Source organism: Culex quinquefasciatus, chromosome 3 (assembly GCF_015732765.1).
Source record: "Culex quinquefasciatus strain JHB chromosome 3, VPISU_Cqui_1.0_pri_paternal, whole genome shotgun sequence".
NCBI lineage: Eukaryota > Metazoa > Arthropoda > Insecta > Diptera > Culicidae > Culex > Culex quinquefasciatus.
In genome coordinates this window covers 103,664,477-103,789,223 of record NC_051863.1, presented here as the reverse complement: position 1 = coordinate 103,789,223, position 124,747 = coordinate 103,664,477, and the positions used below count along the sequence as shown (strand labels likewise).

The 124,747-nt window shown below is 37.0% G+C and overlaps 2 protein-coding genes across 2 annotated transcripts; both read right to left on the bottom strand.

Annotated features, from left to right (window-relative positions):
- Positions 1–6,765: 6,765 nt before the first annotated feature.
- Positions 6,766–10,406, bottom strand: LOC119769633 (probable cyclin-dependent serine/threonine-protein kinase DDB_G0292550). The gene has a single exon (XM_038262832.1). It carries the CDS (start codon positions 10,381–10,383, stop codon positions 8,359–8,361), a length of 2,025 nt encoding a protein of 674 aa, XP_038118760.1. The 5' UTR covers positions 10,384–10,406; the 3' UTR covers positions 6,766–8,358.
- Positions 10,401–116,959, bottom strand: LOC6052802. Its single transcript, XM_038262831.1, is given in 19 exon segments — positions 10,401–10,542; positions 10,607–10,798; positions 10,880–10,975; positions 11,086–11,234; positions 11,348–11,539; positions 21,643–21,684; positions 21,687–21,929; positions 22,318–22,473; positions 22,637–22,749; positions 50,602–50,741; positions 72,912–73,058; positions 73,908–74,036; positions 76,120–76,311; positions 77,404–77,766; positions 78,417–78,522; positions 78,947–79,055; positions 79,123–79,317; positions 90,341–91,375; positions 116,681–116,959. Coding segments are annotated over 18 exon segments (3,441 nt in total). The 5' UTR covers positions 91,128–91,375; positions 116,681–116,959; the 3' UTR covers positions 10,401–10,452.
- Positions 116,960–124,747: the final 7,788 nt, after the last annotated feature.

Here is a 124,747-nt window from a genome sequence, read left to right as displayed (position 1 = left end):
TCGGCGAAACGACATTCGGCGAAATGTCCCGCACCCGGTTCAAAAATGGGCACTTCTACTGGAGCTGGAGTCTTCGGACCTCGAGCCAGGCAAACCATATCTATGGGAAAGTGGCCTACCGTTTTTCAAGCAGAAGTGTATGCCGTACATACTGTGTGAGGACGTGTATTATGAAAAATTATAGACACGCAAAAATCGGTATTTTCTCGGATAGCCAAGCTGCACTATTGACATAAAAATCCTTTAAATGCGGATCCAAACAAGTTTGGGAGTGCGTCGCTTCCCTCAGAGAACTTGCTGCTCGGAATAACGGAGTCATGTTGTTTTGGGTACCAGGGCACTGTGGCAACGAAATGGCTGATGAACTTGCCAGACAAGACTTATCAAACATCTTCGTGGGTCCCGAGCCGTTCCTTGAATCTCAAAAAGTGCCGTGAAGCAAGAAATAACTAGTTGGGGACGATCGCAAATCGCTTCAATCTGGGGCGAGATGCGAGGATTGAGACAAGCTAAAACTTTTATCACTCCAAGTCCTTCAATTGCCAAGAAACTTCTTGGCTTAAACCGGAGGGAACAACGAATACTCGCAGGGCTTCTAACAGGACATTGTTCTGCCAGATATCACCTGCACAAAATCGGCAGGTGGCCAACAACCTCCGTCGTTTTTGTTTAACTGAGCTGGAAAGCTCGGCACATTTACTCTGCTTCTGCGGAGCACTTGTGTCTCGAAGGGTGCGGTTCTTTGGATCGCACCTTCTTACGCCGTACGATGTATAGCACCACACCCATTCCAAGAAGGTCATACAGTTCATCGACTGTTTTGCGCCGAGTTGGGATAAACCATGTCTGCAAAAAAAAAAACCCTTGTCTTCCGATCCAATGGATACGAGTAATTTGTAGTATGAACAGTAACCAGGGTACATCACAAAAGATAGCCTTCTCAGGTGGTCGCAGTGAACTCAACCCAAAGCCCATTGGGCAACAAAAAAAAAAAAACATGTTTCTGACAACATAATCTATTATCTATGAAGTAAAGTATCTTGATACTGATATGGCAAAAAATAACCGTTTTGACTTATTGCATTTATTTTGATATTTTGAAATGTGTTTTTCTACTTAAGAGGCAATATTTGTAAATATTGCTCGACCTCTATATTGAGGTGCTCCGATTTGAATGAAACTTTCAGCATTTGTTTATCTATACATGAGATGAACTCATGCCAAATATGAGACCTCTACGGCAAAGGGAAGGCTATGAAGTTTGAGGCCCAAAAAACATAAAAAAATCTGAAAATCGCTCGCATTTCCGTAAAACTACATCAATTCCTACACTCTAAGATGCATTCGAAAGGTATTTTGAAGCACTTAAATATGTGCCATCATTCAATTCAATTCAATTCGGTTTTATTGGTGAATAATCAAGATACAATGAGTTATTTTGAAGTGCATAACAGAGTTTTGGAGTTCCTTACAGCTGTGTGTTGCATCGTAATCCATTTAGAAACAATTATTTCTTTAACTAAGGCACTAGCAAGAGTAAGAAAAACTATAAAAAAACTTACAGAAAATATGTGCCATAAACATCCAGGATTGGTTTGATTTTTTCAAACAATCAAATTTACAACTCCCAATACTTCTAACTTACGTGAAATTTTCCGAGGATACCGAATATGAGAAAATTGAAACCAAAAAGAGCCGCTATGGCGGCCTTCAGGGCAAAAACTAACGCTGTACAATGATTGTTATAGAAAAATCGAAAAACGAATCGAATTACTATAACAGTAATTTGCAAAAGCTATGAGAAAAAATCAAACCAATCCTGGATGTCTATGGCACATTTTTAAGTGCTTCAAAAGACCTTTCGAATGCATCTAAGAGAGTATGAATTGATGAAGTTTTATGGAAATGCGAGCGATTTTAAGATTTTTTATATTTTTAGACCTCTTTTATAGCCCATTTTACCCCACTTCCCTTTGACGTAGAGGGCTCATATTTGGCATGAGTTCATCTCATGCATAGACAAACAAACGCTGAAAGTTTCATCCAAATCGGAGCACCTCGATACGGCCGGTTCCACATTGGTGAAAAACTCGCTCTCAAACTTAAACTGTTATGAATAATTTGGTTTAAAAAAAAACTAACTTAATCCACCTATGTGGTTGGTGCCTTCCTCACTTTTTACCAACATTTGGTGATATGAATGGTTTGGACACAAATTCCATCTCATTTCTCTAAATACACAAATGTCACTGTCAAAACTTGAAACTTAGCGTTGCCAAATCTTCAATGTTTTGGACTCATGGGAAAAACTCATTACCTAACCAACGATGGGTCGGATGATGGATCCGGACATAGTTTACATACATTTAAGTGAGATCCGGCTTCAAAATGTACATAAATATCACTTAAGTGGTCATATCTCGAGACAGGATTGCCAGATCTTCAATTTTTTGTACTCATTGGAAAGGTCTTTTAATTACCTAAACAACGATGGGTTGGATTATGAATCCGGACATAGTTTTCATATAGATAAGTGAGATCCGGCATCAAAATTCCAGCACCAGATTCGCAACTCTGACACTTTTTCAGTTTTCGATTCGGAGTCGATAGGTTTACATGAATATAGGTCTTTGAGCTGTTTTTCAAAAGTTCATTATTCGAGCAGGATTATCTTACCTGAGGAAGGCAAAAAGCATTTAAAATGTCAACATTTTCAAGCTTAACGGTGCACATCAACCAAAGCTTTTGCACCCAGATTTTTGTTACAGACATTTTAGTATCTTCAAAACTACAAACTCATTCCCTAAGGTACTATTCCCTACTACTTTTTACAACAAAATTTGTCAATTTTTATAATCAAATTACTTCAGGATTGGGTCCGTAAGTTCAACAATTTTAGAATAAGAAGACAACAACTTCCTTGGTTGCTGTGCACCCTTAATGTACATACTATCTTAACTATTCTGGCATATAATAATTCCAGTCTTCCCGAAACGCGCGCACGCCGTACACGTCGTACAAGTTTTCAGTGCAGATGAACCTCAAACACACCAGGCTACCATGTTCGAGTTCTCCCCGCACGGCGCACTCAAGTTTACACGCGGTGTAAACACGGGGTGTACACCTCGGGTACAACGCCGTGCGAGCGAAGAGCGTATAAAGAGACGAAAAAAAATGACTGCTTCTCATTCTCTCTGTGGCAAACACTGTAGTGTGACTGCAGCGGAGAATGAAACACCACTTTACAGCAGAGGGAGCGTGAGGGAAATATTTTTGTCTCTTTTCTGCGTCGTCGGCCTGCACGGGGTTTGTACCCGAGGTGCAAGGTTCGGTTTAAACTTGAGGTTCGTGTACGGGTACAGCCTGTACACGGCAGAGTTTAGGTTTGCTTGTACGCGTGCACACGCGGTGCTGGTGTTTGATCGAGTACAGAAAACAGAGAACGCGGTTGAACGCGGTGCGCGGGGATCACTGAATAATTCAATAACATTTCAACTGATTTTGTCCTTCACAAGCAATGAAAAGCAAATCATTTTCAGCCCGCAGTCACCTTCACCGGTGGAACTCATTAAAACCTTCAACAGTTTTGTGAATGTTGTAGTTGTTTATTTAATTAACGTGACATTAATCTAGAGAGGTCGTTCGTCACTCGTATTGTGAATGTGTAAAATACAATTGCAGAGCTTATGCTGTCGTTCTACGCATAATTGTCCCATGTCATTTTTGGTCGATTATGACTTTTTGTCATTTTTAGGTTTAGTTTGACGTGTAAATTTCGAAAAACACATAAAATCTAGTTCTTTCTAATCTAATCTAATCTAATCAGACCCTAGCGCAGCCAATCTTTCGAAGGGATCCTGGAGAGTGCCTTAGGTTAGATGACGCCTAGCACCCTTCTTGTCATTTATTAACATTTGCAGTGCGCCATTGCATTGAAATGCATTGAGACATCACAAGCGTTAAAGCGGCCAGGCCTACTGCGTAAAGCCGTATCGCAGAGATGACTCGTAATTGGGTTGAGTTTGAGCACTGAGTGTTCGAACAACAACACAATTCTGAATCGACAGGGGAGGAAGAAGCGTGGGGACACACCACCATACGCTCCGTGATTTGTTTGTATTCGTTGGGAGCACCATGCTAAGAAGGTTTGGTACTCCGGGACCCTCTGGGATGGGACATTGTATTTCCACGAATGCCCTGGACACTATTTGCCGTGGTTAAAGCGCCACAACTCGCTCTCTGTGACAGTATTCCTAATTCCAGTCCAAGCTCACCAAGTCGTCATGGCCTAGCGGTTAGCATTTTTGCTTACCAATCCATAGGACGGGGGTTTGAACCCCGCCTAGAGCGACTATGATTTTTCGTTCAATTTCAAATTTTATGTGTTCTTAACTTTCTCGTTGGGAGCAGATGGGCATCGAACCCAGATCCATTCGCTTACAAAGCGAACACCGTAACCAGTCAGCCACAGCCGCTCCCATGAAAAACACATAAAATCTAGTTCTTTGTTCGGAAACTCATTGAAAACAACACCAAGTCTGTTTGTCCCATTGTTGTACTTCTACGCATAATTGTCCCACCAAGTATTTTCTTTCACAAAATCATCAGTTTTACTATGTACCTATTGTGTCTTGTTTACCTATTGTATAGCAAAAGGATTACAAATAAGAGTGATAAACTGCTAACTGGGATGATTAGGGACTTATGGGGTGAATAGGGACCCACGGGACAATTATGCGTAGAAACACAAAAATGGTCGAAAAATTTCAATCGCGTTTTTCTCAGTTGCACTTTTTTGAACATGGGACAATTATGCGTAGAACGACAGTATGTCGGTTTTATTTAAAAAAATACTATTAATTATTAAAACATTTTCTTTCGAGAAGCAGCTTTGCAATTTTGCGATTTGTGAATCTAGATGGAAGTGCATGGACATGACTCAAAACTAGGGATGGAGTTATGAATACAATTATTTATAACCTAAATTAAAGGACTTTTTTATTCTGTTTCCAAACACCATGCAGCAATTGATAACATTTTCCAGTATAAATTATCGGACGCATAATACGTGTTGTGATGCATGTGACGGTGATACTATATCGACATATTTTGGTGTGCGTTTTTTACTTTACCTACAATACAGTTCTAGACTAAATTAATTAGTGGTACTGTTTAATAACGAAGGGGTCAGAACATTTCAATATCACAATCCTGAACGTTTCTTGATCTTTAACGCTATAAAATCAACTATTTTTCATTGTTTTGTTTTTTTACCTGAATCTGTTCATCATGCTTTAAAATTTGAAGTTTTATATCAAAAGAGTAAATCATAAGTTCAGTCCAGACTCGATTATTCCAAGAACTTGAGAAAATTTCACTTTAGACAATCAAATTATCGGATAATCGAATCACAACAAAACAAGTTTTTCCGTTGTCTTAATTTTGTTATCGAGCTTTAGTATAACCCCTGAACTACGCTGATTTAGAATTTTTAAATTCAACATGGGGGCCAAAAAAGTGGCGATAAAATATTGAAGAAAAAAAGCATTTTGTAATTTAATAGGCAATCAACAACCCAAATATGATTAAATTGGGGTCGCAAGATTCCAATTTGATGTATTCATGATTCCATTATTCGAAGTCCCATACAAACCATCGGATAAGCGAACTTCGGATAATCGAGTATGGACTGTAATTTGAAATAATTTTGAATTATTAACAGTTCAGCACATACACTATCTGGCTTTGTTGGCGATTTAATTAATCTTTCACTTTAAAAATACACATTTCACCTTAATTCAAACTTAAGAAAAGATACAATTTGACCCCTCGTTAGTACAGATAAACTTGTCATGCGCAACTGATTACTATTAAAAGGATGAGTGCTGAGAAACAAATCGGCACAATAATTGGATCAATTCATTGAAGAATGCGCGATTTTACATTGAATTTGTTATGTTCTTTTATTAAACAGTATCTTTTTAAATATGGTGAGATATTTTTAGAAAATTTAATCGAATCATGTTTGCACATGACTTTAATACTTTAACTTATACAACAGCGTTCGAAAAATATTATCCAACATCTTTATGCAATTTTATAAAACCAAAAAAACATACTAGCAGTAGCATTGGTGCCGATTGTACTAAACCAATAGTGACAAGCTTAAGGTTTGAGTGCTTTCATACATTCAATCTACCGTATTCACACCTGTAACAATTAACTAATGGTCAGTCCTACATTACACAAAATCCAATACATGAGTATACATAAAGTATTCATTTCTAATCGGCATTTCAGCCAAAATGAACTTGTTTGTTTAAAAATTCAACTTTCTCAAGCAATTTGCATGTTAACTGGCATTTTAAAATAAAAAATATATCTCAGAAAAATGTTTGTCTAAATTGAGTTTGTTGACTAAGAGCTGTGTCATATTTTTGCGATTTGTTTAATAATGCGTTTAGAAAATAGTTTGTTTTGTATGTTGAGCAAACATCTTCGCACTAAACCCAACTATTATTTGCATCTATAATTAGTGAATAAACCTTTTCGAGAAAAAAATTGTTTTACCATTTTATCAAAATTTAAAACCTTGAAGTTTAAGGGCTATTTATAGATCATTAAAAAAAAACTGGAAGTGTTTTTTATATATTCACAGCTTTAATCATTGAAACTTGAGTTACTAGTATATTTTCTTCTTTACTCAGAAAAAAGGCTCCTCAGAACTTGTTGCAAGCGACAAAATTTAATTTTAACACATTTTTATTTTTCAAGAACCTCAAAAAATCGATTGATTCTGAAAAGCCATGAATACCTACTTATTAAAATTTACGATATTTTTTTTGCTGCCAAAACAGATACACATAAATTTTGATCATTTTCTGTACACATTTGTTAAATAACTTAAAAGTTCAAAATAAAGCCATTATTTGAAAAAGATGGAAATGTCTAAATTAATTAAACTATGTCAATTGCAATGACGTTGTAAAAAAAAAAATGCGTACTCATATCTCAGGTTTCAATTTAAACCCTGTAGTTATTTGCATTCTAGATTTAGTGAATAAACCATTTAAGAAATGAAATGTTAAGGTGTTTCAGCAAAATTTATAAACATCGGAATGTTTCTACATATATGTTTAGCGTTGATTGTGATCTATCAAAGTAAAAATTTCGACAGAATTTTCAAACCCTTCAGACATAAATTCCAACATAAATTTCTACAAATTTGACAGACTAAGATTGCAACAAAACTAATCCTCGAGTTCAACTCGAGGAATCTATTTATATCGACATTAGACCACTATTGATTTTTCAGTTGATTTTCCGAGCAAATAAAAATCAATTGCTATTGCTACTTAAAAAAGCACCCTTTTACGGTCACGCGCTATTTTGTGTCACGGAAATCTAGTTCACTAAACATTTTGCTTTGAGAGTTTCACAGATGCTTGTTTGTTACCAAGAACATTTAAGATTATGTTGGTGGCAAAAAATAACACAGAACCATCGAAGGGTTGAAGTTTACGAACTGGACCTGTTCGTATTATTCAGGAATTCCACACCAACTTGGTTGCTTCCGTGTTAATTTGTCATCTTCAGAGTACAAAATTATTCAATTTGTTTTGGTGCTGATTGAGCAAAGCAGTTTGTAACTGCAGAAGGTTGTCCTTGGTATTTGAAAAGAAGCTACGGAACGGATTATAACTGGAATGTATCGTTTGTCTGTTTTGAACGAAAGTTGGAGTTTTGGAATCAGGCAACAGTTTCTTCAAATTGATTGTTCTTTTTTATTCTCAAATTCGACCTTAAACAATTGCAAGCCACTTGTGTTAAAAATAGATATTTGAGCTTTTTCAAGTGTTCCAAACGTTGCCCATTTCAAATGTCCAACTTTGCAGTTTGTGATTAACTTTTGAAAAGAAATATTTTAAACATTTAGTGAACTGGTTTGACGGGTGTTTGCACGTGGTTTGTCCTTCTGAAAACTTTATCAAAATTGGCAATCAATTGATTTTTAGATGGGTGTGTTTACATTAAAACATGTTCACATTATTTGGTGGTTGTGTGGTGTTACTTCTATAGATTAAACATGTGTGTATGATTATATTAACGTGAATAGTATGTTGCATTGTAACAGGAATTGGTTGTGACATTTTTTACAGACTTTGTTCTTGGTCGATTTTAGTTGGTGGCGTACATGAACGAACATATGGCTTTGGTTTATTTGTGTGTGTGAATGATATTTTTACACTCTGATTGATGATTTATTCAGTACTTCAGATATTTTGTTCTGCGAGTCTTTTTTATCACGGGTAATCCATCCAGTCGGCCATCTGAATAATACGAGCAATCGAGCAACTATCACCAGAAGCTGAGAGGCCGGGAAGTACTTTTAAGTTTATATTTCGTTTTCCGATAGTCAGCACTGGTTTCGTATAGTGGTGAAATCTTAAGTCCGGTTTTGTCCGGAATTATTTGAAATTTTGCCTGTGGATCCTTGTGGCTCCGGGTGCCGTGGTGTGAACGTTGTGAGTACTGTTTTGATGGATGAACCGTAAGTGGACGTTTCACCGAATTGTCCAATTCACGATGCGGATTGCCGACAGACCCGGAGGAATTCGCTATGTTCATTTTTTTTGCCGGAATATTTTTCAAGTAGTTATGCTCCACGTGGCAGTTCAACGGTGAATATTTGCTCGGTTTATAGATGGAGAATATGTTGTTAAGAAAGCTTATCGCACTACTGTTGTTACTGATATTGTTGTTGTTGCGTTTACTACTGGGGTTTTTACTATTGTCAGTTCCTATATTGTTTCTTTCATCACCTCTTGGAAACTTACTTAATGATGGCGGTGATAAGGTGCAATGAAAATTGTTGTTTTTCTCCGGAGATGTTTCGCGATAGTGATGGTGCGAATGATATGGATCATCATCATGATAAATGTCAATTACGGTTCCATTGTTATATCGATTAATGTTAACATTTTTTACTTTTTTCTGTACACGGTTTTCTAAAAGTTCGCTTGGCGATGTAGGCGATGGTTTCTCCAGGTCTTCCCAATATTTTTCAAAGTCGAAGTTAAAATCGTCTAGCTCGAGATCGGTGGAATCCGACGAGGTATCATCATATTTACTAGGTGGTTTCACTTCAAGCATGCTCTTATTTTTTGGAATGTGGGGGGGCGGTGACAAGAAATCGTTGCGTTTCATTTTGTCCTCGCAATGTTCAATGTAGCAATTTTGATTAAAAACGTCTTCGAAAGATTTGTCAAAATGAAAATCATCCACAAACTTGCTAATCCTATCCAAGTTTCCGCGCAGCATGTGTTTTGAACGCTCGTGGCGGTAAGATCTATCCAAGTTGTCGTTAAATGGCATCCGATTGTAATAATACCGATCTTCGAAATTCTCAAACCCGATCGAATTATCATCGTTGTAAAACTCGAGTTCACTGCCTTCTTCGTCCTCAAAAAGGTCAAAATCTTCCTCCATTACATGCATCGGCCGGGCACTAGCCATCGTTCGTCTTATGTTGTTCCGGTTTCTCTGATTCCATTCCTTCATCAAGTTGTTATTATTATGATGAATATTTTTCGAATCCTTGCTAAAACATGTTTCGTTAAAGCATCCTTCGCGGTCACAAAAACGCATTCCCAACGGTCTCAGATTGCCTCCATTGTAGTGAACCAATCTGCCAGATCCAGGGATTGTGTGTCCAGGAAATTCGGCCATCTCATAGCTATTACAATTGTAACTTCTACCAGTGTGCATATTTGCACCCATGTTTCTAGAGGTGCTAAACGAGTGTGATTTGGGAATCTTACTTTTAACATTGTTAATAGTCAAACTGCTACTGCCACCGAAACAACAACTATTGGATTTAGGATATCTATAGGTCCGCTCAAACTGACCACCAATGCTAAAGATACCACCAATTTCATCATCCAGGTTTCCGTTGATATCTCTGTAAACTTGAGGTTTTCTGGACTGGTAACTATTGACTATAGCTAGTGCCTGTTCGCCGTCCGAGTTGTCTATCGACTGGTTTGAATAAATATTCTCAGTGTACCAATTTGGATCGAGCGAAGTCTTTCTTTTGGGTCTCTTCACAGGGTGGTAATTAAAATGATGCCTATAAAACATGCGATCTTGATTTTCATTCTTTTGTCGCTGTTCCACATTGTATTTATGGACTTTCATCATTTCCATCTTTTTCTCACGAAATTTCTCCCACTTTTCCCAATTTCTATCAAATGTTTTTTGCATATTATGTTTCCCCTCTTTATGGTAATGACTTCGGACGTCTTCCTTCTTGTCGAATGATTTTGCAGATGACTTTGAATTTTTTTTGTTTGACTTGCTGCTGCCGCCACCTTGGGCAGACATTATGCTTTTGCAAGTCTTTTTTGTATTGTTTTTATCTCGGTCTCGGTCCAGCTCTTCTTCGTCGTGTAGTCAGACTTCTTGTAAATACTTTGTAGGAATGACACCTTGATGATTGTCAGGGAAGCGAACCATCACCATTCCACCAACCTCCTCCGCAATCTGCACAAAAAAAATGCAAACATCTAATTGATAACATACCCCATTAATTCGTCCAATATTGTACCTGTATCACGATTTGATTTCTCTGCAGCTTGACCTCACAGCGTTCATTATCGGTTATGTGCAGAGGGTAGGTCACCTGGAGCACCTTCTCCGAGGCTCCTAGCTTGGTGCAATATTTAGAGGGAAAATAACCGACCTTGCCCAAACATTTACCCTTCCACCAGTTTTCATCGGACGAGTCGATAACCGTTACCTGCAAAATGATCATCGAGAAATCAATTACTTCCGTCATACATTCGTCATGCATCGCGCGGAATGAATTATTCATACGCACCTTATATCCTGCAATCAAATCTAACTCATCCTGATGACGTGCTTTGAAGTTGAACAGAACTACGTAAATGTTGGTCGGCAAGAATCGTTGAGTTTTCTGTAACGAATGTGATAAAGTTTAGTGCATAATTTTTATTTCAATTGAAAATATAAAAAAGAAAACTTAAAAATGGCTGCATTGCGTTACACCGTCGAAAAAAAAAATACCTGTGCCTGTCGAACCGGTGAGGGGCATGGGGATGTGCTGGTCGATGATTGACTTCTCTCGATTTCATCCGACAGGTCGACCGAACCCGATTTCATACCCCGGCTAGCGTACAAAAGTTTGCGTTGTGTGCCCGATGGGCTCGAGGGAGCTGTTGATTGATAAATTATGGCGTCAGCAAAGAGAATCCTTGCTCCTTGATTGATTTCGTACTGGTGAATGTTACCTAAACATAAAGCAATAACAAAAACTTTCGATACTTACAGTGTAATCTACTATTGTTTGATGGTGGCGTGCTGTGTTCTAAGTGACCACCAGAACCTCCATGGCCGCCGCGAGTCGGTGGCCCAGGGTGTCGTCGACGAATTTGTCCATGCAATTCAGACGATTCTGGCGAGTCCAAGCTTAATGATTTCATTCTAAGGTTCAGCTTTTGGCGGCGAGGTGAATGTGGTGCTATAATAGTTTTGTACATGATTCACTGATATTGTTCCAAATCATTTTGAAATAAATTCACTTTTAAGATAAATATAAAATAGCATCAACATGATTTACAAAAAAAAAACGTCTGGAAAGGTGCAAAGCTATACGCTATCTAAGTATTAGGTTAACAATAAAGTTATTTTTAAAACTACAACCAATTTATTTAAACAGAAAATAATTGTGACATTACACGATTATTTGTAAAGGGTGAAAATTGACTGACAGTATATTAGGACATTCAGAGAGTTTCTGACCACCTGAATTTTTGTGAATTTGTGAATTTGTTAAAACCTTGTAAAATATATGAATTGTCTGTGGTTAAACCCTTAACATAAACGAAATATAATTTAAAATTGCTCAGCATCTTTGCATCTCGAGGTTTTTTTTAAAGAGTTTTTACTTTTGAACGGCTATGATATTTGCAATCAATATAAAATTCATTTATATACGTGCACACGTGCACACATGTTTAACTAGCAAATGGTTTTCTTAATTTCACTCAGCAAGATTCGGTGTCTTTATTATGAAAAATATTGTGCTATTCGTGCCTTAATGAAGTATTTTGCTTTCATAATCGAATTCTTATAACACAGTAGAACAAAACTAAACAATATAACGAGAAAATATACAGCGAATGGAAATCATCGAGTTGTTCTTTGAAGCTATACTATCGTGGTTATGAGTTGAGTTCTTGTGACTTGGTTCCGCGTAATATAATTATAATCACTTAGTGCGTCGAGCTCCCTTTTTTGTCGTTGCAGTCGGTTCTTCAGGTGGTGGCTCTTCTGCTACAAAGCACAAGGGCTGCCCAAACGGCCTGGTCGATAGAGTGGTATCGGCCTCTTCAGCTGGAAAATTTGATAAGTTTTTTTATAACTTTCTAAGCAAATAATTTCGAAGGTGAAAAGAACCTTTGTTTATTTGTTTCAATGCAAAGCAGTTACGCATAAACGCTCGACAAGGAAAACTTTTCAAGCGCACGTATGTGTTTGGATGATTCTGTATGCCAAAAATGAGTGAAATGTTTTAGTAAGATGTTAGTAGAAACATTTAATTATGCAGGCAATATATTAGTTTCCAGGCACTCAGTAAATTCTTTCAACGTAAAATAGCTGCAGAAAATTAACATGTCGATATGAAGGACATTATGAGAACCGCGCATCGAAAATAACTAAAAAGGACATTTTGGGGACTATCGTTCCTACACAGCAAATTTTGGGTTGCCATTTCAGTAAAAAAACTGATGCGATTCAGTAATCATCACATTTGCTGAAATTCAGTAATAAACAAAAACATTACTCAGTAACTGCATATCTGTCAAACTGAAATGTCACTTCTGACTTATTGTTTGGATGCTGCCGAGAGAAAGTTCTCTTTCAAACGTGTTGTTTTTTTTAAATTTTGTATTGTGATCTTTAGAAACAAAGGTAAGAAAAATTTTAATAACAAATTCCTCGATAATTACATGTTTTTTAGGTTTGGACGATTGATGAAATAAATTAATTAATAAAAGTATTTTAATGACAACAAATATCAAATTTTGATACCAGCAATGATTGCTTCAGCAAATAATCTGTCAAACTGCCACAAGAAAATTACTGAATTTTCCGCAAAATAATTTGAAGTTTCTTTTGCTGAAATTTCAGTTATTTTGAAAACCATTTTACTGAAATTTCGATAAATCATCTGTCAAAGTGACAAATATCAGGTATAACTGAGAATTCAGTAAAATCTAAATTATTGAATCGTTTACTGAAATTTCAGTAGATGAAAATTCAGTAAAACTTTACTGAACTTCAGCAAACTGTGTACCAAATGACTGAATTCCAGCAAACTGTGTACCAAACTCCCTGTTCCCTAAACTCTATTGCTGAAATCGACAGATTTCTTGCTTTCGCCCTATCTACTGTCTGCACACAAGCATTGCTCATAACTGAAAACATAATATTTTTTCAGTGTAGTATAGTAACCTGGATAGTAAATTAGCTTATATCTGTAAGCCCATACACCAAATTGTAATATGGTCAAAGACAAACTTATGGGAAATTGGACGAGCTCTCTGGTAAAAATATTTTCGAGACTGAAAAATCCAGTCTGTCATAAAGAAATTGCGAAAAACCATCAAAAAACCTATTTTTTCAACATTTTTATTTTTAAAACCGCTGTAACTTCACAAGGATTGGACTTAGGGCTATAGTCAATATGGAGACTTTTATGTTAAATTGTCTGGAAAATTGACTCTCGTGTTCGGATTTTGAAAATTTTGATGTTTGAGAACTTTTGAAAAAAAACATTTTCAGTAAGGCTTCATCCATAAAGTACGTCACGCTAAAATCAGCCAAAATTTACCCCCCCCCCCTCCCCCTTGTCACGCTTTTCCTATACTTATAACACGCAATGTCACACTTGCTCAGACCCCCTCCCCCTAGAGCGTGACATACTTTATGGATGACGCCTAAATGATTTTTAAATTTTTTTTAGGTGAGTTGCTCTATCCTGCATTTTTCGTGAGTCTTTTTTTAACATCTTAGGCTATTTTCACAAAAAATTGAACGAAATAAAATCGCGGGCTCACCCCCAAATTTGACTTTTAAACCTAAAAATTAAAAATCTCATAAAAGTGGAGTGTATTTTTTCGGAAAGCCCGTCAAATTTCCTGCAAGTTTGTCTTTGACCACTTTTTGATACGATGCAACGGCTTCGAGATATAGCAATATTGAATAGCGGGTTTCTTCCTTCATCGCGTTTGACAGTTGGAGTTTTTTGCTAGCGCAACGTTTTGTTTTGCTCGGACGGAATAAATCCGTCATTTTCCGGATCTTTCATTAAAATTAACGCCGAGCAGTGTGGCTTTTGCAGCCTCAGCCGGATAGGCTGGCCAGCTGAAGACGATCGACCCAAACCAGCAGATCTCGCTGGATCAGCTTCAGCTGCAGGTGCGTTACTTTCTTTTCAAAAAAAAATGTCGAGGATAATTTCTCACCAATTATTTTTCCCCTAACAAGGCCACCACGAGCGCATCCGGAGCGACGGTCCTTCACCACGCGCCCGGCGCAGTTGGCCATGTAACGGCTGCGGGCGGAAGCCAGCAGCAGCAACCCAAGTTTGTGTTCAACGTGGACGCAGCAGCCCCAAACGGGAGGTCCGCCGATGTTGATTCCGGTTGACGCGTCCGGAATGCCCACGAAGATAACCAAAAAGAGTGACAAGTAACGCAAGGAGAAGAACCGGCTGGCCGGAGTACGACAGGCGCCGGGAGGTCAACAAAGTGAAGCTGCAGCGGCCGCCGTTTCTGGAGGATACCAGTTTGAGGCCAGTCCCGCTCCGGCACCCATTCAATACCCGGCTGGAAACTTCGTCCAGGAGCGTCAAATTGACGTGGACTCGGAGACCGATTCCAACCACCGTGTTGCCGCAGGCCTGTGCCGGTGGTAACGAAGAACTGGTGGAGTTGCTTATCAGTCGCGGTACCAACATCGAACACAAGGACAAGAAGGGTTTTACGCCGTTGATCTTGATCGCAACCACAGGTCACGAGAAGGTCGTCGAAACGCTGCTCCGGCATGAAGCGAAAATAGAGGCCCAGTCCGAACGCACCAAGGACACTCCACTGTCGCTGGCCTGTTCAGTGCTGCTGAACATGAACGCCAACCGTGAAAACCGTAACGTACCCGACTACACGCCACTCAGTTTGGCCACCAGCGGAGGTTACTTGAAAAACATCAAGCTTCTGCTGAGTCATGGCACAGAGTAATCCAGAGAGCACACTCCAAGGAAAAGTCATTAAAATTGTTGGCTCCGTTACTCTATACCCTTTGGAATCATAGCGGCTCAAGGCGTTATGTTTTCAGCGTTACGGGTCTGCTGAAGAAAATTTTTCATCAAAGTAAACTAAGGTTTTTTGCAAAGATTTGTTTGTTTTGACAACTGAGTCAGAACAAGAAAATCTTGATCTTTGACTACAGTGTTCCCCAGAACCGTCGACTCAAAAATTGCAGTGAAGCAAAAGTATGCTGTTGGGACGAAACCCGAAATTCGGATTGGCCACGTTCGTACTGTGACATCAGTGGAAGCCAGAGAATTCATGTCCAGCTTTTATCAGTCGTTGCCTTCAAATTTGGGCAGTGGTATTAGATCTCAGGGCAATGATTGGGCCGACGAATCATACCAAAGGTTTAAATAACTTATTGTTTGCTTCAAATATAAATACCTATTTTGTGGTTGTATTTTCTTTGAAAAAAGTATTTTTTTGTGAATCATAACTGAATTTTTTTCAATCTGTATTCTTGGAGAGGTTTCAGGTTTTTCCAGATGTGAATCTTCAGGAAAAATAAAAATGATAAATGGTCCTTTCATTAAATGGCGGCCGCAGCTCGGTTTCTGATTTTGGAAGTAATGGTGTCTCGGGTGGTGTTATCGTTGATGGATTCAATAATTTCTTATCGAAGCTGAGTGCCAACACCGGAGAACACAGACAGACAAACAGGATCAGCTCGACACTGGGCCCAGGTAATGTAAAAGCTACACTTACACTTGTCCGAGCTGGCCACCCGGCACTTATTCTCTCACTTATTCGGCGGGTAGTAATCTGCTCGATAGGGAACATCCAGACACTTTTCCTTGGCGCAGCATTACATGCAACAGTACGAGGTAAACATGGTAACCAGAAAACAAAACGATATTTGTTGATTTTGGGATCTTGAAAATTTATGACAAATAGACGTCATCAAGTAGCTGTGAAAAAAAGTAACGCTTTGAACGTCAGTTTGCCTACTATAAGCAAAAATTTGCTGAAGGGGCGATGTACCACGATGTACCGCGTAACGCAACCATAAATTAAATGTCAGTGCTTTCTCTGGGTTACTCTGTGGTCATGGCGCTGAAATTAACTCACAAATGGGCAGCAAGCTGGGAATTTCACCTCTCAAGCTCGCGGAGCCCTTGAGGTCAAGAAAAATTCTCCACTCCACACATTATCGAAAGATATCTGCTCGTTAACCTTCCATGCTACAAAAACTGTGTATGGGTAAGAGGTGGGCCATCCAAGGATTTAAAAAACTTTGGCTCGCTGCCAACGGAGGCCATCTGGCGGTCGTGGAGGTTCTGTGCAACGCAGGAGTCCACATCGATTCCCAAGACAATCGCAAAGTGTCCAGCCTAATGGCAACGTCCGTAAGGGCCACACCAAAGTCGTCAAGTTACGGGTTTCGCTTTATGAGCGGAACGTCGTGGTTTCAAACCCACATGGCTCGGCACATCCTTTCCCCTGTACTCTTCACATGTATAAGGACGAACTGTTATCTGTATAATTGCCCTACAGAGCTCCACGGCCCGATCGCAAAAAGTGCTTTGAAGGGACGAGTTTTCAGAAACCAGAACTTAAGGGCTAGCTGGGTATAAGTAAACGTAAAATGTGCACTTCGGTTCTAGCGATACATTTGGACATTACAGAGTGGAAAAGGCAGAGCCAAAGAGTATTGAAAAAAACATTCAAACCTCTTCGGCGGCGAAGTTACGGCATTGGATCGCTCGACACACTCGCTCAACAATAGCGTGTGTGCGTGTCCCATCTGCCTAATAACAGAAGATTCTATAAATAGAATTGCAAGTCTAATTCCTGGTCGCAGTGGATAGTGGCATCAACCAAAAAAAAAAAAAGAAAAGGTCGTCAAGTGGATGGTGAACCACAAACGGAAGAAGCGCAGAAAGGCTGAAAAGCGCGAACAGCAGCGCAAACTAGTCGAAGGCGAAGCCGAAGTAAGTTGAGGAAGAACAACCATTAAATGAAACAATCTCAATCTTTTCCCCGTTTAGAAAGTCCCAGAGCGTGCTTATTCGCCAGCCTGCGCGTATACGCTTTCACCTGAGCAAAGTTCCCGAAGAATCGTTCGACAAGGAAGGCATTGCCAACGAAACTCCGGCCATTCGGTCCGCGTGGTTCGAGGTCGTGTTGGCGTTACTTCAGCACACGCCGTTCCTGGTGGCCGGGCGCTCGTGAGCAGTGTGGCAATTTTTTCGAAGTTGTGAAAGGTGCTTAAAATTAGAGCGAGAGGGACAAGTTCCACATGCTGAGAGCATCAACGAAGTTTTGAAGGACTCGAGCCGGACGACCTTCCACGTGGAGCTGATCCGGAACGCAACTCGCACAAACGTCAAGTTCAACAGCGGCTCGGCCGAGCGACGCGACGAACCCGACGCCAACTTGCACCCCGCTTCGAAGATCAACTCCACACGCTGATCCACAAAATCGTACGTCGATCGCATCACCTTCACCCGTGACCAGGCGTACGTTCTCAACCTAGAAAATATCATCCAGCAGTTCCAGTGCGTCGAACTGTTCCATTTCCTGGCTCAAATCGTGCCAGACTCGATCCGTGACCTGATTTCGCAGCGGCGATTATTTGAGGAATTGGAGCCGGAAGAGAGATTTAAAAGTCTACGTTTGGGATTACCCGTCACATTTCAAACAATCTGTTTTTATTTTAAGCTCGAGGAAGCCGTCATGCCGAGCCTGTCTGGCGTTTCGTTAATCCTGATAGTTGTCCGTGGCGACACTTCCCAACACCTTCGTGACAATCCGCCTTACTTGCTGTAGCGCGGTTCTTCCGACCCTGGGACGGGACGGCTGGATAGAGTCTTCTTTTGAGTGTTTACGTTTGTATTCTTCTTTTTTTTGCAAGAAAATTCGTGTCGAATACAAATATCAAGCAATCTGTGATTCAGATAGCTTGACAATTAAAATTTTCTTGATGATGTTTTTCAACTCAGTGCTGCAGTGCTGACTTTTTCTTTGGTTGAAATGTTATTTAGTTTTTCCTCACAGATTTTTTTTTAATTTGGCTGTTAAAATTTGCGGTTGGACGTGGGTGGAGTATCCTGAGTTTATGTTCCATCGTTTTACAGTGGATCCGTTCATAAGGAGCTGCCGGATACAAATCACTAGAAATGGTTGGCAAATCAAAGCTGACTCGAGGTCACGCTCGAGGTAAATGATACGATATGATCACGACGAGTCAAAAAATGTTAACTTCTTTAATTTTTAATGTGTTTTTTATATGAAATATTTTTAGTTTTCATTTGGATTTGAAAAAAATCAAAAAAAAATCTTTAAAAGCCTGCAAAAAGTTCTTTCTTAGATCTGCTCCTGTCGTTATCCTGTTACGCAAAGAAAGTAAATAAATCTTTCCCAGTTCCCCAAACAGGAGCACACTTGAAGAGTATCGGGGCAGGTATTTACAAAACGAATTCAACGACAATTTTTACTCGACTAATGTTGTTAGAATCGAAAGAAATGTCTGGCAAAAATTCACATTTGTACCAATTCATTCACTTCAAAGAGCAAAAAAGTTTGTTTTTCAATTTGTGGCAACGTGTTGAAATGAAAAAGTGCAAACAAATCAAATAGGCTAAACTGTGGCCATTATTTTTGTTTGCTTTTCAAAACCAGTTCTACGATGTTGTTTCTTCACGCAACATTTTAATTTCACGGGAAGCACAGGTTTAATATTGTTCAATCTAGATGACATTTCTAAATAACGCGCAAAAAAAATTACAACGTTTTTTAAAATGAAAATGCTGACATTGATGAATGACATTCGGTGAACGATAGAAAAAAAAACGCCTTTCAATTGAAAATATTTTAATCAATCTATTAAAGCAATTTACGATTATTTGTGAAATTTATTTAAAACTGTTTTATTTTTTTTCAACTCCAATTGCAATACTTCTCATTTTCTCCTCATAAGAAAGGACTGGTTTAGGTTGACAGAAGCGGCCATGTTGAAAGTGGTTTAGTTTGACAATAGGTTTTTTTCTCTTTGTTTATCCCATCCCAGTTCCGACCGATGGAGGTCGATCTGGTGCTGGAGACCAAGCGGAAACTCGGATGGAAACCCCCGGTCGACTGTTCCATCAGGTAAATTTTGATGCACTGGAATCGAACGGCCGAAGGTCACAAGGCAGCAGCATTTTTTCCCGACTCTGCTAATAGAAAGTGGTTTTCCGATAACTGGAGTAACGAAGATTCATTGTTAAACGTTTGTTGTTAAATTGACATTATTTAACGTCTTACTGATTGTTTCCTTTAGAAAGGGAATATTAATCAAACAGATGTTTTTATTGCTTTAACATGAAAATCAAACTAAATAAATTTAATGTTTTCAATGTAAACAATTTGATATAGTTTAATTTTCATGTTAAAGCAATAAAAGCATCTGTTTTGATTAATATTTTCTCAAAAAATTGATTACTTAAAATGCTCATTGAACATAGCCATCTAGCGGCAAAAACATTGAATAGAGCCATCTAGTGGTGAATGTGCATGATCGTTTATGACCATAGAGCTTTATGACGTTTCGCGTACACACTAGCGCACCATTTGATTTTGCTGGCCGGACAAAATTTAACCTCTATCTTTTCGTGTACGTACACGCAATACATGCGCACGTAGATAACTCTATTAGATGATCAAAATTTCGATACCAATGGTCAAAGAGTTCGCATTGGTTGTTTTGCGTGTAGAAATTGCAAAACCCTTCCCCCCCCCCCTCGATTTTGAGGAAATGAAAGAAATATTTCCGATAGAAAAATGGGAAAAGAATCTCATTACTTTTTCCATCGGTTTTAAATATTTTTTTGTAGATGATGTTACTAAGCCACAGTAACGATTGGGTCAGGAACTGCCATCGTTTACAGAGTCTACAAAGTTCTTTGTTGAAAACAATTTCTTGATCTCAGGTTGTTAATATATAATATTTGATTGCTACCGAAACATGTGTACCGAGGCGAGATTTGCCTGAGCACGACTTTTATCGGATGGGGATGGAAAACGTCGGTCCATTTGCGTAAAAGAGGTTTTGGGTGACTCTCCACTAGGGTGCCCAGAAAAAATGACCCCCTGCTCTACAAGCGGAAAACGGTTTTTTGGGTTATTTTAAGCATCTGTGTAAATTTTGATTTTGAGCGCCTTATCCACTGAGCTTCTATCGGATGGTGAAGTAAAACGTCGGTCCCGGTTTCTCCTGTCTCGTCAGAGGCGCTGGAGCAGAAATCCCACGTTAGAGGAAGGCCATGTAGTGCCAATAGTTTCGTTTTCGTTTTCGTAAATTTTGAGCGAAATTGGATGAGATTAACCCATTGATACCCGAGCCTAAAGTTGACAAAACAAAATGTTTTTCATACAAAAATGACTTTTTTAAATCGCTAATAACTTTTCAGGATCGAGTTTTATAGCTTCGGTATGTTCTACAAAGTTGTAGAGCATTAAATTTTCAATAAGAATCTCACTTTTGGGTAAATGATGACCGATTTTGCTCATATTTGGCCTAGAGGACTAAAATAGGTCAAGGAACAATATTCAGCTTGTGGAGCGAGGTTTTGAAAAAAAGTCCCACATTCTGGGCACCCTACTCTCCACACATAACCTTCGGACGCCAAGAAATGAGCAGAAAATTGCGACCACAAAAGACCCGAGGGTCTTTAAAGTGTATTGATTTAATTTTTGGGACCCCAGTTTTTAGACAATGTCTGTTCGACCTAAATCAGAACTTCGTAAGTAACGGCGTTTTTCATAACAGTGCTTCAAAAAAAAAAAAAAAAAACCCTGGTCGTGTAATGTTTGTTTTTATGACGACTCGTGTTCAACTGAAATCAATTTCTGAACCAGACAGATTGCTTGCTATACCTATATTTTTCGTCTGAAATATACAGAACTTGTTCAGGTTACAATATTTTCCTTAAATGGGCTCTCAAAAACTGGAGTCGTGGTGGCGATATGGCGCGGCCTTCCTTTTTCATCTTAAATAAATCTACTGTTTAACCGTTTAATAATAAAGATGCAAGCGAGTGCTATAATTTCTACAAAAAAATCTATAAGCAGTACAAGAAAAATATTAAAGCGAGACAGAAAAAATGTACTCAATTCAAAAATAATTGCAAACAACAATAGTTTAAAGTTTGTTTTTTTTTGTTTAAACCACAAAAAATGTTTGAAAAGAAAATGAAAGTATGTTCAGTAATAAAGATCTAAAGAGAGGAATGATAGATAGAAGAAAAGAAAAATCTCTAATGATGCGGACCTGAATTGGACATGTCCATTGTAGACGGTGCCGAAAGTCCTTTTGAGGTTGGAAATTTGGCCACTGAGGTTTGACTGGTCCCTTCTTTGGCGTACGATCCGGATAAGCAGGCACATTGACTACTGGTATTTCAAGCTGAGAGTTGCTTGCTCCAGTCATCACTGCGTTGGCATCACTGGTAGATGTAGAGTTCACTTGAACTCTGGACTCGACCGCACTGACCTTGCCGCTCGAGATTTCTCCCGCCTTTTTAAGAACTTGATAGATCTGATCGATGTCGGTTGGTTCTGCAGGGGGGAAATGAGTGCATGTTTCAAATCAATTTCAAATAATGAATGATTTAAATGCTAGTGGTTAACGGTTTTTATTCTCTGCTAAATCAAGTTTTAATTTCCTAAAACGCTTTTGTATAAACTGACCCTGCACATTTTTTTGTGGACAACATTTTACAAGCATTGTCTAATGAATAACAGCAAAAAACTGAACGGTAAATTAACTACAGGATACAATTCTTTTGTTTCACATTTCTATTGGAAAAGCGCGTATGGGTTAGGTATTAGGGATATTTATGGTTGACACAATCATGAAGTTTATGTTATTCAATTGATGGGAATGTGACGATAATGGCTGCATTAGGGTTGCATAAAATGCAACAAAGGAAAAGCGAACACTTACTTTCTTCCTCTAGTTCGGTGCGACTCTCGATCTCAGATGTGCTTTTCTGGCGCCTGAGCAGCTTTTGCTTGACTTGGCATTTCGGTAGCTGAGTTGCACAGTCGGCGTGCACGTTCACTTTACATATCCGGCACCGGAGACCTTGTCGCGTGTGTCCTATAACCATATTCAAAGGAAACATTGCTATAGTGCTACGAAATGTAAACTAAGAGCAGTTTAAGCCAACAAAGAATCAAGTACAGCAATAACAATTCAATTCAAATGTTTTATTATTTGATATCGATTTCAGTAGAGGGTACGATGACATTTTTATTCTTACCTCTCAAAACTTGCGAACAAACATCGCACGGCGTAATTTTTTTATACGTATACTCTAAAAGATTGTGGTTGTCTGATCCGTCAAAACGCAATTGAGCTCCGTTTCCGCTTTTCCTGTAAAACGATGAATTATCAAACACAATTATACTGGTTATACTTTACATACATTTTAATTATTTTTTAGAGAAATAAACAGAAAGTATTAACTTTTTTTCTTATTCGTATTAGTACCATAAAATATTGGGCTTCATCCATAAAGTACGTCACGCTAAAATCAGCCAAAATTTACCCCCTTTGTCACGCTTTCCCTATACTTATAACACGCAATGTCACACTTTCTCAAACCCACCCTCCCCCTAGAGCGTGACATACTTTATGGATGACGCCTTGCGATGCCATCCCCACGAAAATAGCATGATTCAAAAAAAAGTTGTCCGATCGAGCTCATTTTTTCTGGGGATCCTTGGCCGAAATAATTAGACCCGTATTTTTTTGTTTGGCCATTAGGGTGACCTACGCCGTGTTATGGTGGTTCGAAAAATGGCAATTTTCGTCGATTTTCGCAAAAACCACTTTTTTTTAAAGTCATATCTCCGCGCCATTTCATCCGATTTTAGCTGTCCTAGACGCAAAAGAAAGGTGATTAGTTTGGCTATTTGGGAAAAATAGTAAGAAATTTCAAAAATCTAGCTTAACATTTGAAAAGGTCGTATGAAAACTTAAAATGCTGTTTTGAAGGTCTCGGGACCAAAAAGCCTATGTCTGAAAATATTTTTATCGGATTCCTCGGAAAATTTCACATAACATATCAAAAAATTGTGAAGTTATGTTTTCGATACTCTGAGATACGATGTTTTGAAAATATAAACTGGATTTTTCGACGCGCCACGCGCAAAAATGGAAAAATGCCGAAAACGGGGAAAAATCGACTTTTTTCACTAAATTTCGTTACTTGGAACGTTTGAACTCTCTAAGATCCTGCACGTGCTGGCCTTCTCGCCCTGGAGCTGCACAAACTGAACGTGCATGTGGCCGCCATTCAGGAAGTTCGATGGCCCGGTCATGGGAGCGAGATTTCTCGGCGGTGGACCCTATCGCCAACATCTCATTCAAGTACCACATCTACTACACAGCAAAAATTGTGTAAAAATGGAAGCTTTAAAATGGAATGCTTAAAAACGGAATAAGTAATATTACATCTCTTTTAGATGAATTGCAACTTAAAATTTTGCCTGTCACATTTTACTCTAGAAATGTTTAATATTTCGATGGAAGATGTAATTTTTCGACGACTTCGTTGCAATATTGATCAGTACAGTTTTAACGCACCACCTTCGACTTTGCCGTCGATTTGATTGTTGTGAATTTCCTGAAAACGAGTTGACTAGTTTGTTCTCGCGGAGATTTGTTGTGCAATTAGTGAAGTGATTTGATTGTAAGCGGCCAACGATCTACAACGGAGGTTGGTGGTCGCTATCACCTACGCAGATTTCGGAACCGGTTCCATCGTGCCGCTTTCCGAACGCGACGTGGGTTCCGCCGGCCTAGGAGTATTCGGTGCCGGTGACGAGGTAGAGTTCGACTGAAAGGGCAAATGCACGACAAAAACATGAACCTGGACGAACTAGACAGTCTGCTGGAAGAGAATCTTTCCAAGAGTAATCACCCGGCTTTTGGAAAAGTTTCGAGGAGTTGCTGGAGAAAAAGATCAGAATCACGCAAAGTTGTTCCCTGCAGCTCTAACCGACAGAATGCAGCTGGATCCATGAAGGTAAGATTAAAGGGACTTTATGATGGCAACATGGACTTTAGAATAGTTCTGAATAAAAAGATTTATTTGAAAACATGTTTTATTTATGTTTCCGTAATTGATGACAATTCTTTATATATCCTCTCATCATCTCCGTCTCAAATTGCACATTTTAGATGAAATATTCCACATTCATCGGTAATTTTCGTCATTTTCTAAGGTAAATTTTCACCTTGTATGTGGTAAATTTTCATCATATATCAGGCAATTTTACACATTTTAGAGGTAAAATTAAACATTTTTCTGACAAAAAGATGTACCCCTTCCCAGATGTAATATTACCACGTTATTTTGTTCTATGACAGTGGCGGCGAAAAGGCGATGCACGGGGTCAGCTTCGTAGTGATTGGCGATCAGAAGAACCGAGTCATCAAGTGGAAGGTGGTGGATGACCAGATCTGCGTGTTGAGAATATAGGACAAACTCTTTAACTACAGCCTGATCAACATCCACGACGAACGACAAGCCCGATGACGAAAAAGACGCTTTCTACGAGTTTCGATAGGACCTGTGGAGAGTGCCCAAAACATGACGTGAAAATTGTCATCGGAGACGCAAACGCGCAGGTCGGAAAGGAAGCGTCTTTCCAACCTGTCATTGGCAAGGAAAGCAAGGATTGCGTTTAGTCAATTTAGCCGCAGCCAGGGGAATGGCTATCTGTAGCACCTTCTTTGCGCACAAGAACATTCCGAAGCACACCTGGCGCCACCCGAAGGGCGAATCGTGCAAACAAATCGATCACGTTTTGGCAGATGGTCGACACTTCTCGGACATCCAATCGTACAGAGGACGAACATCGACTCTGATCACTTCCTGGTAGCGTGTAAAACTTAGCTAGGCTGTCGAACGTGTTGACTCCGCGGACTGCGAGTATAGCGCGGTTGAACGTCCAGCGCCTCTCGAACAGCGACGTTGCTGCAGAGTACAGTCGAAAGCTCGACGAGCGGATCAAAGAGGACACGCCTACTGGTAACCTGGACGAGCAATGGGAGCCCTCCAGATCATCGTCAACACAACGGCTACCGAAGTGATCGGCACGACCTGTAATGAGGTTTCCGAAGGTCACTACAACATCGATCCGTCCGAGGTCAAGGGTTTCAAGATCAACACTACTACTGATGAAGATTCGCCAATACTGGGTCTAGCCGACACGGGCCGCGTGAAGATTCGGCAGTCTAAGCCTAAAGCTAGCAAGGCTCACCGCAAACGCGGTAAACGTTGATTTGTATTATTATAAAGAAAGTTTGAATTTAAATAAATATTGGTTAAGTAACAATTTCACGTTACAGACCAGAGGACGCAAACCCAAAGGGTGGTTCGATGCGGAGTGCCAGTGAGTGACGGACGAGGCCTGGAAAGTATGCTGTTTAAGGGTACGCGCCGAAACTGTGAGCTGCGAAGAGCTGAGAAACGAACCCACCGTCGAAAAGAACGGGAGTACCTACGACGAAAGAGTACTTGCCGAAGCTCAAGCACAGTACAACGCGAACGATGAGCGGAGGTTTTATGCAACTGTCAACGGAATAAGAAGAAAGCGACCCCTTCTAGGGGTTAATCACTTCGAGTATACTGCATACGCGTATCATACGCACATAATATTCTCATTGTCTGCATGCCGTATTGACGTTATAGACACCATAGTCATATCTACCCAAATATCAGCGTGAATATCATACGCGTATTATTCCTAGGTTGCATACCGTATCGACTCCAATATTGGCTTCTTTTTTAAATTTATATTTATTCAAATTTCTTTTCCATGTACATTCATTCAGTTAAAATATTATTGAGTGTCCAATCACAACACAGTTCAACAAAAAATCAAATGTTTCTTGTATCTGAGACGAGAATATGTGTTCATAGTAGATTTTTGCATGCTGAATCCGAATCCGGGTCCAGAATTGCTCCAAGTGGTCCCAATTTTGAGATACACTCGTTTGAAATGTTAGTTTAGGCCAAAATTAGCTACTTTGTCGACTAGTTTACAAAAGAACTATTAAATAAACAACTAAACCAATACATGTATCTTAAAGTTCACGTTTTCCCCTTTCTGAAACACCCCTGGTTTTTAAAATTCGATTGTTTCTACGCATATTTATAGCCATTTTAAAATTAGAATTTGACTTGCATGCAAGTTGGAAAAATTTGAATGAGAACCAACTGAAAATAAAATTTTAAAATGGCTATAAATATGCGTAGAAACAATCAAATTTTAAAAACCAGGGGTGTTTCAGAAAGGAAAACGTGAACTTTAAGGTACATGTATTGGTTTAGTTGTTTATTCAATAGTTCTTTTGTAAAATAGTCAACAAAGTAGCTAATTTTGGCCTAAACTAACATTTTAAACAGGTGTATCTCAAAATTGGGACCATTAGCAATTCTGGACCCAGATTCAGATTCAGCAGGCAAATTCTACTAGGAACACATATACTCGTCTCAGAACAAAATCTTGTTGGACTGTGCAATCGATGACTTTTCACCTCAATTTTAAATACTAGCAACTTTCATTTATTCGTGAAATATTGTAGCTTTCGCTATTCAGTGATTTCAAATGTAGGAGGTCCTACATGTACAAAAGGGGAAAGGGATACCTTAAAACTATCTTATAAACTATATAAAGAGCGGATCAATGCAGCTGAAGACTGCAATGATTTTTGTCGAAATGCATCAATTATCTTATTGGACATAACATCCAAAGTGTCAACTTCGGCTAATTGATGAAGTTCACTGGTGCTGAACCAGGGAGGAAGTTTCAGAATCATTTTCAGAATTTTGTTCTGAATCCTCTGAAGTTTTTCTTCCTGGTTAAGCAACAGCTTGTCCAGATCGGCACAGCATAAAGCATGGCAGGTCTGAAAATTTGTTTATAAATTAACAGTTTATTCTTGAGACAAAGTCTAGAATTCCTGTTTATAAGTGGATACAAACATTTAATATATTTGTTACATTTAACCTGGATACTTTCAATGTGATCATTGTAAGTAAGGTTTTTGTCAAAAGCAAGTCCAAGATATTTCACTTGATCCTCCCACTTTAAATTTACCTCATTCATCTTTATAATGTGATGACTTTTTGGTTTAAGAAAATCAGCCCTTGGTTTGTGAGGGAAAATAATAAGTTGAGTTTTGCAGCATTTGGAGTAATTTTCCATTCTTTCAAATAAGAATTGAAAATATCCAAGCATTTTGTAATCTTCTTGTGATGACACGAAGGCTTCTGCCTTTGGTGGAGATGCTTGTATCATCAGCAAAAGTGATTTCTGACATCCTGGGGCAAATCAGGCAAGTCAGAAGTAAAAATATTGTATAAAATTGGACCCAAAATGCTTCCTTGAGGGACGCCGGCACGTACAGGTAGTTGATCAGATTTGCTATTCTGATAACATACCTGCAGAGTACGATCCGTCAAATAATTTTGAATAATTTTCACGATATAAATCGGAAAATTAAACCTTTTTAATTTCGCAATCAAACCTTTATGCCAAACACTGTCAAATGCCTTTTCTATGTCTAGAAGAGCAGCGCCAGTAGAATAGCCCTCAGATTTGTTGCTTCGAATCAAATTTGAAACTCTCAACAACTGATGAGTAGTTGAATGCCCAAGGCGAAATCCAAACTGCTCATCAGCGAAAATTGAATTTTCATTAATGTGCGTCATCATTCTATTAAGAATTATTCTTTCGAATAATTTACTAATAGATGAAAGCAAACTAATGGGCCGATAGCTTGAGGCTTCAGCAGGATTTTTGTCCGGTTTCAAAATCGGAATTACTTTGGCATTTTTCCAACTACTGGGAAAATATGCCAAATCAAAACATTTGTTGAAAATTTTGACCAAGCTACTTAAAGTTGCTTCTGTTAATTTTTTTAATTAAAATGTAAAAAATGCCATCCTCACCAGGGGCTTTCATGTTTTTAAATTTTTTTGATAATAGATTTGATTTCATTCAGATCCGTATTAAAAACTTCATCTGATGAAAATTCTTGTTCAACAATATTCTGAAATTCTATTAAAATTTGATCTTCAATAGGACTCAAAACATTTAAGTTGAAATTATGAGCACTCTCAAACTGCTGAGCAAGTTTTTGAGCTTTCTCCCCATTAGTTAATAGAATATTATCACCATCTTTTAAAGAAGGGATTGGTTTTTGAGATTTCTTAAGAACCTTTGAAAGTTTCCAAAAAGGTTTGGAATATGGTTTAATTTGTTCGACATCTCTTGCGAACTTTTCATTTCGCAGGAGAGTGAATCTGTGGTCAATAACCTTTTGCAAATCTTTTTGAATTCGCTTCAGTGCAGGATCACGAGAACGTTGATACTGTATTCGGCGAACATTTTCAGACGAATCAGAAGCTGAAGATCGTCATCAATAATGGGAGAATCAAATTTGACTTGGACTTTAGGAATAGCAATATTCCTAGCATCCAAAATTGCATTAGTTAAAGATTCCAAGGCTGAATCAATATCAGCTTTGGTTTCTAAAATAAAATCATGATTTAAATTATTCTCAATATGATGCTGATACCTGTCCCAATTAGCACAGAACTATTGGGTCTGGTAACTGCTTCATGAGAAAGTGAAAAAGTTACTGGAAGGTGATCAGAATCAAAATCAGCATGAGTCACTAAAGGACCAACATACTGACTTTGATTTGTCAAAACCAAATCAATTGTTGATGGATTTCTAACAGAAGAAAAGCAAGTTGGCCCATTCGGGTATAAAACCGAATAAAGACCAGAAGTGCAATCTCTGAATAGAATTTTACCATTGGCATTTACTTTAGAATTATTCCAAGATTGGTGTTTGGCATTAAAATCACCGATAATCAAAAATCGAGATCTATGCCGAGTAAGTTTATTCAAATCCCCTTTGAAATAATTTTTATTTTCCTAGTGCATTGGAATGGCAAATATGCAGCTGCAATCATAATTTTCCCAAAAGAAGTTTCAAGTTCAATGCCCAAACTTTCAATAACTTTTAACTTAAAGTCACGTAACGTGCTATAAGTCATACTACGGTGGATAACTATTGCAACTCCACCGCCATTTTGATTCATTCGGTTATTAGTTATAACTTTATAATCTGGATCACTTTTCAAATAAGTGCCAGTTTTTAAAAATGTTTCGGTTATAACAGCAACATGCACGTTATGAACTCGTAAAAGTTGAAAAATTCATTTTCTTTCGCTTTTAAAGAGCGAGCATTAAAATTCATAATATTGATGGAATTACTTAGATCCATGATTAAACTTCAGGGTAAGAACAACATCATTCGCAAATTTTAATCCAATCTGGATTGCTTCCATCATGGATGTAGCATTACTCATTGTTTGAATTAAACCAAACAGTGAGTTTTGCAAAAGTCATTTTTCAAACGTAACATCGCCGAGATCAGAAGATCCCAAAGCGTTGCCAACCGAAAAATTTTAGATTGAACTTGAGGTACCTGGCCAATTTCGGAAGAATGACAGAGGATTTGAAATTTTGGATGTACCTGAAACAGCGGCGGCGGAAGAAATACCGTTGCCTATTTCAATGGTAGAAATATTTTGTCTAGCTCTCTCATTTGAGGAGATAGCAAAAACGTTTGATTTAAAGTTGCAGGTACAACCTGACTTTGAGAAAATTTCGGTTTGGATTTCGGCTGATGCTTAGCACGAGAATCCAAAACCTTTTTTCTGATGGGACAATCCCAGAAATTTGATTTGTGATTTCCACCACAATTTGCACATTTAAATTGGGTGACTTCTTTCACGGGACAATTGTCCTTGTCGTGAGAAGAATCCCCGCAAACCATGCATTTTGGAACCATGGCGCAATGATCAGTACCGTGACCGAATGCCTGGCAACGCCGGCACTGGGTCAGATTCTGGCCATTACCGCCATGTTTCTTAAAATGCTCCCACTTTACCCGTACATGGAACAAAAACTGTACTTTGTCCAAAAGTTTCAAATTGTTGATTTCATTTCTGTTGAAATGAATCAGATAAAATTGAGAAGTCAAACCAAAGCGAGAAATATTCCCGTTTGATTTTTTCTTCATTGGTATTACTTGGGATGGGGCAAAGCCAAGCAACACCTTAAGTTCGTTTTTGATCTCATCAACCGACAAGTCGTTGGAGAGACCTTTCAGGACCGCCTTGAATGGACGAGCATTCTTGGTCTCATACGTGTAGAAATTGTGTTTGTGGTTTTTCAAATAACCAACAAAAGTTTGGTGATCTTGTAAAGATTCCTTCAACAAGCGACATTCTCCTCTTCGACCAAGCTGGAACGAAACCTTCAAATTGCAAGTTTCCTTGCAATTCTTCAGTTGCGTTCAAAAGCTGGCCAAATCGGAGACGGAAGTCACTACAATTGGCGGAGCCTTTACTCGATTCTCGACGGCAGTAGGCTCAGTACGAGGAGAAGGATCCTTGTCAACAGTTTCGGATAAAACACCGAAACTGTTCGTCAATGGAATTGGAGGATTGACCTCACATTCAGAATCCGAATCAGACCTCAGAAGAGGCTGTTTTCTTTTTCTGTTTACGTTAGCCGGTTTAGCGTTCAAACGCTTCACCGACGTAACGACCAAATCTTCAGAAAATTTGCGTTTACCTTTGTTTTGACGCATTTTGCAAGCAAAGTTCTCTTAAAAAGATGGCTTCGTTTGTAAAATACAACAAAATTTCAGAAGGTGTTAGTCTTGAAAAGACTGTTTAGAATTTTGGAAAATAACTCAGGTAGTCTTTAAAAAGACTGTGAATTTTGTTTGAAATAACTCTGAGCTTAGGTAGTAAAAAAATACCGCAGCTCTAGTGTCCGTTCACCACGAAGGTTCGCAAGACACTGAATATTGGCTTCATATTGGTACAGTATCAAAAGTGAATTGCCCTTTCCCTGTTATGTGCAACGCAGAGTCTCGGCCCGAAACTTCAAACACGAACAAAAGCAGCGGACTGAAGATTGGCAATGACGTTTTGGAATTTTGACAGTCTAGAACGCTTGAATTACCCCATTATCGGTTTCCCGCATGGGTGATGTGGAAATTGTTGCACATGGCTGCAGTTGTGAACTTTGCAACTTATTTTAATTTATGCCAAATTTCAAAATTTAAACACGAATTTACAGGAGATCATTTTGAAAACCAAAGATACACTAAAGGCACGTTGACTAGATGTGCAATCTTGATCAGAATCGATTTGAAAACTAAAGATACATTAAAGGCACGTTGATTAGATGTGAAATCTTGATCAGAATCGCGATTAAAGCGGTTTAAAATGATTTTTTAAAAAAGGTTCTATTCTAGAATTTAACTTAATATGGTCTGTTTTGTAAGACTTAAAGTTAGTGCACAATAATCAGAGAAATTTTACAAAAAGGTATTTTTTCGGTTCGTCCACAAACAATTTCATGTTTGTAAACAAACGACGCCATATTGTCAATGTTGTTCGGTAGCTCATATCAGGACATCGTCGGGACCTTGGTGCGACGACAGGAAGGTAACCTGTTGAGCTCACGCTAGTTAGCATCCAAACCCAGCATCCAAATTTCGAAAACCGCTACCTAGCATCCAAATCCAGCATCCAATTTTTTTAACCGCTAGCTAGCATCCAGATCCAACATCCAAGTTTAAAGTACTTAAAAAAGTTGTTTTAATTTACTATTTAGCTCAGAACAGTCAAAATATTGAATTCTGAGACGAAAGCCACATTAATAAATCCTTTCAAAAAAATTAAAAAAAAAACCCGTTCAGTACAATAACCTAGATGCTGGCATGTTTTCTTAAAGTAATTCATCAACCAATGTTTTTAAACTCATTTTTGGGGTTCTCTGAACATATTTGAATCAAACCCAAAAATAAAATAAAATAAAATAAAATAAAAAAAAAATAAAATAAAATAAAATAAAATAAAGTAAAGTAAAGTAAAGTAAAGTAAAGTAAAGTAAAGTAAAGTAAAGTAAAGTAAAGTAAAGTAAAGTAAAGTAAAGTAAAGTAAAGTAAAGTAAAGTAAAGTAAAGTAAAGTAAAGTAAAGTAAAGTAAAGTAAAGTAAAGTAAAGTAAAGTAAAGTAAAGTAAAGTAAAGTAAAGTAAAGTAAAGTAAAGTAAAGTAAAGTAAAGTAAAGAGATAGTAAAGTAAAGTAAAGTAAAGTAAAGTAAAGTAAAGTAAAGTAAAGTAAAGTAAAGTAAAGTAAAGTAAAGTAAAGTAAAGTAAAGTAAAGTAAAGTAAAGTAAAGTAAAGTAAAGTAAAGTAAAGTAAAGTAAAGTAAAGTAAAGTAAAGTAAAGTAAAGTAAAGTAAAGTAAAGTAAAGTAAAGTAAAGTAAAGTAAAGTAAAGTAAAGTAAAGTAAAGTAAAGTAAAGTAAAGTAAAGTAAAGTAAAGTAAAGTAAAGTAAAGTAAAGTAAAGTAAAGTAAAGTAAAGTAAAGTAAAGTAAAGTAAAGTAAAGTAAAGTAAAGTAAAGTAAAGTAAAGTAAAGTAAAGTAAAGTAAAGTAAAGTAAAGTAAAGTAAAGTAAAGTAAAGTAAAGTAAAGTAAAGTAAAGTAAAAAGTAAAGTAAAGTAAAGTAAAGTAAAGTAAAGTAAAGTAAAGTAAAGTAAAGTAAAGTAAAGTAAAGTAAAGTAAAGTAAAGTAAAGTAAAGTAAAGTAAAGTAAAGTAAAGTAAAGTAAAGTAAAGTAAAGTAAAGTAAAGTAAAGTAAAGTAAAGTAAAGTAAAGTAAAGTAAAGTAAAGTAAAGTAAAGTAAAGTAAAGTAAAGTAAAGTAAAGTAAAGTAAAGTAAAGTAAAAAAGTAAAGTAAAGTAAAGTAAAGTAAAGTAAAGTAAAGTAAAAAGTAAAGTAAAGTAAAGTAAAGTAAAGTAAAGTAAAGTAAAGTAAAGTAAAGTAAAGTAAAGTAAAGTAAAGTAAAGTAAAGTAAAGTAAAGTAAAGTAAAGTAAAGTAAAGTAAAGTAAAGTAAAGTAAAGTAAAGTAAAGTAAAGTAAAGTAAAAAAAGTAAAGTAAAGTAAAGTAAAGTAAAGTAAAGTAAAGTAAAGTAAAGTAAAGTAAAGTAAAGTAAAGTAAAGTAAAGTAAAGTAAAGTAAAGTAAAGTAAAGTAAAGTAAAGTAAAGTAAAGTAAAGTAAAGTAAAGTAAAGTAAAGTAAAGTAAAGTAAAGTAAAGTAAAGTAAAGTAAAGTAAAGTAAAGTAAAGTAAAGTAAAGTAAAGTAAAGTAAAGTAAAGTAAAGTAAAGTAAAGTAAAGTAAAGTAAAGTAAAGTAAAGTAAAGTAAAGTAAAGTAAAGTAAAGTAAAGTAAAGTAAAGTAAAGTAAAGTAAAGTAAAGTAAAGTAAAGTAAAGTAAAGTAAAGTAAAGTAAAGTAAAGTAAAGTAAAGTAAAGTAAAGTAAAGTAAAGTAAAGTAAAGTAAAGTAAAGTAAAGTAAAGTAAAGTAAAGTAAAGTAAAGTAAAGTAAAGTAAAGTAAAGTAAAGTAAAGTAAAGTAAAGTAAAGTAAAGTAAAGTAAAGTAAAGTAAAGTAAAGTAAAGTAAAGTAAAGTAAAGTAAAGTAAAGTAAAGTAAAGTAAAGTAAAGTAAAGTAAAGTAAAGTAAAGTAAAGTAAAGTAAAGTAAAGTAAAGTAAAGTAAAAAGTAAAGTAAAGTAAAGTAAAGTAAAGTAAAGTAAAGTAAAGTAAAGTAAAGTAAAGTAAAGTAAAGTAAAGTAAAGTAAAGTAAAGTAAAGTAAAGTAAAGTAAAGTAAAGTAAAGTAAAGTAAAGTAAAGTAAAGTAAAGTAAAGTAAAGTAAAGTAAAGTAAAGTAAAGTAAAGTAAAGTAAAGTAAAGTAAAGTAAAGTAAAGTAAGTAAAGTAAAGTAAAGTAAAGTAAAGTAAAGTAAAGTAAAGTAAAGTAAAGTAAAGTAAAGTAAAGTAAAGTAAAGTAAAGTAAAGTAAAGTAAAGTAAAGTAAAGTAAAGTAAAGTAAAGTAAAGTAAAGTAAAGTAAAGTAAAGTAAAGTAAAGTAAAGTAAGTAAAGTAAAGTAAAGTAAAGTAAAGTAAAGTAAAGTAAAGTAAAGTAAAGTAAAGTAAAGTAAAGTAAAGTAAAGTAAAGTAAAGTAAAGTAAAGTAAAGTAAAGTAAAGTAAAGTAAAGTAAAGTAAAGTAAAGTAAAGTAAAGTAAAGTAAAGTAAAGTAAAGTAAAGTAAAGTAAAGTAAAGTAAAGTAAAGTAAAGTAAAGTAAAGTAAAGTAAAGTAAAGTAAAGTAAAGTAAAGTAAAGTAAAGTAAAGTAAAGTAAAGTAAAGTAAAGTAAAGTAAAGTAAAGTAAAAAGTAAAGTAAAGTAAAGTAAAGTAAAGTAAAGTAAAGTAAAGTAAAGTAAAGTAAAGTAAAGTAAAGTAAAGTAAAGTAAAAAGTAAAGTAAAGTAAAGTAAAGTAAAGTAAAGTAAAGTAAAGTAAAGTAAAGTAAAGTAAAGTAAAGTAAAGTAAAGTAAAGTAAAGTAAAGTAAAGTAAAGTAAAGTAAAGTAAAGTAAAGTAAAGTAAAGTAAAGTAAAGTAAAGTAAAGTAAAGTAAAGTAAAAAAGTAAAGTAAAGTAAAGTAAAGTAAAGTAAAGTAAAGTAAAGTAAAGTAAAGTAAAGTAAAGTAAAGTAAAGTAAAGTAAAGTAAAGTAAAGTAAAGTAAAGTAAAGTAAAGTAAAGTAAAGTAAAGTAAAGTAAAGTAAAGTAAAGTAAAGTAAAGTAAAGTAAAGTAAAGTAAAGTAAAGTAAAGTAAAGTAAAGTAAAGTAAAGTAAAGTAAAGTAAAGTAAAGTAAAGTAAAGTAAAGTAAGTAAAGTAAAGTAAAGTAAAGTAAAGTAAAGTAAAGTAAAGTAAAGTAAAGTAAAGTAAAGTAAAGTAAAGTAAGTAAAGTAAAGTAAAGTAAAGTAAAGTAAAGTAAAGTAAAGTAAAGTAAAGTAAAGTAAAGTAAAGTAAAGTAAAGTAAAGTAAAGTAAAGTAAAGTAAAGTAAAGTAAAGTAAAGTAAAGTAAAGTAAAGTAAAGTAAGTAAAGTAAAGTAAAGTAAAGTAAAGTAAAGTAAAGTAAAGTAAAGTAAAGTAAAGTAAAGTAAAGTAAAGTAAAGTAAGTAAAGTAAAGTAAAAAGTAAAGTAAAGTAAAGTAAAGTAAAGTAAAGTAAAGTAAAGTAAAGTAAAGTAAAGTAAAGTAAAGTAAAGTAAAGTAAAGTAAAGTAAAGTAAAGTAAAGTAAAGTAAAGTAAAGTAAAGTAAAGTAAAGTAAAGTAAAGTAAAGTAAAGTAAAGTAAAGTAAAGTAAAGTAAAGTAAAGTAAAGTAAAGTAAAGTAAAGTAAAGTAAAGTAAAGTAAAGTAAAGTAAAGTAAAGTAAAGTAAAGTAAAGTAAAGTAAAAGTAAAGTAAAGTAAAGTAAAGTAAAGTAAAGTAAAGTAAAGTAAAGTAAAGTAAAGTAAAGTAAAGTAAAGTAAAGTAAAGTAAAGTAAAGTAAAGTAAAGTAAAGTAAAGTAAAGTAAAGTAAAGTAAAAAGTAAAGTAAAGTAAAGTAAAGTAAAGTAAAGTAAAGTAAAGTAAAGTAAAGTAAAGTAAAGTAAAGTAAAGTAAAGTAAAAAGTAAAGTAAAGTAAAGTAAAGTAAAAAAGTAAAGTAAAGTAAAGTAAAGTAAAGTAAAGTAAAGTAAAGTAAAGTAAAGTAAAGTAAAGTAAAGTAAAGTAAAGTAAAGTAAAGTAAAGTAAAGTAAAGTAAAGTAAAGTAAAGTAAAGTAAAGTAAAGTAAAGTAAAGTAAAGTAAAGTAAAGTAAAGTAAAGTAAAGTAAAGTAAAGTAAAGTAAAGTAAAGTAAAGTAAAGTAAAATAAAATAAAATAAAATAAAATAAAATAAAATAAAATAAACGTGTTTCTTCTTTTACAATCACTAGATTATTTTGTCCATTTTTGGGCCCTTCTAGACAATTGTAGAGCTTGTCAAAATGAACATTTTTGTTCATGGAAATCGAGTTTTGGTCAATTCTATCAAAAGTTATGGGCAAAAACGAATTTTAAATCGTTTTCAAATTGAGATGAAATGAGTTAAACAAAAAGACCTCCGAGATATTTTCACCAAATGTACTCTAAAATGTGTACTTTCAGATGCTGCTTAGAGGGAGGTCAAACTCCACCACCTTTTCGAGTTATTCACATTTCAAAATGGCGTGTTTTTCGTCGTATTTTGGCTATAACTTTCGTTTAAAAGGTCCGATTTTCGCTATCTTGGAAGATAAATGTATGTTTTGATAAGCTCTACAAATGTCTAGAGAACACCAACTCGCTACGACATAAGCCTGAGTTGATAAATTCAAAAAAACTCCTTTTTTCATAAACACCTCAACCTAAATTACAAAAATGACTCTAGAAACCTCCAGTTTCAAGATAGAGCTTTGTGCCCTTCAGCAAAGTTGCTCAGAATGGTGTTCCCTACAACTTTTCTGAAGTCACCAAAGCGCTATCTCGTCATCCCGCCAAAATAAAAATTCTGAACCACCCTAAAATTTGGACCACCCTAATGTCCACCATATCAAAAGATGTCCCTATTGACCTTGATCATTTGTCCCGAAGACACCAAAGCTCTAAATCTTAACGTGTGGCCGCTATCAATTTTGTCACGCTAGATTTCGGTTTCGGACCACTGTGACATGGCAGGTGGGCAAAGAAACGGAACACTTATCATCATGCTGCTTGAATACGCTGACGACATCGACATCATTGGTATCGATCGTCGTTCAGTGGAGGAGGAGTTCGTCCCTTTGAAGTGGGAAGCTGCGAAGATCGGACTGACCATCAACACTGCCAAGACCAAGTATCTGGTTGCTGACAGAGCTCGTGGCAGTGCAGGTGAAGGTTTTTCGGAGGTGGAAATAGATGGGGAAAGATATGAGGTAGTGGATGAATTTGTATATCTTGGTACACTCGTGACGTGCGACAACGATGTGAGCTGCGAAGTGAGCGGAGAATCCTGCGTTCTATCTTCGGTGACAAGCAAGTAGGAGACCGGTGGCGCAGGCACATGAACTTTGAGTTGTACCAAGACTACAAACATGTTGATATCTTAAAAGTCATCAAGCACGACAGGCTGAAGTGGGCTGGACATGTAGCCAGAATGTCGGATGAGCGGACGGCTAAAACGATATTCAGCAGTGAACCTGGACAGGGTCGTCGGCTTCGTGGAAGGCCTCGTACGCGTTGGCTGTGTGCAGTTGACGAAGATGCAAGAGCGACCAACATTGTGAGAGACTGGAGGCGAGCGGCCCAAGATCGAGCATCCTGGAAATCTTCGATTTGTTCAGCGTTGGGTCGATAGACCTTTTGCTGATAATGTAAGTATGTAATTTTTAATTATTTAAAATTTGGATGCCAGACTTTTTTAACATGTTAAGCTCAATTATTTGAGATTAAATTAGTAAATATAATTAATTAAATTAATTATAATTTTACATGCATTTTAACTTTTGACAGATTTTTACACCAAATTTATGTTATTACTTATAAGTACTCAGTTAGATTAAAAAAATATCATGTGGACCATGAACTCACAGAAAAGTGAACATATAGTTGAAACGGGAAATTTTATAACCAAAACACACAAAAATATGCTGATTCGGCTAAATTCCAAAATTACTAAAAGTGACTTACAGTTGAGCATAAACCCAACCAATTACACATTTCTGTAGTGATTAGTATACTCAATTTCTCAAAAAAGAATTCATAAAAAAAAAAATTATCTAAATATCCAAAACATTGCGGTTTTTGGGGAAGATGGTGTGCAGTTTTATCAGAATATCTCCCAAATGTCCATAGGTAGGCGTGGCTTAATGGTTACGCTGTTCGCTTTGTAAGTGGAAGGTTCTTGGTTCGATTCCCATCTGCTCCTATACAGAAATTATGGAAAGAAGGAATTCTGAACACTTGAATATGAACGATAAATTCATTAGCTCGCGACGGGGGTCGATCGATTAAAAAGTTTTCAAGATAGAACATACGAAGAATTAAGGACTATAAATATGTTTGACCGGCCACATCACTTACCACGGTGAATCCTGGCTTCACAGCCATCTTACTAACCCCCTCAAATCTCACGTGATAATTTGTCGAAGACACAGCCGATTTAGCGGTCTTCATCACTCAAGTATCGGGCTAAAATTCCCATCCACTTTCCCGTGTCTTACCACTGGTCGTGGCCGGCGCAGTGATTGACTAGCATGATAGGGACATTTGAAAGTTGTGAAGTGGTGATGATTGATTCCTACTCTTCATTTGTGGTCCATGGAGCAACTCTTGGAGGTCCTGGTCAATAACAGAGTAGCAACTTCGGGTAGACAGACACCAATGCTATGCTATGCTAATTTCTCCCAAATTTCCAATAAAATCTAACTTTTTCCCCTTATTTCCAATCACATTGTGTGCTTCATTTCCCATAAGAAATAATATGGTCTGAACCATAAATCATGTCCATGTAGATTTATAACAATACTAAATTGAAATAGGCGAAATTCGTTCCATAGGAAAAAAGTTCAAAACTTCAAACGATGATAACTTTAATTTTCATTATCAAAGATTTCCGTTCACTTGTAAATGAACGGGGATGTTCCACACTTTCATGTGTATATGATAGTTTTGTTGCTATTTCTCAAAAAATACGAATGAAATTTCAAGCAACTGAGAATTTGTAGAAAACATAAGTGCAATAATATTAAGCAGGTTTAACTGTAATGTTATCTCGTCATGCTACATTTTTATATCGCGGGATGCACAGGTATAATATTGTTCAACCTATATGACATTCAATTCGACATGATTTGATCCTTTTCCAATCAATTTGCCGAACCGAAACATCAAAACATCTAATATGCGACTGCAGCGCACTATCTGCAAGGCGAAGGCAGATTCTTAACAGGCCTATTTTAAGCCCTAAAGAGATCTGGCAAGAAAACCCCAGTAAGGTAGTTGATTTCATTTTAGAAATTATACCTGAATGGGGCATACCGCAACGTCAGCCAATGACAGTCACCCTAAATGGTAACGTGTCATCCTGAAGACTGCGATAATAAAATGGGTATACCGCAATAGATCAAAGTCATGGTCGCAGTGGTCTCAACCCAACAAAAAAAAAAATCAATTTGCCGATTCTTAGTATGTAAACAAATTATTCTAAATGTCTTTTTTCCAGAAACCTAATTAATCGCATTCTATTTAAACTATGAATTACTTGGTTACAGTTGAAAACGCATTTGTTAGGCCGTAATTAGAAACGTCACACAACTCGCATCTAAAATGTGTGTAGGGTAGAGTAGTCATCAATGAGACACGGGGAACAATGATAAAATGGCTCTCACAAGTCGTAGTTTCAACCAATCAGGCTCATATTTGGGGGAAAGGTGTGTCTACTGGATACACGTCTGCCATATTTGTGGCTTTGGTTATGGACGCTCCTTTGAAAAGTTAAGTAAAGTAAAGTAAAGTAAAGTAAAGTAAAGTAAAGTAAAGTAAAGTAAAGTAAAGTAAAGTAAAGTAAAGTAAAGTAAAGTAAAGTAAAGTAAAGTAAAGTAAAGTAAAGTAAAGTAAAGTAAAGTAAAGTAAAGTAAAGTAAAGTAAAGTAAAGTAAAGTAAAGTAAAGTAAAGTAAAGTAAAGTAAAGTAAAGTAAAGAAAAGTAAAGTAAAGTAAAGTAAAGTAAAGTAAAGTAAAGTAAAAAAGTAAAGTAAAGTAAAGTAAAGTAAAGTAAAGTAAAGTAAAGTAAAGTAAAGTAAAGTAAAGTAAAGTAAAGTAAAGTAAAGTAAAAAGTAAAGTAAAGTAAAGTAGTAAAGTAAAGTAAAGTAAAGTAAAGTAAAGTAAAGTAAAGTAAAGTAAAGTAGTAAAGTAAAGTAAAGTAAAGTAAAGTAAAGTAAAGTAAAGTAAGTAAAGTAAAGTAAAGTAAAGTAAAGTAAGTAAAGTAAAGTAAAGTAAAGTAAAGTAAAGTAAAGTAAAAGTAAAGTAAAGTAAAGTAAAGTAAAGTAAAGTAAAGTAAAGTAAAGTAAAGTAAAGTAAAGTAAAGTAAAGAAGTAAAGTAAAGTAAAGTAAAGTAAAGTAAAGTAAAGTAAAGTAAAGTAAAGTAAAGTAAAGTAAAGTAAAGCAAAGTAAAGTAAAGTAAAGTAAAGTAAAGTAAAGTAAAGTAAAGTAAAGTAAAGTAAAGTAAAGTAAAGTAAAGTAAAGTAAAGTAAGTAAAGTAAAGTAAAGTAAAGTAAAAAAGTAAAGTAAAGTAAAGTAAAGTAAAGTAAAGTAAAGTAAAGTAAAGTAAAGTAAAGTAAAGTAAAGTAAAGTAAAGTAAAGTAAAGTAAAGTAAAGTAAAGTAAAGTAAAGTAAAGTAAAGTAAAGTAAAGTAAAGTAAAGTAAAAAAGAAAGTAAAGTAAAGTAAAGTAAAAAGTAAAGTAAAGTAAAGTAAAGTAAAGTAAAGTAAAGTAAAGTAAAGTAAAGTAAAGTAAAGTAGTAAAGTAAAGTAAAGTAAAGTAAAGTAAAGTAAAGTAAAGTAAAGTAAAGTAAAGTAAAGTAAAGTAAGTAAAGTAAAGTAAAGTAAAGTAAAGTAAAGTAAGTAAAGTAAAGTAAAGTAAAGTAAAGTAAAGTAAAGTAAAGTAAAGTAAAGTAAAGTAAAGTAAAGTAAAGTAAAGTAAAGTAAAGTAAAGTAAAGTAAAGTAAAGTAAAGTAAAGTAAAGTAAAGTAAAGTAAAGTAAAGTAAAGTAAAGTAAAGTAAAGTAAAGTAAAGTAAAGTAAAGTAAAGTAAAGTAAAGTAAAGTAAAGTAAAGTAAAGTAAAGTAAAGCAAAGTAAAGAAGTAAAGTAAAGTAAAGTAAAGTAAAGTAAAGTAAAGTAAAGTAAAGTAAAGTAAAGTAAAGTAAAGTAAAGTAAAAAAGTAAAGTAAAGTAAAGTAAAGTAAAGTAAAGTAAAGTAAAGTAAAGTAAAGTAAAGTAAAGTAAAGTAAGAAGTAAAGTAAAGTAAAGTAAAGTAAAGTAAAGTAAAGTAAAGTAAAGTAAGTAAAGTAAAGTAAAGTAGAAGTAAAGTAAAGTAAAGTAAAGTAAAGTAAAGTAAAGTAAAGTAAAAAGTAAAGTAAAGTAAAAGCAAAGTAAAGTAAAGTAAAGTAAAGTAAAGTAAAGTAAAGTAAAGTAAAGTAAAGTAAAGTAAAGTAAAGTAAAGTAAAGTAAAGTAAAGTAAAGTAAAGTAAAGTAAAGTAAAGTAAAGTAAAGTAAAGTAAAGTAAAGTAAAGTAAAGTAAAGTAAAGTAAAGTAAAGTAAAGTAAAGTAAAGTAAGTAAAGTAAAGTAAAGTAAAGTAAAGTAAAGTAAAGTAAAAGTAAAGTAAAGTAAAGTAAAGTAAAGTAAAGTAAAAAGTAAAGTAAAGTAAAGTAAAGTAAAGTAAAGTAAAGTAAAGTAAAGTAAAGTAAAGTAAAGTAAAGTAAAGTAAAGTAAAGTAAAGTAAAGTAAAGTAAAGAAAGTAAAGTAAAGTAAAGTAAAAAGTAAAGTAAAGTAAAGTAAAGTAAAGTAAAGTAAAAGTAAAGTAAAGTAAAGTAAAGTAAAGTAAAGTAAAGTAAAGTAAAGTAAAGTAAAGTAAAGTAAAGTAAAGTAAAGTAAAGTAAAGTAAAGTAAAGTAAAGTAAAGTAAAGTAAAGTAAAGTAAAGTAAAGTAAAGTAAAGTAAAGTAAAGTAAAGTAAAGTAAAGTAAAGTAAAGTAAAGTAAAGTAAAGTAAAGTAAAGTAAAGTAAAGTAAAGTAAAGTAAAGTAAAGTAAAGTAAAGTAAAGTAAAGTAAAGTAAAAAGTAAAGTAAAGTAAAGTAAAGCAAAGTAAAGTAAAGTAAAGTAAAGTAAAGTAAAGTAAAGTAAAGTAAAGTAAAGTAAAGTAAAAAGTAAAGTAAAGTAAAGTAAAGTAAAGTAAAGTAAAGTAAAGTAAAGTAAAGTAAAGTAAAGTAAAGTAAAGTAAAAAGTAAAGTAAAGTAAAGTAAAGTAAAGTAAAGTAAAGTAAAGTAAAGTAAAGTAAAGTAAAGTAAAGTAAAGTAAAGTAAAGTAAAGTAAAGTAAAGTAAAGTAAAGTAAAGTAAAGTAAAAAAGTAAAGTAAAGTAAAGTAAAGTAAAGTAAAGTAAAGTAAAGTAAAGTAAAGCAAGTAAAGTAAAGTAAAGTAAAGTAAAGTAAAGTAAAGTAAAGTAAAGTAAAGTAAAGTAAAGTAAAGTAAAGTAAAGTAAAGTAAAGTAAAGTAAAGTAAAGTAAAGTAAAGTAAAGTAAAGTAAAGTAAAGTAAAGTAAAAAGTAAAGTAAAGTAAAGTAAAGTAAAGTAAAGTAAAAAGTAAAGTAAAGTAAAGTAAAGTAAAGTAAAGTAAAGTAAAGTAAAGTAAAGTAAAGTAAAGTAAAGTAAAGTAAAGTAAAGTAAAGTAAAGTAAAGTAAAGTAAAGTAAAGTAAAGTAAAGTAAAGTAAAGTAAAGTAAAGTAAAGTAAAGTAAAGTAAAGTAAAGTAAAGTAAAGTAAAGTAAAGTAAAGTAAAGTAAAGAAGTAAAGTAAAGTAAAGTAGTAAAGTAAGTAAAGTAAAGTAAAGTAAAGTAAAGTAAAGTAAAGTAAAGTAAAGTAAAGTAAAGTAAAGTAAAGTAAAGTAAAGTAAAGTAAAGTAAAGTAAAGTAAAGTAAAGTAAAGTAAAGTAAAGTAAAGTAAAGTAAAGTAAAGTAAAGTAAAGTAAAGTAGTAAAGTAAAGTAAAGTAAAGTAAAGTAAAGAAGTAAAGTAAAGTAAAGTAAAGTAAAGTAAAGTAAAGTAAAGTAAAGTAAAGTAAAGTAAAGTAAAAAGTAAAGTAAAGTAAAGTAAAGTAAAGTAAAGTAAAGTAAAGTAAAGTAAAGTAAAGTAAAGTAAAGTAAAGTAAAGTAAAGTAAAGTAAAGTAAAGTAAAGTAAAGTAAAGTAAAGTAAAGTAAAGTAAAGTAAAGTAAAGTAAAGTAAAGTAAAGTAAAGTAAAGTAAAATAAAATAAAATAAAATAAAATAAAATAAAATAAACGTGTTTCTTCTTTTACAATCACTAGATTATTTTGTCCATTTTTGGGCCCTTCTAGACAATTGTAGAGCTTGTCAAAATGAACATTTTTGTTCATGGAAATCGAGTTTTGGTCAATTCTATCAAAAGTTATGGGCAAAAAACGAATTTTTAAATCGTTTTCAAATTGAGATGAAATGAGTTAAACAAAAAAGACCTCCGAGATATTTTCACCAAATGTACTCTAAAATGTGTACTTTCAGATGCTGCTTAGAGGGAGGTCAAACTCCACCACCTTTTCGAGTTATTCACATTTCAAAATGGCGTGTTTTTCGTCGTATTTTGGCTATAACTTTCGTTTAAAAGGTCCGATTTTCGCTATCTTGGAAGATAAATGTATGTTTTGATAAGCTCTACAAATGTCTAGAGAACACCAACTCGCTACGACATAAGCCTGAGTTGATAAATTAAAAAAAACTCCTTTTTCATAAACACCTCAACCTAAATTACAAAATGACTCTAGAAACCTCCAGTTTCAAGATAGAGCTTTGTGCCCTTCAGCAAAGTTGCTCAGAATGGTGTTCCCTACAACTTTTCTGAAGTCACCAAAGCGCTATCTCGTCATCCCGCCAAAATAAAAATTCTGAACCACCCTAAAATTTGGACCACCCTAATGTCCACCATATCAAAAGATGTCCCTATTGACCTTGATCATTTGTCCCGAAGACACCAAAGCTCTAAATCTTAACGTGTGGCCGCTATCAATTTTGTCACGCTAGATTTCGGTTTCGGACCACTGTGACATGGCAGGTGGGCAAAGAAACGGAACACTTATCATCATGCTGCTTGAATACGCTGACGACATCGACATCATTGGTATCGATCGTCGTTCAGTGGAGGAGGAGTTCGTCCCTTTGAAGTGGGAAGCTGCGAAGATCGGACTGACCATCAACACTGCCAAGACCAAGTATCTGGTTGCTGACAGAGCTCGTGGCAGTGCAGGTGAAGGTTTTTCGGAGGTGGAAATAGATGGGGAAAGATATGAGGTAGTGGATGAATTTGTATATCTTGGTACACTCGTGACGTGCGACAACGATGTGAGCTGCGAAGTGAGCGGAGAATCCTGCGTTCTATCTTCGGTGACAAGCAAGTAGGAGACCGGTGGCGCAGGCACATGAACTTTGAGTTGTACCAAGACTACAAACATGTTGATATCTTAAAAGTCATCAAGCACGACAGGCTGAAGTGGGCTGGACATGTAGCCAGAATGTCGGATGAGCGGACGGCTAAAACGATATTCAGCAGTGAACCTGGACGGGGTCGTCGGCTTCGTGGAAGGCCTCGTACGCGTTGGCTGTGTGCAGTTGACGAAGATGCAAGAGCGACCAACATTGTGAGAGACTGGAGGCGAGCGGCCCAAGATCGAGCATCCTGGAAATCTTCGATTTGTTCAGCGTTGGGTCGATAGACCTTTGCTGATAATGTAAGTATGTAATTTTAATTATTTAAAATTTGGATGCCAGACTTTTTTAACATGTTAAGCTCAATTATTTGAGATTAAATTAGTAAATATAATTAATTAAATTAATTATAATTTTACATGCATTTTAACTTTTTACAGATTTTTACACCAAATTTATGTTATTACTTATAAGTACTCAGTTAGATTAAAAAAATATCATGTGGACCATGAACTCACAGAAAAGTGAACATATAGTTGAAACGGGAAATTTTATAACCAAAACACACAAAAATATGCTGATTCGGCTAAATTCCAAAATTACTAAAAGTGACTTACAGTTGAGCATAAACCCAACCAATTACACATTTCTGTAGTGATTAGTATACTCAATTTCTCAAAAAAGAATTCATCAAAAAAAAAATTATCTAAATATCCAAAACATTGCGGTTTTTGGGGAAGATGGTGTGCAGTTTTATCAGAATATCTCCCAAATGTCCATAGGTAGGCGTGGCTTAATGGTTACGCTGTTCGCTTTGTAAGTGGAAGGTTCTTGGTTCGATTCCCATCTGCTCCTATACAGAAATTATGGAAAGAAGGAATTCTGAACACTTGAATATGAACGATAAATTCATTAGCTCGCGACGGGGGTCGATCGATTAAAAAGTTTTCAAGATAGAACATACGAAGAATTAAGGACTATAAATATGTTTGACCGGCCACATCACTTACCACGGTGAATCCTGGCTTCACAGCCATCTTACTAACCCCCTCAAATCTCACGTGATAATTTGTCGAAGACACAGCCGATTTAGCGGTCTTCATCACTCAAGTATCGGGCTAAAATTCCCATCCACTTTCCCGTGTCTTACCACTGGTCGTGGCCGGCGCAGTGATTGACTAGCATGATAGGGACATTTGAAAGTTGCGAAGTGGTGATGATTGATTCCTACTCTTCATTTGTGGTCCATGGAGCAACTCTTGGAGGTCCTGGTCAATAACAGAGTAGCAACTTCGGGTAGACAGACACCAATGCTATGCTATGCTAATTTCTCCCAAATTTCCAATAAAATCTAACTTTTTCCCCTTATTTCCAATCACATTGTGTGCTTCATTTCCCATAAGAAATAATATGGTCTGAACCATAAATCATGTCCATGTAGATTTATAACAATACTAAATTGAAATAGGCGAAATTCGTTCCATAGGAAAAAAGTTCAAAAACTTCAAACGATGATAACTTTAATTTTTCATTATCAAAGATTTCCGTTCACTTGTAAATGAACGGGGATGTTCCACACTTTCATGTGTATATGATAGTTTTGTTGCTATTTCTCAAAAAATACGAATGAAATTTCAAGCAACTGAGAATTTGTAGAAAACATAAGTGCAATAATATTAAGCAGGTTTAACTGTAATGTTATCTCGTCATGCTACATTTTTATATCGCGGGATGCACAGGTATAATATTGTTCAACCTATATGACATTCAATTCGACATGATTTGATCCTTTTCCAATCAATTTGCCGAACCGAAACATCAAAACATCTAATATGCGACTGCAGCGCACTATCTGCAAGGCGAAGGCAGATTCTTAACAGGCCTATTTTAAGCCCTAAAGAGATCTGGCAAGAAAACCCCAGTAAGGTAGTTGATTTCATTTTAGAAATTATACCTGAATGGGGCATACCGCAACGTCAGCCAATGACAGTCACCCTAAATGGTAACGTGTCATCCTGAAGACTGCGATAATAAAATGGGTATACCGCAATAGATCAAAGTCATGGTCGCAGTGGTCTCAACCCAACAAAAAAAATCAATTTGCCGATTCTTAGTATGTAAACAAATTATTCTAAATGTCTTTTTTCCAGAAACCTAATTAATCGCATTCTATTTAAACTATGAATTACTTGGTTACAGTTGAAAACGCATTTGTTAGGCCGTAATTAGAAACGTCACACAACTCGCATCTAAAATGTGTGTAGGGTAGAGTAGTCATCAATGAGACACGGGGAACAATGATAAAATGGCTCTCACAAGTCGTAGTTTCAACCAATCAGGCTCATATTTGGGGGAAAGGTGTGTCTACTGGATACACGTCTGCCATATTTGTGGCTTTGGTTATGGACGCTCCTTTGAAAAGTTATTCATAAATGTTTGAATCTGGGGTGTAAAAGTAAATTATGGACAAAAAATACTTTTTCGCTCGTAGGCTGCCATTTACACCAAAACTAATATTTCTTCAAATTTCTTTCGACGTTCCATAGGGATTGAGTTGGGCTACAATGTCCTTTCATTAGATTTGGCCAAAATTTTGAATATATCCAGAATCCAGGCTGTCTCATTGTTCCCACTCATTTCAGCCCATGGGTAACAATGAGACACATTGATTTTCTTCGATAAACTTTTCAAAATCGATGGAAATCTTTCAAAACATGAATTAAAAGTGATTTTTGGCATATTTATAGAGTTTAAACTTCATTTAACCAAAAATATAAAGTTATTTGTTATTAATATATGGATTTTACAAAATTTAAATACTTTTTAGTGTAACTTTTGTTAATTAAAGTTTCATGTAGACAAAATTGCCCTGAAATGTTCAAGGCAAGTCACCTGCAATGGAACAATACAAAAACATGATGTTTTACTTGAAAATGTTGATTCGTAGAGTGTCTCATTATCAGCTGTCTCATTGTTCCTGCCAATGCGTCTACAATGAGACAGTTGAATAACTCTGGCTGTAGATGTCGGATCGATCTCATATTTTGGTCAATATTAGAACACATTAAAAGAAAGAAAATGCAACAAAAAGCGCATTAAAACACGCTGATAAAAAAAATAGAAAAATCGTTGAAAGTTGAAAACCAAAAGTGTCTCATTGATGACTACCCTACCCTAAATTACACCGATGCAATAATGATATTTCTTGTTTTTTTATTTACCAAAGAATAATTCCGGAACTGCGTGTTTAGTCATATGAAGTATACAATATCATTAGTTCAATAAGTAAAACAATGACATGAAAATACAAGCGATTTCATTAAAGGATCCAATCTAATGGAATAAATCTAATCTACCTATCTGTCGGATTTTTATACTCTTGAATGTTTCTGTTAAGGCAGTATTCATCGTTGCGTAATAGGGGAAGGAGGGGTCATATGAGTTTTGAAGATGGTAAGTAGTGAAACAAAATGCTACATCAAGCAACCTGCGTAAAAATACTATGTGAGGAAATCAGAGATCGCCGAAAACAGGCTTTTTTATTTTTGGAAGGCAACCGAGTGAGTTACAAGGATTTGTTTATTTATCTAGATAGTTTTTACGATCTTCGCTGTCGTATTGTTGTTCACCGACGCTGATTTCTAGGATGTCAATAAAGAGCCCAAGTAACATTTTTTCCAGGAGTTCCACAGAGCTCTTCAAGATAGCTACAGCATAGCAGTTTGGACCGCGGTAGGATAAAACTCTCTTCAAGTACTCTTCCAAACTCCTGAAGAAGTTTTGAAGAGAATTTTATCCTACCGCGGTCCAAACTGCTATGCTATAGCTATCTTGAAGAGCTCTTGTAGAACTCCTGGAAAAAAATGTTACATGGGTGACTAAAAAACAAGTATTATTTTTTTCTCAATATATGTCAGAATAAATTTTCCAAAAAGTATCCATGTGATTATGGATGGCCACTTATTCAAAATAAGCCAATTTGCTTTCAAATCTGAATCGATTCACGAAGCATTACCAAAACTTGATGGGTGAACTAAATCTATGATAATTATACAAGGCCTGATGTTACATTCAGAGATGTTTCGGGCTTTACCTAGGCAAAAATGTTGTTGAAAATGAAGACTTTCTTTAATTTTTATTCACGTGGATCAAAGTTTGGATATCACAAGATCGGAAATTTTATGCTTTTTCCGAAGGCACATAGAATGACTTGTGAAATTTGGACCGGTTTGGATGCCGGTGGATTTTCTGGATTGGTACGAAATTCCAACGAAAAATCTATTCTATGGATACATAAAACCCCAAAACGGTGTTATATCCACTCCCAAATGTTTATTTAGTAACTCGATGGTATTATGTTGACACTTAGATAAATAAAAAGTTTGCAAAATTATGTTTAGATAAGTTTAATATAGAATTTCTAGAGGTATATAAACTTTTATACTAAGTAATTAGTAAACTTTATATTCAATCAAAATTATTTTTTTCAAATAGTAGGATGAATATTGGGAGTTGGGAAACTAGATTTATGGTGATTTATCAACAAATAGCTTTATTTATGTTAATATTTTGAAAGGTGTACAAAACTTTGTTTGCACGTTTTTCTATTTTTATATATTATTTGTTATAGAACTTTTGAAAGAAATCGTCTTTTCATGAGCTTTTTGTAGCAAAACATTCGGCATGAGTTTATGAACAAAACGTAGTACTAGGTCAAACTTAAAATTGTTTGCATATTCCATCACAAAATGTACGTCCACTATGTACGCCCAAGGGGTGTAAATACTTTGATTTACATACTGTATCCACCTCCACCTTTTTTTTTGCTCATTTAAAACTCTTTACCTGCAATGTATGGCTTTGAAGAATTCTACAAACATCAGAGCTTTGCTATATTATTAATATTTGTCAAACATTAAAACTATCAAAAAAAATCATCTCCTACACTAGCTCTTCTCTGCCATTCAGTGCAAGTAAAGACATTTTTAAGAGTAAATAGAGTCCAAAACATCTCTGGTTACAATCTACACATCATGACTTGCAGCACTCTATCACACAGCGTATTTATCATCAATATAGAATTTCAAAAATCCCTGTAAAATTCTATTAGTGTGTTTTAAGACTGCACGGAAAGACTTATTTAATACAATTTAGGATGAAGTTGTAACTAAAATTTTAGTTGAATTTACCAAAAAAAATATATATTTTTTTGCAGTCTAGCCTTGCCTTAAAAAGAAGTTTGTTTGTTATGCCAAATTTAAGTAATAGTTATACTTTACTAGCGCCCAAGGCTCCAAAAAAGTTGGAACGGTAACTTCAACTCAATGGTTCTCGGGCATAACTCAACCAAACAAGATGATTCTTCTTTCCAGTGATTTGTTTGGATGTCTAGATGATTCTAGACCTTTGCAGAACTTAAGTTGATCAAATCTGTAATTTTTGCGATCAAAAACATCGTTCCAACTTTTTTTTTCGCGTGTAAAAAAAAATTCGCCGGAAATTCCACGGAGGCAGTCGTTTATAAAAAGTTGGAACGATGTTTTCGGTCGCAGAAATTACAGATTTGTTCAAATCAAGTTCTGCAAAATTTTAGGATCATCTAGACATTCTTACAAATCACTGGGAACAAGAATCGTCCCGATTGGTTGAGTTATGCCCGAGAACGGGCGCGTTGAAGTTACCGTTTCAACTTTTTTGTGAGGCTTGGGTGTCCGTGTAAGTTGGACATGCGTTGGGCGTTCCAGTGTTATAGGTTAATGGGAAAAACTATTTAGTACAATCCACAGAGTCAGAGTAAAATAATAAAAAGGTAATCAATTTACTATGGTCTAAGCGGGCAGCAATTTAAGATTTGATATTTGAATGATAGTCTGATAAAAATTTCACTATAAGGTAAAATGTCACTATTTCCACATAGTATATTATGGCTGTGTTTGCCACTATTTATTCTATTCTAGTACTAATGACAGATTTACTGCAAGAGATTATCAGCGAAACTATGTTAATTTAATTAACAGCAGAACATCGAAACTAAAAGCACTTACCTGTCATTTGCCGATCCGGTCGGTTTCAGACTTCTGAACGCTTTTAACCACTTAGTCTTCATTGAGGAGGAACTAGATGAAGACATTTTACGTTCACCGCGAGGTGAACCAGGATCTATTCTACCCAAAAATAACTCTTTCTGGAACGAGAGAATATAACCAGAGAAAACAAAAAGAAGAAGAGAGAAGAAAAGAGCATTTCAAAACAACGTTCCGCTACATCTAGAAAACCATAATCGATAAGAATGGATCCTACATCATGAGGTTTCTAGTTTATTATTTATATTTCTGGTCATTGGCTATCTATTCTAAGAATTTTCTATGTTTCTCTTTATTCTAGATTCGGTTGGTTTCGACGATTATGGGTAAATATTCATGTAGGCTCCAGTTTTTTTTTGTTTGAATTAAACCTTTTAACGGCATCAATCACTTTGGAAAGAAAACATTTACACTATAGATCCTAGCGAGCCAAGAACCACGATTAATCATCATAGTGAAAATTAACATCACATATAACATCACTTTTAATTAAAATTAATGATTTCGTTAACTTCATCGAAAGCAATAATTTTACGAAATTATTTGATTAATTTTTAGTCAACTTTTTATTTGAATTTATCCATTTTTAAATTATTACGTTAATTTTTGTTAATATTTTTAATATTCTTGTTTTCTTCCTATTATTTTGTTACATCCTGTCAGTGTGGGTGACTAGGCGTCAAAAAAAGATACACCTCTCGTAATTTCTTAATAACAAAAAATTATTTAAACAACATCGGAAATCTTTTAAAGTAGAATTGTTTTAAGATAGTTTACTAAAATTTTTCCAAAATAAGGTGAAATTTGATGAACTCTACCATTGACGGTTGACATTGGGTCAAATGAAACTAAAATAGTGTTCAAATACAAAAATATAGTAAAAACAAGTCATCCAGCAGCGTTTCTTGTTCGAGGGAATCGTATTGACATTTTAAGTAGAGATTTTCAATTATTTAAATATTAAAAAGATTACCTCTCGATAATCTTTACCAAAAACGTACCTAAACTTTAAACAGCTGCCAATATTACAGGATTTGTTCTAGTAACAAGATTTTTTCAGCTAAATCATCTTAAGATGTCCCCTACACAACGCTTTTAATAGAATATAGTTTCATTGAGAAGAACCTGAGAAATGGTAAAATCCGTAAAAAAATCATGTTCACCCAATCTCACCCCCCCAGACCCAATGTCACCCCAATGACGGTAACTTAACACTCAAACGCTCGGGTAGTCATTTGACCCCTATTTTTTTTCTAAAAAATCTCATAACTTTTGGTAGAATTGATCAATTTGGATGCTTCCGGTTGCAAAAGATCCAGATTTGTCTATATTTGTGACTGTCAGATGGGGGACAAGTATGGTCCATTTTTACCGAAGATATTCCGGATTCCGTTGGGGTCCTTCGGCCCTCCTATTTGGGCTTTTGGTCAATATAACAAAATCTATTCCACAAATCAAAGCCGGAAATGATGCAAAACTTCAAGGCATCATTCTAGTACATCATCCTGCAAAAATAATTGACATGGTTAAGTCCTACGGGGCACCGGAGCCGGTTCCAGTTGGGCACCAATCAACATCAGCTCAGTGAACCGTTTCCGGTTGGAACCTGTTCCGGTGCCCGAAGGTCTTGACCATGTCATGTATCTATGCAGGATGATGTTTTAGGATAATGCCTTGAAGTTTTGCATCATTTCCGGCATTGTTCTCTGGAAAAGATTTTGTTTTATTAACCAAAAACCCATATAGTAGGGCCGAGGTACCCCAGCGGAATCCGGAATATCTCCGGTAAAATGGACCATAATTGTCCTCCATCTGACAGTTAAAAATCTGACAGTTAAGAATCTTTTGCAGCTGGAAGCATCCAAATTGGTCAATTCTACCGAAAGTTATGAGAATAAGAATGAGAAAAAATAGGGGTCAAATGACTACTTAAGCGTTTGAGTGTTAAAAACAAAAAAAAAGTTCAAGATGGTATGTCAGAGACATAACCGAAAGACATAGGACCAAACAATTTGAATGTGTTTTTGGATTGCTAGTGAAATCTGAAATAAGATTATTTTATTTTGTTTCATAGATTTGTCGGCAAAATTGTCATAAATGTTCTCCCAAGGTGAACCTTCTATGAGGGCACCGGCAACTCCAGGTTGTGGCCACTACGGTCGAAATGTCAATTTTCATGTTCAGTATCAAAAACCATGAATTTTGATATCCATATTGCCACAACTCGTATGGTTCTGTTAAAGACCCTCCGGGCCCCGGGGAAACCTGCTTTGAGATCACCGGTCACTCAAGGTTGTGGCCACTACTGTCGGAATGTCAATTTTCATGTACAGTATCAAAAACCATGAATTTTGATACCAATATGCCACAACTGGTATGGTTCTGTAAAAAGTCCTCCGGGCCCCGGGGGAACCTGCTTTAAGGGCACCGGCCACTCCAGGTTGTGGCCACTACTGTCGAAATGGCCATTATGTTCAGTATCAAAAACCATGAATTTTGATACCCATATTGCCACAACTCGTATGTTTCTGTAAATGTCCCCCCAGGCCCCGGAGGAACCTTCTTTGAGGGCACCGGCCACTCCAGGTTGTGGCCACTACTGTCGAAATGGCCATTATTATGTTCAGTATCAAAAACCATGAATTTTGATACCCATATTGCCACAACTCGTATGTTTCTGTAAATGTCCCCCCAGGCCCCGGGGGAACCTTCTTTAAGGGCACCGGCCACTCCAGGTTGTGGCCACTACTGTCGAAATGGCCATTATGTTCAGTATCAAAAACCATGAATTTTGATACCCATATTGCCACAACTCGTATGTTTCTGTAAATGTCCCCCCAGGCCCCGGGGGAACCTTCTTTGAGGGCACCGGCCACTCCAGGTTGTGGCCACTACTGTCGAAATGGCCATTATTATGTTCAGTATCAAAACCATGAATTTTGATACCCATATTGCCACAACTCGTATGTTTCTGTAAATGTCCCCCAGGCCCCGGGGAACCTTCTTTGAGGGCACCGGCCACTCCAGGTTGTGGCCACTACTGTCGAAATGGCCATTATTATGTTCAGTATCAAAACCATGAATTTTGATACCCATATTGCCACAACTCGTATGTTTCTGTAAATGTCCCCCCAGGCCCCGGGGGAACCTTCTTTGAGGGCACCGGCCACTCCAGGTTGTGGCCACTACTGTCGAAATGGCCATTTTTATGTTCAGTATCAAAAACCATGAATTTTGATACCCATATTGCCACAACTCGTATGTTTCTGTAAATGTCCCCCCAGGCCCCGGGGGAACCTTCTTTGAGGGCACCGGCCACTCCAGGTTGTGGCCACTACTGTCGAAATGGCCATTTTTATGTTCAGTATCAAAAACCATGAATTTTGATACCCATATTGCCACAACTCGTATGTTTCTGTAAATGTCCCCCCAGGCCCCGGGGGAACCTTCTTTGAGGGCACCGGCCACTCCAGGTTGTGGCCACTACTGTCGAAATGGCCATTATTATGTTCAGTATCAAAAACCATGAATTTTGATACCCATATTGCCACAACTCGTATGTTTCTGTAAATGTCCCCCAGGCCCCGGGGAACCTTCTTTGAGGGCACCGGCCACTCCAGGTTGTGGCCACTACTGTCGAAATGGCCATTATTATGTTCAGTATAAAAACCATGAATTTTGATACCCATATTGCCACAACTCGTATGTTTCTGTAAATGTCCCCCAGGCCCCGGGAACCTTCTTTGAGGGCACCGGCCACTCCAGGTTGTGGCCACTACTGTCGAAATGGCCATTATTATGTTCAGTATCAAAACCATGAATTTTGATACCCATATTGCCACAACTCGTATGTTTCTGTAAATGTCCCCCAGGCCCCGGGGAACCTTCTTTGAGGGCACCGGCCACTCCAGGTTGTGGCCACTACTGTCGAAATGGCCATTATTATGTTCAGTATCAAAAACCATGAATTTTGATACCCATATTGCCACAACTCGTATGTTTCTGTAAATGTCCCCCCAGGCCCCGGAGGAACCTTCTTTGAGGGCACCGGCCACTCCAGGTTGTGGCCACTACTGTCAAAATGGCCATTATTATGTTCAGTATCAAAAACCAAGAATTTTGATACCCATATTGCCACAACTCGTATGTTTCTGTAAATGTATCCCAGGCCCCGGGGGAACCTTCTTTGAGGGCACCGGCCACTCCAGGTTGTGGCCACTACTGTCGAAATGGCCATTTTTATGTTCAGTATCAAAAACCATGAATTTTGATACCCATATTGCCACAACTCGTATGTTTCTGTAAATGTCCCCCCAGGCCCCGGGGGAACCTTCTTTGAGGGCACCGGCCACTCCAGGTTGTGGCCACTACTGTCGAAATGGCCATTATTATGTTCAGTATCAAAAACCATGAATTTTGATACCCATATTGCCACAACTCGTATGTTTCTGTAAATGTCCCCCCAGGCCCCGGAGGAAACTTCTTTGAGGGCACCGGCCACTCCAGGTTGTGGCCACTACTGTCGAAATGGCCATTATTATGTTCAGTATCAAAAACCATGAATTTTGATACCCATATTGCCACAACTCGTATGTTTCTGTAAATGTCCCCCCAGGCCCCGGAGGAACCTTCTTTGAGGGCACCGGCCACTCCAGGTTGTGGCCACTACTGTCGAAATGGCCATTATTATGTTCAGTATCAAAAACCATGAATTTTGATACCAATATTGCCACAACTCGTATGGTTCTGTAAAAAAAACCTCCGGGCCCCGAGGAAACCTTTTTTGAGGGCACCGGCCACTCCAGGTTGTGGCCACTACTGTCGAAATGGCCATTATTATGTTCAGTATCAAAAACCATGAATTTTGATACCCATATTGCCACAACTCGTATGTTTCTGTAAATGTCCCCCAGGCCCCGGGGAACCTTCTTTGAGGGCACCGGCCACTCCAGGTTGTGGCCACTACTGTCAAAATGGCCATTATTATGTTCAGTATCAAAACCATGAATTTTGATACCCATATTGCCACAACTCGTATGTTTCTGTAAATGTCCCCCAGGCCCCGGGGAACCTTCTTTGAGGGCACCGGCCACTCCAGGTTGTGGCCACTACTGTCGAAATGGCCATTATTATGTTCAGTATCAAAAACCATGAATTTTGATACCCATATTGCCACAACTCGTATGTTTCTGTAAATGTCCCCCCAGGCCCCGGGGGAACCTTCTTTGAGGGCACCGGCCACTCCTGGTTTTGGCCACCACTGTCGAAATGGCCATTATTATGTTCAGTATCAAAAACCATGAATTTTGATACCCATATTGCCACAACTCGTATGTTTCTGTAAATGTCCCCCCAGGCCCCGGGGGAACCTTCTTTGAGGCCACCGGCCACTCCTGGTTTTGGCCACCACTGTCGAATTGGCCATTTTTCATGAGAACCGCCGCATCATAGCGACTTCACGCCGTCCGCTTCGCTCGAATTTCCTCCTTCTGCTGCCGGTGGTTCTTCCTTCTGGTTGCTGGTCCTCTTCTTCTATTGGCCGCTGCTGCTGCTGCTCCGCGCCGGCCCGACGTGCACAGTTCGAGTGCTCGTTCCAAAGTGACTTGCTTTTGCGAAATTTTCTGCTTAAATAGCGGCACAGCCGGAGAACGGCACAAAGGGGCGCGGTCTCGAATGCATACGCTCGCTCTGATTGGTCATCTGTCCGATTTGTACTGAAAAATTACTCATTTTGATTGCATGTTTTAAGTGCTTTAACTATGTTTAGTCAGACTATCTATGTAGTTAAACAATAGCTGAAGTCTTCCTCTTTCGATTGATGGTCCAACCATCTGGATTGATTCACAGGGAAAAAAGATATAAGCGTTCAAAATGTCCCCTTTTTTAACGCTTAAAAGTGACGCTTTGGATCGAATTTCTGAACTGGCCCCCCAATATAGTAAGTAAAGACATAGTCCTATGTCAAAACGGAGTTAAAAAAAGATCTCATGACACCATAAACTATTAAGTTTAAATAAATAAATCATTAGAAGCAGCATTAAAACTGATCCTAATGCTTATTAGAGCATAACTATCACGTTAGTTTAAAATAAAGGTCGAACGGCATGTCACCTTAACAATACTCAAAACGTGACAAATCAAGGGAATGGTGGAAAGAGAGGAATCACAAATCCGTATAAATAATTTCAAGATTTTTCAGGTGAAAACCGAAAACGCGATCAAAAATTAAAGTGGAAAAATAAGGCTTTTGACTGCTTATTTAAATGTCGGTGTACAGGACGCCGCACTGTTTAAGCATTTTCTGACGTCCATTCAATTTTGCAGTCCAAACCCAGTCATTGAATTGTAAAAATAATATCTTTTTCAAATTTTCTTTTGTTGATTTGTGTGCACCTACGTCGAAGACCAAGATTGTTTACTTTTTGCTCTTTGGTCTGACAGTCTTGGTCTGACAGATTTGGTCTGTCAGCTTTATCATGGATTTTGGTCTGGTCTAGGCGAGGGATAGGACACAGCACCTTCCTGTGACAAATAGCACAGCACCAGCAACAACATAATGAGAAAAGTGTGAATAAGCCCATAGGGCGTAAGGGACCATCCATAAACCACGTGGACACTTTTTTGGAAATCTCGAACCCCCACCTCGTGGACAGTTGTCCATACAAAAAAATTGTATGGAGCGTGGACAATCGCCATACCCCCTTAAGTGTCCACGTGGTTTATGGATGGTCCCTAATGTGAAATCCATGTACTAATAACGAATAAAACATAACAGGCTGGATATCACTTTAATGTCAGCGTCAACCAGCATGACAAGTGTGGTGCCACTCATGCACGTACGTAAAAGGACCGTTGACAATTTGCGTGGTTCAGAAATGGAACAGATGAGAAGAGACAGCAAGACTCTCTTCAATACGTACGAGTTTAAAAATTTAAATAAAATGGGAAAATTGTACCTTAAGAGTGACGTGCAACAAACAGTCGCTGGAACGTGACAGAAGAACTATATATTCAGACAAAGATTTTTATTTTTACGCTTGAAAGATATAAAAATAAAGAAGAAGAAGATTGGTTTACTTTCCTCCACAATTATTTTTTTATTAATTATAAAATATTCATGTCAAAATAAAATGCGAGCAATTCTTCCAAGAATTAGCAAATTTATTAGAAATCTATATTTTCCATAAAAAAATTGTATCTTGAGTGCCGTGGTTAGTAGGGTGCCAAGAAAAAAAGACCCCCGCTCCACAAGCGGAAAACGGTGTTTCGGGTTGTTTTAAGCATCTGTGTAAACTATAAGAGAAATTGGTTAAGATTAACCCAGTGATACTCGAGTATAAAGTTGGTCAGAAAAATGTTTTTCACACAAAAATTACTTATTTAAATCTCTAATAACTTTTCAGGATATAATTTTACAGCATTGCCATGTTGGACAAAGTTGTAGAACATTAAATTTCCAATAAGAATATCACTTTTGAGGATATTTGCAGACCTGCAGACAAATCCGTAGAAAAATGGGGTTTTCATACATTTTTTTCAATTTTTCCCATACAAACTTCACCCTCGAGTATCAATGGTTAAATGTTGCCCGATTTTGCAAATATTTGGCCCAAAGTCCTAAAATAGCTCAAGGAACAATATTCAGCTTGTGGAGCGAGGTTTTGAAAAAAGTTCCATATTCTGGGCACCATAATGATTAGCGTGGCAGCCTCTCACCCCAGTAAGGCCTGGGTTCAATCCCAGACGGACCCGGTGGCATTTTTCGAGACGAGATTTGCCTGATCACATATTCTATCGGATGGGGAAGTAAAACGTCGGCCCATTTGCGTAAAAGAGGTTTTGGGTGATTCAGCACACATAACCTTCGGACGCCTAGAAATGAGCAGAAACTTGCATCAGTGACCACAAAAGACCCGGGGGTCGTTAACCTTTAGACTCAGAATCGATAACTTAACAAATATGTCTGTCTGACTTGGTTGTAGGTGCGTATGTGTGACCAACATTGTCACTCAACTTGCTGAATCGATTTTGTTCAAATAGGTCGAATTCCATTCGGTTTATGGTCCGTTCAAAAGCTGTGTATAAAAGTGACGACCGCTTTAGTGATATTTATGTAGGGGAGAGTGGGGAGACTTGATCCCCTTTTTTTGTATCGCACATAACTCTGTCAATTTCTCACAAAACTATGATCTTTTTGCATGAATTGAAAGCTTGAACATTCAACTATGTTTGGCTGATAAGGGTATTTCATCAGATAAACTCTTCGAATAATGCCAAGCTTTTTAAAAAAATATTTTAAACCGGCATTTTCAAAATGTTGGGGTAATTTGATCCTTTCAACATTTTGAAGAAATCTTAACAAAATGTTTCTTATTCATCCAAACTTTTAATTTTCTATAAGATACAGCAATTTCACATTAAACCTGTACGTTTGTGTTCAAAATATAACAAGTTTAGCATGTAAAATATTTAAAAACTTAAAATTTTCTTTTTTAGACCAAAATTGAGCATGTTTACAAAAGCTGGTAATTTTTGTTTACAAAACTTTTGAAAAATGGTTCAAACTGCAGTTAGTTATGTACAACTATACTAAAGGAAACTATGTACGAAAACCAAGCCAAATTATTTATTCTTGAGGCTGATTCCAGTGACTGTAAAAATGCAGGGATCAGGTCTCCCTTAACGCACTTTTTTAAACAATTGATTGTAAAAATAGCATGACGATAAATTTAACGTCAAATGCTTAAGGGTTTTGGAGTTTATATGTTTATCAAACAATTCCTGTATAAAAAATATTTTTTTGAATAATTTTTGAGTGTTTTCTATACTTATCAAAACAAAGAAAAAAGATCTCTTGGAAGTTTTTTGCAGCACTTCTTAGAAAAATGTGTGTAACTCAATACAAACATTTTTTAAATTTTTTCTTTGTTTTCCACAATGAGTTTTAGTCAATTTCGCATAACTTTCTAGAACAAAGCTAATTGTTTTACCCACATGCTGACGAGATACAGGCTTGGGATCAAGTCTCCCCGGGGATCAAGTCTCCCCACTCTCCCCTACCGAATCTTTCTTATGTATATAATAACTATATCCGATCTATCATCCGACCCATTAGTAAAAATCAAATCCATCCACATTCACGACCCTCAGGCCTTCTGAATTATGATCAATGCGACAGATCAAAAGATTGATTTTTTTTATCTAAAACATCGTCTGTTGTGTGCTATCTTGTGACAACGACCATTTAGTACTTTTCGAGAAAACCGATTTTTAAAGTTTGATGGTAAATAATTTCAAAACTATGAATGATGGTTACACCAGTTAAAAGATACAGTAAATTATGTAAACAAAAATCTGAAAAGCACGTGTCACAAGAGTGTTTTGAAAAAAAAAATTTGTACTACGTGTCACAAATCAATGGTTTAGTCGACTTAATCAGTATATTTTCAAAAACAAAAGCTGAAATTGCTTTTAAAAAATAAGTATTAACACAAATTTGTGAAAAATAAGAATTTTTTTCCACATTTTCCAACAACATGTATGACGTGTCACAAGTGTGCACAATCATTTTGATGATACATTGGTCTATGTCACAAGTGTGTATTGCGATATCCGGGAAACGGAAGCGAATTTCCAAAATCGGATGTAAGCATCTTGTAGTGTTTGTTAAGTATAGCAAAACGTCAAGATAGCACACAACAGACGACGTATCGAAAAATGAAAATTTTCAAAAATAATAATTTGTGATTGCAAAAATTATTATTATTTTAGTATGAAAAGTCGAATTTTAAACTGCTTTTTGAAACTCGTGAATTCTGGCCTAACATTTGAACGTGTATTATGTATGTAAATTAAAATGATGTTTTGGTAATTCGTGGATTGAATGCCACATTACCGCACATGTATTTTGAAAATAACAAAATTTACCAATTCAAATGATTGACTAAACATTAAACTGAAAAAAAAACAATCTATATTCTTTTGTTTTAGAGAAAACAGATATGTATGTTGAAAAAATGCAAAAATCACCATAACTCTTGCATCCTTTAGATAATAAACCCAAAAATTTCAAAACTGAATAAGTTTTTAAAATTTTATTGAATGATAAAAAAACCCTATAAACAAACCATTATATTGTTCAAATGTTTATAATTTCTTTGCAGATTTTTTGGCTTTCTCAGTTCTCATTTTGGTCAAAAATGAGTTAATGATGCCTGAGATAGTCAAAAAATCTACAAGTTTATAATTTCTAAAATTTTAATACACACCCTGTTGAAACAGTTATTTTGAGTTTGTTGAGAGCTTGATGTATTTGTTTGCTAGGGTAAAGTAGTTCGCCTTCACTGCTGATCCATTTCACTGATTTTTTTTGTTGTTTTTTTTTCAAACGTTGATGTTTGTTTTTACAAATATGTTTTAGTATCTTATGGATTAACACTCTTGTTTACCTTCAATCGTTAAAACTAGCACTACATAACAAACAATGTTTTTTTGTCGATATAACAAAGCCGTTTTCACGTTTAAAAATATTTGTGCTCTTTAACTGTTTATCACAATATGTAAACTTGTTGTTGATAGTGTCCGTGGCACAAATTATGCCATAAAAATTGGAAACACGTTTATCAAAAGTATTTACCAGGGAACATGACCCTAACACTTATCGACATTTTATGTTAAAATATTGATTTATCACAATTTGTGTGGTGGAATTTAAAGCAAACTAACAGTTTGAAAACGGTGAATAGGTATTTGCATGTATCCTTTTTATCTTCCTTTTTTCAAGATGGGAGCCGACGTATAGATTATTTCCACTTCTAGTTTTATTAGATAGACATTTTGGTTTTTCAATCAGAGTCTGTTCACGAACACAAATGCGAAGTTTATTAGAATAATTTGCTGAAGCATCCGGAACCATTACATTTCCGCCATCCGGAGATCTTGTTTCCTGTTCAATTAGCGAGCATAAAAATCTGGGGATTTTCACACTTCAGAATCACACGAAGACACGGAAGAGTCGGAGCGAAAAAAACGAAGAAAATTTGCATCACTTAGTACACAGAGGGAAAGCAGCACGTCACGGTTGAAGTGGTCATCAACTATTCAATAATAAGAGGATAAGAACTTAAAAACACTTGTATCATAAGTATTCATGCACGTATCGTAACGTTGACAGAACAGATCGGGATCAAAAGCTGGTGATTTTTTTCAGATTTGCAATGTAATATTCAAAGATTTTTGATGGAATTTTCGCTTAACTACATAATCACGTCACGTTGCACTGACTTTATGAAGAAAAAGGTTGGAAAACGCGAAGAATTACTAGAAACAACCACATCTGACGGTAAAACATGCGATAGCCAGTAAAACTCTGTAAGTGAACTGCTGTGGTAGCAAGATGCCATCAGTAGAAATGAAATGACCAAAGTTATCTCGGCCTGGTTGAAATCTGCTCAGAAAATTCGTAACTGGAACGTGAGCTATTCGGATCGGCCCCCGGTCATGCGCAGTGAGAATCGTCACAGCGAAAAGACAACGAGAAGAAACTGAATGAGAAATTGCTATCCACCTCCAATGCAAGGTGAGATCTTGCTATTTGAATGTAGTGACCTCAACCATCAGTGTTTTACAGAATGAATAGCAGAAGAGAGCTGAATGGAGCGATAACCCTTAGCTATTCATGAAGGTCACCGCACCCAACTAGAACTTGTTCAAAATTTTATTTCCATTATTTTTGAAAACTTAATTAATACATTTTTTCATTTTTGAGATATTTCAGTTCATCTACACAACGAGGCCGTCGTGTAAACTTGTCGTTTGTCGCTTTTTGACGTTACGAGAAAACGCGTTTTAATGTTTGACCTTGAATAAACAAAAACGAGAGCACGCAATGTAAACAATAACAAACACGTTATGTGTGGTTGATCATTTTGTGCGTCGTCCAGAAGTTTGGTTGAATTTGGTTGCTGGAGTCCCGAGTTAAAACTGAAAATGTTTACGGTAGTCGAGCTCGTTCCTGTGTCAAACGCGTTCTGACCTGAAATTCCATTGACCAATTGTCGCTCTTACATCAATTTTCAGGATGTGCCAAGATAGCACGACAAGATTGAAACTTTTTTCATATGAAAAGTGGCAAAAATGCACGGAGTTTTTTTCGGTTTTTATTTAATATCTCAGGATTGAAATCGAATTTTGGGGATCTGTGAAGGTCAAAAGGTGAGTCATTGTGAGCTGCACAAAATTATTTGGCCTAAAATACACGTACGACAAGACGGAATTTCGTGGGTTTGTTCCGGTGTATGTAGAGGACAGTAGAGATACTTGATCACCGGGGACACTTGATGCCTTGCACGTATCTCGTCAGCGTGTGCGAAATTGACTCAAACACACTGTATAAAACAAAGAAAAATCTCAAACAATGTTTGGATTGAGTTTAACACATTTTTCTAAAAGGTGCTGCGAAAAAACTCCAAGAGATCTGGGACTGGTTGGTGTGTGTGAGCGCGCGTGGTCGATTTGTTTTTGTCTTTACCGTAAAAATCGGTATTTTGTGTGCTTTTTTATGAAATGTAACGTAAAAGTTGTATTGTTTGAAGCACAAAATAAACTGTATTCGAAAAAAGTGGTGGTTTTTAAAACAATTTTTCGATTAACATGAACGAATATAGTTGAAAAAAGAAAGTGTACTTCTTAAATAAAATGCAAATTCAACACTTTTATGGCTTTAAAATCAGTTAAACCAATAGAGCTCTACGAACTTTTGAATAAATTTATATCCTCCCTCCCCTTTACCATTAAAATATGTTAGACTTTCGTCTGCCAGATTTTTCCAGATTTTTAATAAACACTTTGTCAAATTTTTCAAATTTTGACCTGGTAACCCTGGTTGCATCGTCCCTGGGTGCTGAAAAGACATAATGCGTAACGTGATTCCCGAATGATCCCCACTACTACAGCAACACCACAGCTGTAAACATTAACAATGTACAAAGAGACGAGTTGTTCCTTTTAATTCCGCTATATATTTTTAATATCTCGACTAGTCGAGAACAGAACACTGATGAAGTCTGCAAGTACCTAGTAGGCGAAATACGTATTTGTCAAGATATTAAAAATATAATGCGGAATTAAAAGGAACAACTCGTCTCTTTGTATTCATAGTAATGCATTCTGCTAAAACGCTCAACCAAACCACAATAAACAAAGTGTGTTGCTATGTTCAAGCTTAAGCGTGACATTTTTTTTGAATGCTGAAGTGATTTGTTTTGAAACATTTTGAGCATATTTAAATTATACATTTGCTGTAAAATTAAGTGTTCCAACGATTTTTCAGCGTACACCAAGAGTTGAGAGGTAAAACAACACAGCAAAAAATCCGATGGTAAAATCGCATGTAAAATCATGCACATCACCTTCGTCAAATAAACACTTAATATTACACACTGCATGTACATTTTTTCCAAACACACAAAAAAAATTGGAATCGAAGGGATTCAAACAGGCACCTTAGCCCACTCGGCCATCAGAACGATGAAGAATCGAAAGGATAAACGGATATATGAGCTCGACATTTTGGTCAAGTAGGTTTCCTATACTGATGGGCTACATATTTCAGGTGTAAAATCACATAAAATTGCATAAAATAATGCAATATTTTTTGTACTCCAAGGCCTTTTACACGCAGCTGGATTACTACTTTTTAAGCTGTGAAATTTATTTTGGATTTCACGTGATGAAGAAATGTGTTGGATGTGGATATTTTTTTGTGATTCAACAGAGCTGAATTTAGTGTTAACTTAACGAAAATTTCCGGATGTAATAATAAAGAACACGTCTTCTACTAGAAAGAGGCCGTAGTGCTGCATAAAAATCGACCCCCTGCTCCACAAGCGGAAAACGGATCTTTGGGTTTTAAGCATCTGTGTAAATTTTGAGCGAAATTGAATGAGATTAACCCATTGATACCTGGCCTAAAGTTGGTGAAAAAATGTTTTTCATACAAAAATTACTTTTTTAAACCGCTAATAACTTTTCAGGATCGAGTTTGAAAGTTTTGGTATGTTCTAAAAAGTTGTAGAACATTAATTTTTCAATGAGAATCTCACTTTTGGGAATATTTGGATGGAACGAACGAACAGTAAATTGGTTCTGACTTTTGACTACAGTCATCCCTCATATTCGGAACAGTTTACAGATCGGAGAATGTTCAAAAAATCATAGCAAATCGGTAATTGAACTTAATGATTCGCTTTTACCTTCATTTGAAAACTTTTCATGCGATGTTTCGAATGCTGTATCGAACAACTGCAATTTTTAACTTTTATATCAAGTTTTTTGAGAAAAACTTTGACCCTTGAAATCCACAAATTCGGAACACTTTTTTCTTACGGATGTTAACAACATTTTGGATCTCTCCAGACAAAATAATGACTTCACTCAATGCAACCAGTTAAATTCAAGCTTAGTGATGTTTTATCCATGGTTTGATAACTTTTTTGTGAAAATATCAGTTAAATTCAGGTGTTTCACAATGGGAGGCACAATAACATCCCACAATCATGGAACAGGCAATTTGGAGCCTGTGTTTTGCTGCTCAGGATAAAATAGTCTTGAAATAAAGTTTTTTGTTAAAAAGTTCTACATTTACTGGTGAAATAGCAAGAATATGTCCAAATAAAGGTCCTAAAAATAGTAGGGTCGAGAGAAAAGCTGCATTTGGCATGCTATTGACAAATTATCACAAAAGTGTTCCGAATTTGTGGGTGTTCCGAATATGTGGGATGACTGTAAATTCCCTTTGGCCAGTTTTTTGTTTATTCATAACTTATTTGTATTAGGTCCATTTAGGTGCTGCGACCAGGCTATGACCGAGAGTCAAGAGTACAAAAATAATTGCATTTTCTGCACTAGTCTACTTACAGGATCCATGCCGGGTACTAGAACCATTTCCTGTTCTACATACATATGAGTCCATGCGAGGGTTTAACCGCGCCCAAGAATCGCGTTGCTTTTGATCGGCTAGTAATATGCAGCCCTCTCCTGGACCATCGAGACGTGTACCGATTTGGTAGAGCCAACCGTCATAACGTGCTCTCCTTCACAGCCACACTCGTGGGTTTTCGACTAGGCTTCTAGTCGTTCCTCCTCTGATGTCTCTCCTTTCCGCTGGAGAGCCGAAGTGATCTGCTTCATCGCTCCGACGACCGCATTCCTCGTGTTCCTCGCAATCGACGCAGTCCGGACATAGAGCAGACTCTGCATGTCCGAACCTGTGCAGGTACTTCCTGAAGCAGCCATAGCCCGACAGGAACTGTGTGAGGTGAAAGGTGACCTCTCCGTGCCTTCTGTTCACCCACGTGGATACAGACGGGATCAGCCGATGCGTCCATCTGCCTTTCTCCGTGGTGTCCCACTCACGTTGCCACCTTGCCAGCGATTCGGCTCTCGCAGCTTCCCGGATACCTCTCGTGCCTCGTGTAGCGCACGGTGTCCTCCTCCTATGACATTAACTGCTTCCGACGAGATGGTCCTGTACGCGACTGCAACCCGCATGGCCATCAGTCTCTGCGTTCTGTCGAGCAGCGCCCGATTTCGCTTCGTCCCCAGCGCCGTCCATCATACCGGTCCGCGTCCGCCGTACCTAAGTATGGACGTCGCGACACTTGCCAAGAGACGGCGCCTTCTGCTTCTGGGTCCAGCGTTATTCGGCATAATCCTCGACAGTGCCATGATTGCCTTCGCCGCCTTCTCATAGGCGTAATCGACGTGTTGAAGTTCAGCCGGTCATCCACTATCACCCCGAGGTACTTTAGCGCTCTTTTCGAGTGCATTACGTGTTCCCCAACGTGTATCCGGGCCTGCTGCACCTTTATGTGGTTACTAACCAGCAGTGTTGCAAAAGAGTGATAGAAAAGCTATCAATAGATTATCTCTGCACCAAAAATATCCGAGAGTATAGCGGCCGTCACTATAGCTTGTGAGATCTCTTCTTATGTCTCGTGATTCCCAGCGATGCCATTCTCTCTCTATCACTCCTTCCCTTTTCCTCGACTATGCGCTCTCACCGCTGAGTCTCTCAATCTCTCCGAAAACTGCAATGTAGTTGCTGAGAGCTGATATTTTGATATTTTAACAACCCTGCTAACCAGTATCATCTCCGTCTTATGGTGAGCGATCCGCAGCTTCACCTCGAGCATCCAGTTCTCGATCATTGCGATTGCCTGCATAGCCAGCATTTCGACCTCCTCGACATTTTCGCCGGTTACCGTCAGCACTATGTCGTCTGCAGAGCCAACGATCTCCACGCCGTTGGGTAGCCCCAGTGTCAACACTCCGTCATACATTCCGTTCCACAGTGCTGAACCTGGAATAGAACCCTGTGGAACTCCAGCGGTAATAACAACGGTTTTTTGTCCATCGGCAGTGTCGTAGACCAGCACGCGGTTCTCGAAGTAGCTCTTCAAGATCATGCACAAATAGTCAGGCACCTTCATTTTGTGCAGCGCTGCTGCTATGGCCGCCCAGCTCGCACTGTTGAACGCGTTCTTGACGTCAATCGTGACTATTGCGCAGCAACGGTTCCCTCTGCGTTTTTCTTCCGCGCTTCGTCGGCTTTCTCGACCACTTTCCGGATGGCGTCCACCGTGGATCTCCTTTATGGAAGCCGAACTGCCTCGCTGCTAAGCCGTGCTCGCTCTCCGTGTACTTGGTCAAGGATGCAGGAAAAAAAGTTCTCAAAATCGTGAACAAGCGTTCAAATCCCATGGTACGATTTTGAAAAACGTACCATGAAATTTGAACACTTTGTTCGTGGTTCCCATTTTCATGAACGCTTGTTCACGATTTTTGGAACTCTTTTTTCTCCGTGTGATCCGTTCCAGAAGCTTTCCGAGGGTTGTGTGTGTGTGTGTGTGTGTGTGTGTGTATTAGGGTGGGTACGTTTTTCAAAAAGTTCTCGGATCAAGTTTTAGTATGGTTCCCCTTGTAGGGCATGCCCATAGGGACTTGCATGCCAAATATCAGCTCATTTGGTTGTAAACTGGCTGCGCGCATCAAGGTTAAAGTTTACATGGGAATTACTATGGGAAATTGGAACTTTTTGTTCAAACGCTCCTACAGGTCTGGGAAAATCACGCGCCAACTTCTGGTATGGTCAGGCCTATGGGGAATGGTCTGGAGAACACTTTTCCCGAAGAGAGCATATGGATTTGTTGTCCCTAGACCTGGCGCATTGGCAAACAATCCGATGTCTCCGGAATCAACGGTTTTCCCTCAAAAAGCATCAAATTTTCCTAAGCATGCTATGAAAGCTCGATGAACACCGCGACGCCATACATCAGACAGCTACCACGTGGTTGAAATATTTGCAAAAATTACAAATTTGCTATGCAAAGATTCTGAATTCGACTAAATAATATCAGGATTACTCGAAATAATCATTTTCTAGTTAAAAGAAGGTTTGCAATTAAATATTCCAGCCGTTTCTCACCCACGTGGTAGCTGTCTGATGTATGGCGTTGCGGTGTTCATCGAGCTTTCATAGCATGCTAAGGAAAATTTGATGCTTTTTGAGGGAAAACCGTTGATTCTGGAGACATCGGATTGTTTGCCAATGCGCCAAGTCTAGGGACAACGAATCCATATGCTCTCTTCGGGAAAAGTGTTCTCCAGACCATTCTCCATAGGCCTGACCATACCAGAAGTTGGCGCGTGATTTTTCCAGACCTGTAGGAGCGTTTGAACAAAAAGTTCCAATTTCCCATAGTAATTCCCATTTAAACTTAAACCTTGATGCGCGCAGCCAGTTTACAACCAAATGAGCTGTTATTTGGCATGAAAGTCCCTATGGGCATGCTCTACAAGGGGAACCATACTAAAACTTGATCCGAGAACTTTTTGAAAAACGTACCCACCCTAGTGTGTGTGTGTGTGTGTGTGTGTGTGTGTGTGTGTGTGTGTGGTGTGTGTGTGTGTGTGTGTGTGTGTGTGTGTGTGTGTGTGTGTGTGTGTGTGTGTGTGTGTGTGTGTGTGTGTGTGTGTGTGTGTGTGTGTGTGTGTGTGTGTGTGTGTGTGTGTGTGTGTGTGTATTGTATTGCAAGTTCGATGGTGAATTGAATATCTCGTTGTCCATTTCGTAAAATCTGGAATTGATTTCCCGTTTCGAAATTGTAGCAGCAGCATCTGGAAATAGTTCTTGAATGAAACAAACTGTTACAACTTCGTTTTTCGTCGATTTCGTCGATTGAGATTTTGAACGTTTTGTTCATGAGATGGTGATTGTGCATTAAATATTTCGTGTTTGTGAAGATACTTCAATCCGTTCTCTTGGTATTCAAGATTGACTGCTAGTGCCAGTCCGTTTTTTTCAAGAGTGTAGCCATGGTTATATGTTTGCTTCAGAAAATGTACTTTTCTCTATTCTATGTTTTATTCATTTCAACTTTATGTGTCAAACCACAGTTCAAATGGTCACAAAGAAGTTTCGAATTCTATGAGTGTAGAGGATTGTCCATTTCCAAACACTTTGGTAAAAATACGATGAGAGTTCCTGTTGTATTATTTTGAGTTTGATTTCCAGTCTGGGCAAAGTGAAACGCTGTATGCTGTGTCTGACGTTCGGCGCTGATTGGCTTCTCTTGGAACTATTAATTGATCTGTGTTAGAAACACATAGTAGGACTTATTACAGATACCATACATAGCTTGACGTTTCTTGTTAGCTGCCTTTTCTAAGGCTAACGTCATAAAATCCATCAAAAGCTGGTGGTACTGACTAAAAAACAATAATGAGAGATTTTGAACTGAATTTAACATTTAATATCTCCATGTCGCTATGGAAATTTAGTTGGTTCAGTTACTTTGTTCATATAGGTTTGGCAAAGAATTATTTTCAAATTGTGCGGGTGAATTTGATGTATGTCAGTGTTTTGGAGTTTAATAGAGTGTAACACAGAAGCTTAAGCTGTGTTCGATCCATCAACATCCACTCTGTGGTTTACATTTCTAAAAATGGCAGTGTGTGTGACGTGAAGGTTGTGCCTACAATTTGTGTGTTATCAATTTGATAACGGTGACCTGTGTTTGCGCAATGTTCAAGCAAAGCAGTTTTGTCTCTGATGTTATTCATATCTGACTCAGTGTTTGTGTGATCTGTAACAATTCTTTCCAATTTGTTTACATATGATCTGTGGCCTGAAAGTCTTGTACTAAGTTTGTTCTTGGTCATTCCAATGTAACATTTGTTACAGCTACTGCAAGGAACACAGCATAAACAGCGTTTCACTTTGCTTAGACTGAGTAGCCGATCAAACACAAAGTAAAAAATACTTTTCAACAAAAAATACCTGACACCTTTTTCTGATTTCTTGCACAATTCAAGCTTTTAAAATTAGAAAAATCTTACATTTACTTGAAATTGTATGATTTTTTTTACATTTAGTCAAGCTAATAATTGATCATCACGCAACTCTATACAATTTTGTAGCAAAATATTAATCAGAGACTTGATCAGAACAATTTTCCCGGAAAATTGTTTGAAAATTTTCCGTTTCCCGGGAAATTTGAAACTCCGGGAAATTGGACGCTCTAATCTCGATCATTTTTTTTTTCGTTTGTCATGTATTTGATACACATCACAGCCGGGTTTCCTTGTTCTATGATTTGCAATTGTTTCATGGGAAGATTCGTTCTAAATTGCGTTAGCAAAATATAAATTATCATTCAATTCGACCATTCGTTTCCCGCAAATCACGGCATCAAATATTATTTCAACGCGACTGTTCAAGTCCTTCAGATAACATCATAGCTCGTCCCAAAAAAATGAAAAGTTGACAAATCTTTGGTGCTCACCCCTATTATGATAGATTACACAGAAAAAATCAATTCTCGTAATCGTGAATTAAGTTCACGAATGTGAGAATCAATTTATTCATGATTATGGTGCATTTGCACTATAAACGTGAATATATTCCTTCGTGGTTCTCGCATTCGTGAACACGATTCAAGAATTGATTTTTTTCGTGCAAGATGTCAGGAACAATGTTTTCATACAACGAAAAATTCCCAAAAATTTGTTTACAACTCGCGCGGAGCTGAATGAAAAAGTGCATTTTTCGAGTATTTTTCAGAAATGCGCGTAACAATTATAATAAAGTCATTCAATTAGGTTGCCTTGGACTTCAAGTTATAGTTTAATGTTCCCCGAACAAATTCCTGTACAGACATAGTCCATAAAAGCTTGTGTTTGGGCATGCCAGGGCGTTTTAGGGAGACAAATTTGTATTTTTCAGCATTTTTTTCAAAAATCACTCCCCAAAACGAAAAAATTTGCAGCCGAAACTAATGCATTCAGCTTACAAGAAATTTTACGGAGATAATTTTGCTTTTTTTAACATTCAATATATGCCCACGCAAAGCCGAGATATTTGAATTTTAGTGAACAAATAGTGACGAATTTTCAAAATTCTTAGTATATAAGCGTTTTTAGCACAAAACATTGGCTACTATGATTACAAACGGGAAGGCATGGATATTTTTATTTTGCTCGCTCAAAACGATATTTGTTAATAACATTTCATGAAAAAACATGAGATTTTTTCGCAATGTGACGTAAACGACATAGAGAGAATGCGTAACGTGATTTTCGAATGATTCCACTTTGTTTACATCTACAAAGTAGGAGGCTGTTCAAGCACTAGCATGACTTTGTTCTTACTGGTAAACGAGCTGTTTTATAATAGCATGTAATTGTGTGTGTTTTCAAGTTTCGATCGGTTAAAGGTTATTCTTTTTTACGGGTGACGAAGAACTGCGGTGAGATTGTCATTTTGCGATGTCGCAGATAAATTCCCTGGCCGATTTTGGAATCCTGCGGCTCTTCCTGGTCCAGCAAAAAAACATCGCTAGTTCTAGCGAAGCTGATCCAACAAACAGAGATGATTTTTACTAAACCAGTAGGATATTATAATTATTTAAAAGTATAAATCAGCTAAGGCTAACTGTTACGCTGAGTATAACATTTCATTTTTTAATTACTTATAATTTTGGTTATATCTTTCCACAGCCGGCTGTCTAAGATTGAATCATTTATGCTAAACTCAACACCAAATAACCGGGAATAGTCTCATCCGCATCATCCGATTGTTTGCCTTGATAATACATTATACATCACCCTATTAAACGAAATTTAATGATTATTGGGTCCCACCATGGACCGCAAGGAGTTCTGTCATAGGGGGATGGCGTCGCTATTTTTAGACCACGTTTTCCACTTTTTCTCCATCGAAACCGACTACTTTATCGACTTCATTTTGCTGGACGAGTTTGGACGCCGTCTATTTTTAGATGATGACTCAGCATTTTTCCACTCTTGCACTTTAACTTGCACTTAATGGCAGCACGATGTAACGCCACGTCCCTATTCTGAAATGGGTTGCGTTGGAAGCAGATCAAGGGCATATACAAAGTCTGATACAAATTAGCGGGTATTGATTTGGACCAAACACACACGCCTCGATACGATCTTCATAACAAACCGAGCAAAATCTACAAAAACTGCCTCTTGAAGTATTTTCCTTGAAGGTGCCTGCGAGGTAGGCTTCCCGATTCACCTTAAAAAAACTTTTTTTTTCGATTGACATTCGGCCTCTGCAGATATATTTGAAAACGATCTTGAAGAAGGCAATAATGTGTGTTTTTTTTTTTTTCGCAAAATCTCGATAACTTGTGACGATTGTCAGCAAACCTGTCCGCTTCACAACTTAATAAAAGCATGAATGTTCTAATAAAATCATACCTATCTGACTTACGATGGATACGAAAAGAACATCAAATTCAAAAAGTTAAAATACAAGGCTTACGAATTGTTTTTGAGATGAAAACCGAAAATTTGAGAGTTTTTCAAGCGATTTTTAACTGTTTCGCGTGCAAGTTTCTTTGACACCAACTGTTGAAAAACATTTATTTTCCAATGTTTAAAATTGGGAGTACCGACCCACCACACCATCGATAAATTATAATTGGATTCGTGATGAGAGACCAAAATTGACCAGCTGTGCGAATTGACAGAAAATGTCCTTATCAATATTCTGAAATTCCAAATTCTGTTATTCAATTAAGTTTCGTTTGTTCGTGTGTGGTAAGTTTCATGCAACAGTAAATAAGAAATAGAATCATTTAAACTACACAGAGAATTGAGTGTCTAGAACAACCAGCGAATGAGAAAAGCTAATGAATCTTTTCAGTAACTAGTTTATTTAAAATGTTTGTTCGTCTCACCTGTGCTCTAACGGCTGCGAGATGCACCTGTTTTGCTCGCAAGTCGAATTTTTTCATAGATATATCCTCCTGAATTTCGTTCGCTTTGTTATACAGCTGATTTTCTACTCCTTTAATTTGCGACCGAACTAAAGCATCTACTGAATCCTAGCAAAAAATCCAACAGAAAATAGAAACATAAACAATCATCAACAAACTCATCATAGGATGAGAAAATAAGTGCAGATTTGTAAAAAAAAGCATCACAAGTAATACTGTAACCGTAAGCGAGAGTCAATAGAATTGAAATTTCATGTTTAAATTTCAAGAAAAATTTAAATTTTTATATTAGTGATTCTGAAAACCTTGACTATGAGCTTGTGCTACGTGAATGTTGCCATCTATGTACTGTTTGCTACATATTTCTAGTGGATGTAATGCTGCTTAAGGATGCCTCTTAAGAAAGCAAGAACATTCTACATAAACCGGATTCTATTTCTGATGCTAAGAGGGAAAAAGTAATCAATAATTTCTATTTCACAGCACAGGAACATAATGATGGCTCTGTGGTGGGTGGCTTGCTTGTTAGAGAGATTTCATTATCAGCTCGCTACATTTTCTCGCAAAGGACAGTAATTTCAAGAGGGGCGAGATATCACTAATAGCAGCCACTTCCGGTACTAGAGTCTACCCTGGTACACTAACCAGGGTAGACATTCAAGAGGCTGTACTAATTAGAAGCAACAAATCATGTAATAAGGATTTTTTTAATTGTATCTTAAGATTTTCATGAGGTTTTCTGTCCTATTTAAGATTTTCTTTTAATTAGATTACCCTTTGAAATCCATATCAACTCTCGTTTACGGTACCACGTTACATGGCAAATCATAGTATATTTAAAAATCGATGATCCGAATACAAACAACATCAACATGCATGCATGATCAAATGATTAACCCAACATTAAATTGAAAAGTGACTTCAAAGCCAAATTAACATGAACAAACAATCACTTACTTGCAGTTGTTTGATTTGAATTTCCAATTCCTGTGATTCTCGTTTCAAGGCCTCCAGTGAAGGACGTACCTGGATTGACGCCCCGCTGTCCACAATGAGCTCATTTTTAAGCAGTGATGCGGATGAATCCTGTAATTATTTAAGAAAAAACATTAGTTATAAGGATGTGTTTTAAAACTTATTCGAAATATTAAGGTATCGCCAACTTTCAATTCTTTGATACTTTCCAAGGAAATAATCTGCGATACAAAAAAACTGTTGGTCTGTACTAATAATTTTGTTATCCATCTTTGTAGAGTTCCATAATAATGATAATCTTAACAAAATCTGTTTTAATGTTAAAGTTTTGTGTTCTTATGCTGTTTTGGCAAGATCAAACATTAAAATTTCAAAAAAGCTTGGTATTGTCCCCCTCTACGTACTTCAAACTCTACAGCAATTCCATTTAAAAAGAGCCTAAACCGAAAAAAAAAGTTCTCCGATCTAGCTCAAAATTTTTTGTGGGTTCCTTGGTCAAAATAATTCGACCCGTATTTTTTTTTATTTGGCCATTAGGGTGACCTGCATCGTGATAGGGTGGAAATTTTGGTCATTTTTAGCAAAAACCACTTTTTTCAAAAAATCATTTCTCCGCTTGATTTCATCCGCTTTTAGCTGTCTAAGACGCAAAAGAAAGGCGATTAGTTTGGCTATTTGGAAAATACGGTAAGAAGATTCAGAAATCTAGCTTAACATTTGAAAAAAGTCGTATAAAACTTAACATTCCAACAACCAAGGCTCCAAAAAAGTTGGAACGGTAACTTCAACTCAATAGTTCTCGGGCATAACTCAACCAATCAAGATGATTCTTCTTTCCAGTGATTTGTTAGGATGTCTAGATAATTCTAGAACTTTGCAGAACTTAATTTGATCAAATCTGTAATTTTGCGATTAAAAACATCATTCCAACTTTTTTTTCGCGTAAAAAAATTCGCCAAAATTCCGCGGATGCAGTTGTTTTAAAAAGGTGGAACGATGTTTTCGGTCGTAGAAATTACAGATTTGTTCAAATCAAGTTCTGCGAAATTTTAGGATCATGTAGACATTCTTACAAATCACTGGAAATAAGAATCGTCCCGATTGGTTGAGTAATGCCTGAGAACCAGCGAGTTGAAGTTACCGTTCCACCTTTTTTGGGAGGCTTGGGCGTCCGTGTAAGTTGGACATGCGTTGGGCGTTCCAGTGTTAAAATGGTGTTTTGACCGTGTCTGAACCAAAGAGCCTATGTCTGAAAATATTTTTATCGGATTCCTCAAAAAATTTCACACAATGAATAAAAAATTGCCGATGTCGAACAGTACGTTACCGAGATATGATTTTCTGAAAATAAAAACTGCGTTTTTCGACTCTCCACGCGCAAAAACAGTAAAATGACAAAAACGAGAAAAAAATCATTTTTTCACTAAAAATGCTATAACTTTAAAATTTTAGCGTTGATCTATACATGTTTGGTTAAGTTGTGCTTCCAATTACGAAATTTTTTATACCCAAAAATTTATAGAACATCGCTGAAATTTAAAAGTTACCGCAGTTTTAGTGAAAAAAGTTATTTTTTCTCGTTTCCGTAATTGTTCTGGTTTTGCGAGTGGCGTGTCGAAAAACGCAGTTTTTATTTTCAAAAAATCATATCCCGGAAACGTACGGTTCGACATCGCCAATTTTTTGTGATAAAAATATTTTCAGATATAGGCTGGTTCAGACACGGTCAAAACGCCATTTTAAGTTTTATACGACTTTTTCGAATGTTTAGCTTGATTTTTGAAACTTCTTACTATTTCTCCCAAATAGCCAAACTAATCACCTTTCTTTTGCATCTAAGACAGCTAAAAGCGAATGAAATGACGTTTTGTTTTTTTGAAAAAAGGGTTTTTTTGCGAAAAATGACGAAAATTGGCATTTTTGAACCATCCTAGCACGATGTAGGTCACCCTAATGGCGAAACAAAAAAATGCTGTCTGAATAAAAAACGTTTTAAATAAGTAAATTTGTGTTGGTGTCACGCTGGCTCTTGTGTCATAGTCATAGTCATAGTAGTCAACATAGCCTAACAAATAGTTTTGATCCTTTATGATTTTCTTCTGTTTAATTAAAAGGTCCACATTTCACAAAACTCCACGAAAAAAAATGTATGTTATTGAGGATGAGTTCGTTACAATTTGTATCTTTTTCTTACCAAAATATTAATTCCGTAATCTACAAAATCTTCCCCTTCTTCCGGCTGAGGTGGGGCAAAAGGCTTTTTAGGAATCTGTTGGGAGTTAGCAGGAACTGGTAGGCTACGAACAAAGTATCCTAGGTCCTGTGAGGGAGACACATTTTTGCACTGGTTTGCCAAGTTGTCATACCGTTTTGATTGTTCGAGCGCCTGTTAAAAAATTGGTTGGTGTTTATTGAAGTTGTTATTGTTGTAGCTTTATTAACAGTGAAAAGCTTAAGGTGTTACATACATGTAAATCGGCATAAATGTCAGAGGTCGGTTTGAGCACATAATTAAACTTTTTTCAAAATCTGTTTTCAGGGCATCAAAATACACATTTTCATCTATTAACAAAACAAATTTGAAGACATTTGGTTGTATCATTGCCGAGATATAGCTATTTGAAGTTGGCAGTTTCAGAAAACGGGTGCCACGATATCTCAACATTGCTTCGACCAAATCGGCTCAAAATTTTGGCGAAGACTCGTTAAACCGGTCCCGTGTGCATGACGAAGGCAGATTTTCAAAAAGTTTATTTAAAAAAAAAGATAAAAATATTTTTTCAGTTTTTCATATAAAAAATCGCCAGTTTTTGATTTTTGTATTTTTTGAAAATTCAAAATTTCAAAATCGGGCTTTGTCATGCACACCGGACATGTCTTGGGAGTCTTCACCCAAAATTTCAGCCAATTTGGTCTATCCCATCTCGAGATATCGTGGCACCCGTAAATCAACTTGGTGTTCAGAGAAAAACGCTCAGAAAGTTAGACAGTTGGCTTTGCGCATGGCAAAATTCTGAGCTTAAATCGTCTCTAACTCAGTTATATCATGAAATATCTCCATGAAACTTTCAGGAGTGATTGAAAATCATCTTTTAAGTGGATTTTATAAATTTTCTGTAATATGAATTTTTTTGATTTTCTACATGTATGTAACCCCTTAAGGAAAAATTTTGATTGTTTTTTAGATCTTTTACTGCCCATGTCTGCATAAATGTCCTATAATCACTATTGAACTAATGTTGTAGGTTGGTTCAAAATTCCAGTAACAAAACCGGAGGAAATACAGTTTATTCTCTTAAAAAAAATACAAGTATATGGGACATTTTTGCAAACAGGGGCAGTTTAGAGCATTATACTCAATCAACCATGAAAATTAACGTTCACCGATTACCTTAAGAATGTCATTGATAATGATGAGCTAACAAACATGACATGATGATAGATGATATGTAACTCGTTTTCAACAAAACATACTCACTTTAGCCGAAATTGATTCTGCCGTTTGCAACACCGCTTCCGAAACAATGGTGCATAAATCACTGTAAATTTCCTCCAATTCCTGCATGAGCTGCGGCAAAGTCTCGCAATGATATTCGTTCAACATTGCATTGGTGGCATGCAACTGCTGAACGTACGCGTTGTGGGAATCGATGTACTGTGTCAGTGTTTGCTGGGTCGGATTTTGACGGTGAGCAATGTACGCATCTTTGTAATCTATTCGGCATTTCGATAGTTTATCTTCAGTCTTTGAAATAATGGTATCGAATGATTCCCTGTGAGTGAAAACCTTTCTGCTCTGTACTTTCCGGTAGAAAGAACGTTCCAACAGGGGTCGAGCGATCTGAAAAAAATGAATTAATTTTATTTTTCATTATGATTTTTAGAATTATTTAATTATTTTTAAATTTATACTCGCAAACGTAATTTCTTATATTTCCAATTTACCGCAGTTTTGATGAAAATAATGTTGATTTTTCCCGTATTCGTCACGTTTTCGTTTTTATTCTGAAGAAATCTTATCTCGGAATCCTGTTAATATAACTTCACCATTTTTGATATGTAGTGTAGGTACAATTTCCCGAGGAATCCGATAACAATATTTCCAAACAAAGGTTTTTTAGTGCCGAGACCTTCAAAACAGCAGTTCAAGTTTTCATACGACCTTTTTGAAACTTTTTTTTCTTGAAAGCCTATCTTTAATTTTGGTCCAATAGAGTAGTGGCGTGGAGTAATGTTTTTATGAAAAATGTGGTTTTAGCGAAAATCAACGAAAACGGCAATTTTTTGAACCACCCTAACACAACGTAGGTCAAGATAATAGCCAAACAAAAAAGTACGGGTCTAATTATTACGGCTAAGGAACCCCCACAACAATGTTGAGCCCGATCGGACAACTTTTCTTTAGAACCATGCTTTTTCGTGAGGCTAACAAGAATGCAGACAACTAACGAATTCCACCTCCATTTATATTTACTACCAACGAGAATTTACCTGTCTGGAGAGAGCGCTGGCGACATCGATGGTTGCTTGGGAATCAGCTTCGATTTCTTGCATGAATGTTTCCCAAGCGAAGAATAAATTTGACTGGCATGCTGGTCTGAAATAGATGAACCCAAATTATTACAGGCAAATTTCGGGTACCATAAAATTACATCTAGTGTTTTTTGTTTGTATTCTATTTAAATTCTAATGGCGACATATGGGAACAGTGCCTCTAATGTTGGCATATCAGCACTTTGAATTTCAATTACAGCTCATAAAAAGTATCTTCAGCAGATATGGAGTGAGCAAGCAAGTTTGTATCAAAAGTTTAACAATAAAAGTTGTTTGAATAGTGAAAATTAGCAAATTGGATAGAGTTACGAGCTTGTGCTTAACATATATGAGAATTCCCCCTATATCTCTTTAAGGAGTTCAAAAAAGGAATTTGTATGCTATTCTACCGCAGATTCTAAATAATTGCACAATTGGGAACTGTCTTAAGATTTCATTCTGATTACTTATGATGCGTTCCAACTAACCTTTCCTTTCGCAGCTCGCCATTTCTTTTTCGGTAATTTGAGACAAGTAACTGTAGTGCTTCGGCATGTTGTTCGTAAAGTTGTGCTAGGGTTTCGGTGAAGTCGGAAACTGCAAAAAAAGCCGTTAGCGTCGATAAGTAAACACCATCCTTAATCTCCCAGTGTGCTTCGCTCACCTGTTTTAACTAATTTAAATGTGACAGTGTTGTGGGATTTCAGTGTCTCGTTGAAACCAGGATGACCTAAATCCTTCAATAAGCCTCCAGAAGAAGACATGCTTCCTCCTAGAGGCTGCAGCGATGCAGGGATATTATTCGGAGTTGTTCCCCCTCGTTTATTTCTAAATATGCTACGATGAGTTTTCAATGACTCTGCAAAAAGCAAATGAAATTGCCTGATTTAATTTGCGTGTAGTTTAACCAGTTTTTCAAAATCCAAAACATTCTAGTAAAGCGTTGAAAAGTAATTAGTAGTCAAATAATGTGTCTAAACATGTATTTTTCTTATTTATTCAGCAGTACAATTTAAGCTTCAGAGAAAAAAAAATGGTTGAAATCAATAGTAAAATCAGTATAAGTGTGATGTCACGAATCATAATTCAATGCCTCTGTGCTCTCTTATGCTAACTACACAGCAAAAACTACGATGAGCAATTCTCTACGAAATCGGTATTTTTTCTTCAATTTTATTTTTTGTATTTTTTAATTCGGCTGAAACTTTTTTGGTGGCTTCGGTATGCCCAAAGAAGCCATTTTGCATCATTGTCCATATAATTTTCCATACAAATTTGGCAGCTGTCCATTCAAACATGATGTATGAAAATTCAAAAATCTGTATCTTTTGAAGGATTTTTTTGATCGATTTGGTGTCTTCGGCAAAGTTGTAGGTGTGGATTGCTTTTTTTTTTGATACACGATAAAATTTTTTTTGGTGATTTTTAATTTCACTTTATGTCACTAAAACTTGATTTGCAAAAAAACACTATTTTCATTTTTTTATATGTTTTAGAAGACATAAAATGCCAACTTTTCAGAAATTTTCAGGTTGTGCAAAAAATCTTTGACCGAGTTATGAATTTTTGATTTTTTCAAATATATATTTATTTTTTTCAAAAAAAAAACTGAGAAAATCCTCTATATTTTGCTTTTTTGAACTTTGTTGAGATTATTACCATGCAAAGGTTTAAAAACAGGAAAATTGATGTTTTTTAAGTCCACCCAAACAACCCACCATTTTCTAATGTCGATATTTCAGCAACTAATGGTCCGATTTTCAATGTTTAAATATGAAACATTCGTGAAATTTTTCGATCTTTTCGAAAACAATATTTTCAAAAAAATTAAATCAAGACTAACATTTCAAAATGGCCAGACATTCAAAATTACGCCCTTTTAAAATGTTAGCCTTGGTTTAAAAATTTTGAAAATATTTTTTTCGAAAAGATCGGAAAATTTCACAAATAATTCATATTGTAACATCGAAAATCAAACCATTAGTTGCTGAGATATCACCATCAGAAAATGGTGTGTTGTTTGGGTGAGACTTAGAAAACATCATTTTTTCTGTTTTTAAACCTTCGCATGGCAATATCTTTATATAGAGAATTTTCTCAGCTTTTCAAACATATTTTTTTCAAAAGTGGGCAAACATGTGCACTAATTTTAAAAATGAAAAACTGCGTCTATTTTCAAAAAGTAACCTTAAAATGGATTTAACTTGAAAACGGTGCACTTTATCAATATTTCACTAGAGTACTTTTTGATTGTAAATTTGATTTAACATCGAAAATTGAAGTTGAAAAAATTTTGCGACCAATATTTAAATTTTTTGAAAAAAAAAAACAGTATTCATTCAAAAATTCGAAAACTCGGTCAAAGATTTTTTGCACAACCTGAAAATTTCAGAAAAGTTGGCATTTTATGTCCTCTAAAACATATCAAAAAATAAAAAAAAATAAAAATAGTGTTTTTTTGCAAATTAAATTTTAGTGACAAAAAGTGAAATTAAAAATCACCTATTTTTTTACCGTGTATCACTTTTTTCCGTGTAGTCCTTATCTATACCTACAACTTTGCCGAAGGCACCAAATCGATCAAAAGAATCCTTCACAAGATACAGATTTTTGATTTTTCATAAATCATTTCTGCATGGACAGCAGCCAAATTTGAATGTAAAATTATATGGACAAAATAATGATGCCAAATGGCTTCTTTGGGCATACCGAAGGCACTAAAAAAGTTTCAGCCGGATTGAAAAATACAAAAAACGAATGACCGAAATCTGAGAGAACTGCTCCGATGGTAAAATCGCATGTACATCACCTTTGTGAGCAAAAGCATGTCATATTGTATGAGAAAACGTGTACTCAAAAAGCACACCCAACTGGCAGTCGCTTGATAGTGATGCATGGCGGAATGAAAGTATATCAGAATCTGCATGAAATCTGTCCTCATGCATTTTTTTGCGTTATAGGGTTATGTCATTTTTGCCCGTTACCGACAATTATCGACATTACCAACGGCTTTTTGGTTGTATTTCACAAAAAAAAAACACTTAGCAGAACGAGAAATTGAACCTCCAACTTCTTGGTTATTGATCCGAAACGCTACCACCGCGCCATGGACGCTTGATGAAAAGTGAGTGAAAGAGCACCAACATATGCTTCTCTTTGGAGTGTTGCTCGGGACGGGCCAGCATTATATGTGTTGGTGAGAACTGCAGATCGCTGAAATTTTTACACGCGGGCAAAAATGATCTACGGGCTTGCTGCAAAAAAGTTATAAAATGTGACATTTTCTGCAACAAATCCAATGTTGTAGATTTTGAGATATAATTTTCCTTTGGGTGCATGTACGAACGAAAAGAAAATATATTGAATACCCCAAAAATAACAACAATCTGGTGATAGTCTTATCCAGATTTCCAAGTCCGCACTCAACAATTTCGGATATCTCACCGTCTTGTGATTGTTGGGTTTCAACGCCAATGTAGCAGTAGCTTTCCCGTACGTCGTACACTGTATTACTTGTATACGATGAATGGGGAACTTACATTGATATTGATCCAATTAGATATCCGAGAAGGTTGGGGCGCGGACTTGGTATGCTGGATATGACTCTCGTCGGATTGATGATATTTTTAGGGTTATTTTTTTCTTCCGTACATGCTTTTTGTGTACACGTTTCCTCATACAATATCGCATGCTTTTGCTCACAAAGGTGATGTGCATTCGCATGCAATTCTACACCGAATTTTGTACTGTGTAGATAGGAAAACCAGCAAGCTAAGAACACAGAGGCTTCGAAATGCAGTACCCTAGATCAATATTTACTGGTACTCAATAATATAGAACATGTGTCAGGACGAATTCTTAAAAAAAAAACCTCGAAAAATTGATTATCCTTCGATTTATTAGTATGATTCTGTTTTGTAGTATGATGCAAAAGTAAGAATTTAAAGAGCGATGACATGCATGTTAGCGGGCCTTGACAGTTAGCAAACCGATTCATCAAACTGTGGTATCCCTATGCTTCGAATAGTATAAAAAATACTTGTAGGTTAATGATGCGGAATGATTCAGAGTGATAATAAATTTTGGATTACCAAAGTTAAAAAAGTTCACAATATTATACTTAAAAAAGAAAATGTGAAAACATTGAGTTTCACACAAGGTTATGAGTACTGCGAGCTGAATTTAATAAAGACTGTGTAATTTAACCCCACGTTCTTCCCACGGTGTGTTTTTTAGAACAAACTAATGATAACATATCGGTATGTCTAATATTTGGCACCGTGAAAGAAGGGCTCTCTCCCAACATTTTGCGGGGTATACGGAAATATTTCGTCGGGGGGTCTAGAGCAACTTTTTTTTTTGAAGATTATTTTTGGATTTTATGGGATATTTGTTCAAATAAGTCACAGAAAATCAGTGCATTCACATATCACTCAAACTTCTTGTGAATATGCCTTAGACTGTCTGCAGCGCGAAGTTTTAAAATTGTTTCAAATTGCGAGCAGTTTTAAATTTTTAGAACTGGCGGAAATGAAAATAGAACACGATTCTCGCAACGCGCTGATCTAAATGTTGTTTTAAAAAATGCTTTTAATTGTGTGCGTATGATTATCAACACAGCATCATAGTGTGTGTGTAAGAAAACGTGGAAATCTCTATATATCTGATTTTTTTGAAACTGAGTTCTATTCCAGTTCCAAATCGTCTCATGTTCGAAACAAACTCGTCGAGCAGTTTTATTTCGGTTTCAAAATACTGCTCGAAAAATAAAACTGCTTTTCCGCGTTGCGGGTGGTCTGTTTCAGTTCTATTTGAAAAATGAAACAGCTAGAACAAAGTAGAGCCGCGTTGCAAGTAGTCTTAGGGGACTCTAACCAACTATATTTGACCCGGGTCATTCCATCTGAAGCGGAACAGCATTTGAAAATTACCCTCACCAATCCTGCTCAAATTTGGCAGGGCTGTTGGTACTATCAAAACATGCAAGAATCCTGATTTTCATCCAAATCGGATGACCCCCTCTTTTTTTGTGCCTCCCCAAAAAATCGACCTTTTGGTGATTTTTGAGCGAACCTCCTAGTTTCAAACGACGATAGCTCAGAAGCCACAAATCTTAGAAGGTCGGTCTTAGACTCAATTTTGAAGGAAATTGGACGTAGAATCCTTTTCCGAAATCAAAATTCAAATTAACTTATTTTTTCTACCTGTATTGCGAAATTGAAAACTTAAAATGGCCGTATCTCAAAACACCCCGACTTTTTTTTTATTTGACCTAACCATCCTATTCCCCGGCCAATTTTACATAAGAATCACTTATCGACAGAAATGAATATGTTTCGTTCCAGAGATATCGAACTTTAAAGTTTTGAGTATTTGAGATTACCTAAATTCGCTTCATTCGCCACATCTGCTAGATACACACAAGCGGGCTTTTCAAAAACTGCTCCCTGGTCATCTATTGGAATATGATTTCATATTGAATAATCTTTAGCAAATTGGGCAAAAATAAACTGTATAACACTGTAGAAAACTGGAGTTATATCGCGAATGTTTATCTGCTAAGAAAAAAAGGAGAGATGATTATCTGTGCTAACCCACAGAACAGAGCAATAACGACACACAGTACAGGGCGAATTGGATTCCGACGGAGCGAGCAGAAAAATTGATCATTCAATTCTCGGGTGAGTTTTCAAAAAGCCGTAAGAGCCACTGTGACCTCTGACACTAATTTTCGTTTTTCTCGAAAATGAAACAAAATTTCATTAATTTCAAGTATTGGGCACTTGAACGACGTGTAGATGAACAATCTCGAGCATTTTTGATATTGGTTTTTCGTAAGTAGGTCGAATACCGATGCAAAAAGGACTTTGTTTACCAATGGCTCTTACGGCTTTTTGAAAACTAATCCGAGAATTGATCTTGTGAAGTAACACTAAACAAAAAGTGCGTTGAGTAAAAAAATGAATTAAAATGAAGAAAATTTGTTGATACGTTGTATTCTCGTGGAAGACGATCACAAGGAGTAGGAAAAGGATTTCTGGAAAGTATAAAACTGAAAAAATGTAAGAAAATATTATGCACAGAGTTTGATCTGCTGCGAAGCGGTTAGTTCCCAAAATTTAGCTGCGATGGTTTCGACACCGTCCGAACAGTAAAGTTTTTTTTCTTCTATCATTTCGGATTTTTGGAACACAATACGGCCGCTGTCCAAACGTATAAGGTTTTTTTGTAATTAAATGTATCTTGAGCAAAGTCATCTATTAATCAAATGTATCTTGAGCATATTAATGACAAAGACCCTAGTGGCCTCGAGGTACTCTAAAACGGTTAGCAAAACGTAATAAGCGGTACATAAAATATAACCCAATAAATATCCCTTGAACAAAAAATAGATTGATCAAGGTATTAGCTATTTGAAAATTGTGTAAAATAATAAATTGAATTGATCAGCTCCCAGAACTACAAGTAGTAATAACTGAACAGCGCGCTTGTGTGCTTCTAGCAGATGCGGCGAATGAAGCGAATGTAGGTAATCTCAAATACTCAAAACTTTAAAATTCGATATCTCTGGAATGAAACATATTCATTTCTGTCGATAAGTGATTCTTATGTAAAATTAGCCGGGGAATACGATGGTTAGGTCAAATAAAAAAAAACTTGGGGTGTTTTGAGATACGTCCATTCAAGTTTTCAATTGCGCAATACAGGTAGAAAAAATAAGTTAATCAAAATTTTGATCTCGGAAATGGATTTAACGTCCAATTTCCTTCAGAATCGAGTCTAAGACCGACCTTCTAAGATTTGTGGTTTCTGAGCTATCGCCGTTTAAAATTAGGAGGTTTGCTCAAAAATCACCAAAAAGTCGATTTTTTGGGGAGGTAAAAAAAGGAGGGGTGGTCCGATTGCATGTTTTGAAATTCTTGCATGTTTTGATAGTTTCAACAGCCTTGCCAAATTTGAGCAGGATTGGAGAGGTTAATTTTCAAATTTGAACTTTTTCGTGCACAGTTCAGATGGAATGACCCACCCATATTTGACCTCCACCGAAAAAAATCCAACCAAATATACCAGATTTCTAGCTTTCTTTGTAATTACTCCAAAATCCAAGCTGGAAACCCCGATACGAACGAAAATAATTATTTTCTTTGTACAATTTGTCATGAAAATACAGCAACACATTGCCCGGATACGAATTTGAGCATTAAACTATGCAAAACATGGATTATTTAATAAATAAGCTGTTTATTACCCAATAGGTTCCAAAAATTATTTTTTTGCAATTCCGTCGTAAAATTACGTACTTTTCCTGTCATTCTTGAACGACGAAATAGCCTACTTTTCTGTACCAAAAATAACAACACTTTTCAAAATAAATGCTGAAAAGTTCTACTTTTCAGCACTGAAATGGGTGCTGAAAAGTTGAACTTTTCAGCACTTGTTTCGAAAAGTAACACTTTTCAACATTTTTTTTATTTAAACGATTTATTGACAAAATACATGAAAATTTGACTTAAAAAGGGTGTTTTTCGGAATTGCAAAAAATGTTGTATGGAACTCGTTGCAAAACTTGATTTTTTCAGCACTCTTCGTATTTATCCAACTCGGTGAACCTCGTTGGATAAATGTACGACTCGTTCTGAAAAAATCTTCTTTTTGCAACTTGTTGCATAAACTACTATTTCAATCCTCTGGCACACAACAATTTAACACGTTAAAACATTTTGGAATCAATCACATTGTAGACAACCGTTTTCTGAACAATTCCATAAAAAAGTATCAGTTTTGGTTCAATATAAGCAGAGATATGCCCAATTTCCTGAAATAAATAGTGCCTTTCTCCAAAACTTATTAATTTAATTACACAGAAAAAAATAATGTAAATTTGGAAGCTTTAATTTTGGAAGGTTGAATATTACCTCTTTTATGATGTAATTTTACCTCAATTTAGACTGAAAAAGTGACATTACACCAGAAAAGTGGTAAAATTACACATTTCCAGAGGTAAAATTACACCTTTTTCTGACCTAAAAGATGTACCCCTTCCCAGATGTAATATTACCATGATTTTTTTTTCTGAGTACCTTTCACATGATGGGCATTGCCTACTGAATTTTGTAATGAATGCTATAGAATAATTTACATTATTTTTGTCAAAACCTTTTTATAACTTTTATGTTTCATTAAAATATTATCATCATAAAAAATATCTTAGTAGGCACACAGTAAAAAATAATGTAAATTTGGAAGCTACCTCTTTTATGATGTAATTTTACCTCAATTTAGTCTGAAAAAGTGACATTACAGCAGAAAAGTGGTAAAATTACGCATTTCCAGAGGTCTGACATAAAAGATGTACCCCTTCCCAGATGTAATACTGCCATGATTTTTTGTTCTATGCAGTGCCCATCATGTGAAAAGTAATCAAATTAAGACATTTTGGAGAAATGCACTATTTATTTCAGGAAATTGGGCATTTCTCTGCTTATATTGAACCAAACCTGATACTTTTTTATGGAACTTGTTCAGAAAACTGCTTTCTACAAAGTGATTGATTCTAAAATGTTTTAAAATGTAATGGTGTTATGTGGCAGAGGATTGAAATAGTAGTTTATGTAACAAGTTGCAAAATGATGATTTTTTCAGCACGAGTCGTAAATTTATCCAACCGTTCACCGAGATGGATAAATACGAAGAGCTGAAAAACAAGTTTGCAACGAGTTCCATACAACATTTTTGCAATTCGAAAAACACCCATTGAGTGAAATTTTAAGTAAAATTTTCATGTATTTTGTCAATAAATCGTTTAAATAAAAAATGTTGAAAAGTGTTACTTTTGAACAAGTGCTGAAAGTTCAACTTTTCAGCACCCATTTCAGTGTTGCTATTCGATTCTGTTATTTTTGGTACAGAAAAGTAGGCTTTTTCGTCGTTCAATAATGACAGCAAAAGTAAGTAAGTTTCACGACGAAATTGTAAAAACTACTATTTCGGAACCTATTGGGTAATAAACAGCCAAATAAATAATCCATGTTTTGCATTTTTTAATGATCAAATTTGTATCTGGGCAATGAATTGCTGTTATTTCATGACTAATTTTACAAAGAAAAGATATACTTTCGGTCGTATCGGGGTTTCCAGCTTGGATTTTGGGGTAATTTAAAAAAAAAAAGCTAGAAATCTGATATATTTGGTTCGAATTTTGACAAAGAACTTTGTCCTAAGGTTTCTATACGTGGTGTCAATCCAAAATTTTCGCGAAACGAAAACGTTACGTGACGAATTCCCCTCTCGGCAAATTTCCCCTCTTTTTGGTGCACGCTGGTTGGATGAACGAACGTTTCCCAATCAGTCGACCGAGAGACGTAGATTGATGTATCTAAAATCTCCCCCACTCCACCTCATAATTTTCGGATCGTCGACGAGCCAACAAAACTCGGCTCGGTCGGTCCCGAAAATTCATTCTATTGCTGGACGACGACGAGGACACATCAGAAGCAGATGGCCTGGTGGCCCGGTAGCAGACGGCCTGGAGGTCCGGGAGCAGATGGCTTGGAGGCAAGGACCAGCTAAGACATGCCGGTCGCGTGAGTCGATCATTGGAACTGGCCACCACCTGGAGTGGCCGGAGGCCCCGCGGATGTTCCGATGGGGGGACATTTGCCGGACCGTAAGAGTTGGTGTAATATGGGTACCAAACTTTATGGTTTTTGATACCGGACATGAAATTCGACATTTTGGCAGTAGCGGCCACAATCCGGAGTGGCCGGAGGCCCCGGGGATGTTCCGATAAGGGAACATTTGCGGAACCATAAGAGTTGGGGCAATATGGGTATCAAACTTTAGGGATTTTGATACTGGACATGAAATTTGACATTTTGGCAGTAGTGGCCACCACCTGGAGTGTCCGGAGGCCCCGGGGATGTTCCGATGGGGGGACATTTGCCGGACCGTAAGAGTTGGGGCAATATGGGTATCAAACTTTATGGTTTTTGATACTGGGCATGAAATTTTACATTTCGGCAGTAGTGGCCACAATCCGGAGTGGCCGGAGGCCCCGCGGATGTTCCGATGGGGGGACATTTGCCGGACCGTAAGAGTTGGGGCAATATGGGTATCAAACTTTATGGTATTTGATACTGAACATGAAATTTGACATTTCGGCAGTAGTGGCCACAATCTGGAGTGTCCGGAGGCCCCGCAGATGTTCCGATGGGGGGACATTTTCTGGACCGTAAGAGTTGGGGCAATATGGGTATCAAACTTTATGGTTTTTGATACTGGACATGAAATTTGTCATTTTGGCAGTAGTGGCCACTACCTGGAGTGTCCGGAGGCCCCGGGGATGTTCCGATGGGGGGACATTTGCCGGACCGTAAGAGTTGGGGCAATATGGGTATCAAACTTTATGGTTTTTGATACTGGGCATGAAATTTTACATTTCGGCAGTAGTAGTAGGCAGTAGGCAGTAGTGGCCACAATCCGGAGTGGCCGGAGGCCCCGCGGATGTTCCGATGGGGGGACATTTGCCGGACCGTAAGAGTTGGGGCAATATGGGTATCAAACTTTATGGTATTTGATACTGAACATGAAATTTGACATTTTGGCAGTAGTGGCCACAATCCGGAGTGGCCGGAGACCCCGCGGATGTTCCGATGGGGGGACATTTGCCGAACCGTAAGAGTTGGGGGAATATGGGTATCAAACTTTAAGGATTTTGATACTGGACATTAAATTTGATATTTCGGCAGTAGTGGCCACAATCCGGAGTGGCCGGAGGCCCCGCGGATGTTCCGATGGGGGGACATTTGCTGGACCGTAAGAGTTGGGGCAATATGGGTATCAAACCTAATGGTTTTTGACACCGGACATGAAATTTGACATTTTGGCAGTAGTGGCCACAATCCGGAGTGGCCGGAGGCCCCGGGGATGTTCCGATGAGGGGACATTTGCCGGACCGTAAGAGTTGGGGCAATATGGGTATCAAACTTAATGATTTTTGATACTGGACATAAAAAGTTGCATTTGGCCATTATCTGAAATTAAGCAGTTAAAATATGCTAATGCTAAGCAGTTAAAATATATTGCTTAATAGGCAGGAAGTAATAAATAGACTACTGCAATGCACACTTTTTTGTGCCACTGTGAAAATCTGTTTCTGGAAATTTAGAATAACTATCTCGTAATCATTAAGAGCCCTGTAAAGGGTAGTTTTTAATGTCTGCTCTTCAAATTTCCTTTACTGCCGCCGATTGCTTGCAACAGCCTTGTAAAAACATTCCCGCATCTTGGTAACTTTCGAGTGGTGAAGGAAAGTAAATTGATTTCACTTCGATTTCTATTCCAGCTCCACTTGCAATTTCCGTCCCCTTAGTTCGATAGGACGGTTATTATAAGGGGGGAATTTGGACCGGACATTCTAATCGAAAATTTCAACAATCATCTTGCAAAGTTCTTTGTCATACTGGTCATGTGTAACATAACCACCTGCACCTTTTTTTATTGGAGGTCAAATATTGGGCAAATATTGTTCGCATAATCATAAGAAATTTGAGTGATATCAACATGAATACACAAATTTTCTGTGATTTTTTGAACAAATATTCCATAAAATCGAAAAATAATCTTCAAAAATAAGTTGCTCTGGTCCCCCCGACGAAATATTTCGGTATACTCCACAAAATGTCGGGAAAGAGCCCTTCTTTCACGTTGCCAAATATCAGACATACCGATTGTTCTATTAGATGAGATAAGATTAGAAAGGATGATCACCAAAGTTACCACAGTTTGATAAGTCATATAAACGCCGCACAACATATAAAACTCACTCTAGGATTAGGCAAAATGAATAACAACCAATTAAGTTGTTCAGGGGCACCTGTCACCTTTCTGGTACTCTTCGTACTCTAGTTCGGCACTCTTGGTGGTTGGTGATTTGGCTTTACGAAAGAAATTAACAGAAATTGAACGCGACTGGGTGCCTCCAGCAGGATATCCGCTGGCATTACTAAGATCGCCTTCAATAGGATCAATAACCGGTGGTTTTTCCTTCTTCTCCAGCGAATAAACGGTCTCGCCGGACTCGAAAAATGCGTCAAAGTTACGTTGCCGCAGGTTCTCACGCGTGAATACAGGATTTGATACGTGGATTTGCAAATCTTCGCGGATTCGAGCTGAGTCACTTTGCTCGTTGGAGGAATGTGGCCGTAGACGTCCAAGCTTAAGATGAAGTCTAGATTTGGATTTTTCTTTCGCTTTTACACCTGAACTGGGATTTGGAGATCTAGAGACCGTCGTTGGAGAAGGGTTGGACAACGGAGATGGGCTGGGGGGAAGCAAACGGTCCCTGTTTACATAGTTCACGGTAGTATCGGTGTCGTATAAGGGAGTTCTATCATCGTAATCGTAGATTCTATCATCCGGAGAAAAATTAACGCTAGGACTTCTATCTCTTGGTGAGAGGATCGGTGGTGTCCTTGGCCGGGGTGGTTGAACTTTGTTCCGACGGGGCTCATTTATCTGCTGGAAGGACAGGTTTGTGGTGGAAACAGGCCTATTGCCGATGGGGGCAAGTTCCCGCAAGTTGTCCAGAGTTGGTCGTGGTTGTACTCGTGGTACTGCGATTCCGTACGTTAACGATATAAGTTCATCCGCCGGAAATATTACGTACATTCCTGGCTCCAGCGGAGCATTTCAATTTATTCGATTTATACTTGGATTCGAAACAGTAACAAAAAAATCTAAATCAACTCAATTCGATTTACTACGTCGCTTTTACAGTTACAGTCTTTGTCGTAAAAAATATGTCTTTGTGTTTGGTAAACTATAGAAATATACGAACAGAATAATAACCTTTTCATTATCGTTTTCTTCTGACCCCAAAAAGTCAAATACTAGCTAATAGCATTTGTGTTGTCAATCTAAACAGAATAAAAGAGATATTAAAAAATTACATTAATGCTTTGTGTAACACTTATCAAAACTAATAAATCAATAAAAAAATACAGTTGAATGCGATTGCTTGACTCTGGAAACGGGCGTAGAGTGGTACGAGGCAAATGTGCGCACGGGGCAAAGGTGCGTACCAGCCTTATCAATACTTAATTTCAACCTAAAAAGCTCATATTTGGGTATTCGACTTGTCTTAGGGTCAATTTTATGTGGGTAATTCTCCGCCAACTCACACAGCAGTTGCCCCGACCCCTCTTCGATTTGCGTGAATCTTTGTCCTAAGGGGTAACTTTTGTCCCTGATCACGAATCCGAGGTCCATTTTGATATCTCGGGACGGAGGGCGGTACGACTCCTTCCATTTTTGAACATGCGAAAAAGAGGTGTTTTTCAATAATTTACAGCCTGGATTGATGAGAAGATAGAAATTTGGTGTCAAAGGGACTGTATTCATGTATCTATGTATTTTATCTTTAGTTGGGGTAAAAAACAACCCCCAATTGAAAACATGATGAAAAGTAAACATTCACACAAAAATTAACTAAAAAAAATCACATTGCCCCGCATATTGCACACCTTTGCCTCACATACCGGGCACTTCATGTTTGACGAAATCGGCAAACTTAAAAATTTCAGCGATGACCTATACGCAACTTTTGGTACCCAAACATGTATAAGTCAACGCTGAAATTTTTAATTATCGCAGTATTAGTGTAAAAATTTGATTTTTGCCGATTTCGTCATTTCCTGTTTTTGCGCGTGACGCGTCGAAAACTCAGTTTTTATTTTCAAAAAACATATCTCGAAACGTACGGTTTGACATCGCCAATTTTTTGATATGTTATGTAAAATTTTCCGAGGAATCCGATAAAAATATGTTAAGACATAGGCTCTTTGGTCCAGACATGGTCAAAAAGCCATTTTAAGTTTTCATGCGACTTTTTCAAATGTTAAGCTAGATTTTTGAAACTTCTTACTATTTTCCCCAAATAGTCAAACTTATCACCTTTCTTTTGCGTCTAAGACATCTAAAGTCGGATGAAATGACGCGGAGATATGATTTTTGGAAAAAAGTGGTTTTGCGAAAAATGACGAAAATTGCCATTTTTTGAACCACCGACCCCGATGTAGGTCCCCCTAATGGCCAAACAAAAAAATACGGGTCTAATTATTTTGGCCAAGGAACCCTCAGAAATATTTTGAGCCCGATCGGAGAACTTTTTTTTCGGTTTAGGCTCTTTTCAAATGGAATTGCTGTATAAACAGCAATTCCCCACGAAAACAGCATGGAAAAAAACAAAAGTACTCGGATCGTGTTCAAAATTTTTCTGGGGGTTCGCTGGCCGAAATAATTAGACCCGTATTTTTTTGTTTGGCCATTAGGGTGATCTACGCCGTGTTAGGGTGGTCTGAAAAATGGCCATTTTCGTCAATTTTCGCAAAAAACACTTTTTTCGAAAAATCATAACTCCTCGCCATTTCAACCGATTTCAATTGTGATAAGGTGATAAGTTGGCATATCAAATGTTACCGTTGCGGGTAATCGCTCGAATTTGCCATTTAACTTCGCCCATGGCAAATAGGAGCACGTCTATTAATTTGAAGTTTTAATTTAATTTTGTAGGGAATAAGGCTTTTGTTTTGTATTGTTTTCATTTATTGTATTAATGTTTAAATGTAGCTGAGACAGAGCACAGTTAGGGAAATAAATAATAAACCACACTTAACGAACCGTAGGCCCAATATCTGTCCACACACTTTACCTACTAACCCAGCGGTTGTGGTGCTATACAACGGAGACCATTGGGATCGTTACATGCAAATGGAACAGCTAGAGAATCACAAAAGGGAATAAAAGAGAATACGATTACGCGGATGAGAGGGTTAGATTGACCATGAAAACGACTGATACGATCTTTCCTACAAGTACAGTCAAACAAGCCAGATCGTCCAGCAACACAAAGACAGTGCAAGAATTTGACCGAAGGTCACGGTCAGCTCAAAAGTGATACCACGTTGTGGTAATTATTGGGAAAGGACATATTGGACCAAGAATCGTCACATCAGGTAGCATTGTGGTTAAAATTTGGATATGCTGAGAGCCAACAGCGATACGTGACATGTCTAACCTTATCGTTTCCCAAATCGTGTTAATTCGACCCGAAGGACCCGTAATTGCCAGCTAAGATCGCTGCCGGACGATCGCCAGTCTGGTGGCCAAGATGTGTCCATCCTGGAGAGGACAACCCGCCCACCGGCGCACTTCGGTGGTTTGGCACGTGGTTGGAGTCCACGAAGCTGGGTTTCTACCGAAGCGCCAGCAAGTTCGAGAAGCACGTGTGTCCAGGATCACCGCACGAGTTTCGGAGGCGAATCCGAAATCGGGCACGAGCACGGGAGCCCCCCCCCCCCCAAGGAGTAGGCCGAGAACGGCCACGTATGGCCCGGTGGCCCCCTGTGCCTCACCGGCCGTCCAGCACCCCGTAGCAGCCCAAGCAGCGAGAACAACTCCTAGCAGCAGCACCAGCAGCAAGGCCGGCCCACCGCACTAACCACACACACACTCACACACTGTAAGTTTAAATACAAAAAGTTAAAAAGTAATTCCTAGGCAGTGTTGGTATTATCGCGCTCTCGCGAGAAAATTTTCTCTCTCTCGAGTTCTCGCCGCGAGTCTCGAGCTGCCGAGAGAAGCTCACCGATTACTCGTGCTCTCCTCCGCTCGCGAACGGGCTTTCTCGCGAGCCAGAATTGCCCGTTCGCGAGAAGTTGAACGTGTTAGAAACGAACAAAAAACAACACAGCGATTGAAGTTACACCTCTATACCATCGCCTGGTTCGTATTCATAAGCCTGATAAACAAATTGCTAGCTTGGGGCGAACGGCTAGCACGAGGCGCTCGCGAGCGCTCGCGGCGAGAGCGAGAACGCGAACGAAAATGAGAGCGCGAGCGAGAAGAGAAAAGTACTACAAGTTCTCTCCCTCGTTCGCGAGCGAGAAATGCTTTCCTTCTTCTCGCTCGAATTCCAACAATGTTCCTAGGTCTTGTGTCCTTGATTCGGCTTCGAGCCGACCTTGATAATAAGGCTCTTTGCTTTAGCTAGTCCCGCCAGCGCGCAAAAGAGGCTCAGAGCCCACCCCAGTCGGCCGTGGCTCTAAGACCAACCGGCTGGGGCGTCTTAAGGCCTCCTGGCCCAGAGGGTACGATGTCCCGACCAGTAACACAAAGAAAAATAAAAAGAAGTATCAAAAATCTAGCCTAACATATGAAAAGGGCGTATGAAACTTTAAAATGCCGTTTTGACCGTGTCTGGACCAAAGAGCCTATGTCTGGAAATATTTTTACCGGATTCCCCGGACATTTTTACGTAGCATACTAAAAAATGGAAGGAGTTCATTAACAGGATTTCGAGTTATGATTTTTAAATATATACAGATATTTGGCATGAGAGTCCCGCTGGTTTTTGAGCATAACTCAACTAATCAGGACAACTCTTTTTTTAAGTGATTTGTAGGATGTCTAGATGATCCTAAAACTTTGCAGAATCTGAATTGATCACATTTGTAACTTTTGTAATTAAAAACATCGTTCCAACTTTTTTTTTGCGCGTGTAAAATAAATTCGCCCAAAATTCCACGGAGGCAAGCGCGTCAAAAAAAGTTGGAACGATTTTTCGATCGCAAAAATTACAGATTTGATCACTTCGAGTTTTGCAAAGTTCTAGGATTATCTAGTTATTATTCACTCGAAAAAAAAAATGTCCCGATTGGTTCAGTTATGCCCGAGAACCAGAGAGTTGAAGTTACCCTTCCAACTGTTTTAGGCTTGAGCGTCCTTGTAAGTTTAACATGACATGACATTGTGTTGGGCGTTCCAGTGTTAATGATATAAAAAAATATGAATACATAGAACCAAAAAAATTAACAGCTGTATTTATTTGTTGCTTAAAAGTGATTCAAAATCAAAATTTCGCAAAAAAAAAACTATAAACAGATTTTTTTTATGCCAAATATGGTACAATGAACCTCTTTTTACGCGATGCGTTACGTTTTTCTAGTTTGCCGATTTTGTGGAACGACGCAACATTTCTGTAATGTTTTAAAAGCAATTTGTAAGTTTTGTTCAGATCTACAAAACGCTTTTTAAAGTTAGTAAAAATATTGTAATCGACCAATTCTTCTCCACTCTTCCACAAATTTCACAAAATATATTTTCAATTCAATTCATGTTTATTTGTTGTACTAATCAGAATATAATGTGCTTAACTTATTACAGGATGCAGAGTTTTGGAGATTCTTACAGCTACAAATTGATTCAGATACAATCATTTGATGAAATAACTTCCGTAAATTTCGAATAAGCGAGAGAAGAAAAAACTGGTTAAAACAACTGCTGCTATTATTAGGGAAAGAAAGGAGGATAGGAAAGCTTAAATCTAAATCACAGAAAAAAAAACCAGTTCGTTACTGAAAGCGAAGACGTTGTGTGAGCTTGCACCTATGCAGGGCATAGGTACTTCCCCATCAGCTCATGCAGCGCGAAGAACTGCTCCAGCTTGTTTCGGCAAGTGTTGAGTCGTGTATACAGCACACCGGAGAGGAACTCGGTGAGGGTAAATAAATCACCATCGCTGTTGCTGTCCGGGGTTGGACCGTTTCCGCTAGCCGCTACGTTGGCGTGAGTACGCCCAAATCCAGGAGGATTAGTTTGACGGTTTTCGGTCGAGGGTTGACCTGCCGAAGTCCTTGTCACAAAATAAAATTAAAGCAATTTCCGTTAATTTTGAGGAAAAGAAAAGAAATAATATTCATTTTGTACACAGAAAAAAATGATGGTAATAATCATCAGGAAATGGTGACCGATTTTACATCAGAAAATGATGAATATCATCAGTTTCTCGTGAATAAAAGATCAGATTGTGGTTTTCCGGTGAAATGAATTGAAAATAAACGTCACCCGAAGTGTGATAAGCTAATAGAAAAAACAAGATTTCGAATATAATTAAAAAGTCTGTGCACACAGCAAAACATCCGATGGTAAAAGCGCATGCAAAAGCATGCACATCACCTTCGTCAAAAAAGACGCTTATTATTACACACTGCATGTACAATTTTTGTAAACAAAACAAAAAAGTTCCAACCGACGGGATTCAAACCCAGCACCAACGTAAAGGACTGGCGCCTTAGTCCGCTCGGCCATCCGACTGATGAAGAAAAGAAATGATAAATGCATATATAGGATAAACGCATATAGGGCAGAGGACCTAGTTTTCGCCTACCTACTGGATATAATCTGTATTTAGCTAACTTATACCATTTTTTGGTTTAATTTATTATGCAGGTTTACATATGCATTCATTTCTAGCTTTAATTGAAACATTCCTAGTGAATTTCTATTGTATATTATGTTTTTATAAGCATTTCAAAAAAAGCTTTATTGCAGCCGCCATATTTCGACAACAGCGGGTATTAATTTTAATGAGGGAAAACAACTCATTTTCTCCGAAAATAACGTAGGGGAAATATACCCATTTTAATCACACTAAGCCGTTCGACGAATTCTCATCACTTTTGCCGTTTCTGCTATTAAATCAACATTTTCAGATGTTTCAACAATGGAGAGTTGCTTGCTCACTTTTATTTGAGCTATTTATTACTTTGGAACAGTCAAAAACACTTTATATAAGCTGTAATTCATGATCAAAGTGCTGAGAGGCCGATAATAGAAATAGGCTGAGAAAGGCTATAGTTCCCCTATCTGATTATTCATTGCTTCACTGCATGTCTAAATTTCATGAAAATATAGTGATTAACTTTTTTTTAAGTTTACCAAAGGTTATTTCAATAAAATAAAGTGGGCGATTTCTGGGGTCTAGAAAAAACATGAGATCCAATTTTCGCCCAGGGCGAAATCTAGTATTGTGTTTTCAGATTTTATCTAAAACCAGTTTTCGTTTACCATAAAAACTTATGTAATCGCAGCAAAATGCGCTAGAAAATATATTGGGATAAATCCAGATAATTTTTGAAGGTAATAATTCATTTAATTTTATTTCAATCAGGGTGTTTTGGTAAAACATCAGTTCAAAAATTAACCTAAACTCAGATATGGGACCCTAGTTCAAACGTGGTAAGAGTTTACTGGTACATAGGAGAAGAATTGAGCAAAGGAGGAAAAAGTAGTTACACAATATTCTTCAAAATAGCACATGTGCTTTAATATTTTTATTTAAGAGGTACTCGAAGTTTTCTATTGAGTCAATGCGGGAGCGAATGACCCATAAGGTTAATGGGTTACATACATGTAGAATATCACAAAATTTCATATTACAGAAAAATATTAAATCAACTGAAAAGATGATATTCAATCACTCCTGAAAGTTTCATGAAGATATTATATGATTAAAGTTAGTTACAGACGATTTAAGCTGAAAATTTTGCCATACGCAAAGCGAACTGTCAAACTTTGCGAGCGTTTTTCTCTGAACACCGAGTTGATTTACGGGTGCCACGATATCTCGAGATGGGATAGACCAAATTAGCAGTTATTCGGGGTGAAGACTCGCAAGACATATCCCGTGTGCATGACGAAGCCCGATTTTGAAATTTTGAATTTTTAATAAATACAAAAATCAAAAACTTTCATTTTTTTATATAAAAATCATCAAAATATTTTTATCTTTTAAAAAAATTAACTTTTTGAAAATCGGCTTTTGTCATGCACACGGAACTAGTTTATTGAGTCTTCACCAAAATGTTTAGCCGATTTGGTCAAGGCAGTGTTGAGATTTCGTGGCACCCGTTTTTTGAACATGCTAACATCATATAGCTGTATCTCGACAATGATACAATGTCTTCAAATTTATTTTGATGATAGTTGAAAAAGAACATTTTAATGTCCTGCAAACAGATTTAAAAAAAAAAGTTTAAGTTTAAGTGTGATCAAACCAACTTCTGACATTTTTGCCGATTTACATGTATGTAACCCCTTAAAGTATCCCTAATAAAATCAACAACAAAATGACGCTAACTTATCTTGGGTGAATAGGGACACATAAGTTCAATCAGGAATTTTGATTTAGTCATATTTTATTTACGAGTGAGAACATGTTTTGATTTAAGTTAGAATAGTCAGAGAACCTCAAAAAAAGTGGGATATCTAAAAAAAAAACTACAAGGGTTTTTTGAACCTCAATTCATATTACGACAAAATTGTGCACATCAATGAAATTGAGCTTCGGGAACATGTTGTGTATCAAAAGGAGACCATATTTGCTTAGCTTTGTGGCATAATTTCATTTGATTTCTTGATTTTTGTCGTGGGCGAAAACTGGTTCCAAGGGTGGGCGAAAATTGGACTTAGGAGGGGGGGGGGGTGAAAATAGACACTGCAGAGCACTTTATTAAAACGCAAAATTTCAACAAAAATGAACTTGTAAATGATAAAACCTTGTGGAAACTTAAAATCAACCGAAAACCATAAATTTTCATTAAATTCAAAAATAATTACAAAAATTATTTTACACCCAGGCCTTTTACACACAGCTGGATTACTCCTTTTTTGGCTCTGGCAGCTTGACCCAAATGATTTTTAAGTTCTGGTTTAATCTGTTGACCCATTACATTTTAAATATTTTCCGAAGAGCTTCTATCTTTACTACACGCAGAAAAATAAGACATATTTGAATCAACAAAACGTTTTGTTGATTTAAAACTCATGATTTTTGTTGACTCAACGCTAAACGTCAAAGCAGCTTTTTCAAAACAACAAAAGAATTTTGTTGAATTGAGAAAATCAAGGTTTGTTTCAACGCAAAATCGGCGTTGATTATATTCAACAAAAATTTTGTTGATTCAAACCTCGTACAGGCTGATTCTACAAAACATTTTTCTGCGTGTATCAATATTACTATCTTGCTTTACTATCAATATTACTCCAGACTGCAAAACGTGCACATTTGTGATGTCCTTGTGAACATTAATTTGCAAAACGCCTTTCAATTCTCCTGCCTAGGGCGTCCAATTTTCCCGGGTTTTGAATTTCCCGGGAAACGGGAAAAATATTTTTGGAATCCCGGGATCCCGGGAAATTTTTGAGTCAGTAATAAAATCTATGTTTCATTATATTTGTTATGTTTTCAAGCTTAAAATCATTGAATTAGCTTAATAATATCAAATGGTTATAATCCTCACTTCAATCTAAACAAAGACGACAGTTTTAAAATAGCCTGAAAGAATTATTTTTGTCTTTGTGGTGTTTAGGATTTTATATCAACTACTATTTTTAATTCCAGTATGATTAATCATTTTTTTATTTGCGAATCAAATTACATAATTCTTGAGTTTTTTTTTTTTTTTGAAAAGGTCCAATAAGCTTTTGTTTTCCATATGTTTATAGGACCTATTCAAAAAAACTTTGGAATTCTTTCATTTTTTTTCTTTTATATATATTTTATATGACATGACTAAAACAGCTAGAAAACAAACAACGACAATAAATAAAATGATACCAGTCAATGTAAAATTTTAGATAAGTTTTGAATTCATTGTTTTATATAAAACATATTTTACAAATTATCTTCAAGTTACTACCGCCAACCGAGGGAAAATCAGAATTACAGTCTAAATAGGTACAGGAGATTTTAGAGCAATACATTTAGAAGTACAAATTGTTTTGTTCTGTTACTGTTTCAACCGAAGTAATCCAAAACGTCATGCAAATATTTTTTTGCTTTAATAGCTGTATTTATTCGTTACATTTGTACGTATTTGCCCTAGATGCCGGCGTTTGATTATAAATAATTTGATATGAGATTGTTTTTTTAAATTTAAAATCGAAAATATACGTAAATATATCCAGTTTTTCAAAAAAATAAAATAATAGAGAAAAAAATGTAAAGCACTAGACATTTTGCGGACCTGGTAATTCAAATTATAATATTTTTTCCTTATATGCCTCATATGCTGAGATTTGCTGAATACAAATTTTAATTCATTTTATTGTTCTACTATTTTCACAACCAAATCTGAATTTCCAGACCAAAATATGATTTTTTTTTTCAATTTCGGGAATTCCCGGGACAAATTATAGAAAATCCCGGGATTCGGGAATTCCCGGTTTAGGAAAAATCCCGGGATTTTTGTCCCGGGAATTCCCGGGATGGACGCACTACTCCTGCCATTCCTGGGCAGACGGTAATAACAAAATTATTAATATTTCAATAACAAATCCTGTAAAAAAAACAAAGAGTGTTATTATTTTATCCTGAAGTTCAACTTCAAGAAGAAAAAATAATAACAGTTTCTGATAAAATAACAAAATTTGGTATTGAAGTGATATTATATTGAAAATGTTTAATAACACGCTAATAAGAGGAAATGTTATACATTTCAAAACTCTTCTAATAACAAAATTTGTTATTCGTTCGGTATACTGACGTAGAAAAAATGCCATAAATCGCACAAATGGAAAAGTTTCTAAGTGTCCATAACACAATCTGTTATTATTTTTCTTTTGTTAAATATGTTTAGATCTTTGGGATAATTTTGTCTAATTTCGTTTCGTTTTGGCCATGAAATGGGGTCCTTAAGCTTAAATTATTCTAAAAAGTTGAAATTTTGGAAGTTGATTTTTTAAATTATTTGATATACCCCTTAAGGAACTTTGCTAAAATTGGCTAGAACTATGGGATAATTTTGACCAATTTCGTCGGGGTCATTATTTTGGCCATGAAATGGGGTCCTTAAGCTAAAAGTATTCTGAAAAGTTGAAATTATGAAAGTTGATTTTTTTAATTTTTTGATATACCCCCTAAAGGACTTTGTTTAAAATTGTTAGAACTATGAGATAATTTTGACCAATTTCGTCAGGGTCATTATTTTGGTCATGAAATGGGGTCCTTAAGCTAAAATTATTCTAAAAAGTTGAAATTTTGAAAGTTGATTTTTTTTAATTATTTGATATACCCCCTAAAGGACTTTGTTTAAAATGGTTAGAACTATGGGATAATTTTGACCAATTTCGTCAGGGTCATGAAATGGGGTCCTTAAACTTAAACTATTCCAAAAAGTTGAAATTTCGAAAGTTGGTTTTTATTATTTGATATACCTCCTAAGGGATTTTACTAAAATTGGCTAGAACTATGAAATAATTTTGACCAATTTTATCGGGGTCATTTATTTCACCATGAAATGGGGTTTCAAGCTAAAATTAATCCGATAAAATTAACTTTTGAGAGTTCATTTTTTTTAAATTTTGTTATATTCCCTAACGGAATTGATTCATTTATTGAGAATTTTTGTAGTGCGAATAACAAAAACTGTTCTTATTTTCACAGAGCCAGGAAGTCGGAGCTGACGTTGAAGTTCGAGCTGGAGTGAGACCTCGGAGACTGCATCAGATTCAGAAAATTTTCAGCAACTTTTACTTGGAGTCGGAATCTGTGAAGTCTGGTATTTTTAGAGAGCTGAAGTCGTCGTTGACGTCATATCCTGCATCCAGAGTCGGAGTTGTCTTCAAGTATGGATTCAAAGTCGCTTGGAGGTACCCGACTCTGCAGCCCTGACTAGTACAGAGGAGTTATGGCAACTGCAGGTTTATTTGCAAATTACAAATAAACCAAAACAATAACTTTTTTTGTTATGGAGACATACCAGTTCAATAACATTTTTTGTTATTATGCTGCTCCACCTCTCCGCACAAAATAACAAATCTTGTTATTCCTTCATGATTCCTTCTGTGTTATTGGTTTGTTATTGCAATAACAACATAATAACAGTTTAAGTTATTCTTCGAACAAATCATTGTTATTGATTTTTGTTATTTTAACAACTAATCCGATCATCCCAATAACATATTTCGATCTTCTCACAATATCAAAAACTGACCTTCCCAAGTTATTTCCGTCTGCTCGGGTTACCACAATTTGTTATTATCACTTTACGAGTCACTTAACGAAATATTTCCGTGGCCACTACATTTTCATCACACTATACATCACACCTTTTTTGGCAGGTTGAATAAAGTGAATGGTTTACGTGATTGAATTATGTCCTTTTTGCCTTACATTCAATTCAATAAGGATGGACGATTGATTGGATGAAATTCACATGGGAGCATGCATTATAGATCAGCTAGACAACAATCGATATTTCCGTTTTTTGGCATCAATATTCCTAGTGCAAGTGGACATTATACACTTTGTTGATTGAACACAACTCCATTTTAAACCATATAAATCCGATTTTGCTAATATTTGAATCAGAGCCCTAAAATGGTAGCCGTTGCTATTCGATCAGTTGGAAACGGTGCAGCTTATGCGCCACTCCCGTGAACAAACAAACAAACAAAAAAATCGGCCAGCGTACCAAAGTGACTCACAAGAACGATACGGAAAGCTCAGCCTCCCGAAAAAGCTTCTCCAGTATAAGACCCCCCGTGCCCGTATGAATCATCATGGATAGTACCGCTACCCACCACCAGAGAACTTCACGAAGCATGGGAAATACGCTACAACAACAACACCGACGGTAGCAGCACTGATCAGATTGTGGTTTTCCGGTGAATTACTTTCACCAAAAAGAACTTCGACCTGGTGGTGAAAGCAACTTCAAGTTCTACACATTCGATCCAGTTGAGAAGACCGCTGTTAAGGTAGTCCTGCAGGGCAACCAAGACCGCCCAATCGCCGACCTGAAGGGGCACCTCTCGGGTGCCGGAATAACGCCACGAGAGATAAAAGTGCAAGACAACAGTCACAGGTACGCACACTTTGTACCTGTTGTACTTCGACCGCGGCACCGTCAAAATCCAAGACCTGTGACGGACTAAGGCGTTGGACGGTTTTTGAGTAAACTGGCGGTTTTACTCCAAAAACCCTATGGGCGTATCGCAATGCCACCGTTGCCAGAAGTTCGGCCACGGCTCGCGGAACTGCAACCAGGGTTGCCACATTTGATTCTGTATTTTTTAGGGTCAAAAATCTGTATATCTGTATCAGGGGGACGAAAATTTGTATTTGGAATCTGTATTGACATTTTTAAAAAAATTTCAAAAAACAAAATATTCTTAATTGTTTTTTAATGCATAAAAATGCTATACAATCTAAAATTTAATGTTTGGGCTCATCCAGCAATTGGAAAAAAATATTTAAAGAATTAAAATTATTTAATTTTAATAAAAAATCGGGAAAACCTGTATATCTGTATGTTTTTCTTAAAAGCTGTATTTCTTTATAAACAGATTCTGTATGACCTCATCACCTCAAAAATCTGTAAAATACAGATAAATCTGTATTTGTGGCAACCCTGACAGCAAACTTCCGCCCCGCTGCGTAAAGTGCGGTAAAACACACCTCTTGGAGAAATGTGCACTGCCGTGGAAGGCGGACTTGGGGGACAAGGCAGAGCAAACCAAGGCGCGCATTAAGTGCGCCAACTGTGACGGCAACCATACCGGTAATTACCGCGGATGCGTCGCGCGCAAGGCCTACCTCGAGGAGCAGGAAAAGAGGAAGCAGAAAGCAGCAGCATCCCACCCTTCTCAGCGGAAAACGAGCTCTATCGTTCCTGCAGCTGGACAGCGTACGGTTCCAGCGGACAACCCAGCGTTCCCTCCTGTATGGAGGCGATCGTGGTCGCTGCCGGTAGCGGCGATGCGGCCCAGCAAGAAGTAACCGGGGAAGATCTCTTCACCTTACCGGGGTTTTTTGGGTGAGATGATGACGTGGTTTCGGACCTGCCGTAACAAGGCGGTGCAATTTCTGGCCTTCGGGGAGCTAATGATTATGCACATCTATAATAGATAAAAACAACTGTTATCTACACCCAAACGAAAAATATATCCCAAAATCTGCAACAGTGAATTTGCTGCAGAATTCCTTCAGTTCAATTCAGTTCGGTTTTATTTGTGAATAATCAAATTACAATTTGTACATATTATGAACCTAACAGAGTTTTTGTGTTCATTTCAGCTGTGTGTTACGTCTTAATTCGGTTTAGAGCAATTATTACTGTTAATTAAATGCACAAACAAGAGTAAGAAAAAGTTTTCAAAAACTTACGCAATTGCTAATGATAGGGATAGGAATAGAAAAAGCTTACAACTAGATCACAACAAAATTTAATCAATTATAGATGTGCTTGATCATCAGCTCCCCAAGGGCCAGGAATTGCTCCGCTTTGTTACGGCAGGTCCGAAACCGCGTCATCATCTCCCCCGCGAGAGCAAAGAACTCCGGCAGGGTAAAGAGATCTTCCCCGGTGACTTCTTGCTGGACCGCATTGCCGCTACCGGCAGCGACCACGCTGGCGAACGATCGACCCCATCCAGGAGGGAACGCTGGGTTGTCCGCTGGAACTGTACGATGACCAGCAGCCGGCACGGTTACGCTCGTACTTCGCTGAGGAGGGTGGGACGCTGCTGCTTGCTTTTTCCTTTTCCTGCTCCTCGATGTAGGTTTTCCGTGCGCTGCATCCACGGTAGTTGCTGGTATGGTTACCTCCACAGTTGGCGCACTTGATGCGCGCCTTGGTTTGCTCTGCCTTGTCCCCCAAGTCCGCCTTGCACGGCAGTGCGCACGCCTCCGAGAGGTGTGTTTCACCGCACTTCACGCAGCGGGGCGGGAGGTTGCAGTTCCGCGAGCCGTGGCCAAATTTCTGGCAACGGTGGCATTGCGCTGCGTCCGTCGGGTTCTTTGAGTAAAACCGCCAGTTTACCCAAAAACCGTCCAACGCCTTAGTTTTCCGCAGGTCTTGAATTTTGACGGTGCCGCGGTCGAAGTACAACAGGTACAGTGTGTGTGTACCTGTGACCGTTGTCTTCCGCGAGAGGACTTTTATGTCACGCGGCGTAATTCCAGCACCCGAGAGGTCCTTCTTTAGGTCGGAGATCGGGCGGTCTTGGTACCCCTGCAAGACGACCTTCACGGCAGTCTTCTGCACGGGGTCGAATGTGTAGAACTTGAAGTTTTATTCTTCAATTTCTCCACAACCAGGTCGAAGTTCTTGCTGTCAAATGTGTAGACTTGCACTGACGACTTACCGATTTTCAGACAATATCCGAGGCCTTCCAGCAACTCGTCAATATCGTCCGTCAACGTGTCCAAAACATAGATTGGAGGTGGTCTACGTTCCTTTGGAGAATTATTCGTTTTTGACGTCAACACTTTCTTCCGTGCACGTTCATCGTATTCGTCGTCGTCGGTAGTGCTGCTACCGTCGGTGTTGTTGTTGTTTTCTTCGTCGTCGCTCAGCATCTGGAACTCGTTCCTGATGGGAATGTTGGCGGATGTCGACGTGTTGGTCGTGGCACCGGAAGTACCGGAACGGGTTCGCACTGGTGATCTTGGCACATATCCAGGATGCAGTAACTTTTTGTCGATGCCTTCTGCGCTCACGCTCCCCTGCGCGATGGCGGTCGACACGGCGTTGGCTTGTTTACCTTTTTGCACACGGCCGGTAGACGAACTTCGCGGGTTTTTCGAGGCCGCACTCGAACTGCCACGGCCACGGCCGGCCTTTGGCATGCTGCAGGAGCAAACTCGCGGGTAATCACGGTAGACTACGGCGGAAAATTTCGAAAAAACTATAGAGCACTGAGCACTTGACTGCTGCTTGCTCTCGTGCGTACACGGAGGTGTTTTGCTGCAGAAAATGTTATATTTTATTACATTTTTGCAGCAAGCCCATAGATCATTTTTGCCCGCGTGTAAACACATCAGCGATCTGCAGTTCTCACCAACACATAGAATGCTGGCGCGTCCCCGAGCAACAATCTAGAGAGAACATTATGTTCGCGCTCTGTCCCTCACCATTCATCAAGCGTCCATGGCGTGGTGGTAGCGTGTCGGATCAGCAACCTAGAAGTTGGTGGTTCAATACTCGTTCTGTTAAGGTTTTTTTTCTGCAATACAATCAATCTGCCGTCGGTAATGTCGATAATTGTCGGTAACGGGCAAAAATGTCATACCCCTATATCGCAAAAAATGCATGACGACAGTTTTCATGCAGATTCTGATATACTTTCATGCTGCCATGCATCAAAATCATGCGACCGCCGGTTGGGTGTAGTTTAGGCTTTTTTCTATTTCTATCCCCCTGCCTTTGCAATTTCAGTAAGTTTTTTTTCTAATTTTTTTCTTACTTTTGGTAATCTCTTGGTGATAAGCAATAAGCGTTCCAGAATGGATTGAGATTTAACACACAGCTTAAAGGAACTCCAAAACTCTGTTATGTACTGCGAATGAACAAATTGTAACATGATTATTTACTAATAAAACCGAATTGAATTGAATAAACTGCAGGGACATTATTAAACTTTAGAATAATTACACAAAATACTGCAGGTAGGAAATCAAAAAGAGGTGCTCATTTTATTGGACTAGTCTAAGGTTTTGTATTTCATTCATTGTTCTGTTCTAGCGTCTAGACATCTTCCTACTGTGTGCGTTTGCTCTCCCTAGTGTTACCCCTAGTGTTGCTCTTCGTTCTTCTGTTACCCCGTGCTTTTGTGCTCTAACTCCTCAAATCTTCAGCTCGTCAGCGGCAGTCAAGCGGACTGCGGCAGACAAAAGGCACTAGAGTGCTACGTCGTGGATGTGTGGGGCGGATCAATAAAAGCCGTCACACTCCGGGCGCATGGCAACACGCGCTAAACAAAATGGACGCTCTCCATCAAAATGGCGTCCGCGTCATTCGTGACGCCTTCTGTGGTAGTCACCCTTCAACCGCAGAAAAAGAACGGACTCACCGGACTGCTGCTCTTGCTCCTGTTACTTGATGATGCTGCTGCTGATGTTCCCCACCGCGTGCTCGTGCCGGCGTGGACGACGATGTCGGTTCGACCTGCGATCGCGCGGTCGACTTCGAAGAAGCCGCGCGGGCCGGAACTTGGCTTTCCGGACCAGCACGTGGGTGGTTCGACTAGAGACCCTAAATAGGGAGACTGACCAGACTTTGCTAAATCGATCTGGCAACGTATGTTTTGTGTTTGCCAACACTGCCAAGTTTTGCTGGGCGTAAAGGCAAATGCTCGTTTGGATACGTCAAACTTGCGTCTGTTTGGGTACGTCAAATTCACATCGACCAGTCTCCTTATTAAGGGTCCCTAGGTTCGACCGCCAGGAGGTCCGAGACACTCCTTCGGACGAGATGTTGACGGCTCGTCCCTTCCGGCAATGTAGCGTGCGCCGGGATGAAAACTTGTCTCACACTCGATGCGGGGCTCGATGGTGGACGCGCGCTCGATCTCCTGTAGGTGTTGCTTGGCTGGTAGGGCGAGAGAAGTGAAGCCAACAAACTTCGTAACGGATTAGCACATGCACGGGGATAATCGCACGGGGTAACGGTTTTACCTGATCTCAAGCTCCATATGTCCAATTGGAAGTTTCTCACCCAAAAAGCAGCATCATCCGTCAAACCGGCAGCGATTACACTCGCATTGGGCTTGACCAAATCGATCATGGCGTTGTAGCTTGAAGATGTCAACCGCAATTGATGACTCCCGTCGGATGTTTCAGGTCATCATAAAATCTGCAGGAACATCGCAGGAACCCACCACAACCGCACGAGCTTTTTAGTTCAAACGAAAATAGTGAAAGCGCGCGCCTTAAACCCTTGCCACTCACGAAAAACACACAAAAACGAACATTTTTCCCAAATTTTTGAATCGGTCAACGGGGTACAAACTTAAAAAGTGTCAAACAAAAAAGTGACCAGCCACCGCACAGTGGGAAAAAAGGACCCAAAAAATTACCGCAACATGATTTCGCGCAAACCATCGATTGCTATACACCAAAAGCTTCGTTTTTGCGCCAGGAACAATAATCTGATGAAAAATCGCACTGCACGCACCGGTGGCCGGAGTACAGGCCACCGGAAGATCCGGATTTTTGGAAAAAGTGTCAGATTTATCCAATTGTGAACTGATAAGCTTTCTTCTACCATGAATAGGCATGTAAAACAATCCTAGATTAATATTAATTACCATAGGACCCATCGGAACCGGTTCCACCGATTCTTGATTTTGGATGGAGAGTATCCTTCAAATGTATTTTTGCCTTCGGTGACCGGTTCCCAGGTTCTACGGTGGCCACATCCGAAGATCATATTTGGCAAATTTCTGAAAGGGACCATTCATAAACCACGTGGACACTTAGGGGGGGGGGGGTATGGCGATTGTCCACAGGGGGGGGGGGGGGGGGTGAGATTTCCAAAAAAGTGTCCACGTGGTTTGTGGATGTCCCAAACCACTCTTGCGACATAACAAACTTCATGTTTTTAAAAGAGGAGTTTGATACGTCGCATGACTAGTTTACGCTGTTTCCTATTGCGGTTCCGGATGTGGCCACCGGAGATCGGTGGAACCGGTTCCGATGGGTCCTATGGTATTTAATATTATTCTAGGATTGTTTTGCATGACTATTCATGGTAGAAGAAAGCTTATCAGTTCACAATTGGATAAATCTGACACTTTTTCCAAAAATCCGGATCTTCCTGTGGCCTGTACTCCGGCCACCGGTCCGTGCAGTGCGATTTTTCATCGGATTATTGTTCCTGGTGCAAAACGAAGCTTTGGTGTATAGCAATCGATGGTTTGCGCGAAATCATATTGCGGTAATTTTTTGGGTCCTTTTTTTATTTCGGTTTCAAAATACTGGTCGAAAATTAAAACTGCAACTCCGCGTTGCGGGTGGTCTGTTTCAGTTCTATTTTAAAAATGAAACAGCTAGAACAAAGTAGAGCCGCGTTGCAGGTAGTCTAACAAGTGCAACTTTTACAAAATATCCCATTTTCTGGGTACCCTAACATTTCATACTGATCGGATGTACTTAATGAACCCAAAATAACACATATATATTTTTTGTAATTGGGTAATTCTCTACCATCTCACACAGAATCGGGAAAAGTTGCCCCGACCCCTCTTCGATTTGCGTGGAACTTTGTCCAAGGAGTAACTTTTGTCCCTGATCACGAATCCAAGGTTCGAGATGGGAAATTTAATGTACTTTTCGAATCTACATTAACCCAGAAGGGTCATGTACGTTTCGAATCTACATTGACCCAGAAGGGTTATTTTTCATTTATAACAAACATTTTCATTTTAAAATTTCATGTTTTTTCTAACTTTGCAGGGTTATTTTTTAGAGTGTAACAATGATCCACAAAGTTGTAGAGCAGACAATTACATTACACACTTTGATAAGGGGTTTGCTTATAAACATCACGAGTTATCGCGATTCTATGGAAAAAAGATTTGAATAAGTTACTTTTTATGATATACGCCACTGTAATTCTATTCTACAAATATCGTCCATCTGCATTATTGATAGAAAAGCGTTCCGTTGTCATTTTAAGACCACGTTTCCACTTTTCCACCAACGAAACCGACTACTTTATCGACTTCATTTTGCTGGACGAGATAACTCAGCATTTTTCACTTTGTACTTTAAAAAATCATATGGCAGCACCATGTAAAGCTCTCTCCCTATATAGAGACCACAAAAGACCTGAAAGTCGTTAAAGTGGATAGTTTGTTTTTTTGTCATTCGGAAAAAGGCCAACTCCGCCAACTCACACAGCAGTTGCCCCGACCCTTTTTCGATTTCCGTGAAACTTTGCTCTATGGAGTAGTTATGGTCCCTGATCACGATCCGATTAGGCTTCATCCATAAAGTACGTCACGCTAAAATCAGCCAAAATTTACCCCCTCCCCCTTTGTCACGCTTTCCTATACTTATAACACGCAACGTCACACTTGCTCAGACCCCCCCTCCCCCCTAGAGCATGACATACTTTATGGATGACGCCTTACTAAGAAACGTTTTTCAGTGATTAGTAGCTCGAAACGGCGAAAGGTTTCAAAGGGACTTTTGTTTAAAATTGGTTTTATTATGAAAAAAATAGGTTGTCTAATTATTCACTTTGTAGAATAAACATTGCGATACAAAAAACAGTTTTGTATCTTTTTAAAATTAGAAGAACTGGTTTAACATTCAAGTTTTTAAAAAACATGAAAACTGTTTTCACAGCTTTGTATCTAATACGTTGAAACCATTTATAGCAGTTGTCTTATGGACGCCCTACTTTTTTTATAATTTATATTTATTCAAATTTCTTTTCCATGTACATTCATTCAGTTAAAATATTATTGAGTGTCCAATAGGGTGCCCAGAATATGGGACTTTTTTTCAAAACCTCGCTCCACAAGCTGAATATTGTTCCTTGACCTATTTTAGGACTCTGGGCCAAATATGAGCAAAATCGGTCATCATTTACCCATTGATACTCGGAGGTGAAGTTTGTATGGGAAAAATCGATAAAATGTATGGAAAACCCAAGTTTCTTACGGTTTGGTCTGCACGGTGCGCTACTCCCATCCAAATATTTTCAAAAGTGAGATTCTTATTGGAAATTTAATGCTCTACAACTTTGTAGAACATACCAAAGCTGTAAAAGTCGAACCTGAAAAGTTATTAGCGATTTAAAAAAATCATTTTTGTATGAAAAACATTTTTTTCACCAACTTTAGGCTCGGGTATCAATGGGTTAAATTCATCCACTTTCTCTCAAAATTTACACAGATGCTTAAAATAACCCAAAAACCCGTTTTCCGCTTGTGGAGCAGGGGGTCATTTTTTTCTGGGCACCCTAGTGTCCAATCACAAACGATAACTTTTCACCTCAATTTTAAATACTAGCAACCTTCATTTATTCATGAAATATTGTAGCTTTCGCTATTCAGTGATTTCAAATGTAGGAGGTCCTACATGTACAAAAGGGAAAAGGAATACCTTAAAACTAACTTATAAACTATATAAAGAGCGGATCAATGCAGCTGAAGACTGCAATGATTTTTGTCGAAATGCATCAATTATCTTATTGGACATAACATCCAAAGTGTCAACTTCGGCTAATTGATGAAGTTCACTGGTGCTGAACCAGGAGGAAGTTTCAGAATCATTTTCAGAATTTTGTTCTGAATCCTCTGAAGTTTTTTCTTCCTGGTTAAGCAACAGCTTGTCCAGATCGGCACAGCATAAAGCATGGCAGGTCTGAAAATTTGTTTATAAATTAACAGTTTATTCTTGAGACAAAGTCTAGAATTCCTGTTTATAAGTGGATACAAACATTTAATATATTTGTTACATTTAACCTGGATACTTTCAATGTGATCCTTGTAAGTAAGGTTTTTGTCAAAAGCAAGTCCAAGATATTTCACTTGATCCTCCCACTTTAAATTTACCTCATTCATCTTTATAATGTGATGACTTTTGGTTTAAGAAAATCAGCCCTTGGTTTGTGAGGGAAAATAATAAGTTGAGTTTTTGCAGCATTTGGAGTAATTTTCCATTCTTTCAAATAAGAATTGAAAATATCCAAGCTTTTTGTAATCTTCTTGTGATGACACGAAGGCTTCTGCCTTTGGTGGAGATGCTTGTGTCATCAGCAAAAAGTGATTTCTGACATCCTGGGGGCAAATCAGGCAAGTCAGAAGTAAAAATATTGTATAAAATTGGACCCAAAATGCTTCCTTGAGGGACGCCAGCACGTACAGGTAGTTGATCAGATTTGCTATTCTGATAACAAACCTGCAGAGTACGATCCGTCAAATAATTTTGAATAATTTTCACGATATAAATCGGAAAATTAAACCTTTTCAATTTCGCAATCAAACCTTTATGCCAAACACTGTCAAATGCTTTTTCTATGTCTAGAAGAGCAGCGCCAGTAGAATAGCCCTCAGATTTGTTGCTTCGAATCAAATTTGAAACTCTCAACAACTGATGAGTGGTTGAATGCCCAAGGCGAAATCCAAACTGCTCATCAGCGAAAATTGAATTTTCGTTAATGTGTGTCATCATTCTATTAAGAATTATTCTTTCGAATAATTTACTAATAGATGAAAGCAAACTAATGGGCCGATAGCTTGAGGCTTCAGCAGGATTTTTATCCGGTTTCAAAATCGGAATTACTTTGGCATTTTTCCAACTACTGGGAAAATATGCCAAATCAAAACATTTGTTGAAAATTTTGACCAAGCTACTTAAAGTTGCTTCTGGTAATTTTTAATTAAAATGTAAAAATGCCATCCTCACCAGGGGCTTTCATATTTTTAAATTTTTTGATAATAGATTTTATTTCATTCAGATCCGTATTAAAAACTTCATCTGATGAAAATTCTTGTTCAACAATATTCTGAAATTCTATTGAAATTTGATTTTCAATAGGACTCAAAACATTCAAGTTGAAATTATGAGCACTCTCAAACTGCTGAGCAAGTTTTTGAGCTTTTTCCCCATTAGTTAATAGAATATTATCACCATCTTTCAAAGAAGGGATGGGTGTTTGAGGTTTCTTAAGAACCTTTGAAAGTTCCCAAAAAGGTTTGGAATAAGGTTTAATTTGTTCGACATCTCTTGCGAACTTTTCATTTCGCAGGAGAGTGAATCTGTGGTCAATAACCTTTTGCAAATCTTTTTTGAATTCGCTTCAGTGCAGGATCAGGGGACGCCCTACTTTAAATTCAGCAATTCCCCACGCAAACAGCATGACTCGAAAAAAAAAAAAAAGTTTTCCGATCGGGCTCAAAATTTGTCAAGGGATTCCTTGGCCGAAATAATTAGACCCGTATTTTTTTTTTGGCCATTATGGTGACCTACGCCGTGTTAGAGTGGTCCGAAAATGGCAAGATTTTCCTAAAATAAAGAAACAAATCTGGCACTACCGATCACCAAAAAAAAAATTTTTAAAAGATAATATTCTCTTAGTCTATCATTGCACTAGCCACAACAAACGTCCAAAGGGTGAATCTTATATAAAATTGGCTGAACCTTTTGAAAAAAAAAAATGTTTCAAAGGCACCCAAAAGTCCCTTTGACACAACATATAGAATAGCTTCGCGGTTTCGAGCTACATATCACTGAAAAACTTAGAGAGTCTTAGTCAAAATCCTGAAAAATGAAAGGGGTCGTACCACCCCTCCATCACTAGACATCGAAAAATGGATTCGTGATCAGGGACTCCATAGAGCAAAACTTCACGGAAATCGAAGAGGGGTCGGGGCAACTTTTTCCGATTTCGTGTGAGTTGGCGAAGAATTCCCCTTATATCCAAATTTATTTAAATGTATCCTTCTCAAATCAAAACACTCAAACAATCAAACACAAGAAATTGTTTTTATGAATTTTGAAGTTGCGTTGTAAAATTTATGTTGAGTTCAGTTCATGCCTTCGTTTAGAGCTTTAAAGTTATTAAATTATAAAACAAACTAGATTTTTCTTCCTAAACGTCTTGCGGTACACAGCTAAAAAAGTAGTAATCCAGCTGCGTGTAAAAGGCCTGGGTGTAAAATAAACATTGCATTATTTTATGAAATTCTGTGTAATATTACACCCTGAAATATGCAGCCCATCAGTATGGAAAACCTACTTGACCGAAATGTCAAGCTCATATATGCGTTCATCCTTACAGCTTTACATCGGTCTGATGGCCGAGTGGGCTAAGGCGCCAATCCTTACTGTTGGTGCTGGGTTTGAATCCCGTCGGTTTCAACTTTTTTTTGTGTTTTCAAAAATTGTACATGCAGTGTGTAATATTAAGTGTTTATTTTGACGAAGGTGATGTGCATGCTTTTGCATGCGATTTTACCATCGGATTTTTTGCTGTGTAGTAAGAAAACATTGAAGAAAATTTAACAGGAAAATATTTTACAGTACTTAAAAATAAGGGAATCGTATGAATTTATAATAAAAATACAATTTTTGTCAATGTTTCAACCATTTCAGTAAAAAAAAGATGAATTACATAGAATCATAAAGACAGAATTAATGCCAAAAAACCATACTTATACTGAATATTTTAATTAATTATTTCATAAGACATTATGAGAAATCATGCGTAATCGCTCGATGCTAATACGACAACTTGAATATAGATGATGCTAGTGATAGTTTTGCTTCAGAAATTTGAAGAAAATTTGTTCCGGGTGTCGTCCGTGGAAATCCTCCTACGTGGTTGGCGCCTTCCACACTCCTTATCAAATAAACATGAAGGTAGGTCACGAGCGTTCTGTAAAATGTTCATTGTAGAGGATGATTATATCCTAGCTTCAATGAAAAAGTCAAAACTTTTCAAATTTTGTTAAAACTTTTCAAATGTTGTTAAAACTGCTGCTCTAAGCGATTTTTATACTTCTTAAACAAGTTCAGCATGAGTATAAGCAATGCCTTCAGTTTTTGTTTCGTATTCAATACATTTTAAGCAGAACAGTAAAAAGGTACCAAGTGAGTTGCAAACAAACAGTGATTCCTGCTCATGTTAGCTAGTATTTAAATGTTGTTGGAGCGGGAAGCATAATTTATTTACAAACCCACTACGGCCCATTTTACATTTTGCGATTTATTTAGTTCCTAGCTTCTTCACTCCTAAATCTGGAGTTTTTTTTAAAAGGTCCAATAAACCAAATTTTGAATATTTGCTATTTGAGTGTTTTTAAACACCCCTGACTCAAGGCGGTTTCAAAAACACCCAAAAAGCAAAAACTGAAAATTTGGTTTATTGGACCTTTTCCAAAAAAACTCCAGAAATTAAGTTTGCCAACCTTAAAGCGTAATAAATTAATTTTTCGATATAATTTCAAGATAGATTGAATTTTCAGAATACATCGGGCTACCAATAACGAAACCATGCCAGTTAATTAACTTGTACAATTAAGACACATCAAACATTAAACTCCAGGAGACTGTTCCACCTGTCGAACACTCTCCACGCGCTCTGGCATTCAACAAGCGTTGTCTTGTATTGAGGGATTCTAGAGTGTTTTTTTAGTTATTTGAGAAATATAAATAAAATTAAAGGTTGTAAATACTTTGCGCGTTATTTAAAAAAATCTCTCCCTCTCTCTCTCTCTCTTTCTCTCCCTTAGCTCTTCCTACTCCTCGACTGTTGGTTAGATAGCCATTCGCTTACGGCGCACCACGGTGAGAGCCAAAAGAATAATTTGAAGAAAGCGTAGATGCTGCTGCTGCTATCCCCCACATCCTATCGCGCTTCACTTACTTGACCGTGGTCGTATAAAATATATATAATTAGAACTACCTTTTAACTCTTCAATTACATTTTTCAATGAAACGTTTGTAAACATGAGGCGAGTGGGGTTGTGTTTAATTTCCAGATTAATATTGATCAATTATATTCAGTATCACACCCTGAGCAGCGAATTTTAGACAAATACAAAAACATAACAAAATCCCGTTTTGACGGTCATCGTTTCATGCATGCATCATATTTCCGTACACTACATCCACACACACCGTAAAATTGCATACGTGTCCTTCTCCCATGGCAAACGTAAGTGTCCCCTCGTAGCCCTGAGCGAGTCGCGAGTAATTGACTCCCCTTAACTTAACACTTAGATTTAAGATTACACTGTGGCTACATACTTGCCCCGTAGGTTGACATGCAATTACAAAGAAAAAAAATTGAATGTGTGCACAAACAGCCAAATGGGCCTTATAAAAATAAGTTGGTCATGAAAGAAGATTGCATTTCTTCATAACTAATCAAGAGAGCGGGATTTCATGTCTGCATGTGTGTAGGTAAAAACGACATTGCATACAAATTACCGATCAATACCACATAAATGAAAACTGTACTTGAAAATAGTAATGATTTTTTGAAAGAACTTTATTCAAAACACCAATGCGAGCACGGAAAGCGATTTATCACATTTCATTCAACCCGGTAAAATACCTTTCACATTCCCAAAGAATGTTCACAACAATTTTCGGCTTTGGAAATAAAAATAGTTCCTGTTGCTCAATCGGAATGTATCCAAAGAGTGATTTTTCAAACGTCACAATTTCGACTTTACATATTTAGAAGTCAATTAGAATTACAAAAATGAAACAATTGAGGTGCACATGAACTCTGAGATTCGTAAATCGCTTAGGTGGCGCCTTGAAACTAATTTTAAAAAGAGCATTCTAACAAACTCACAATGACACCAACAGTACAATGTCAATGCTGCCCTTTTACCAAAAAAGCAAAAGTTACTACCGCTTTTGATTGACTAACTTTTAACAAACTATTTCTCTGTTTAATTTAATTTCGTCTTCGCCCATTCCGTTGATACTCAATACTAATAGCATTTTCTTTTCCACATAGCAGCAGTTACACATTTCGTTTCATATAATATTCATCGACTTTTCGATTACCGAGTAGATTTGAGTGGATTCATTGCTCCATTCTGCGTGCGTATCTGCTGAATTATTTCACCTTTAGTTCGCTGCCAAGTCCGCTGCTCGTCAATTCATTTCAATTTCAAATCAATGCACACTATTTTTAGCAGTAATCCACAAACCCGCGACACTTTTTGATCATAAAGGTAAACGAAATAAAATAAAAAATGCAAACAAAAATCGTTACGGATTGCGAACCGAAACAACGAATAATAAATGCGCAAATTACATATTAGAAAAAAATGTCATACACACTTTCGTTAGCCCGAAAACCGTTCGCACCGCGTCGCGTCTCAATTTCAACTGGCCTGTGAGAAAATTGACTCACGTAAAAAGTCATAATGTGCGTCCCGATGTCCCGACCTGCCAACCAACTAGCAGTGTAAATGTCCCTATAATGTGAACGGTAAAGATCCGACAACTTGTCGGTGGTGTCCACATATAGAGCTCAGGCAATTTCTAAAAAAACAACCCAGCATGGAAGAGAGCAAGAGAGCAGCGGAGAGCACGCGAGCGCAAAAGAGCGCATCCTGCCGCCACCAAGGGAAAACACAGATGATTTTCCCACACTTCCTCGAGCATTTCCCAGAACGTTTCTTCTTTTTTTTTTTTATTCTTTCTCACATAGCACGAGCCAACACTGCTGTTTCACGTCATCGCTCATACTCACTACATACTAGGTAGTTCGGAAAACTGCTGAGAACGCCAAGAAAACTACTCGACACGACTCTTTAATTACACATTGTATCAATTTGCCAAACTACTCAGACACATTTGTTCAGTTAAAATAAACTCTTGCGATTGATAAGCTCCATGCAAAGAAATGGAGACGCATGGTTACGAAAGATGAAACAAACTGAACCAACAGAGCGTTGCCATGGACATTAGTAGCTGCAAGCATTTTTGTGGTTACACTGTGTTTTATGTACTTTCTAACAGAGTGCCAGCGTTTGTATATATTGTGTATATGTGTATGTGAGTGTAAGAGAGAGCATATCGTTTTGTACACGTACGTAGAAGCAGGGAAAAAGTTACTGCTTTGAAAAGTATCACAAACAGGTAGCAGTAAGTATGGAAAGGCCAAAACTTTTGAACATCATTGTGTTGAGAAGCACTATGGATCGTCCTTAGAATGCGCTACAATTTTTAGAAAGAAGCTTCTTTCAGAACATATTTCCTGTGGTTCTTCACTTTCATGTCCAACTTAGCTTTACATAAGATTAGCATACACAAAAAACCTATACCTTTATTTAGTAAGAAAGGCAAAAATAAACTGAGCAAAAATGTATCTCAAATCTTGTACTACATACCCGAAATTCTGAAAAAACGTATTTTTTACCAATTTTAAAATCTCGTGTGTTTGTGTTTTTGGTTTTGAAAATGTTACTCTTTGCGTTTCTCTTTGTTTTGTCTTTGTGTCTGTCGCGGGTGACGATGAACGGCCATGATCGACACAACCAACTTTATCAAAACTTTTTTTCGTAATATTGCGATAACTCGTGATGTTTACAAGCAAACCCCTTATGTTTACATATGCAATTTATTGTAATTGTCTGCTCTACAACTTTGTAGAACATAATTACACTCTAAAAATATCCCTGAAATGTTACAAAAGCACGAAATTTTTAAATAAAAAAAATATGCTTAATGAAAAAATGCCCTTCAGTTTTGGTTCAATATAAGCAGAGATATACCCAATTTCCTGAAATAAATACACGGAGAGACCGTGCCCAGAAATTTTAACAATTAAAATTTCACTTTCGTAAATTTTAACAAAAACGTACTTGTCACTGCCAATTTTCAGTTAAATTAACCAAAATTTAGTATTAATTTAATAACCTGTTTGTTGAAAAAAGCTATCAGATTTCCCGAACTCGAATGAACGTACTCGACTGTTAGCTTTGGTTTTAGGAAAATCAAAAATTTTGTTGGTTGAATATAATTTACATTTGGTTGAATATTTAAAAGATAAACTTGGGTTTGTTTACGTCTGTCATTTGAAGTCAGGAACTCGAGTGAACGTACTCGACTGTTAGCTTTGGTTTTAGGAAAATCAAAAATTTTGTTGGTTGAATATAATTTACATTTGGTTGAATATTTAAAAGATAAACTTGGGTTTGTTTACGTCTGTAATTTGAAGTCAGGATTCGAACGAGAGCGTCGATTTGTTGAGTTTGTGTTGTTAATTATGAAGTGAGAGGATGTGAGTGCGCTGACCACGGGGACGCGTTGTCTTGTTTTTTTGCATGCTCATTTTCATTTCTTTTGTGTCGCTGTTTGTGTGTTTGGGTGAGTGGTTATTATAATTAAATAATGGCATCATTAGTACGCTGATCACGGGGACGCGTTGTCTTGTTTTTGCATGCTCATTTTCATTTCTTTTGTGTCGCTGTTTGTGTGCTTGGATGAGTGGTTATTATAATTAAATAATGGCATCATTAGTGCGCTGACCACGGGGACGCGTTATCTTGTTTTAGCATGCTCATTTTCATTTCTTTTGTGTCGCTGTTTGTGTGTTTGGGTGAGTGGTTATTATAATTAAATAATGGCATCATTAGTGCGCTGACCACGGGGACGCGTTGTCTTGTTTTAGCATGCTCATTTTCATTTCTTTTGTGTCGCTGTTTGTGTGCTTGGATGAGTGGTTATTATAATTAAATAATGGCATCATTAGTGCGCTGACCACGGGGCCGCGTTGTCTTGTTTTTGCATGATCATTTTCATTTCTTATGTGTAGCTGTTTGTGTGCTTGGATGAGTGGTTATTATAATTAAATAATGGCATCATTAGTGCGCTGACCACGGGGACGCGTTGTCTTGTTTTTGCATGATCATTTTCATTTCTTTTGTGTCGCTGTTTGTGTGCTTGGATGAGTGGTTATTATAATTAAATAATGGCATCATTAGTGCGCTGACCACGGGGACGCGTTATCTTGTTTTAGCATGCTCATTTTCATTTCTTTTGTGTCGCTGTTTGTGTGCTTGGATGAGTGGTTATTATAATTAAATAATGGCATCATTAGTGCGCTGACCACGGGGCCGCGTTGTCTTGTTTTTGCATGATCATTTTCATTTCTTATGTGTCGCTGTTTGTGTGCTTGGATGAGTGGTTATTATAATTAAATAATGGCATCATTAGTGCGCTGACCACGGGGACGCGTTGTCTTGTTTTTGCATGATCATTTTCATTTCTTTTGTGTCGCTGTTTGTGTGCTTGGATGAGTGGTTATTATAATTAAATAATGGCATCATTAGTGCGCTGACCACGGGGACGCGTTGTCTTGTTTTTGCATGCTCATTTTCATTTCTTTTGTGTCGCTGTTTGTGTGCTTGGATGAGTGGTTATTATAAATAAATAATGGCATCATTAGTGCGCTGACCACGGGGACGCGTTGTCTTGTTTTAGCATGCTCATTTTCATTTCTTTTGTGTCGCTGTTTGTGTGTTTGGGTGCGTGGTAATTATAATTAAATAATGGCATCATTAGGATTCGGAGTGAAAAGTGATTTTTTTTTGTGTGTGTCTTTTGTTTCGCATTTTTATCGTGTATTGTGTGCTGCGAGGAGAAGATTACCCTCTGAAAATGTAGCGTCATCAGTGCATAATTGGCAAAGGGAGCGCGTGGTCGTAAAAAATATTCGGAGTGAAAAGTGATTTCTTTTGTGATTGTTAATGCCCTTCCTATATCATCGTTGATCGGAAGGCACGGCATCGGGTGGATTGTGTTTAAATTTTTCGAATAAGGTTTTATTTTTTTTGCGGTGAAAAAGCCATTTCTATATAATGAACGAAAGACGCACTGACAATTTGGATCGTTGTGTTAATAGTGGAGCAAAATAACTGTGTGTGAGTGATTTTGTGTGTTAACCAGAAAGACCTTCCCATAGCATCGTTGCTCGGAAGGCTCGCCGACGGGTCTGTTATGAAAGTCCTCCCCATAGCGTCGTAGCTCGGGAGGCATCGAAAAGCCAATACCTTATCCTACTAACCCAAAAAAAAATCACGTGATGCTTGAAGGAGATGCTGTGGATTCAACGGTCTCAAGCGGTATCAACAAGTACACAGCTAAAAAATTAGTAATCCAGTTGCGTGTAAAATGCCTGGGTGTAAAATATTTTTTTGCATTATTTTATGAAATTCTGTGTAATATTACACCCTGAAATATGTAGCCCATCAGTATGGGAAACCTACTTGACCGAAATGTCAAGCTCATATATACGTTTATCCTCTCCATTATACATCGGTCTGATGGCCGAGCGGGCTAAGGCGCCAGTCCTCACTGATGGTGCTGGGTTTGAATCCCGTCGGTTGCAACTTTTTTTTGTGTTTGCAAAAATTGTACATGCAGCGTGTAATATTAAGTGTTTACTTTGACGAAGGTGATGTGCATGCTTTTGCATGCGATTTTACCATCGGATTTTTTGCTGTGTATATAGCGAAAAACTATGTGCTTGATGAGTCTGCAACTTCAACTATCGGACTAACATTCCTCCCTTTCGTTGAACTGCAGGCTTCTTGGGAGGGCGCCGGTATTGACTAATAAAGTAGGGATCTTCAGAGGTTAAACAGTGAACGGATGGTTGGCTCCCACTGATCAGTTTTGATTCATTGTTTAACTTCAGCTGATCTGTCAATAACGGAGTAGCAGCTCATTGGCAGTCAACCATGCTCATGCTCATGCTTAATTATGAAGTGAGAGGATGTGAAAGGTGAAAATTACACTATTTGGCTAATGTTGAAGTGTTAAATCAAAGTGTTGCAACTGGGGAGGTAGAATTGGTGAGTAGGTTTGTTGATGATTTCTTTGCAGGTGATAAACTATGAAGAGCAAGAGGACGACCTTCGCCATGAGGACCTCTAATGCGAGTGAGTTGAACACGTTATAAGAATGTTTGATGGAACGAGAGGGCAATTGAAAGGAAATACGGGCTGACTCTTCACGGATAGAGCAGTCCGGGCAAATTTAAAAAAATGTTGGTTAATTCAAGTAAGCATGGGTTTATTTTTGCACAATAATTTATCTAATGTGATTCTTATTAGAAAACTGATCATTAAAAGGCTTCGTGCTTACGACGGATAAAATCTTAATGAACCATTTTTTTTTCAGAATCATCAATTATAAAATACATTGAAATGCGTACACATTTCAACATAAAAAATAGAGATGAAGTTAAATATAAAAAAAATAAAAAATTATAAAATATATAAAAGAAGATAATTATTATCTTGAAAGTTTTGTTGCAATACGACTGCTGAATATACTGGTAAGTAAAACTCAAAATGTTTTTTTCAGGAATCGGAGTACGTTGAATAAATTGAACCAAATGCAATGATCAAAATATTTACATTTATTTACATTCCTTTTTTCAGTTTATAGCCGAAATTAAGAATTGTGTATTAAATTACTAATGGGTAATTCTCTACCAACTCACACGAAATCGGGAAAAGTTGCCCCGACCCTTCTTCGATTTGCGTGAAACTTTGTCCTAAGGGGTAACTTTTGTCCCTGATCACGAATCCGAGGTCCGTTTTGTGATATCTCGTGACGGAGGGGCGGTACGACCCCTTCCATTTTTGAACATGCGAAAAAAGAGGTGTTTTTCAATAATTTGCAGCCTGTCACGGTGATGAGATAGAAATTTGGTGTCAAAGGGACTTTAATGTAAAATTAGACGCCCGATTTGATGGCATACTCAGAATTCCGAAAAAAACGTATTTTTCATCGAAAAAAAACACTAAAATGTTTTAAAAATTCTCCCATTTTCCGTTACTTGACTGTAAAATTTTTTGCAACATGTTATTTTATGGAAAATTTAATGTACTTTTCGAATCTACATTGACCCAGAAGGGTCATTTTTTCATTTAGAACAAAATTTTTCATTTTAAAATTTCGTGTTTTTTTTCTAACTTTTTTAGAGTGTAACAATGTTCTACAAAGTTGTAGAGCAGACAATTAAAAAAAATGATATATAGACATAAGGGGTTTGCTTATAAACATCGTTTCGTCGTCCGTGTCTGTCGCGGGTGACTATGAACGGCCATGATCGATGACGACCAACTTTTTCAAAACTTTTTTTTCGTAAAATCGCGATAACTCGTGATGTTTATAAGCAAACCCCTTATGTCTATATATCATTTTTTTGTAATTGTCTGCTCTACAATTTTGTATAACATTGTTACACTCTAAAAAATAACCCTGCAAAGTTAGAAAAAACACAAAATTTTAAAATGAAAATTTTTGTTCTAAATGAAAAAAATGACCCTTCTGGGTCAATGCAGATTCGAAAAGTACATTAAATTTCCCATAAAATAACATGTTCCAAAATTTGTTACAGTCGAGTAACGGAAAATGGGAGAATTTTTAAAACTTTTTTAGTGTTTTTTTCGATGAAAAATACGTTTTTCGGAATTCTGAGTACGCCATCAAAGCGGGCGTCTAATTTTACATAAAAGTCCCTTTGACACCAAATTTCTATCTCATCACCGTTTCAGGCTGCAAATTATTGAAAAACACCTCTTTTTTCGCATGTTAAAAAATGGAAGGGGTCGTACCGCCCCTCCGTCACGAAATATCAAAAAACGAACCTCGGATTCATGATCAGGGACAAAAGTTACCCCTTAGGACAGAGATTCACGCAAATCGAAGAGGAGTCGGGGCAACTGCTGTGTGAGTAGCGGAGAATTACCCTAATACATTTCACATGTCTTTTTGCAGCAAAAGGTTAACTTTAGTGAAAATTCTGAGTCCAACCACAAGAAAAATAACTAAACCTGAGACCATTGTAGATGATGATGACTTATCGGATGATTTCACAGTGATAGTAAGTGGATATAACACTTAATTTTATCCAACATAATAAAACTACAGTATGTAAAAAAAGTATTTACACCCCTTGGGCACTATGCACATTTTGTGATGAAACATGTAAAAAATTTAAAGTTTGACAGGAACCTAGTACTACGTTTTGTTCAGAAACTCATGCCAAACATTTTGCTACAAACAACTCATGAAAAGATGATTTCTATAAAAAGTTATAAAACAAATACTATTACGAAAATAAAAAAGGTGCAAAAAAAGTTTGTACACTAGCGTGTCCCAAAAAAACACGAAGTCGAGGAATTCAATGTGCTCAGTTCTCTAATGATAGAAAATCATGTTAGAAACAACTCTCTCATACATGAAAACTTTCGGAAAAATTGTTTACCACGTTCCCTGGGGAAAAAGTCAGTTTTTCGACAATTTCACAAAATCTGCTTAGAAAAATGGAAAATTTTAAAATTTCAAATAGCCTATACCATTAAATGATGGTCTGTGGTCCAATAAACAAGTTAATGTATCGATTTGGCCTTTTAAAACCTTGTTTTCACTTTCCCGGTAGCTTTTATGTCAAAAATACGAGTTTTGCTTTACTTTTTTCAATCTTTTCCTCGGTATTGAACACAAAATTTCCTCATATGTGAGAATACATGCATCTTGTAGGAAATTTTCCGCCGAAGATTTTCGTCTTAGCAACTTTGAAGTTTCATCAACTCTGAGCTGAGATATTCCAGTTTTTGTGAAGAAAGAATATTGAATATTTGAAAACGTTGATATTAATCATCATTGGCATACAATATTAAGGATAATTTAAGCCTAATTTGAAGTGCGGCTGTATCGCATCTGTTTTTAAACATGATTGGTTCATCCTTCAATACTAAGGGCCACCTGGTTTTGTTTTCTCATGGCACACTACGTGCTAAATCAATGAATTACTTTTAGCAAATAACTCATATTTAGAGCATTTTGCATTTAAACCAATCGATGCACGTTTGCTGTGTTTCCATGGATACAAATAAACAAATAACAAATATAAGGTTCAATTGTACGCATTTCCGTGATCTGAACCACAACGTAACGTTTACACTCCCTTCTTATAACTCCTGTTGATAAATCCGATGTTCAGGTAAATTAAAAATATCACTAATATTTGGAATTTATTCTATAGGGATCCATCCATTAATCACGTAGACAATTTTTTTTAAATCTCAGCTCCCTCCTCTTCTCATGGTCAATTGTCCATAAAAAAAAACTTTTTTGGATGGAGCGTGGACAATTGCCAACCCCG

Excerpts from the sequence above, each read along its gene's own strand:
- LOC119769633 (XM_038262832.1), bottom strand. The coding sequence starts at position 10,383 with ATGTCTGCCCAAGGTGGCGGCAGCAGCAAGTCAAACAAAAAAAATTCA.